General features: G+C 41.5%; 7 protein-coding genes across 12 annotated transcripts; 4 read left to right on the top strand and 3 right to left on the bottom strand.

The window, feature by feature from the left end:
• Positions 1-15,393: 15,393 nt before the first annotated feature.
• rps29 (ribosomal protein S29) lies at positions 15,394-16,374 on the bottom strand. Its single transcript, XM_080513952.1, has 3 exons — positions 16,226-16,374; positions 15,711-15,810; positions 15,394-15,485 (listed from the first exon to the last, which is right to left on the bottom strand). Exons 1-3 carry the CDS (start codon positions 16,285-16,287, stop codon positions 15,477-15,479), a joined length of 171 nt encoding a protein of 56 aa, XP_080370078.1. The 5' UTR covers positions 16,288-16,374; the 3' UTR covers positions 15,394-15,476.
• Positions 16,375-17,374: 1,000 nt separating this feature from the next.
• Positions 17,375-21,581, top strand: mgat2 (alpha-1,6-mannosyl-glycoprotein 2-beta-N-acetylglucosaminyltransferase). The gene is made up of 2 exons (XM_080513951.1): positions 17,375-17,588; positions 19,799-21,581. The coding sequence occupies exon 2, from the start codon at positions 20,032-20,034 to the stop codon at positions 21,436-21,438; it is 1,407 nt and encodes a 468-aa protein (XP_080370077.1). The 5' UTR covers positions 17,375-17,588; positions 19,799-20,031; the 3' UTR covers positions 21,439-21,581.
• Positions 21,582-27,111: 5,530 nt separating this feature from the next.
• Positions 27,112-33,847, bottom strand: wdr20b (WD repeat domain 20b). Of its 2 annotated transcripts, XR_013937025.1 has the most exons (5): positions 33,596-33,844; positions 30,838-31,020; positions 29,226-30,716; positions 27,502-28,958; positions 27,112-27,190 (listed from the first exon to the last, which is right to left on the bottom strand). XR_013937025.1 is itself a non-coding variant. In XM_080514305.1 (4 exons), the coding sequence occupies exons 1-4, from the start codon at positions 33,842-33,844 to the stop codon at positions 28,902-28,904; spliced, it is 1,980 nt and encodes a 659-aa protein (XP_080370431.1). In that variant the 5' UTR covers positions 33,845-33,847; the 3' UTR covers positions 27,112-28,901. The 2 variants fall into 2 exon arrangements, 1 of the variants encoding a protein (XP_080370431.1); XM_080514305.1 differs by having other exon boundaries at positions 27,112-28,958; positions 33,596-33,847.
• Positions 33,848-36,874: 3,027 nt separating this feature from the next.
• Positions 36,875-41,247, top strand: hsp90aa1.1 (heat shock protein 90, alpha (cytosolic), class A member 1, tandem duplicate 1). Its single transcript, XM_080513786.1, has 11 exons — positions 36,875-37,016; positions 37,859-38,008; positions 38,101-38,467; positions 38,578-38,711; positions 38,829-39,134; positions 39,249-39,414; positions 39,508-39,698; positions 39,806-39,953; positions 40,039-40,307; positions 40,419-40,752; positions 40,839-41,247. The coding sequence occupies exons 2-11, from the start codon at positions 37,859-37,861 to the stop codon at positions 40,946-40,948; spliced, it is 2,175 nt and encodes a 724-aa protein (XP_080369912.1). The 5' UTR covers positions 36,875-37,016; the 3' UTR covers positions 40,949-41,247.
• A 372-nt stretch (positions 41,248-41,619) lies between these two features.
• On the top strand, positions 41,620-46,735 carry LOC308143478 (heat shock protein HSP 90-alpha). The gene is made up of 11 exons (XM_080514301.1): positions 41,620-41,720; positions 43,073-43,216; positions 43,308-43,674; positions 43,760-43,893; positions 44,043-44,363; positions 44,463-44,628; positions 44,769-44,959; positions 45,233-45,380; positions 45,474-45,742; positions 45,852-46,185; positions 46,288-46,735. The coding sequence occupies exons 2-11, from the start codon at positions 43,073-43,075 to the stop codon at positions 46,398-46,400; spliced, it is 2,187 nt and encodes a 728-aa protein (XP_080370427.1). The 5' UTR covers positions 41,620-41,720; the 3' UTR covers positions 46,401-46,735.
• Positions 46,736-48,418: 1,683 nt separating this feature from the next.
• ppp2r5cb (protein phosphatase 2, regulatory subunit B', gamma b) lies at positions 48,419-69,900 on the top strand. Of its 5 annotated transcripts, none has more exons than XM_080513831.1 (16): positions 48,419-48,508; positions 48,960-49,019; positions 51,501-51,666; positions 62,801-63,000; positions 66,056-66,166; positions 66,277-66,369; positions 66,460-66,590; positions 66,681-66,740; positions 66,873-66,981; positions 67,076-67,129; positions 67,531-67,701; positions 67,797-67,924; positions 68,029-68,130; positions 68,392-68,464; positions 68,703-68,819; positions 69,717-69,900. In XM_080513831.1, the coding sequence occupies exons 1-16, from the start codon at positions 48,482-48,484 to the stop codon at positions 69,846-69,848; spliced, it is 1,734 nt and encodes a 577-aa protein (XP_080369957.1). In that variant the 5' UTR covers positions 48,419-48,481; the 3' UTR covers positions 69,849-69,900. The 5 variants fall into 5 exon arrangements, with proteins under 5 accessions (XP_080369957.1, XP_080369958.1, XP_080369959.1 ...); XM_080513832.1 differs by having other exon boundaries at positions 51,504-51,666; XM_080513833.1 differs by lacking the exon at positions 68,703-68,819.
• Positions 69,901-87,496: 17,596 nt separating this feature from the next.
• LOC308142936 (thyroxine 5-deiodinase-like) lies at positions 87,497-88,981 on the bottom strand. The gene has a single exon (XM_080513555.1). It carries the CDS (start codon positions 88,911-88,913, stop codon positions 88,107-88,109), a length of 807 nt encoding a protein of 268 aa, XP_080369681.1. The 5' UTR covers positions 88,914-88,981; the 3' UTR covers positions 87,497-88,106.
• Between the last annotated feature and the right edge of the window lie 55,198 nt (positions 88,982-144,179).

A 144,179-nucleotide genomic window follows, 5' to 3' on the forward strand; every position in this document is an offset into this window, starting at 1 on the left:
TTACTTTCAGTCTCAATTCACTGTAGTTGAATTTTAAATGAGAAATATAAATTCAGATGGAGAAATCTCATTCCCCCTTATCAATTTCAGCCATTCCAGAGTGGACTGAATATAAAGGTATAAACAGGCTTTAAGAACGTGAAAACAAATTGACTGGCTGTTGTTGTTGTTTCTGACATTACTTTTAATGCACATGTTGTGAAGGACGATGGCTGTCTTTGCTCTTGCAGGAGATAAAAAAAGAAAAAAGAAAAAAAGAAGCAGTTTCAGAGACACAATCTTCCTCCCTGCTTCCTCACTCAAGAGAACTGGAGTAAATCAGGGTCTTTTGTGTGTTGGTATCCTGTTCAGACTTGATTCATTCCACGATCACTCCAAGAGGAGAGTTGGACGTGCAACACAGTGAATGGGAGGAGGCAATGTAACAAATAAACTTTGTGGAAAGGGGTTTTTTTGTATGGAGAGGGAAGAGGTAATGGAGAGGGTCGGGTTTGCAGCTGCAGCGGTGGGCGGGAAGGTTTTTTTCTTTCCGTTTGTGCTCCCGGTTAGCTCTCAGCTGGCTGATACGAAGGAGCCTTGGCGAAGCAGTCAGCCAGCAGCCAGCACACCTGAGGAGTAAACATGACAGATGCTGATAGACCCTGACAGAGACTGATAAGCACTCTGCCACAATCCCCCAGTGCGGTCCACGGTGGTGCAGAAACCTTATCGTGCCATGCACCGCGCTGCACTTGCACTTGCACTTGCATCGCCACCGTGGTGGCCATCGAACTGGCCACCCTGATAGACGGGCTCCTCCGGGTTCTCGTTCCCGGAGCGCGGCGTACGGACTGAGCGAGTTCGGCCGGCTGGGGCTGGAAATCATACTTGACTCCTGCGATTATTCATCTCATCTTGGTTGCCGGTATATTTTATTAACATCCTGAGGCTTGATTGAGTACCACTCCAAATCCAAGTGTAATGATGTAGAGCAGGCCATCATGGAAAGAGAAAATGAATGATGAGACGCCAACATTAAACCAGTTCAATGTAAATCGGCTAATAAAGATTTCTCTTGAGGAGGGTGAAATAATCCAATTAAGCATGCTCGCTAGTTAGTATCCTATACAGAGAGAAATGTGATGAGCTCAACTTCATGAGAAATGTCTGCTTTATGTTTGTACCAGGAATTTAAGCTGTTTGGTTGCTGCAATCTTGTCAACATGTTCATGGGGTGGGTATTTATTCACATTTTTTGAAGAAGTTAGTAATTCTACTATTGCAAGTTTTGGCAAAAAAAACAAAAACAAAACATTGTCAAATTTTTGGGGGGAGTTTTTTTTTTTTTTTTTTTTTTAAAGGAAAACAACTCTGCCTAATAAGACAGTTCAGTTGAAATTTAAAAATGATGCCCGTTTCCACTGAAAACTATGTGGTTATCTTGTTGAGCCAAGAGTTGGCACTTTTGTTTGTTATTGTAGTGAAACCACACAGAGGACAATATGCTGCGAACATTAACGCAGACATTCATATGCGCAGCCAGCCAAGTTGGATTGCTAATCCGGGTGACTCTCGAATATAAAACTACCAAGTTGTTATTGTCCATCTGCTTACATATGTGCAGAAAAACTATTTACTTTGGCCGTGGTGCACGTGCACAGTAGAAGCGTTTCAGAAAGGTTGCATTTTCTTCCAACTTTTCTGAAGAAAAAAAGAAGAAAACAAGTGATAGCTTAGGTGGACTTTATGAAAAATTATCTGAATATCTCTTGAAAATGCTTAATTGTTTTAGGCTCCATCCCCTCTCGCAACTCTGATTTAGACAAAGCAGTGTCTTCTACACCATAAGTAGATGGATGGGTTCATTTTTTTTTAATGTTTTAACAATTATTAATGTAACTTAATCACATATTTGTTAACCTCTGCAGCTTCACTATAAACAAGTATTGGTGTCAGCCAGTTTTGGCAATGTACAGAATAGCAAGTACAGATATTTTTGTTTAATTGTAGGCAATAAAAATCTCTGGGGTCCCCCAGGGCTCTGTCCTAGACCCAGTCCTCCTCATCATTTACCTCCAACATTTTTCGGCAATATAATATTAAATTTCACTGTTGTGCAGATGACACCCAGCTCTGCCGTTGCCACAAGTGCCTGAGTGTATTTTTTTTAATGCTACTAATATGTTGTCTACATGATTTTAACTGCATTTTTGACATGCATATTATACATTGACCTTGCGCCTCTTGAAAGGCGCTGGTAAATAAATGCATTATTCTTGTTTGTGTATAGACTGACCAACATGTTGCTAATTGCCCGTGACGCTATCACTAAATAAACATGCTAATAGAAATGTCGACTTCATTGCACTTCAACTGCAGTAATTCTAGAACTTTCAAAGAAGACTATACTATAATGACTATTATAATGAACAGATTTCTATTACCCTTTGTCAAATTAAAGACTACTGTAAGGCAGCATTTGTAGGAGTTGGACAGCAAAACATATTGAAGCACGTTTGTTAACTTGAGAGACAGAACTTATTCAAGGTCTGCGTGATGCATTACTGTTTCCTTTGAAACACTGCAGAAAAGACTTGTTTACTACACACAAATACTGTAAGCGAGGTAGAATGTTTATATTTCAGAGGGGGGAAAAAAATTGTAAAGATACTGTACTGTATATACTGAAAAATGATCTACCATTCAGTCCATACATTTGGGGAAAAAAAGAATATACTGCTCAGGAGGAATTAAATACAAAAAGTAGTCATCCTGGTGTCCTAACATTGTTTTATTCAACTTGATCACCTTCTCGTAACAAACCTCACTGCAATGGAACAAGTATTATACTGATGATGTAATTACAAAACTCTAAATTCCTTGCTCTGTTTACAAATGCTGCAAATCGTCCTGTATTTTGTTACTCATCATAATAAATCATCTACATCTGAAACAACAGCGGTACAAATGCTATTGTACCAAGGTTCTAAATCACTCGACATACAAAGTTGCTTAAGTGAGGCCAACCAAGAGTAACAGTCAGCCTTGAGTGTTTTACAAGAATGTAAAGGACTTCTTTGGATTGATTTTGCTCAGAGTTGCTCAGCGTTGATACAGAAGTGCACTGAGTGACAGAAAGAGAAGGTATTTTCTCGAAAAAGCGGGGAGAAAAGGACCATTCACATGCAATCACAAGATGGGCATCAAAGAGAGGTCTCTTAGATTGGAAGATGCAGTATTTTTCCTTTTGTCCTTTTTTACTGCATGGGTTTTTTACTTTTATTTATTTATATATTTATATATTTTTTTGGGGGGGGTGGTCATTTGGTATCAAAATTGAATCAAATATCTACATTTGTCAGTCTGTAAACCTTTCTGTTCGGAGGCCACATATTCTTCCTCCAGTTCCCTCCCACAGTTTCACAACAACTGTTACACATAGCTATTGCACATAGTTGTGAATGTGAGTGTGACGTTCTCTCTATTTGCTCTGGATTGATGATCTGGTGACTTGTCCAGTCTGTATTCACCCAGAGTAAGCTGGGAAAATCCCATCGATGATGAATGAATGAATAAGTGGCTATGAGGCTGCACACTTTGGAGAAAAATGTTTGGGATCGTGCACATCAGCAGGCTTACTGTTCTACAAGTAGCTTCAGTATTTTTCATCTTCAGTATTCTGTCAAGAACTAATGTGTTGCCTAATTGGTTTATTCTTTGCATTAAAAAAAAAAAAAAAGAATTGCTGAACTGTAATGTTTACTTTTTTTTCCTGTTACCGGAGGAGAGGTAGTAGAAAAAGAGGAGGTAGCTGTGGAGCTATTCATAAAAGCTCAAGTATGGCCTTGGCAGGGATCCTCCCCACTTCTGGTGTCGCTCGCTGGTTCTCATTCAAATGCTTATAATTTCTATTGACCCGACTCCATTGATCCCCCTATCTGTTTATACACACACCCCTAATCAATTACAACCTGGCTCTAACTGATCCCTATCACTCTCAATTACCGGAATCAGAGTTTGGACCGCTGATAGCCGTTGGCTTCTGAATATGTGGACTCGGCATCGTGCTGACTGGTATCGGATACTCTGGTGGGTGGACAAGCTGGAATCAATACTTCCAGAGAGGATCCCAGTACAGTAGCGGCAGCATGGAAGCGGGGTGGGCAGGTCATTGTGCTGCAAGGGAGCTGACGACATGTCTTCAGGAAGAGACATACACAAGCACAAAGCGGCAATGCTCTAAGCGCTTGTGTGACTTGTTAATCCTGTACTTGTCAGTGCTGTACGTGACAAAAGGGCCTCGCTTTGACTGGGGATTTGTGGAAAGCGTGTGCTGTATTTTCACTGTATGCGGAATAATGCGCGACCAAAGTTCACCTCACCTGCGATCTTATTATGGGCTTTTTCACAGGAAGATGTCAACATTATTAGATTGGAAAGGTAGTCAGTAAATGTTGGAATGGGAATAGGTAGAGAGAGAATTTCGCTTCAAAATACATGATCAGCCATGAGTGAAGAAAGGATAAAAAAAAAAAAAGGCTGATTATGCAGAGACAGTATATTTGGTGGTCACCATCGCACAATGGACTTGCTTGTTGATGAAAATGTAGGTTAGAGCGGTGACTAACTGTGCCATTCCAAAAGAACAACAACAAAAAAAGAGTTTAACCACAGGATAAAGGTGATCGCCCTCATAAAAGCACAATTCTTCCCCTGTGCCTGCATCTTCGAAAGCAGTAGTTTATTTTGGGTTTGTTTTTTTGTTTTTTGTTTCTTTCCCAAAAGCAGGTGGGTGACTGTGAAAGTTACATAGCTCAAGAGCTGCATCAGGCCTGTTTGTCAAAAAATATCCGCTCTGCACCGTCCTCCATTTCACTCAAGAGGAAAATGGGCCTCTCTGCAAAGATGTCATAAGGACTGTGTGTCATATTTAATGCCAGTCATTTTCTGACATGTTGGTCGGCCTGCAGAGAGCTTGTGTGTAATAGCCAGAGGCATAATGGTTATGGTAGGATTGGGGTTAATAAAAAAAAAAAAAAAAAAGCAAGATGGCTGGAGCGGGGAGCGAGCAGGAAAAGTCAGCTCTCTCTGCCTCGTTCCTGAGCTGATGCTTTTTTGTGTGTGTGTCCTCAACACACTTTTTTTTTTTAACTCTGATCCTCACGGGCTGCATCATTTTTCCATTCATCTTGAAAAATGGAGTCGCATCTGTCACATTGTCACTCAGTGAATCGCCCTGCGTCTGAATTACCTCCTTCAAACATTTAAAATGTGGAGAGAGGGGAAAAGGAAGAGGCGGTGGAGGTGGAGGTGGTGATGTGTTAGGATGAAAAAAAACTCCTGCTTGCCCATTACTCTGACCCCCCCCCCCCCCCCCCCCCCACCCCTTTGCTGGTGGAGGTGTTGTCACGGAAACCAGTAGCCACTTTTAACAATCAAACATGCGTGACAGTTCATTTTCTCTCCTGGATTAGAAGGGCTGGCGTTGACGTGTGAGCAGAGAGACAGCGAGGCCGAGGTGCGAGCAGAGTGCGACAACTGGATGGCAAAACATGCAGACGTTTCACAACTGGAGGCAAACTGGGAAGAATTAGCAACTACTAATAGGATCAGTGGGTGGCAGCTGCTCTCTCATCATCTTCAACATCTGCTCGTCATATCACGCAATTCACAAATTCCCCCCGCATTTGAACAAAGCAAATCTGTAGCCACGCTAATACATGTTTACATGTGGCAAACCGCGAAAGTTGTAAGCAAATACCTCCCTCTTGTTTTCCTGTTGCTCCCTCTTCTGTTTTGACACCAGGGCCCATGCTGAAGATGCCCAAGTCTTTAATATGCACTTCACAATAATGTTCATGCAAATCATGTTAAATATTCAGCTCCATGCAATTTGTCTCAGAGATTCATGAATGTGGATAATGAAAAATATTAGCATGGGTCATATTCAGGCCAGGTATTGTGAATCCAAAGGTTAACATCCAAATGAGTGCACAGAAGAGATTGACAGAGGTGGCTATGTGTGGGTGTTTCCGCGTGGCGTCAGGAGTGATGGTTACGTCTTCTCTCATCGAATCGTGGAACGTGGATACACCTTTTATTCGTATCACTGGCTTGGTGAATATATGTGCACGACCATAATGGGGATTATAGCAGGAGACCATCCAGTAAAATAAAGTATATGGTATGATTGCCCAGCCATGACCTGTGTGGGAAATAAATTACAATACTGACAGAACATCACATCCTCTTAGCCCGAGGAGAGCTGAGAGACGAGGTCCTCTGTGACACCGTTTCGCTGCAGACTGTTAAATGCCACTATTTGATCTTTTCCATTTATGAGTAATATTTTTTTTTTTCCTGCTGCCCCAAAGCAGTGCGCTCAGCTAGTCAAGTTGGTCAAACGCTGTAACCGCTGCTGACCTCCACCATTGCGACATGTTCCCTGCGAGCCTCCAGAGTGCAGTTTGAAGTTGTTTAACCTGTGTTTTCTTAACACTGCAACCAAACAGCTTCACCGGGGAGTGGAGCTCCCACTCATTCGTCTGCCTCCACCTTTCATTTAGTCTCCAAGCTATGCTCAATGACACATTTACAGTTTCTCCTTATTCCCACACGCTTGTACGCCACCACGAACAGCACATGCATGAACACATTGTGAGAAGTTAAAGATCAGCGCTACCAGGGCTTTGTTAAAACATCTCGCTTTTTTTTCCTTTTCTTTTTTTTTTGGTTTGTTAGGCGGAAGCTGATCCCCTGCTGCGCCTGCTGCGCCTGCTCCACTCTGCCATCTCTTTTCTGCTCCTGCTGCACTCTCCACTTCAAATGGCATGATGTATTTAATTAGATTAGATACACTGCGTGCTGACAGTCTGATCAAGGTTGCTTCTAAACATTCTGCATCTCCTTGTTTTTTTTGTTTTTTTTTAACCCCAACCATGACTGGAGAGCTCCTCCCCAGAGAGCAACACAGCACCTTCTGTCACCTCACCTCCCACTGCTCCATTTCTCCCTGCTCTCCCAGTTTCAGCTGTGGTGCAACACTGCCCCCACAGGTTCATAAGCATTTCACAGGTAACTTTTTACCCCCCCCCCCCTAAATGCAGGGGAGCAGACAGTGATTTATTGACTGCATAATTCGACTTGTGTGGGTTGGTGTCTTACATGATACGTGCACAGTGTTGAATCGCATCAGTTTTGGGCATTATTCAATACATGGGGAAGGAAACAATAGTTGGACTGGCAGGACTATTTTCCCGAAGGTCAAATGCTACATGGAGCCTTTTCATTTAATAATGAACTCATTTGTGTTTGTACAAGTGGAAGCTCCAAAAAACAGGACCTACCAGGACCTTCGCAGTGGATCGGCCTTGCACAGATTTCTTTTGATGGATCCTGCTGCATGCTCTGTGCAATTCATTAGATTTAGGAGGGTGCCAAACAATATACTGCATGCAGAATATCAACAAGCATTTTGTCGACATTCTGGGTTTTTTTTTTGAGAGCAACTCATTTTTCATTTGTGGCTCTGCTGTAAATTCACACTGTGACTTTGAAGTGGAATTGTAGATCACCCACCGAAATTTTCAGAGAGGTGAGATATTTCATATTCTGCAGTCATCCTCAAGGCCGTGCCTATTAATATTCAGGGTGTCAATTTTATGTTTATACAATACAGCCTTGTGAGCTTCATGGGTCGATACACTGCTCTCTGGTCTGTTAACTCTAAAGACGGGCTCGGAGGGAACTAATTGGGATGCACAGCCCCTCTTGTTTCACGTTTTCTATAACTTGTATTACAACTGCATAATTAAGGTGTATCTAGTTATTTTTCCATAATTGTCTCTGTTTTTGTTTTTTGTTTTTCATCTTTTCTTTGAAAACCCAGACGGTTTTTCAGTACAGACACTTTGGATAATGCCAACTGAAAGGAATTAGGTTGGATATTGTCAGGCTATATGAATAGAGGTAGAGATGCACACTGGCATAGTGGTTAAAAGTCTCACCTAATTGCAAGAATCAATGGACTAAGGCTTTCATTTCTATATGACGTTTGTGTGTTCTCACTGTGAATAACACAGTCTAAAAACTCAGGTCAATTAATGAATCCAACTTGTCTTGATAATAGAGATCGGCTCCGCCACGACACGAGGATGAGTTGAATAAAGCACTATCGAAGATGGATGAGCCCAGCTACAATTAAAGCATAAAGATTAAGGTGATATCTAATAGCTGGGTGACTCATTTCAGGAACATTGTTGAGAATCAAAGAATATCCATGTTGAATCCATGATTTTATCTCACACTATTCACAAATCACATTTGAATCTTATACCTTCATTATAAATGTGCTTGGCATAGATTACTATAATAAGCCGGAGGTATTACTTTTCTCGCATTCTACTTTATCCTTTTTTTTCCATCTGGAGCCAATCTCATCTGAATGTGTGTGAAGATTTGGACATGTCATCGCTTCATCACAGGGCAAACCGAGATGAGACAGCTGCACGGACAATATACAGACATCAGCCAACCTCAAATGTATGTTTTTGGACTGCAGGATTAAACTGAAGTGCACACTTGAAGGTACAGGAATAACATGCAAACTCCACACAAGGTCTGAGAACACAACCCAGACTTGAGTCAGGGTCCAGCTGCAACAAATGTTGTTCAGGTGATTGTGACGATCAATACGTAACCACCGGTAGAATGTATCTCCTCTTTCACATACAATAGGTTATTTAAGACTGACAAAACCTATTTTGTTGTGCTGATGCCTTTCAAGGCAGGCATTGTATACATTTTACTGCCAGACATGCTGTCACATTTTTTACCACAATGAAAATGTCAAAAGATCCTACCCTGGGAATTTTCCCGGTTCAATTCACAGCTGGAAATAACTCAGAGTTATTCTGAGTGAGAATAATTCAAAAATTGTCAAGAATGTGAATACATTCATAAATGTTCCTGTTTCAAGAATTATGAAGGAAAACATTTTGTAATATTTTCAATTCTGTTTTTTTTCCCTTGCATGATATCATCTTGTGAAAAATTCACAGGCAGGAGCCAGTGAGCATTTTTAAGCATTGCATGTATAAGCTGTCGCAGCAGAAGCGCAAGTGTTCGTAAAAACAATATTAATTGCTCCGTTCTGTGGCAGCATGGCATGACAGTGTGAAAGCAGGGGCGTAGTGAGGAGTATGGACAGACTCGTAATCAGCAAATCATTTCATCTCGGTATGAAAAGCAAAGCGGAGGGGTGAAAAAACATAATTCCAGAGGGTCAGTTCATTCTTTTATTCATTTGGTGTCATGTTTGAGGAGGAAGTGAATTGAAGGTGAGCAGAAAACACACCATCAGTGATGTTTACCGCTGCACTTTAAGCTAATATATTCACATAAATGTACAAGTAAATCATTTGCATTACAAGTCTTCAAAGTGTGGGAGGATAAACACCTCGCATGGATTGTGTCTGAATCTGCTGTGCCTGATACATTTACGGGTTATTATTTAAATCCTTTCTTGAAATAGTTTGTGATGAGCAATCTAACTGGATCACCCCTGTGGGTCCATAAGCAACGTCCTTTACCCTCACCTTGCTGGGTGACGCTGTTTGAAGAAGGGTGTCCACCATAAAACTTGTGCCAAATCAAACGAGTTGATCACATGATCCGTGAGATCCCGTAGAGGAGCCGCTTCCAGACAAAAGAAAACAATGAAACTCCATTTATCCCTTTTATTATCATGATGTCTTCTCAGAAGGTCCCGGAGGTTAGAGCAGCAGGCTGGAAAATTAGGGTTCAAATCGCTCTAATGTGGGGCATCCAGGATAAAACATTGTCCTGTCAAGCTGCTGTTATGAGCACAAAATGAAGAAAGGCCATACCGTTCCTTGTTTTCTAAGCTTAAAAGAAAAAAAATATGTTGGAGAAAGCCATCCCCCTGACCCACAAAGTTATTCAGTAGCTACACCTACCTGGAGTTTTCGTGTTACACCCAGTCATGGTGCACCCCTCACTTTGAATACTACTAATCGACCATTCCCAAACTCCCAAACCAAATCTTCCATGGTCACCAACTCTAAAATCTCTGAAACTTTAAAGATCAAGCCACAAACATTCGACATGAACACGGGCTATTGGAGGAAAATGTGTATTAATCATGCATCGAGATGAAGAAAAAAATAACTAGACTTGTATACATTCCAACAAAATCATTGCACAATTCATCACAGCTTGTCTATTGATGTGATTTTCTCAAAGAGTAACAACAAAAGGCAGAAAACACAAATATCCACCAAATGTGCAAGAACCTATATATGGAAACGCTACGAGAAAAGATCTCATCATGGGCCTGCAATTTCAGCGTATTCAGTCCAGACATCAAGGGAAAAAAACATAGGCACAATATATAAATGCTTAATTTTTCTCTCTGCTACAATCCCCTTCAATGTATGTGATCAGAGATTCTCATTTAGATTTAAAAATGACACTCCAGGTTTGGGTTGAAGTCTGTTTCACTCACACTCGATAGCAAGGTGTAGTTTGAGCCAAGAATCTGCCACACCTTATCATAGAAAACCACCTTTAAGACCAAACTGGGTGAATAAAGGTCAGATAAAATGATGAATGACATACAATTTATTCATCCTGTATTTTCTGTTTTGATGGACAATATTGTCGCCTCACTCCAAAACTTTGGAGCACATGTCAGAGAGGACAATTTGAGGCAATCCAGAGACAAGGCAGCCACAGATATAGAAGTAAGATATCACATATCATAGATAATGATGTCATAATGTCATAGATTGAGCAAACCGTAAACCAATCACATCCATCCTTTAATATAGTTTCTGCAAACAAATATTACCGATTAAGAACAAACATCTTATTATTTCATCTTCCATCAAAACTTACGTACGTTTCCTGTTAATTCACTTTAACCCCGACATGTATCTTTGAATACTGAAGACTTTACGTGTACTTATTGTAAATGACCTCCGTGAGACCGCGGCCCAAACACTATAATGATCGCCTTCTCACTCGAATGTAACAGGGGGAGAGTTAGATAGTTTCAGTTCAATGTCAGTTACGATCGCAAATGCTTTTAACGTTGTTGGAGAGTCGGTTCCAACTCGCTGATGTTATCGTTTCATATAACATTAGGCTGAAGATTAGATTGCCTCTGTTGTGTAACACTGACCACACAGTCAACTCAAAGTAAATAAGGCCTGCGCCGTGCGCAGAGTTGCAGCAATTCTCCGTTTCCATAATCTCCTTTGAAATCTGTAGAGAAATTAGTGTTTGCTAAAGTCATCTAAGCCTACATTGAAGCTCTGCTATGAGAGATTGCTTATTCCATGGTGGCAGGAAAATCAGCCCCTGTTTGACTACAGCAATTGAGTCAGCCAGGTGCTCCATACTGGACTGTAATAAAGCTCAGTGTTGTGCACAGCTCACTTCCTGGGGGAATGCACTGAACTCAGGAAAATATCCTGGAAAAAAACAGTAGTAGGATGTGTTGCATCTATATATATATATATATATATATATATATATATATATGACGGTTTATTTTAAGTGAAAAGGGTAAATGGACTGCTGAGGATTTCTCCACTTCTCTAAGAACTATTGTACAAAGAAATGTAGGCTATCGTGAAAAAAACACCCAGTAATTATCAATACTTGAAATTGCTTATGCCATAGCTTCTCAGTCACTGCATAATTTACCTTCTGCCTTCACTCTTGCTGCTGTTTCAATCAATCTTAGTTTTTGTTCTTTCTGTCTCTGCCTGCTACACATTTTTGGAGGCCACCCCCCCCACCCCTTCTTCCTTGTCATCCCTCAGTCAACACTGATCCCTCTCAAATTGACAGAGAACATGAATGAGCCGCATGTTTGCCCACAGCCCTTTTAAAGGAGCCATGAGTGCCTCCCGCTCTAACAATCGAAAGCAGGTGAAGCCCTGAGGAATGTTTCCATGCCAACAGTGCGCTGTAACATTTTCAATTCACTTATTTTTACCATAATCTGGAAGATGGATGGCAGACCTCCGCCATGTACCTGGCAGTCAGTCAGAGCAGCGCTGAGAGTTTCAGGTCCCCGGCACAACTACTCCCTGGTGATATGCAAGGACTATTCAGGCTTTCTTTCAATGTTCAGATGCAGCCGCAAACACAAAGGTGTACCGGCGATGATGTATTTATATGCATGTGCAAGATTGACATGCGCAATTGAGTGTCAAAAACAATGGATTTCCCTCGCATGTACACAGCTGCAAACACATTTGTCACACGGGGATTATGCACACATTTAACCACGACTATACAGTGGGATCACCGTGTCAGGAACGTTAATCTATCTTCGAGCCACCTGTATTGTAACTTCATGTTAAGCCAGAAGATGATGGAGTGAGTTGCTGCTATGCAGAGTCTCTCAAGAGGAGAAAAGAATCAACATGTGCTGATGTTTGTTGACAGAATTGAAAATGTGACCATGACTGTTGCAGCAAACCTCCAAAACTCTGAACGCACAACATGTGTAACAGTGGCATTTCATCTTGTGTTTTTGTTCCATAAGACTAGAATGACCAAGATTCCATCAATCATTTCTTCTATGTATATTTTTCCAGATTGGAGTCATGGGGCCTTGAGTCGATCCCCGCTGACGATAAGTGAGGGTAAGGTTACAGGAAACAATGCTGACTCCATTCTATAATTTTTTTTGCTTTTAGCCACCATTGCTCACCAATATATTTCAGGACTGTGTATCATTGACCAGGCTCTTACCGAGTAGTATTAACAATTTCCAAGAGAAAGTCCCATGCCCTGTTTACATGACAAACCGTTCGAGTTAAAATGCATTGTATTTACATTTCAGAAAAGTTTTTTTGTTTACAAGGCAACATTTTGGATACGATGTCCATTCACATGGAAATGGAAGAAAGGCTGTCTGCCAAACAACGTTGTGAGTTATCATGCTGGGTGTTGTTTTTGTAATGAAACCACATATGTGCACAGAGAACAAAACATTATAAACATTAACAATGGGAGTACACAGACATTCACCAAGACAGACGTAGAAGTTAGATTGCTATTATGGTGACACAACTATTATGGACCAGGATTCTTGCCACTCTGGAGGCCCAAATGAAGCCTTTTTATGAGTTTCTGTGCTACTCTAAATTCTCAAGACATTTTAAAAGAGGCAGTTGATAACGTCATTACAAGACACTGGTAAATAATTTATTGGCCCATTAAGACATGTTTTCATTTGAGTATGATTCCGTTTTAGTGGCTGTGTTGGTAGCAAAGACTGTATAGTGGATGGACGACTGTCTCTGTTTCAACACTCAATGTGAAGGTGCAGCCAACTGAAGCTTAAGTGTGTGTCTTATACAGATTTAGTAAGCATTGGACACATTTGGTCTTCTGTTTTGGTTTGAAAATACCAAAATACAGACAATAATCAGCTACAAAGCACAAAGTAATGCAACAGATCAACAGCACACACAAAACACGACACACCAACATTGAAAATCACTTGGATTCACAATGGATGATTCTCAACATATCCTATCAGGCAGCTCTCGTGGGTTCGGTGCACTGAAGAGGCAGCACAACAAGAGAATTAATGCACAGCTCACAGAAAGAAAGGTAACTGGGCTCAACATCAAAGATAACACCTTCCACCCGCCTTCATCACAAAGTGATGCAACATGCAGAAGGGATGTGCTCAGCTCCCTCCGTCCACAGAAAGGCCTCTGTCAGTCTCACATTAAAACAATGTTTGTAACACACACACACTCTCCTTTATGCAAGAGTTAGTATGGATTACATTTCATATAAAAATGCATCACAGCCCACTGTTTTTATATATATATTTATATTTTGTTCTTTTTTCTTTTTTTTTGCCAAATCCCAAACCCCCATCAGATCATTAAACTTTCATCTTAATCCTGCGGAACACAAAGAGATGTTATTTATGATGAACGGGACTTTTCCCAAACACAATTTGTCTATTGCCTTGGATTTAAAAGATTAAAATCTCAAACCCCTGGCTGATTAATCATCAAAGTACAAGGCATGAATCAACACCAATGTTTAACATTAGGCTCTGAAATAAAATTCCAATTTGTACGTCCAACTAAGTAAGGCATCAGATTTTTTTCATTAACATGTTTGAATCCTCATTTGCCCGTACACGCCTGTCATCTACAGGGGGTTAAATCAGACGCTTTTGCTTGATGAGGAAGTAAACGTCTGGTTTGATGAATGGAAGATTACTAAACTGCACAAATCCCACTTTTTATATAAGGTTATGCAACGCTCATCATTGGCCTTGAATTATGAGCATGCAGTGTTGCTGCCATCTAGTGTCTCACACTACACGCCCCCCACCAAAAAAAAAGAAAATACTTTAATAAACACCAAGACATGGTCTATATATGGCAGTGAATCCCACCTGCCTGGCTGCAACTTCTGCTGAGCTTATTCAATATTTAAGCGTGTGGTAGCCAAAGTCACAAAGCAATTAATGCACACCACAGGGGACCGATCACATTTCATTAACTCTGAGCAAAACCAATACCTCAGCATGTTTGTGGCGCTCGCGTGAGAGGGCGGTGGCATGTCGTTTCATGTGAAGGCACACTGGATTAAAAATTAATAAGTTGCTTTGTTTTGCTGTGACGTTCCAGTTCATGGAATAATTGCACTGTTCAGCATGTGCCTTTTAAAACATTGCTGAGAAACAATGAGTGTCAACTCTCAATGTATAGCTTGGCATATAAGCCCTCAGCACACATCAGTAATGGTTTCATGTTGGACACTAAATGTATGAATCTCATTATGCTTTTTGATATCAAAAGGTCAACTCATCCTCAGTAAGATCATAAATGATAAACAATTCACATCACTCGAGCCATTTGGGTGCGAAACAAAACATGCAAGAGGATGATGCAATATACAGTGCATCAATAAATGATGTCATTCATACTCCATAGTTTTTAGATATTGATTTTTTTTAAAGCGATTGTGCCTCCAAGTGTTCTAATGAACTCATTAAATTGTGAAAATGTTAGAAGCATTTTGAATGAGAAAATATCTTGTACGTGGAAAATTCCTGACAGCAAAAAGTCACATTACAATCACAGCTGAAATTTGGCAAATCTTTGAAAGGTTACACACACTGTAAACCCAAGTATTGCAACGAAACCAAGACAGTAAACATGTATCTACATCTTTGAGAAAAGCATAAATCAATTTTTTCCCTGAATCATTTGCTCTCATTTAGTAGTGTATATCCCCAACATCTCGACTCTGAACTGGATAACCCCTTGGAAGATGGATGAGCAAATAAAACTCTTTTCTGGTTCAAAAAAATGAATTGAATGACCACACATTTCAATTAGATAGGAACAAAAAACATTTATTTGCAGTGCTCAATTATCCCATCTTGGCCGGTCTTCTTGACCCATTGGAGGACTGGGAGCCATTTAATCCAGCTGTATAGAAACAAAGAGATACGAGTTAGGATACAATGAAAACAATACAGTTGATGAATGACAAGACTAACTCGTATGTGTAAACATCAAGTTATATTTATATGCAATAGTGCAAGACCTTCGTAGATTCATAACAATGAATGAAATGAGACTTGGTCTACATTCTAACATTCTGTTCATCAGCCCAGTTCACGAAAACATATAACCGCAGATTAAATTATTTACCTTCACGAAGCCGATGTCTTTAGCATACTGCCTGAAGCACTGGCGGCACATGTTGAGCCCGTATTTACGGATCAAACCGTGACGGTTCGAGCACACTCGGCTGGAATAAAGAAGGAAAAAAACACATTTAAAGTAAAAGTCACAATTCCTCAACAGTGCCGGAAACTCAACTCTCTACGTGTTAGCCTCGGCGCTAACGACAAGTCGACAACCTTTGCAGTATACATTAAAAATTCGAATCGTTGCATCATGGTGCCATCTTTAAAAGTCTTAATTTGTGTTGTGTGCATTCAAGGTCTTTATTAATGGCATTAATTATGATGTTTCGTGAGCGGAATATGCCGCTAATGCTACTGCAGTTAGCCTCCTCCTTCGCCGCCATGTTGGCTCGAGCTCATCGTCCATGCGGTACACATTTTGTTCCATATTCCACATGATTAAAGACCACAAACTCCACAAATCCAATCCACTTCAGCACAGTAAACTACAATCGGTTAAATAAAGGCGACACTGACCAGGATCTGGATCCCTGTCCGAATTTCCTGGGGTGACTCCAATAGAGCTGCTGATGGCCCATCTTGTCTCTTTTCGCTCGAGCGTCGGAAAGGAAGAAAGAGGCGCGCGCCTGCGCACATGAGGTTCCCCTACGCTGCTTCCGGTGCGGCTGTTTCTGTGCAGCGCCTCCCAGCGGCTGTAAAAAGAGCAACATACACAGAACGCACAACTCGATACAAAAGGTAAAGTGAAGTAAATTTGAACTGACAATGTTAAGCCAGCTCGACACTGGCTAATTTTTTTGTCCAGCCGAGAAAGTGACGAGTCTCTGAATGACACAATAATGTTGTTGTTTTTTTTAATTGGTTGTCTGATTTAAATGACGATGACTTGGGACATGGACTGTAGGAAATTACAGACACGGATGATGCAAAATCTTTATCCAAAACTGTTTTTTGAGAATCTGCACAAATAACAGTTTTTATTATTCTAGTATGTTTCTGTCAATTATACCCGAACATTAAGCAATTACAGCATAAAGCGAAGGCTTTGAATCAACTCTTTTCCCTCCCATGATGATTCACAGAAGTGATCGAATAAGGGTAAAATTCAGTTCTAAGGTTAATTTTTTTATACATATTTGTGATAGACATATGAGCGCTTGTTTAGTACTTAAAGACAAACGCATACAGGGTTTTAAGGTGTAAAGTGAACATGTGTGCAGGACTATGAGCTGCAGCAGGAAGATGTGTTTTCGCAATGAGTGCAATTAACAGTAAAATTCAAGGTTAACTTTCCATGAATATTTGTAATACAGTTCAAATAGAGTTTGAGTTTGAAACCAAACTTCCCCCTTTTCCGCCCCGTTTGTGTTTCCCCCTGGGAAGGAATAAAGCTCTCTACTCTTCCCATGCATAAGCCTAAACCAGCTTAGTGTATCATCAACAAGTTTAGTGTTGTCCCAGCTCTGGCATGAGGAAGTGAGCCGAAAAGAGTGCGGAAACATGAACTGCAGCAGAATGATACTTAAAGACAGTGTTATGCATCAGGTTGGAGAGGAAGTGTGCATAAAGCATGGGCCCCTGCCACAGAATATTACCAAAAGTCAGCGTTTTGTGGCTCTGATGCAACGAGAAAGTGAGCAGAGGCGTGAGCCGCAGCAGCAGGGTTGACGGCCGATGGGATCTGTTCTGTACTGCCCCCCGCTGGACCGGTGCATTGTGGGACAGCGGCAGACAGTGGTTCCGTATTTAGGGTTTTTTTTTTTTTTTTCCCTTCCCATCTCTTCCTCCAGCTAGCCTTTACTGTTCCGCTTCCATGCAGCTCGCCGGGAGGTGTGGACGGGAATGGGACCCCAGCGTACCGACGCTTCTCCGGGTTTAGGTAACTCGCCGTTAACGCTTGTTTGTGTCGCTGGTTGTTTGAGGTTTTTCTCTCTGGACTGCAACTTGCTAGCCGATGCTAACTTAGCATTGTCATGGACGCTCGCTGTCATAAAAAGAGCGAAGCTCGACGTGGATTGTTGCTGCTGCTGTTGGGTTTTCCTGCTTTAAAAAAAAAAAAAATCTTAGAGGATTCAGAGCATTTAGTGTCAGTTTGGTTGGAATTATTGCGGTGATGTGTGATTAATTGAAACACGACGCGAGACGTGTTTGGCTCGTAGTGACAGCGGCCAAGTAGGGAAAATAAAATGAAAAAACAACTAATGAGCTTTCAGGAGTAATCTGACATATTAACACCAACATGTTGGATCAAAACAATAATCTATAATCCTCACACTTATATGGAAGCATGTCAGTCTGTAAACGTCTACAGATTACGTAGGTACGGAGTGTATAGGTGGCACAGTTCTATTTTAATTCTTTTTAACGCTTTACTCTGTATAAGATTAATTTCCACTTCGTTATTTACATTGCAGCTGCATTAAAAGCAATCATTTCTGATTTAAATAAACTTGCTGGATGCCTTTTCCTGGTCGGTATTTGTGACAATGAGAATATGCATTTAAATTGCCTGCAGGCACAGAGGTAGAAAACATGCAGATTACAAGGAGAAAGCCCAAGAGACCAATCCTGTAACAAACAGATCAAGTTGATTCGATCTGAGCTTAATCAACATTGATGGTGTAAAGTTAAAGAAGACAATATAAAGGCGTTGAGAGGAAGTTTGCATTCAGGATGAAATCACATGTGTCAACTCGTCCACTGAAATTAAATAATTTGTTCAGGCAAATAGACATTATTTGATGCTACTGTGTTGTGCTTACATATTTATTCTTTTATCACATTATTTTTTGTAATTGTAATTATAATTGTAATTATATGTAATATATAATTATAATGGTTACAAAACATCTTGAGACTGAAGCCAGTTTGTGAGTAAAAAAAAAACCATAAGGATTGTGTTTACACACTTTCAGGAGTTCTCACAAAACCTTTTGGCACTGATAATGTCCTCTTATCTGTGTATAAATAGGAGGTTGACCTAAAAAACTCCCAAATCATTAAGAAGCACTCATAGTTAGTGAGATTGTGTTAGTATTGAGTGGCTGCTTCATGCTGCAGGCTGTGCTGAAAGCCCAGGCAAATGCCTGACTGATCGCACTATGATTGATAGGGGACTCACTCCTGATTGTTCGTAAAAATTAATCCATTAGCAGACACTCCCTGAAATATGTACAAATTGCAAAGTTGAACTCTGATCATTTGTTGATGGATGATGCTTCACTTTAAGGCCCCAAGGTCAGTGTGAAGTTGCGCCTTTACCTCACTATACAATCCAATAATTTGCAAAGTGGTTCAAACTGTCCTAAGTCATGATCGAAGTCTCTTTATTTCCATGTTAAAACATTGTAAACTATGTAGTACTACAGTTCCCAAAAATATGTTATTTACAAAACTGTTATGGTAAACATGACTTGCTTGGTGTAGTTTTCAGTGTGTTTTGCCTATGTTTCTCAAATATTGTATTATTTAAAAGATAAATATGAGATTCTTTACTAAAGTAAAAGGGTTTAAATTCTGTTCTCATGAATTGTAAAGACAAGACCAACTTAAATAAATACCTCACCACCATTTTTCCTTTCTTATATTTTCTAGTATTTACTTCACGTTAGTGAATATACAGGATGATCATTTGCTTGACAAATGGTTAGACATGGTGGCGTTGTAATGTGAACTGTAAGAAAAAAGTATTCCCATAATGAAATTTGAGAACAGCAAACAGCTCTGAAGTGTGTTTTTGAAAAGGAAATGTTCCTCTGTGGCAGAGTAAGCAGCTGTTAGTATACAGAACTGGTGAGGTAGATTGTATGTAAACATAGCACCTGGTGCATTTTTCTTAAATAGCAAATACTTATTCCAAAAACGATAGTCATTGCGTTAGTTGCTATTTCTGAAACTGCTGCTTTCTTCCTCTTTGGGCTTGTGTAGACAACAGCTTGATTACTTTCTAGTTGTCTTTTGTTTTAATTACTATCATATATATACAATGTGTGTTTCCTCCGACATTGTTTACATGCATATATTTATGATGCTCGGTTTTAACTACAACAGTGAATCTAACCTTTGTGTCCTGGTTTATTTTCCATTCAGATGCTTCATGTGCACTGCTGCCCCGCTGCCTCCCACAACCACCATGCCTTATGGAATATTCATTTGCCATCAATGACATTCCAGCAGAATCCATGTTTACAACGAGAGATAAGTTTGCCAACAATTAGCCTCCAAACAGTTTCTTTTTAATCAGGCCTGCTCCCTCTGCAGAGCATAAGCACATCGTTCCCACAGCTTTTTGTCCCCGCACAATCAACTTCTGACCTTCTATCATGAGACTCCGGATTTACAAGAGGAAGGTGGTGATACTGACTCTGGTGGTTGTCATCTGTGGCCTCGCGTTCTGGAGCAGTGGAAGGCAGAAGAAAAATGACAGTGCTTCACCCCCCAAGGAAGCGGAGGCGGTGAGGAGGAGCAGTAGTGCGAGCAGCAGCAGCAGTAGCATCAACAATCATATCCAGGTGCCAGCAACACCTGCGGCCAGCCGGGCGCCCGTTCCCCCACCCGTGGCGAAAGTGAACGACACGCACCAGGAAAAAGCGAAGGATAAAGCCAAGATATCCAAGCCAGAGGTCGATAACACAACTTTAGTTTACCGCGGCATCGTCTTCCAGCTGAACTTTGACCAGACGATAAGAAACGAAGAGAAGTTCAAGACGGTCCGGCAGAAGGACGACCTGGTTGTGGTCGTTCAGGTTCATAACCGACCCGACTACCTTAAGCTCTTAGTGGATAGTTTACGGAAGACTCGAGGTGTGGACGGCATACTGCTGATATTCAGCCACGATTATTGGTCCCCCGAGATTAACAAAGTGGTGGCCTCTGTTGACTTCTGTCAAGTACTCCAGATTTTTTTCCCCTTCAGCATCCAGCTGTATCCCCAGGAGTTCCCCGGACATGACCCCAGGGATTGCCCCCGAGACATTCCCAAAAAGGACGCCTTAAAGCTGGGATGCATCAACGCCGAGTACCCCGACTCATTCGGTCACTACCGCGAGGCCAAATTCTCCCAGACCAAACACCACTGGTGGTGGAAACTCCACTTTGTGTGGGACAGAGTCAAAGTGCTGAAAGACCACAAGGGTCTGGTTCTACTGATCGAGGAGGACCACTACATGTCTCCAGACTTTATCCACCTCTTAAGGCTGATGACGGCTCTGAAACGAGAGCAGTGCTCCGACTGTGACATCCTCTCTCTGGGGAGCTACAGCCACATCGGCTACTCGAGCAAGGCGAACAAGGTGGAGGTGAAAGCCTGGAAGTCCACCGAGCACAACATGGGGATGGCCCTGGGCAGGGAGACATATCAGAAACTCATCCAGTGCACCGACACATTCTGCACTTACGACGACTACAACTGGGACTGGTCCTTGCAGCACCTGACCGTGTCCTGCCTGCCCTCGTACTGGAAAGTCATGGTGAGCGAGGCGCCGCGGATTTTCCACGCCGGGGACTGCGGCATGCACCACAAGAAGGCTTCTTGCATGCCCGTCAGCCAGAAAACCAAGATCGAGAACATCCTCCAGAGCAGCGGGAACCAGCTGTTCCCGAAAAACCTCCTGATCACAAAGAGACTGCCCGCCAACGGGGCCGGGGGCGTGGCCCCGCACGTGAAGAACGGAGGCTGGGGAGATATCAGGGACCATGAACTCTGCAAGAGTTATGTCCGATTACAGTGACCTTACTTGATACTATTATATATTATTGTCTCTTTTGCATCCTATATAAAGAAAAAAAACTAAATCTTTATGGACTATTCTTCATATTGCCTGTTTTATTGGACTGTTTTCTTGGATTGTTCCAAATAAAGACGAATGTTGGATTTTTGGCTTCTTTAACACAAATGTCTTTACATTGAATAAGTGATTCCTTACAAGCCTGCATTGTTTTGTACCAATAATATACTAAACTACATATTGTATTTTCTATAACAAGGTTTTCCGATGGTAAAATGCCGAGAGTGACGGAAAAAAATGTGGGACATCTTGAAAGAGGTGGTGAATCTGGAATTTGGTGAATCTGTGGGTTTAGAAATCCCATTGTGCACGCATAATTAATTTGAAGATATTTATATCTCCCCAATTTGCCGAGATCAAAGGAGATCCGCCGAGACACCTTGTTCCATTTATATAATCTCCCACTTGGCTTCAACAGGTTTCCAGAGCACACCGGGAGATTGTCATTTCCAGTGCGCAGCATGAATATAACCGCAGTGATTCAGACACGATTAGGGGGGAGGGGGGGGATGCCTGGACTATGGCGTTTTGCATCTGGTCATGTTTGGAGTTTTTTGTTGTTGTTTTTTTTTATTTAATGAAATCCATCACTGTCCAGCTGATGACTTGGATGGGGATATGAAAGTTTAGGCTACTGTATCAGTGCAGAGGCATTCACATAAATAAACATGACGCACCTGGAGAGATCCCAAGGCACTGAAGCTCCTTTCTTGTTTCTGTTGTTGTATTGAAGTTACATTTACATTTTAAGTGCTTAGACCACAGCTCAGTATCGATGGTTTCCGCTGAGGCCTGAGCTCAGTGCTTCTCTGCATTGATCGGATCCCTCTCTCCTCACCCCTCCAGCAATGTGTAACAATCAGTTCTGCACTTTGTTAAAAATCTGGAATAACTTAGAGCTGACTAGTCCCTCCATAGATCCTCGTATTAAATCCGTCTTGCGCTCGAGTTCACTGGCGGCCTTTCTCCACATGCAAATCCTATTTACAACATGGCATGAATTAAATATGGGATGCCTAATGCACGGCCCATAGCCTCAGCATTGACAAATGTTGAAGACTGAAGAAAGCGACGTGAGGCCTAACAATGGCTCCTCTGTGACTCGCTGCAGAGAGGCCACTCATTCTCTGCCAGGTGAGAAGCCCCAGTTAATTTTCCCATGTGTGAACATTTATAATTCCTAATGCGCTGCGAAGACGCGCAGATTCTGCTGCTGCTGCACCAAGGTCATGTGACTGGCACATTGTGCAGCTGCTCCCCCGGTGGAGGCTCAGTAATTGGGCCTGCACCTCAAGGGAAACCTGGCTGAGAATAGATTTGAGAATAAAGGAAGGTGGCACTTTGCTCTTGATTTTCTTCAGTGACAAAATTGTTTAACTGATGCTGGAGCTTTAGAAGCTGCATTGCTGTGTTCCCCATTGTCAGTAGCCACGGCGCTAATCGTCCTCTGCACAATTCATCCCAGAGAAACCAGAAAGTGTGCTGATTTGACGTATAACTATTCACAGAAATACAGTCTTGGCAGGATGTATGTCGTGAATTGTGAATATTTTATTCATAGTTTGATTAAAAGTAAATACTCATATGGTACAACATCTTTTTAACCTTATAAACAGCTCAATCAAGATTTGAATAAAACTCAGTCGAGCAGAAATGGAGCATTTAGCGGTAAAACGGCATTTTCACATCTACAGTTGGTGGGAGCCAGCAACAGCCGTGAAGTATATTGGCCTTAAATATTTAAAGGGACCAGAAACATGAGTGCAAATTATTGTTAATGTTCCTCTTGGCAAGTGTGGGAACATTAATATATTTGTGTTTCACACAGTTGCCAAAAAAATCTGATTTGCAGGTTTGCGGTTTGTTAGCGCATCACAAAGGTGAGTTCTTCATTCTGTCACTTGAAATCTAATCATTTCTGCAGCTCAATGCACTGGTTTGACCCCGTTTCTGAAAGACACAAGGTTGGTTTCGAGCGTTATTATACAAACATTGAGGCCAATGTCACCACAGCCATTTAAATGATTAAAACAAAACGCTTTTACTTCCAAAGAGCCATCAATCATCTAAACTAGAGGTGTCTAACATACATTTTATACATTTCCGGGAAAACATTGATTTATTTTTATTTTACAGATTTGTTGTGAGTATTGTACACAACATAACATTGAAACCTGAGCTGAAATATTAGTGTTGTTGCCATCAAATATAGCAAATTAACATTAGAATCAAAACCCATGCTGTCAGGGTTAGTTTAGTATTATTAGTAAAAACATGCATAATTCAACTATCGGAGAAGTTTTTTTTGGTGACATTTCACTGTATTAAGGTTTCATTAACATTGGTTTCATGTTGAGATTGTAGTTCTGCAAAAATAGATCGATTTTCATAACACATACTCCAGCCTCAAAGAAAAAAAATAAGAATTTAAAGGTTATTATGGCAATAACTTGCCAGTCAAGATGAAACTGAGCTGTTTGAGAGAGTTACACACTGATATTCAAGCCTACGGGCAACCTTGACTCATCTATTAACTTGAAACATGTTTTTGGACTGAAGGAAGGAAACTGAACACTCAGAGAACATAAGCTACCACAAAAAAAAAAAAAAAAATTTTAACAAAAAAAAGCCTGGATTCCTTTCGGGATTGCTCGAGCTGTGAGGAGAGAGTGCAAACCACTACACAACTGTGAAATCCATTCCAAGCATATTAAATATTCTAACTCCACAATGTCTCCAGCTCACTCGAATGACAATGTTATGAGAACAAAGGCAATTTCCCCAATATCATACACACAACTAGCCGTGCGCATCTTTTTTTGCCATCACAGTCACATGCATTAATTCCCACAGCCCTTCAGCTTTAACTGTCAAGTTTTAGGCAACAAAAAAGATGCATCTCATTCGTCACGCTCACTGCAATAGGAGTCTATATTAATCATTCATAGCCACTGCACACGTTGCTAGGTAAACATAACTCTTGGTCAATATACGAAGGCATGCAAGACAAGGGAATTCTATCACTGTGAGGAGAAGATCAAAGCCGGGCCTTTACAGGAGGGCTCCTTCTCAATATTGAATATCTATCAAGTGGGACCCATTTCCCCGAGGATGCAAGATGAATGCAGCTGTTTTTCCAATCTGCTACTCGGCGCCACACAGTTTTGATTGCTATTCAAACAACCAGTGAGATTAGAGGCAGACGAGGTTCGCGCGGAATGAATAAACACGGTCAAGAGCTAGAAACTGTGCGCAGGTGCATATTTAAAAAGCCGACGTGATGCTTTTCGAGACATCTAACCAGGCACCTAATCTGACTGATACCTGCTCAGCAGCTCGAGAGAGATCAGCGAGTCAATCAGAACTGACACTTTGACAGGATGATCGAACCAATCCATCCTATCGATGGCACCCCCAACGCCCCCTTCATCTTCTTCTTCCTCCCCCTCCTCTTCACCCCTCTACACACTGATGCCACTGAGGCCGCTTGGTCTGATTGCCCATGAGTGCTTGTGTTTCTTCTAAAAGTGGCACATTAATTATGGAGGACCGGTTTTTATTCCACTCTCGAAATATAAAATATATATGAATTCGTAGGGTGAAGTGATTAGGAGACATTTGTAAAAACGTGGAGACCAAGAGGGAGATACAGACACCGGGGTGTACCTGTACAGACAGAGGTTTCCAGTCTGATCAAGTAATGGCTGTTATCAAACACCTAATGGTTGCTAAAGATCCCAAAGCCCCAATTTGTTTGAGTAATACTGCTACCTGCTGGTCAGATGTCACAATAACATGTCACCTGAGGAGAATACTCCACATTTCCTGCACGTGGTGCAGTGGTTATACTGATACCTCAGTTTGTATGTATTGCAAGTTAATATTTAAGAGCAAAAGGTACAATTTGCATTTTTTTAATGATGCATGCTGACGCAATTTACAGTGAAATATTGTAACATTGTAAAGCGATTTCCTCATTTTTGGCATTTTGTCACCTTCATGCATGCCTTTGCATGGTGACCATCACAGTGCGACTTTGATCTCTCAGCAACAGTGAATACATGTACGAGAAAAGTTGCAGTAAATAGTTTATTTGTCATTTATACTTTACACCGAAATCCCGTGGGCTAGATTGGACTCCTTTTCTCTGCCTTTGAGTGGTATGTTTGATACCCCTATTCCAAGCAATGACCTCCGACTAGTTCAGTAAACCAGTAATGAGTCAATGTAGTGTCAAACCTATTTTAGTTCAGAGGCCACATACGGCCTAATTTCATTTTTGAGTGGGCCAGATTGGTTAACTCGTGCCATAATAACCTATAAATTAAGTTTACTTTGTTGTGGCACAGAGTATACATGATTAAAATGTCAATTTTTTTGTTTGTTATTTATGTTAAAAGGTCCAATTTCATCACTGTGCATGACTCTATATATGCTGTCCTGCTAGTAAATAATACTAAAAAAAGAAAATTCCCCACTTTATTGGAAAGGTACTGCTTACCCTTCAATCTGTCTCAACACGTACACAACAAGCTCGTCTCTATTTCTCTTCTTTTATTTAAATGACACTTCAACATGCCATCGCAAGAACAAACTCATTAATAACAGGAACGAAGGCTTCGTGGCTGCACTGCTCACACTGACTCACCAGAATAAAGTGCACAGGCACTCCAACAAGACCTTGAATTTTAAAACGCATACCTTCTTACTATTTACGGTAATAATAAAAAAAAAAAAAAAAAAAAAGGCAGGAGGGGGATGAATCATGGCCTTCATGGACTCCAGCCATTTAAGGTACTACTTGACTTTTCCTGCATCAAAAAAAAAAGAAGAAAAGAAAAACCTTGTTTTGTACCTGGCACAAATTCAGATATGATTGTTTCATAGCACAAGCAGTCAGCTGCTGAGTGAAAACACCTGTAAAGGACCAAGAGAATGCTTTCAGCAAACCGTCCAAGTGGTGACTCAGATTCAACATATTTTCTACCTTATACAACTGGATTTGCTGCAGTGGTCCAAGATTGAATCGTACTCCCCCTGACTGAATCAGTGAGGCTTGAGTCAGGAAGGTCATCCGGCATAAAACAAGTTACGGTGCTTAAAATGTCTGCTTTACAAATGCAAACGGTTGTATTTCAGATGCGCCGACATACAATTTCACTGAATTGTACACTTGAAAAAAAAAAAATCACTCTCTGAATGATTAAAAATGTTTCAGTACGAAAACTATTTGAAATGTGGGAGGTTCTTTTTTGTTAATGTTGTGTTGTTGACATTTTGTTCTTTGTATTCTAGTCTGGAATGTACATTTTGTTGCTCTGAGTTTGGGGGTGGGCGCTCATGAGCTTCTTGCTTCAGCCCACTCCTTTTGAGCAGACTGTGTACTGCTCAAATAAATAAATAAAATAAACTTAAAATAAAATAAACATTTGGATTAGAAAACACTGCTGTTTCCTATGTTTTTTTTCACTTCTTAATCACCACACTGTAGCAAAGTGGTTAGTAGGTTCCCACAGCTTTAATCCAGGAGTTTGCACGTTCTCTAAAAGTTTGTGAACGTTCTCAAAAATCGATACCTTCAAGGTTATGTACAGTGAAGACAAATAGACCACGCAGTCTGTCAAAGCTGTTTTTAATAGGCGTCACATGGAGGAAAAGGCTCCCACCGGTAAAATCCTCAGTCCTATGTTGGGTGCTGGGAGGAAAAAACAAACAACACCCTCAACTCGAGCACCTACACCGCCATCAAGTACTGACATTTGTCAGTTGGTTTTCAACACAGTGTCAAAAGTTTTGTTCACAAGTTCAGCATCTGTTTAGCAGTTATTAATCACAAGAAGTGGAGTCACAGATTTTCAGCCCTGTCAGCGGAACATGGTTGTCAGTCTTTGTTAAAGTGAATTCACAAGCATGTTGGTTGGAGAGGATGGGACTAGTGAGTATGGGCGCGGGGTAGGGTGGGGTGGGTGGGGTAACAATGCCAGCGTTAGTCTTCCTGTGGTTTACCTGAGCTCGGAATGATGGCTGAATTAGAGCACTGCGTCTGCGCCGACCTGCCAACGTCGTAAAAGAAATCTGCGGCGACAGGCTAGCTAGCGTTCAGCACTACCTGTTAGACAAAGAGGATTTCATAGACTTTTCCTATACCAAACGTTTCATTAATAAAAATACACCTGAATTCTCTTTATGTACAACAACAAAAAAAAGGAAACAGTTTTACCTGCATATTTAAGATTCATTTTTTTTAATATTAGGTATAGATTTCTGTATTAGAAATATCAGTATTTTCTGAAATGAGGATCTTTGAACTAATGTTATAATGATAATTTCACCCATAAATCATTGAAGTACAATATTTACATATATTACAGAGCCCATTTAATCAGAAACAATATTAAAATAAATGTTCAATAGATACAAAGGTTTTGTTTAATTCTATGTATAGATATTTATATATATATATATATCAACCTTGTCAAGGAGTCCTTACACGCTCCAAAAAATGTAAAGCCATTCTCCTCTAACAAACTATTAAGTGCAAACTATTTTATTTTCCATATAAAAAAAACTGATTGCAGCATCCAGCGTTGAGACAAAGAGCAAAAACAAGCCGGTCCCCCAAGTGCTTCCAAAGCTGTCAACGAAATGTTTTAGTACATGTTCCTGTGATGGACTGAAAAATGTTTGGAGGTGGGAGGGTGTAACCAAAGCAAATTTGTGCAAAATAAACTGTCCAAGTGTGAAACCTCAAAACGTTTTTGTAAATCGGGTGGGAGGGGTGGGGGTCTTTCTTGGTGGTGGGAAAACTTCAGCTGCACCCAGGAGTGAGAGGAAAGGGGGGAAGAAAAAAAAAAACACTTTTGGGGATATGCCGCTCATCTTTTTCCCTTTATCTGTGAATGCATTATGAAAAACAAAAAGAACTGGTGTTGAATTAATCCCCAGACACAAAAGGTTAGGCTGAGGCATCATCACAAAGCTTATACCGTGTCTAGTCTTTGAAGATCTACAGGCACAATAGATTGGGTATTAGTCATTTTCAGACTAGACACGACTTGATATGACCAGAGACGCAACAGTGAGCCAGTCGAACTCTCTCATTAACCTCCTGGATGAGTTAAAGCTCCTATGAACAGTAGCACCCATTTAAACACCCCCCCCCCGCTGACAGAAGAAAATATAAAGAAAGCAAGTGGGAGGACAAGTCTCACCCTGGCTTGGCCATCACCACTTATCTCGACATAAAAGCAACAACAACATCAGGGAGCTCGAAGTCATGACAATGAACTGGGACATTGGAGGTCGTGTGGTGTGTGACAGTGTGTGAAGAAGCGCTGCAGGGCCTTGGCCTTGGTCATCCCCGTCTCTGTGGCATGGAGCTGTCATTAGCAGCACCAGCACTAGGGCTATACTACTGTTCCACTGGGGGAGTTGGCTGGGTTGTTTTGAGATGATAGCAATCCCTGTGGAGAAACAGATAACACACATTGATAACAAACAATAGTGTTACTTGAATGTAAAGCAAGAGGCAGAATAGTGAGGCCGTGAGGTTTACTGTCAGATAAATCCTAATGACCATCGAAATGATGTGTGGGGGGGGGGGGGGGGGTCGAGTATAAATCTGGAAATAACCAAAACCTCTGGCTGTATTCGTCACCACTAACAGCTTGTGAACAACAGTGAGTTTACAGGTGTCACATGACAGTATCCTCAAGAGGCCTGTCACTCACCACTTTCCCAGGCCTAGCCCATGTGCAAACGAAACCCTCCTGACAGGCTGTTACCAGACAGTCCTCAAGGAAGATTAACACAGTGAGTCTTTCGTGAGCGATCTTCTTGCACACCAGGGGTTCGAGGAGCGGCACCTCCTCCATGCGCGGGCACAGTATGGTGCCTAAAGTCTTCGCGGCGTCGGCCTTTGCTGTCCGCGAGGAGCTGAGCTGGTTGAGCTTGTCGCTGCTCTTGCTGCTGATGTGGCCCATGCTGTGGTTTCTCTTGTGGTCCTTCTCGTGGCGCTCTTTGCGCGAGTCGTGCAGCGACAGCGTGGCGAACTTGCTGACGCTGGTGGCAATGAACGCGCTGTCCATGATGCTGTTGCCCTTGGTGCTGGAGGTGGTTGTAGAGGTGGTGGTGGTGGCGGAGGTGCTGCTGTTGCTGCCTGTGTGACTATTAGGGGTGCTGCCCCCTGCTGGGTTGGAAGCGTGAGGCAAGCTATTTGAGCGAGGCAGGGTGTTGGGGAGGGAGTTTGCCGTATTCCCACTGGTGCTACTATTGCTCATATTGTCTTTGCCGTTGGTGCCGCTCGAGTTGGTGGCAGCGGTGGTGTTGGTGGATACAGTAGTAGTAGTAGTAGTAGTAGTAGTAGTAGTAGTAGTAGAAGTAGTAGTAGTAGTATTAGTAGTTTGTCCAGTGGCTGGAGGACTTGTGGCATTCATAACATTAGTGTGAGTCCTAGTGCGTGACAAAGGAAGGTGTGGGAAAAGAATGTCCTCTGTAAGGTCCCACAGACACAGCTGGGTATCCTGTCCCACCGAGCCAAATCTGTAGGTCACACTAACAGGCCTGCTGTCCGTAGAGTTTCTCTTAGAGAGCCGTGAATGAGAGCTGTTTGCTCTGTCCACGCCTGCACCAAAGTGAATCTGCTCATGGAAGTCCTCGTCGCTGCCGCTGAACTCGGCAGGGGGCTCACCGTCCTCCACACTGGTGGTGCAGTGGTCGAACGCCACAACGCTCACCCACGACTTGTGACCGTGTCCCCGTGCAATGACTCTGCAGTCCAAAAATGACCACACCGTCACCAGGTCGTCCTCCCCTCCTGCCACAATGTATCGTCCGTCGGGGCTCCAGCACACGCACAGTAAACCACCAAAGTAGCTCTTCATCGTCCCGTGGAGCTCCGCGGCGTCGAAGCCAAACACCCGCAAAAAGCCGTCCTGGCTCGCACAAGCCAGAAACTTGCCATCCGGAGAGAAAGCAAACTCATTCAGGGCCCCCTCGCCCACTGTCCAGCGCAGTAATGGGTTCCGGGCTGACTTGCTCTTGCACGTATGCACCGCATAGTTTTCTCCCTGTTTGAGGAGCTGATAGTGAGGCGCCGTCGTTCCACAGGTGTTCTCCACATTGTACAAATACATGCTGCCGCTGGAGTGAGCCACCAGGAACAGGCTCTCCGAACCAGGAACCCATCGCACACACGTGACTCTCGATTTGTCTATAAGTCTCTGGGGTTATGGGGGCGGGGGACCAAAGAAGAAAAATGGTCAGTGACTTTGTTGCAAGAGATGAATTAAAACAAATACAAGTATTGTCATTTTAACTGCTGTCAGGCAAACAGTAACTTACCTCCTCATTGAAGAGTTTGCTGGTTTCCTTCTTTATGGGATCTATAAGTTGCACCTGGCCTGCTGAGAAGCCCACCAGCAAGGAGACGCTCTCCGCCGTGGCCGTGAGAGGGTTGAAGTCATGACAAGTAGGCTGCGTTCCTTTGTATATCCTCTTGTCTATGGGCTTACTAAGATCTGCAGCCTGGAACAATCAACATATAGAAATGACATCATCTTAAAAAGGCACAATCTTTTCTGTTAATTGCAACTGTGTGACAGACACCATTTTGCAGACATGGTGTGGAAAGTGTTCATCCAAAAATAGAGAGGGACAACAATAAAGCCTGGCCAGTGCGAGTCTGACATTTATGACAGCTTTATATTTTATACTGCAAGTCTCTTGTGGTCTATTTTGGTTGCACTGAAGGAGCCAGAGAAAAGGCTTAGAGGCTGCGACTACAAAGCTATCAGTATTTTCAGAGAAGCAGCTCAAAATAAGGATGAGGACGCTGACATATCAAGTCCCACAGTGATGCCTGGCCTGTTCAGTATAAAACCCATCCGGGTATCATAACCACAAGCAAAAGCCGCTCAATCTACAGTGATTTGTAAACAATAGACTTCTGCTATCAAGATGTTGACATTCCCTGTCCATAGAAACCATCTGCTCAGTTCAAAGACCACAAATATAGAACAGTGTTTGCCTGATATGCTGGCTGTGTCAAAATGTTTATTGTGATAGAACAATTAGTTCCTGAAAATGGGTACAATTGAATAGAGGAGTCTTCAACCTCAGTCAAGCCCTGTATTTGTCATGAGCATAATTATACACGGTGTAACATGCAGTGAAGTGTTTAGACACCAATTATTTAGATAACTGAGAGGGGGACTACTTGGATAAATAAACAACTTCTCTTTTATAAGCACTGTGACCAATAGCAGCCTCTCTGTTGACCCTGATCACAGTTGATTGAACACTTCCAGACAATTCAACATCAGTGAGCCAGCTTGGAACACAGTAGATACAGATGTTTGTAACGATAAGTCATAGCCACATCGAACCTGGCTTTACGCTGTAATTTCTAGTAATAGTATGGGATGGATGTGCCTATGATACTCACTAAACTGATCATGAAGAAGAAAGATGTTTTGGTCTTATGATTGACAGGTTAGATATCAAGTAGGGGGATTCAAAACAGAGAACAAGCCTAATGCCTGGGGCACCACTGACCCAACATGCTGAACGATAACTTAATTAACGTGTTTTTTGAAAAAACATATTCAGCCTGCAGTGTGCGTGTGCGAATGGACGAAGAAAATACCCATTTACGTGTTAGTTTCTGTGTCATTGTTTCAAACACCTTCAGTCATCTGAATATGCGTTTACGTGCAGCTCAGTCATGTCACAATGTTGTCTCTGGTGTCAGGGGGTTAAGGTCTCGCAAACATTGGCAAATACCATGCATACCAATCCTCTTCCTTAACTTGCTGAACTGTGCTACACAGTAATTAACAAGCTTCAAAGCACTATTGCTTACATATCAATGGTGGGAATAAGAGATAGATTCATAGGAATTTTCACAATTTTCTCCTGGTTTTACCTATTTTATGACAGTTTGCAGAGGAGAAAAACAACATTTTTGGATTAGGCTGGTGAGCCACACTGTGATTGTATTTTCATTCATAGACTTAAAGACTGAGATGTCGTTGAAAGTGGAACACAAATCTAACTAAAATGGGTAAAACTATGAGTGAGACACCAGCTGTACAAACACAAACGGTTCTTTCAAAGGTTGGTACTGAGCCACCAGGATGTGACAGCAGCACCAAGCCAGTATGTGGAGAGGAAAAACTCAAGTGTGACATTCCTCTTTTAGTAAGTTCGGATGGATTTAGAAATGTGATTCTTGTGTCCAGCACAGTGGACCAATGGTTGGTGCTCTCGACTCAAAGTGAGAATGCCATAAGTTGAAATACAAGCCGGGCCTTTCTGTGTGTAGTTTGCATGTTCTCTCTATGTGCGAGTTTCCTTGGGATACTCGAGTTTCTTCTCACGGTACAAAAACATGCATGTGAGGTAGTTGATTACCCTAAATCTCCCTTAGGTAAAAATGTTAGTGTGTGTGGTTGTCTGTTATTCTGTATATCTCCTGTGACGGACTGGCGACTTGTCTCTGTGTACTCTGCCCCCGCCTGTTGTCAGCTGGGATTGGCTCCAGCGCCCCTGCGCAGGATAAGGCGGTAGGGATGGATGGACTTAAAAGAACCACATCATCATTCTTAGCCCTGATCAACAAGACCCAACGTGGCTTTCTGCAGTGACATCGTCGGTGTATGCAACTAAACAGTGGCTCACACTGCATCACATCCAAACCCTGACAGCACATCATCACTTCCAGTCCAACAGCTACCACTGCAACAACACAACTACTGCTGGCTCTGCTGCCCACTCTCATTGTAAAGGTTTGGCTGGGACATAAACAAACACAATGTGACATGGCGTGACGTGACAACACCTTTCTCAGCTCATCTCCAGATCTCATGTCACAGCTTGTCACCGACTGAAGTCGCACAGATTCAACAACAACAAATGTGGCGACGTTAGCTCGGAATGCTAATTAGTCCCCTAACTTAGCTTGGTCTGCTACATGGCCTTGTCTTCACAGTCTACGCACTTTAACAGCAGAAGCTGGGAGAGCTGACAACCGAGACACGACACGTTTAAAGCCGCCAAACCACCGGGGCCGCTCGGGGGCGACGGTGTCCTCGGTGTTTACCTTTCTCACGCCTTTGTAGATGTAAAAGTAGAGCTCCCGGCCCACATTGAAACAGATCCTGTCGCCGTTGCCGGACTGGTCGTTCACGTTCACGAAGGAGACCTTGACGGGATTGGAGCCCTGCGAGTTGAAAGGCACCCTATTCGGGCGGCTGTATTCGGAGTGGGTGAGGAGTTTGTAGACGCCTTCTCGGGTAGTGAATTGAGTTTTAATTTCGTTCATCTCCTTCCCTCCTCCCTCCGCCGCCATCTTGAAAATTGGCGTTCATCCTTGTCCCAGCCCCGGATGTTACAGTGTGCGCATGCGTGCGGACGATTCCTGCAGACCGGAGTTCAAAGGTAAACAAAGTGTTTAAAAAAAGACACATTTATTATTTTGTGAGTGTTTCTAAAATAACACTGTCGGCACGAACAAATCACATGCAGTATCTCACATCCACTTCACTAGTTACATATAAAATAGCGTCCAACATATGGCCCAAGGGCCACAAGTGGGCCACCAGAGAGTCCAATCTCGCTTCAAGATTAAATTTATCAGCTATGAAAGATTATGACATCAACTGTAATGTATTTATTTGACCACCAGGGGTGCGCTTTATTATATTTGACGTGAGTCTGGTCAGGTAATCAGGATTGCTTCACAAATGCAGAAAAGTCTCTACATTTATGATGATTTCTAGATCTCAACAATTAGTCATGACCATAATATGACATGCTAATACTATATTTTTGAGTTCCAGCGACAGCTGACTCAATGTTTTAAGTTGTCGAAGATGTAAATACCTAAAAATTCAAGAACAAAAATGTAAAGCACATGTGTGAACTGACTGAATGCTGGCATAATGTTGTTGAAATTGCAGTTCTTGTATTAATGTTCAGGTTCGTCACATTTTGTAAAAGGGTAGTTTGATAAACATTGACTTAATACTTTGTTGCACGAAATCATATATTTTGAGATCCAGTTATTTCATACTTAATAATGCCATAATTTACTGGTCAGGCCCAATTGAGATAAATATGCACAGTATGTGTATTTGAAGTATGGCAAAGCAAATTTATTTATGTAGCACAATTCAGATATGGGGCAATACACAGTGTTTTTGAGAGAAATAAAATAAATACTTTAAAGCGAGGCAATTAAGAATCTTAATCTGTTTATGAAAAATGTTAAAACAAGGGGATCATCAACAGCATAAAAGGACAATACCTGATGTCAAAACTTAATTAACATAATCTATTATTTTTTGGAACGCCTGAGCTAAAAGCACTTTTTCATAGCCTGATTTGAAGTAGTGAGTGTAACAGCGTTCCGGACGTTGGTTCCAGGTCTGCGTCCATAATTACACACAGATGGCTTGATTTCATGTGATTTAAGGTGAACAGGATATGCAGTCATGAAATATGTGTACAGTAATGATAATTTCTAGATTTTGACAATTTAATCTCACCATCATATGAACTAGTCTTCTATATTTTTGAGTTCCAGCAACATGTGCCCAAATGGTTCATGCCTTTGAAGATGTAAATAGTGCAATAAAAGTCCTCTCTGGTCTCCAATTTGTGAAAGGATAACAGGAATAATATAGTAGAAATTGCAGTTCTTCAATTTGACTTTCTATCTATCTATCTATCTATCTATCTATCTATCTATCTATCTATCTATCTATCTATCTATCTATCTATCTATCTATCTATCTATCTATCTATATCTGTGGTTTACATGTATGAATTTTCCTTCTCTCGTCAGAAAATATCATCTTACAATGATTGCGACAGCGCCTCGTGCTTGATGGTACATGGATGGTGAGCTTCTAGTGTCTACGAGACTAAAAACATTTCGATTACGTAACACCTCTGTGGCGCGTTCAATGCACTGCCATCCTCTGGTCACATCAGGTTATTACCACTCTATGTCTTACAATGATAAATGTTTTTCTTGTGTTGTATTTAAGATTATTTATGAAGATGATTAAATTAAATTTGTCTGGTCTTTTTTTCCTTTTGTTCAATTTAGGATATGTTTATTATTAAAATGTGTCAGTATGAGGGAATTGTTAGCTTTGTCACTGCTTCAATTGTTATTATTGGCTTGTTTTGCAATATGACATAGACAGATGTATTATATGCAAATAATAATGAAAATAATAATAATAATCATCATCATCATCTATAGAGCACTTTTAAAAATTCCAAAATAGATAAACATTTTAAGAATTAAAAACAGTGTAAAAAGAAAGAAAATATGTCCACCTGAATTATCTCTCAAAAAAGACTTGAAGAAGATCACTGACATTTATTTTGTCTTTTTTTTTTGTTTGTTTTTTACTGAAGAAGTCCTTGATAGAATTCCATGGCACTGAAAAGTGAACTATATATGCATGCTTTTAACAGCAAGCATGTTTAAATGATCTTTTTACGTATCCACCTTTTGATCTAGTTTCATTATTGTTTCACAACAGTCTCAGGAAGTACAGAATCTGTGTTGAAAAATATTTAAATACGTAGTGTTTGTCTTGTCTAATTTCAGACAAAAAGTGAGTGTATGACAATGGAGTATAATTTTATGAACCACCCTGCTATTGTACGGTGCCCCAGAGGGGACAGGACACAAAAAGGAGGAGGGCAAAGGGTGTAGTTACTGTAATACTCCAGACCATTGTATCATTCCTAATTGTGCTTGAAAACTCCATACACTGTGTAAAAAAAAAAGGTTGCAACTGAGTTACTCCAAACATATGACTTAAACTCCAATATACACAGTGAACCAAAGGCATAAAGCGCTTTCACATGTTCCTCTTTTTTTTACCCTGCACTATACATGAACTGAAATGACATGTTCAACCTATTCGAATTGCGAAATCTTGAGATTCACCCAATCTTGCAGACTCAAAAAAGCCTGCAATGGACTTTCAGTCCGTAGGAAGCCTGGAGGAATGTGTGTAGGTTCAACGGGACACTGTCACAGCAGCTGATAGTAATGGCAACCCACAGCTGTGATGCCAACCAACTGGGGGGAGGTTGGGGCCTAACAGACAGCCGAGCTATCAGGAAAGTTCTCCTTGTGAGTGACAAGCACACGTTGTTACTCCACAGCCCTATAAGGGCACATAAACTTTAGGGCTGTGGTGTCTCATTCGCCACCCCCTTCCCAGTCTTTCCTTTACAACCCCCCCCCCCTTTCTAAAATCTTCTGGAAGCTTCTGAATGGGAGCTTCGAGAAAACACCCTTGAGTATAAAAAGAAACCGGTGTGTCACAGGATCTGCATAGAGTCAAACAACACTCACTTGAACACACCCGAGAGAGACTTACTGCCCACAGGAGCATCAGTGAGGCCTACTTTTGGAGCTCAGTGAAGACCAGCTCAGTGATTGATTCGACTTCTATCCAAATAAGTGACAGAAGACTGATTTTTCATTCAAGGTAAGAGTAAACCAGATTTCATTGTTGCATTGCAATTCCGACAACGAACTAAAGGAACATTTACACTGCATTTGGTATTTTAACAGAATGCTCCAAAAATCCAACATTTCAGCCAAAGAATTAACTCAAGATGAAAAAAACGAGTCAATTTATATGTTAAGTCTCAGATTCAGTATCATTTTTTGATGAATGCCATCAGTATCTTGATATGATAATGTGCAGGAGCACATGGCACGCAGGGTGACCCTGAGTGTAGGCGGTGGAATGGGAAGACACGCTTCCTCACAGAGAGGATGCAATACATTGATATTAATTATAATAGAGATTAAAACCAAGTTGTAAAGCCAATGCTTTAGGGTGAATAAATGTTTATGTACTGTTTTTTTAAATTCCTAAATCCTATGAATTGATTCATACTGGTATCAGAATGCTGTTTTGTATTAAATACTGGACACTCGTGAAAATCGATAAAATATTCTCTGAAAAGCAAACTAGAGGAAGCTTTTACTTTATCCCCAATTTGAAAAAAAGTTATTATCTCTACTAATAAAAAGGTTTTAAAAGACACGTGTTGAAGTCATTGGGGGTTGGGAAAACTTTAGAACTCCTCCCAGTTTTCAACAGCCAAGTCTTTGATTGACAGAAAGAACATGTGTTCGTCCACCATTAGTGAGCCCGGCTCTTCTCTGCAGTTGTCGAAAGCAACTGAGAAAGCATTTTTTACATGTAACAATGAAGCTAAATCGGAATAATTTACTCAAATAAAGTCAATCTAATTTCCAGATTAAATGTCATAAAAAAAGCAGCTTTTTTTAAACAACATGAAATGTGATTTCTTTTAGATGCCTGAGAAAGCTGGACATGTCATGGAGGAGGAAGTGGAGACATTCGCCTTCCAAGCTGAGATTGCTCAGCTTATGTCACTTATTATCAACACTTTCTACTCAAATAAAGAAATCTTCCTTCGGGAGCTCATCTCTAACTCATCGGATGTAAGTAAACACAACACCTGTGTTAACATTTTAAAAACACTGATCAATATTCTGCAAACAGTATTTTTAATGGATTTGTGCTCATTGGGCAGGCTTTGGATAAAATCAGATACGAGAGCTTGACAGATCCAAGCAGACTTGAGTCCTGCAAAGACCTGAAGATCGAAGTCCTGCCAGACCTGCATGCTCGCACCTTGACCTTAATCGACACAGGAATCGGCATGACCAAAGCTGACCTGATCAACAACCTGGGTACAATTGCCAAGTCTGGCACCAAAGCTTTCATGGAGGCCCTGCAGGCTGGAGCGGATATCTCCATGATTGGTCAGTTTGGTGTGGGTTTCTACTCTGCCTACCTGGTGGCAGAGAAGGTGACAGTCATCACCAAGCACAACGATGACGAGCAGTACCTATGGGAATCTGCAGCTGGTGGATCATTCACAGTCAAACCTGACACAGGTGTGTTTTATTCTTCTCATTGATGCATCACTCTTATCAAAAACCTGTGAAATAAATACAATTTCATTTCTTACATAACATCTCATCACTGATTGTATTGCTTCTCTTAGGAGAGTCCATTGGCAGAGGCACTAAAGTTATCCTTCACCTCAAAGAAGATCAGACAGAATACTGTGAAGAAAAGCGTGTTAAGGAAGTTGTGAAGAAGCACTCACAGTTTATTGGCTACCCTATTACACTTTTTGTGAGTAATCTTTTCCTTTATCATTTCGTAATAGCCAATAACTACATATCGACCGTCACAAACAGCTACAGCAATGCTGTTAGTCAAAATTTATGAGTGTTTTTTAATGTTTTCAAGGTGGAGAAAACAAGAGAAAAAGAAGTGGACCTTGATGAGGGAGAAAAAGAAGAAGAAGTTGAGAAAGATGCTGCTGAGAACAAGGACAAACCTAAAATTGAGGATGTGGGCTCAGATGAGGATGAAGACTCAAAGGATGGCCAGAACAAGAGGAAGAAGAAGGTGAAGGAAAAATACATTGATGCTCAGGAGCTGAACAAGACAAAACCTATTTGGACCCGCAACCCAGATGACATCACCAATGAAGAGTATGGGGAGTTTTACAAGAGTCTTACCAACGACTGGGAGGACCATCTGGCAGTCAAGGTAAACAACGGTCACTCATGATACTCATGCCACATTTGGTTCCCAAGATGCTATTGATTCTCTGTCATTACTGTCCAATAACTTAATGAATGCATGCCTGTTTTGTGTCTGCAGCATTTCTCAGTGGAGGGTCAGTTGGAGTTCCGTGCCTTGCTCTTTGTGCCAAGAAGAGCAGCATTTGACCTTTTTGAAAACAAGAAGAAACGAAACAATATCAAGCTTTATGTCCGCAGAGTCTTCATCATGGACAACTGTGAGGAGCTGATTCCAGAGTATCTCAGTAAGTAACTCCTGACTCCGACTAAGCTTCCAAACACAAAATACATCTTGTCTGGCTTTGGAGGGCTGAGCAGTCTTTTCCTTCTTTAATCAGACTTCATCAAGGGTGTGGTGGACTCCGAGGATCTGCCCCTCAACATTTCCAGAGAGATGCTGCAGCAGAGCAAGATTCTGAAGGTCATTCGCAAGAATCTGGTCAAGAAGTGCATGGAGCTCTTCACAGAGCTCTCAGAGGACAAGGACAACTACAAGAAGTACTACGAGCAGTTCTCCAAGAACATCAAGGTAGGCTTATCCATCTCAGTTTACACTAAAAGTTCAGATGGAAAATTTGGCCCTCTAATTTTGTTTAATTCCGGTAGCACACAGTAACACTTTGTTCCATGTCTTAGCTTGGAATCCACGAGGACTCCCAGAACAGGAAGAAGTTATCTGATCTGCTGCGCTATTACACCTCAGCGTCTGGAGATGAGGTGATTTCTCTGAAAGACTATGTCGCTCGTATGAAGGACAACCAGAAGCACATCTACTACATCACTGGTAAGATATCCAACTGCATTTTATATTCTGCCTTCAACTAATTCAAAACACAAATGATTAAATTGATTAAAATGAACTTTCACAGGTGAAACCAAGGACCAGGTTGCAAACTCTGCCTTTGTGGAGCGCCTTCGCAAAGCTGGACTTGAGGTCATTTACATGATTGAGCCGATTGATGAGTACTGCGTCCAGCAGTTGAAGGAGTATGATGGCAAAAACTTAGTGTCCGTGACGAAGGAAGGCCTGGAACTGCCGGAGGATGAGGATGAGAAGAAGAAGCAAGACGAGCTTAAGAATAAGTTTGAGAATCTTTGCAAGATCATGAAGGACATCCTCGACAAGAAAGTTGAAAAAGTACGCTTTTTCCTTTTGGAAATGACTCAACTGATATATTACTTAGTGTACAAGACAATGAAATCAACAATGTTCAAGCATTAAATTAATAGCGAATTTCCTTCTTGGCAGGTTGTCGTGTCCAACCGCTTGGTTTCGTCCCCCTGCTGCATTGTCACCAGCACTTACGGCTGGACCGCCAACATGGAGAGAATCATGAAGTCTCAAGCCCTGAGAGACAACACCACCATGGGCTACATGACAGCTAAGAAGCACCTGGAGATCAACCCAATGCATCCAATCGTTGAGACCTTGAGAGAGAAGGCAGAGGCTGATAAGAATGACAAGGCTGTGAAAGACCTGGTCATCCTCCTGTTTGAGACCGCCCTGCTGTCTTCAGGGTTCACTCTGGAGGACCCACAGACACATGCCAACCGCATTTACAGAATGATCAAGCTTGGCCTGGGTATATTTTATTCTCTATACTTTTGACTGCACACGCTAAATTGTTTGTTTGAATGAATTAATTAATTCATGCCGTTTCCTTCTCAGGAATTGATGATGACGATTCTGTAGTTGAGGACCTCATTCAGCCGGCTGATGAAGACATGCCCGTTTTGGAAGGAGACGATGACACATCAAGGATGGAGGAAGTCGACTAAGATACTTGAGCGTTCTTACTTTATTTTATTTTTTATTTTTGTAAGTTATATTGCTTCCTCAAAGATATCATCTCAACACAATTCATTTTGATTAAACACAACTACTTAGTAAAAGTTACTTGGAATAGACCGGCTCACAGTTTGGCTCATTTACCAATGTATCTTAACGCTGCTTGCATTAAGACTACTGACAATCATAAGTAATATAAATTCATTTCGGATTTGACTTATGTCTCTGTTTTTAGCTACAGCATTTTTTATGACGGGCATGCACATTTGTAATAAAAACACACTGAGAAATTAAACCTGCAGTCTTTGTCGTGTTAATTACATGCTGAAATGGATGACTACTACACCCAAAAATGTAATAAAATTATAGATTGATTCAAAAATATGTAAGCACTGGCACTTTAGTGCTTTTTTCAAAACTTTTGATCACTGTCCTGGAATTTTCAGTCATTACAGCATGGTTCATTCGAGTTTCTCTTCCCTCTTGTTGCCGGTGGTTAATCCCGCCTCTTTTGCCAAGAAAGGGAAGAAAGGCGTGGTCTGGTATTATGACTGACAGCACACTCAGCCTATCAGGGGGCGGCACTGAGCCGTCGAGGGGGAAGGTTTTCCAGAAGATTCTGGAAGCCCAGGTCGGGATTTCTCGAATGCTCTGGAAAGGGTACAAAACTGCACGGCGAGCCTTCATCCCGAGGAAACGACACTGGTGGAAGCGACCTTAACACATCTCACCCCGGAGTTTTTAGCACGCCGAGGAGCCAAGGTAAACGGATTATATGGTTGCGACACTATAATGAAGATGACAAATGCTTTTTTATTTTGTATTATACATTCGCTTATCATGTTAGCTCAGTTGTCACACAGCTCAGCCATTTTTCATTCAAGCTAAAGGAACGATGGCTTTTTTTTTTTTATTCTCTGAAAATGCATATGTGACTGACAACTAATATTGTACAGGGTGTACAGAATTCAGAACTGGTGAGACATTTATTCCCTCAAAACTTTTAACGTTACTTATCTGAACATTAGAAAACCTCACCCAGCTGCATGGCATGATGCTTATTACATGCAGCACTTGTCAGGATTACATTATGGTTAAGCAGGTACACAACTTAATGAAGCCTAATCAGATTTCCTGAGCAGTGAAGATATTTATTCGGGTTTTTAAGCCACCACTCTCTCATGTCACTCAAGGATGCAGCACATAAGTAGTTTCTTGACTGATAATTCCCGGGAAATGTCTGGAGGCTGCAAGAAACTGCCAGATAGTTCAGTTTTGCCTCCTGGTACCTTCTAGAAACTTGTATTTCATCCGGCAAACCGGCAGGTGGAGTCCTTCCTGCTCATGTCAATGTGCAATTCAATCCACGTGCTCCTTTCGGGATGAATCAATATCCAGATGAGTCAAGTCTGTATAATTTACAGCTGTAGTTGAATGTGGTGTAGCATCTCAGGATGCCCGAATTTAACCGTGTCTGACTGTTTCTTTTTTAAGAGTTAAACTGTGAAGAAAGGACATGGGGGTTTAATCTTATCTGCCAAAGTTGGATTATTGAGCTGAACAGTCTGTCACCCCACCTGCTTCCAACAAGCATGGTGTGCCTGCATATAAAACAGACCCCAACTATTTGACTATTTAGTCATTTTAAATATGAATATACTGACAAATAGTTTTAAGGATGGGGTTTAATATAAACCACATGATAATTACAAAGTCATAGGTACTCATTTGATTTTGTAGTTGTCAACAACTGCAATCTTGTCGAGAGGACTGGTTTGTGATGAGGGAAATTACACTGATGTGAAGGTGCAACTTGACATAATACCAGAGGGAGATTAATGTTGCTCCTGTAGCCGGTTATTATCCCTCAGCTGATCCACTGACTCATATACATGACGACGAAAGCAAATCAGTAACAAGTCTGATCTACAATTATGAAGAAAATAAATAAACCAATCATGTTATGAAATTATGGCGTTTTAGTCTCATTGCAGCCTTTGTAACGGTTGTTGATTAAATACGTTGTGAGGTACATATGATGGTGCTTAATACGTGTGAATTCCATAAAGCGTTCTTGTTTCAAAGTGTGGTCTTCATGCATTTCCTTTTCAAAGATGTCACACGACCAACCAATGGAGGAGGAGACCGAGACCTTCGCCTTCCAGGCTGAGATTGCTCAGCTGATGTCCCTCATCATCAATACTTTCTATTCCAACAAAGAGATCTTCCTCAGGGAGCTCATCTCCAACTCCTCAGATGTAAGTTTGTTTTATAATGTGTCTATTGAAACACTTGATGAAAATGTAAATGATTACAAATGCAGTTAATCTCAATTTTTATTTCTGTAAGGCACTGGACAAAATTCGCTACGAAAGCCTCACCAATCCAGACAAGATGGAGTCTGGCAAGGACCTTAAAATTGAAATTACTCCCCACAAGGAGGAGCGCACCCTCACCTTAATTGACACGGGTATCGGCATGACCAAAGCAGATCTGATTAACAACCTGGGAACCATCGCCAAGTCTGGCACCAAAGCTTTCATGGAGGCCCTGCAGGCTGGAGCTGACATTTCCATGATTGGCCAGTTTGGCGTGGGTTTCTACTCTGCCTACCTGGTGGCGGAAAAGGTTACAGTCATCACCAAGCATAACGATGATGAGCAGTACGCCTGGGAATCCTCCGCTGGAGGCTCATTCACTGTCAGAGTGGACAACTGTAAGTAATGTAAAAGTATGAAAGTGTCATATGTAGTTTGGTTGTCGTATTTGGTGTTTAGATGTTGTTGTCTTTTCCACTACAGCTGAACCAATGGGGCGCGGAACTAAGGTGATCTTGCACCTGAAAGAAGACCAGGCAGAGTACCTTGAAGAGCGAAGAATTAAAGAAATTGTGAAGAAGCACTCTCAGTTCATTGGCTACCCCATCACACTCTTCGTAAGTACATGTTTCAATTAATTATTAAATTGCTGGGTTTGTTTTGGCTTTAAAGCTCCTCCAGTGAAAGACATGTTGAAATATCACAAATAGTATGTCAGCCAATTATCACATTTGAATTTGTACTTTACTTTTTTTTCCTGCATCAGTTGGAGAAAGAGAGGGACAAGGAGGTGAGTGATGACGAGGCTGAAGAAGAGGAGAAGGCGAAGGACAAGGATGAAGAGGAGGAAAAGGACGAGGACAAACCTGAGATCGAGGACGTTGGCTCCGATGAGGAACATGACCATGACAAATGCTCCGACAAAAAGAAGAAGAAGAAGAAGATCAAGGAGAAGTACATTGATCAGGAAGAGCTGAACAAGACCAAACCCCTGTGGACCCGCAACCCTGATGACATCACCAACGAAGAGTATGGCGAATTCTACAAGAGCCTTACTAACGACTGGGAGGACCATCTGGCAGTCAAGGTGAGTCTCTTATTATAGTTTCAATGTTGAGCACAAGTTTTTTTTTGTGTGTGTGTGTGAAGTTGAATCTAATCACTTATTTGGCCTGTTTCCTCACAGCATTTTTCAGTAGAGGGTCAACTGGAATTCCGCGCTCTGCTGTTTGTGCCTCGTCGGGCTCCTTTTGACCTCTTCGAGAACAAGAAAAAGAAGAACAACATTAAGCTCTACGTACGCAGGGTCTTCATCATGGACAACTGTGATGAACTCATTCCTGAGTATCTCAGTGAGTAATACATGAAGTTTTACTGTGATGCATTAGATTAATAAGAAAAAAGCATAATTGGTTCATTGTAAGCAAGACTCTCATGTAATTTCAGTAAAATAGACATGTTTGTGACTAAATTCACACTTTTCACTTGTCAGATTTCATCAAGGGTGTGGTGGACTCCGAGGATCTGCCCCTCAACATTTCCCGAGAGATGTTGCAGCAGAGCAAGATTCTGAAGGTCATTCGTAAGAATCTGGTCAAGAAGTGCCTGGAGCTCTTCACAGAGCTGGCAGAGGACAAGGACAACTACAAGAAGTACTACGAGCAGTTCTCCAAGAACATCAAGGTCAGCGCTCACAGCCTTGCACTTTGCCAGCTGCAAGCCTTCCTGATTTTATCTCACTGAAACTTGTTAGACGCGTGAAAGCTTAAATGTGAGCAGAACAGCCCAAAATAAGTGCAAACCTTGTGAATAGCAAGCTTCGTGTTGCTCAGCCACCGTCTTCCTGACCTTCGAAACATGCCGTCTCAATGAAAAGCAGCTGTAACCTTGTAACTTCTCTGGCTGCTCAGCCGTGTTTTTACTTATTGGTTGTACTAAATTACACTTAATTTGCAGCTCGGCATCCATGAGGACTCCCAAAACAGGAAAAGGTTGTCTGAGCTGCTGCGTTATTACACCTCAGCCTCTGGAGATGAGATGGTGTCCCTGAAGGACTATGTTACGCGCATGAAGGACTCGCAGAAACATATCTACTACATCACTGGTGAGGATCTCTTCCGACCTGAAAAACTCAAAAGTCCATTGAAAAGCAATACAGGCCAAATAATCCATGTGTTGGGTGATGTCTCAATTTCAGGCGAAACTAAAGATCAGGTCGCCAACTCTGCCTTTGTGGAGCGCCTCCGCAAAGCCGGGCTGGAGGTCATTTACATGATCGAGCCGATTGACGAGTACTGCGTCCAGCAGCTGAAGGAGTTTGAGGGCAAGAACCTCGTCTCGGTGACCAAAGAAGGCCTCGAGCTGCCGGAAGATGAGGATGAAAAGAAGAAGCAGGAAGAAAAAAAGACTCAGTTCGAAAACCTGTGCAAGATCATGAAGGACATCTTGGAGAAGAAGGTGGAGAAGGTGAGCTGACTGTAGCATTGCAGTAGGTGACGGGGGTGTCATTGTTGTGTGCAGCCGACCTGTCTGACACGAATTTGTTTTTGTTTATTGTTTTTTTTCTGCTCCGCAGGTCACCGTTTCCAACCGTCTAGTCTCTTCACCTTGTTGCATCGTCACCAGCACTTACGGCTGGACAGCCAACATGGAGAGGATCATGAAGGCACAGGCTCTGAGAGACAACTCCACTATGGGATATATGGCTGCTAAAAAACACCTGGAGATCAATCCGGACCACCCCATCGTCGAAACCCTGAGGCAGAAGGCAGAGGCCGACAAGAACGACAAATCGGTGAAGGATCTGGTCATCCTACTGTTTGAGACCGCCCTGCTGTCTTCAGGATTCACCCTGGACGACCCGCAGACCCACTCCAATCGCATCTACAGGATGATCAAACTGGGTCTTGGTAAGGATCTGCATTTACTGACAATACAAAGCTACTTTTGCTGGGGGTGGTGGAGCATCTGTCTCACAAAATCACTCATGTTACCAAATGACTTTCTTGTAGGTATCGACGAGGACGACATGACATCAGATGACACCACCCCCGCTCCCACAGAGGACATGCCCCCTCTTGAAGGAGGCGACGATGACACATCCAGGATGGAAGAAGTGGACTAAATCGACTTCTATTCTCCTGCGAGTGTTCAGAAAGTAGTGTTGTGCACAGATTCAAGTTAAATGTTGGTAAATGAGCCAGGAATGTCCTTCCATCCTAAACACGTTTAAAAGTTATTTCCGTTTTACTTTGACATTGCCAGTTCGGATCCATTCCCATTGGAAGTCTTATTTTTCAAGATGTCACTTTTTGTACTTTGAGTTGTATTAATGCGTTTGTTTTTGTATTTATTGACATTCCGAAGTTTTGTGTGTACCTACTTTAACTGTAACTATAAAAAACATGTTGATACTGTTATTTGGAACTGTGGGCCCGAAAATAAAAGGTTATGCCAGGTTAAAAAAAGGCATGCTTTCATTGGCGAAAGAATTGAGAATTAAATTGTATAGAAGTGTTGCAGACACACACACACACAGGGCAATGAGATTGATGGAAGCAGAAGAACATTAAACTGTAAATATGGTGAGAAGAGGTGGTCATTTCTCTATAAATGTAATATAAAAGTTGAAACATGTTTCACTGTAAAAATTAGGGAGAAACTTAAGTTTTTTTTATGAGTGGTCTGCTCCAGAGGTCCTTGCGTGATTGTACACGCTGAAATAATGTGGGTTTTATTGTTAAGGGGAACTACAACCTATATGAATGAAAGAAAGCTCCAGCAGATGGCAGTGGTATGAAAAGCACAGCTTACATCAACACATCAACTTAATCCATCTTAACAGCTTCTGTTTGTTCAGGCTGACTGGATGGAGTCGATCCCAGCTTACTGTGGGTGAAGGAAGGGCATATGCTGGAATAACAGTTCATCACAAACAACATAAGCCTCTACCATATAACATATAATTATCTTTTTCTTACACTAGTAACTTTAACAACCAAACCTAGTCGCATTCCGAGTATCACTGCAGTATATTACCAACGAACCTATATAGGGCACAGGCTAAAATATATTTTACTCTAACTTTATAACCCTGAGATGGTTTTGAATGGCATTTCTTTAAAGTCGGTGTGAAGACACGTTATTACATGCCATTTTTACAAGTAAGTGTAGTAAAAATAACTGAAATCACATATTTCACCATGTCTGGATTCAAGTAATTTCTAAATTAGCTTTTGTCTACATATACAATGGCCTGTAAATACTGTCCCGAAATGCAAAATGTATTATTTAAAAACACAGAAATAGATCTCATCCCTTACAGTAGTTTTTTGTTGGTTTCTCACTATCTAATAGGTTTTAAGATAAATGCTTCAATTGACACTAACTGAAATATGGGATGCTTTGCTTAAGCCACACACTATGGTGTTTACACAATTAATAAAAGCTACAAATATTTCACAAATCCCATTTCGGTATTTATCTGCTCATTTTATTGCTACATGTTTGCAACATATGTAAATGGGTCACCTATTGCTGAGGCCTAGGGTCTCATGTTTAATTTAATGTGCACTATTTGTAGATTATAAAGTGCAATGACCCTTTGAGGCATAACATGGGCCAGAAAATAGATGAATGCAATGAATACAGACTATTTTACAGATTAGACCCAATTGAGATCAAATTAGGCTGTATGTGGCCTCTTGATTAAAATGAGTTTGACACTGCTGTAGCATGCTGAGCATACTCGCAAATCAAACCAATCAAACACTCAAAACCTGATGGTTGAACGTGGTGAGACAGGTTAATTTTACCCTACTGATGAGGTGTTGTTGCAGTAGTAATCCTTTCGTGCAATTCCCAAATTACTTTGCAATATACGTCAACATTTCATCACTCTTGCTTATATAATTGTTTTTTAAAAATATGTTCATGCAAAGATTAAATATGTTGTTATTGATCCACAATAACAGTATTATTTCCTCTGAGATTGTATTTTATTGCAGTTGTAAATTCCCCACTATGAGCAGCAGGGGGCGCTCGCTATATAAATACGAGCCGCTTTGGGTCAGCTGACTGACGGCAGCCAATCACAGGGCGCGCAGGCAGCGGTGGCCCGCCCTGCAGTGTGGTGCCCTGAGAGTTGTCAAGGTTTTGGTTGTGGAGTATCCGAAAGGGGAGAAAGGGCGGTTACGCGTGTGTACAATGCCGAATAAAACAAAAAAAGACAAGGTGAGTCTCAGAATGATCAAACGCGTTCGATTCGTAATGTTGAAAGTTCACATGTGGGATGTTTATTATCAGTTATACCTACCAGTGCAGTGCCCAGTAATCATTCTCCCAGCTAGCCGCTATCCAGACGGCATGTTAGCGCTCGGACCGCGTTCCTCTCCCTTGTTTGACTGCAACACAGCCACAATACATTAATGCTTATATTTACTTACTCGGTACACGTTGTGTGCGTGATCCACGTGTGCGTTACTAAGGTCTCCTCGCGACTGAAATCCATTGGCTGTGAAATAACGGGAGCTAGCTAACAGCAGAGGAGTGTGAGAACTGGGCGGGCAGGTAGACTATATTTAGCACGGATCTGTGCGTTCACCCATCGAACTGCTTTTCTCGTGTTGTTTTCACGTCAAATGTTTAAAAAAAACAACCCAAAACCACTGTCTTTCTCCCGCAGGAGTCTCCTAAGTCTGGTAAAGTGGGGAAAAGTGGAGGGCAGGATAATTCAGAGCATGAGGTGAGATTAAACACACACTGCCAATCAGGTGATGAAGATGTTGCTTTATGTTTATGTTTGCTTTCTACATTACCAGTGAATTAACCTGCAAAAATAGTTATGTGAGACATGTTTCATCACTAGACTTGTCACTGATCCAGTATGCCCTTTGGTAAAAGTAAATCGATTTTTATTTGGCAACTTTTAGCCAAATGTGGAGGCCAACTCTCTGAAACATACATTACATAATTTTAGAAGGAGCAGTACTTGAAATCATATAGGTACTATATATATATACTATATTCAGTCAACAGGAAGCTTCCAGCAAAGTAAGCAATCAAAACATGAACGATCTTAATGGCCATGTTTCCTTAAATTCCTTATTGACGTCAGTTTTTTATTTTCTTTCTATAACATATTTGCTTTATTCATTTGGGGACAGCTTTCTCTACAGTTTATGTTTCAAATTACCGAATTGTATCCACAAACTAATGCTAAATGTGAGTAGCTGGAGTCTGTACTGACTGCCGCTTGAGTTGACATGTCTGTGGTGCACATCTGCCATCAAGGAAATGATAAAGTGAGTCTGAAAGGGAGAGACAGACAGTTATACACTTTCGATCTCATGTTATCGTGACTGTAAAGGCCTGTCATAAAATGGATTTCACCAGGATCAGAGCTGCCTTTCGCGTGACCTTACAGCAGCCGTTAGTGGATATCAGGTGATTTTTATTGCAGTTGAACTCATTTGCTACTTATCAGTTATGTTTGTGACTTCATCAAGGTGTTTCTACATAGCAGGTTTTCATTTGCAACACTACATTTGTGCAAGGACCGGGTTAGATTCACTTAACACTGCTTCCATGTTTTGAATACTGTGTTGCATGCACGCAAGAAGTTGATAAAGGGTTAGGGTCTTAAAAAATACAAATGAGATGGTGCTAATCATAAATTGATTTCTTTAAATAAATGGCTCTGATTTTCTGATTTGTCTGTCTGTATGTGTATATATATCTGTAGACACATGGCCCTGTCAATGAAGTTCCTGTATTTGCCAGGATCTGGTGTGACTCATTACATCACAGTATTGAACCGAATGGCCATACACTGTGCTTTTGATATTATATAAGGTCATTAATTGTGATCGGGCGCCTTGTATTGTGGAACCCATTCCTATATCGCATGAAAAATAAAGTAGGCGAATTCTAAATGTAGCAAAATCAAAACATCACTGAGCTTTAAGGAAAGGTAAAACTATGGCTGGTTTGATCCTTGATGCACAATTATGACATTGCATGACAGCGGACTGTCAGCCCTTTTCTTTATTATATATTCTCATAGTTCAGATGAAGATTAAAACTACATTTTGCTTAAATGCCACAATGCCTTCCTAGACATTGTGCCTAATTTAATTTGATAGCTCTTATGTCAATTAATTCTAACATAGATGATTCCCTCCTGTTGAAATCATTTTTCTAAGCTGCTGGTTTCAGCCTCTTTTTTTTTTTTTTTAATAATCCTGCATGTTGTTGTGTGTCGGCAGCCATGCAGCTGCTTTATCGCAGTAACCTCGTGTCAAATTGAAATTGCCTGGCTGCAAGTTGTTGTTGTCATAACCTCTCCTGTGCTTTTGTATAATACCAACCAGAAGTTATTAAGACGAAATTATATGTATTAGTAGGTTTTATTTCTTGTGTTTGTAATAAACACACTCTCGGTACGACATCAGAGAATCATAGGCTACCACCTTTTCAGCTTTTGAAGCAGTTCAAGGAATTCTTTACGAAAGCTGACTTTTCTTTTCCACTCTGCTCGGTAGCTTTCTGGTGCCACCTCATAAGCTTGTGTTCTGTACTGCAGCACAGACTTTAGCCGGGTCTTAAATGAATTTGATAAATCCCCCGTGACTCAGACTGACACGGCTCCATGGCCGCGTCTGGTGAAGCGAGCTCTGTGCCATCAGGTGTGTGGTGATGAATGGATCCTAGCAGGCAGGTGAAATCAGCTGTGAGCGACTCGCTACATTTGGGAAATCCCACGCCAGGATTAGATTAAACCCTACAAGTCTTTCTGTTCGTCGGATGCACAGCTGGTCCGCTTGATGAGTGGCGTGCAAGGCAGCGATGGTTTGTTGTTGCTTTTTTTTCTCTCCTGTGTGTGAACTTGTGTGTGTGTGTGTGTGTGTGTGTGTGTGTGTTCTGATGCATGTACTTTTGTAAACAGTATGTTGTACATTGGGTAAACTGTAGTTCTTTACGGTAGTTACATAATACAGCAGTCCATCTTGTTTAGCGTCTAGTAACATACTGTATATAATTAAAAGTAGCCGTCTAGCACATGGAAGTCAAACTGCTTGGCTAGTGGCTACATGCACAAGACATTTATGAGATTCCTCAAGTGATGCTCGCACTCTAATTCACACTCTGCGCCTCAGTTTAACATGCGCTTGCTTTACTTCGGCACAGCTAATGTGGTATTTTTGTTTTTTCTCTCTTGTTTCAGCAGAGCTCAAACAGGAAAGCAAGCAATAGCGTCCCTCCGACGACTCAGCTGCTCAAGGGGAAGCAGCCAGGTTCCCAAACTCCTGTCAAAAAGGACAAGAGACAGAGTTCCTCCCGCTTCAGTCTGAGCAACAACAGGGAGCTGCAGAAACTGCCTGCTTTTAAAGGTATTTACCTGTACGACGACCCTAAATCTGTTCACCTAATCACATAATGCACTCACTACCCAGAGCTCTAGATTTGAGTGGCTCACTTGTAAATAAGAGTCCATACAATCCTGAGTTGATTTGTTTCTGTGATCCATTTTTGTTGAGCAAAATATTGAATTATAGCATTTGAAAGCCTGGATATTTTGCTTGATATATATAAAAAAGAAATAGTGTAATTTTGTGCAGGCCTCATACACATGCATACTTCCCTGCACATAGTTGATTATTTACCAGCTCGTGTCCTGCTGAAATGTCTTCAGATATCTTCTTGCTGCATCACCCTCATTTTATATTGAGCTGACCATGACATTATGCAATGCCAGGAAACAAACAGGACGTACACGGCATGGATTTTGCGCTGGATTTAACCCAAGTGTCTATATTTAGTGGTAATCCAGAGATAAAGCTTTAATTCCATGGTCCTTGTGTTGCCAGTGACCAGATAAGAAATGTCTCGCTCCTATACTAGTATTCATTTTCCAGTTTTTGTTTTTGTTTTTTTTTTAAACTTCAAACATTTTAATCCTATTTACCTTTAATGCCAGATGGAAGTGGAAGACATTGCTGTTGGTCCTCCTGGGTATTTTGTCTGAACATGTTTCTGTGTCTGCATGCACGAATACACAAAACATTTCTCCCTCTTCATTTATTTTCTTGTTTCACTTTAACAATACTTTAACTTGTGACTGCAAGGGGAAAAAAACAAACCTATTTTGACAAGGTATGTTGAAATGTGCAAAGAATTATAATTTTTTTTAGCTCCCGGTAGCAGCAACACATTAATTTTTTTGAAAAAGGCAGTAGTGATAACCAATTTGAAATAAAAAAGTAAAAACAGAAATGGGGAAATCAAAAGATGGGAATAAAAACAGACTATGACAGAATTCTTGTTTGTGTGAGTTTTGTGGTAGCACCTGAAGTGTCCCCCAGTTAGCGATTCAAGGTAATCATTGGAGATGTGCCTTGCAGCTTAGGAGCAAATAGGGAGCGATATACATCTCTTCCCAAGGACAGATTTTTTTTTTTATTATATATTGTTAAATTATTTACAGTTAATGCTACAGCAGTGACAACTTTATGCGCCTTGTTGTGGAGACTCCAATTTCATTGATTCACGAGTGGAATACCTGCACTTCTAACATCTTCACATGATAAAAAGCATCTTTATGTGCTTAGATTTTCTAATTCATCTGGAATCTTTATTATGCATGAGCTCAAATCCAGTTTTCTACTGTGTGAAAAGTGAAAAACCCACTGAAGTTAGTTCGTACATTCTGTGACTTTAACAAAAATATACCTCCCCTGGGAACATTTCCCTCTCCATTCAGTGTTTTCACAAGATAACGATAAATGCAAAAACATAAAACAATACCTGTGTCTTTATCTTTGTTGGGCTTTACCCTTGTACTGTGCGGAGAAGCCCATAAGCATAACCTAATTTCAGATAAAGCCGGCTCACTTCCCACACCCCGAAGAGAGCTTTGATAACATTCTGCCAAACATTATCCCACAGTGACCTGGGAGATGTTATCACTCCGTCCTGTCCAAACGGGCTCCTCGCTTGGCTTGTTTTCATTCCAGGCATGTTCACCACCTCCTGATGGAAACACATGTCCGTGAGTCCGTCCTGCAGGGCCTCAACGTCAAGGCGAGCCTCAAACGCTCCTCGTAGACCTTCGCCATGAACTCATGTGCAGAGCACATTTTAACGGCCCCTGTTTTTACATTTTGTGACACCGTAGTGGGATTGCTTACCTGTAATGTGCTTTTTTTTTTTTTTATTTCAAATACACACAGACCAGGACATTTTAGTTTGCTGTAAATATTTGGAAAAGCTTTGACTTTGCATTTTCTAGTTTTTTTATGTATGAAATGTTGAATAACATGCCAGAAGGACAGTTGCTTATTCTGCATTGGATGTTTCTGTTTTTTCACATGCTTTGTCGCCACCTGCTGGTGAGTCAGTAAGATGATGTAGGAAACGTTGATTTGCTAAAAAAAACAAACAAAAAAAACTTTTTTTGAAGAGAATAATTTACTTTGTAGCCAAAACAAGTTTTTCAAGCTTGAATTTTATCACGGTATCTATTTTAATTTCATAGCCACAGAACTGCAAGACATTTCACTTGGCAAACTCTAATATTTAACTAAACCTGTTTTAAATAACTTTTAACACATCAGATTAAGAGGCTTCTGCCCAGTTTGATGATGTCCTGTGTATTTAACTATGGAGGTTGGTACAGGACCAAACAGACGGTCAATGCATTGAGAACTGGGGTTTTCCTGTGATCATGCTCTGGAAACCGACTTGTATCTGGACGGACCTGAGGCACAACTGTAAATAAATCTTTAGTGTTCATCTGAAGTCGCCAGCTCATTTCAACAGAGTGTTTGTCATATTCTGTTGGGAAAATGTAACCATTTTAGATAAGATATTGCTTCAAAATCCACAATATAAGTTCATAAAAACACTTTTGTAAATGGATAGAATATTGAAAGAGATCTCTAAGAGCTCTAAGAAAGATGGGAAATACCAGACAGCAAATGAACTAATATTGTCATGTTGTTATCAACTTGCAAAGAATCAAATTATAATCTACCGCTAAGCAGTAAAACTTGTAGGATTCTTCCATTCAGCAGCACTGAGCACCAACCAGTGGTGACCAAAGGAGAAAAAAAAAACGCCAGTGTAGCACTGTCGGAAGGTTTATTGTGCAGTGGCTCCAACTGTCAGCTCACAGATGATCTCCTGCTAACGTCTCTGTGCAACATACCACAAGGCACCCTCATAGTTCGCGTAGAGTCCAGCATCAAGTTCTTTTGGTAGCCCATGATGAACTGACATATTGGCAGATGGTGCGGTTGTAATGTTTAAAACGGTTTGCATTCATGTGAAAGATGGGAGATTTAGCTTCAGCTGCAGTTTTCAGGAAATTATTTCCATTCATACAGGGTACCAAGTTGTAACTGAGCATGTGTATATTACAGTATATTACAAGGATTTATAGCAGGGAGGGGAATGTCATTACAATCAAAGTGTTGTCCTCACTGCCAATAGGTTTGATGGAGCACATGACTTTCCATCCCGCATGACTTGTGAAACCAAGAACCTATGTGGTGAAAATGAACTATAGTATTGATGAGATGTCCTTCTTTGTATCATCAGGTGTTCGAGAAGGACCCCCCCCCATCATAAGCTTTTAAAACACACAAAACTGTTAAAGCTGAAGCTACCTTGTAATGATTTAGTATAAAGTTTTCAATCTAAACTGTTTCAATAAAAGGCACGTGGAATAAGAGGCCTGTGAAGAGGCCTCATTTTTGTCATGGCATTGAATCAAATCATGTTCTCGAACTTTCGCCAACAAGCTACTTTGTACAACCATGCTACAATGAATTATTTAGCAGTGGTTTTTTGTTTTGTTTTGCAGTGTTCTTTGTAAGCGGTAATGTTCAATGTGTTGTACAATCGCTCTTCTTACAGTCCATAATAGGATAAGTGCTCGTTACCCACAATCGGTAATTCCAAACTAAAGCAAACTATTTCTGTTCAAACTTTATTATAGACTCAATATAAAACTACTAAAAGTTAATGTTTTTAGTGCTAACTTGCTTATAGTCAAGCCGCCACAAAGCAACTCTTCTTCATATCCTCACTCTCAGTATGGACATAATGTCCTATTAAACATGACACTTCTAATTTGAACGAATGGCTCGAATGTGTAAAGAACTGTGTTTTTCATATCACTGGAACCTGCTTGAGGGGAAAATATTGTTTAGCCACTGTTGATACCCACCCCCCACCCACCCCCCCCGTCCTCAGCTGGGTTGATTGGTCTTTTTCTCCAAATAGATGTGAGCCTGAAGCGCTCACACAGGACCGCGGCATCGCAGATCAGCAGACCTGTAAATGAACCACTCAGCTGTGTGTTCCAGGCGCTCCTGCTGCGATCGCTGATGATGAGTTTGGTGAACGTTCTGCTCGTTGTCCTCTCCCCCCCCCCCCCCCCCGTCGCGCGTTCCCTTCTCGCACTTCTGCGGCCATGATGAATGCACGTGCGAAACGTGTGGGTGTGTTTAGTGGCGTCTTGTTGTGGTCAGAACAACAGATCGTCAGATGGAGGTTTGCCCCATGACTCAGGAGCAGAATGACAAGAAAGGAGCCTTTATGTAGCCCAGACTTGGCTCTGCTGCCGCTATACTCCACTACTGTATGTATTAAGATCCACCAGACTCGATTTAACAGTGCTTCTTTGTGGCTTTAGTCTTTGTGCTGTGGGTAAATTCGTCCTGGTTTCATGCAGTGTCTCTTATTTAAAGGTTTCCGAGGCCTCTAAAGAATTGTCTGTAGTTCTTTATTAAAAAGACACTTAAAAAAAAACAAAAAACAAAAAACGAACACTTCAAAATATGATGCCTACTGAGACGTCCCGGCCCGACAAAGCCCAACAGATACTCAAACCTGCAAAGCAAGAGTGCAGATGAGCTGTCCCACTGTCTGTGCTTTTATAAAGGAAATCCCACAGATCATGCGCTTCTGCTCAGTACACCAACTTACTGAAGACACAGTGAGGCTTTGACTGAAGAGTACACACTGCTTCACTGTGGAACTCTGGTGAACTTCTTTTCTATCATCTTTAATGATAAAAAATAAATAAATAAAGATTTTTAAGTTGTTCACAGATGCTTATACTGATATTTTCCTCATATAAACAACAGTGACTGATGCGGTGTTGAATGCAAATTGCATCGTTTGAACAATTGCTATTGCCTTTGAGTTGTGGCAGATGCATATCCTTTTAGATTAGATTACAAGCTATTCAAAAATGCAGACAATTTGTGTTTGGTTGTGTTTTGATTTTTGTTTTTGATTGGTGCATCGATGTGATTACAAATGGATTTCACGGCGTCTTTATGCTTTAACAGTCTGTGTGCACATGTACACGTGTAGCACGACACAGATGTACATTTACGTTTTGACCTACTGTGACAGCCGTGGAAGATTTTCAAATGTTGGTGCCTTTTCTTAATAAGTGCTTGTATGTGTTTTGTTTGTTTGGGGGTTTTTTTCCGACGAACTTTCTTCATTGCTATGGCTTTGCCCTTTTTCTTCAAAGCAAGAGTTTTGTCCTCAGTGGTGAGCGCTGAGACAGCTTGTGGCTAACTGCACATACACATCCTGTGTTGCTCGTGTTGAGACTTCCTGCCTTCCTGTTTCTCTGCTGCAGTACACCTGGGCGCTCAGGCTGTGCTCCTGGAGAGCCATCTGTCACACGATAACAGACGCGCACGCGAACAAAGATGGCACATTCTCAGAAATGGTCACTGGTTATGGCAGGCCGCTGTTTCATGAAAAGCAGACCTCTGCTTGTTTACACTTGTTTTCTATGCGGCTACATGTGTTGTACTTTTGGGTTTTTTGTTTGTTTTTTTTTTACAAGTAATTTGTTAGTGTGTACTTTGTTGTGTTTTAGACTAAATGAGACACTTGGCATGACATTCAACGTGAAGTCTTCCTGTTGCCTGTGAAAACGTGTTGTTCCTGGTTAATCTCACATCGACATGTATTGGTAAGACGCGAAGCTGAATTGAGACCTGGTTTGTGCTTTAAACTCTTGACAGATGTAGCCGCTCTCGTTCTCACAGTGCCCCCCCCCCTTCCCCTCCCCTCCCCTCCCCTCCCCTCCCCTCCCCTCCCCTCCCCTCCTGCCCACGAGCCAATCCCTTCCCTCATGTTTATTTATCCTGACAGTCCGCCCATGTGATTGCAGCCAGCCAATGGCGCGACTGCTGTGGGGGATGACGACACTAACTAGCTGGTTCCCTCCAGCAGCAGGGGAGCTTCATTTTCTGCTCTGAGTGTTCGCGTTAAAATGGAGGCTGGCTCCTCGCCTTAGCCTGGGCTGCCCTCTTTCCCCCCCGTCTCCTGCCGCCGCTCTCTGATGTTGGCATGTGCTAGAGCAGCCAGTGGGATGGTTCTGGATGCACCCAGCTCCAATGGGCCTTTCCAGCCTGTGGCCCTCATGCATTTTAGAGGTGAGAATGGGGGAAATCTGCCTCTCCTGCTGCTCTGTTATATATGTTTCAAGGGAAGGTAGGCTTTAATATTGTTGTCACTTAGCAGCTGCAAATGAGGGACATATTCTTTGTCGGATTCAGGTTACTCTTTTGTTGGCTTGTACATAGAATTGGGGTTGTCGTCTAAATGTTGTTGCTGTGAGTGTTTTGAGAAGAGGAAGCGTGTGATTGTGTACGTTTGTCAACGAGGAAGGGTTTTGCCAAGACGTTGCATAGCTTAGCTTCAGTCGGGGAGGGAGGGAGGGAGAGAGCGAGAGAGAGAGTGAGTGAGTGAGGAAGAGTGCTAGTTTTGAGTCTCCCCTCCCCCACCAAGACTCCTGATGTCATAGGAAGTGAGGTCAAAGCTTGTTGGTTTGTTGTGTGTCTGTATTGTGTGTCGTGTATGGATGTCACAGTAGAAATACTCTTGTGCATGTGTTGCGTTGGGCATGTACATCAAGAGGACAGCTGTAAATGTTTCTTAATGTCTTAGATTCAAGGGTGTTCGTGTTCCAGCCGTTTTGGCATTCACCAGGAAGTGATGGCGAACATGAAAAATATAACAGTTGGCTTTGGCCAGGAGCTTGTTTCTTGTTGTTCTTCACGAGGTTGTTAAACTGGAACCCCCCCCCCCATGACATTTTTTTTTTTAATGCACTGTGATAATTGTAGAGGAGTGGAAGCACAAAGTCACCTGCTTTAAATGAGATGGGTGTTTGCCTTGCCCCGGGGTATGTGTACACTGTTTGCCAGCGGTGCCACTTCTAATGATCAGTTTGCGGCACAATGTTGGAGTTGCCATTTATTCTCGGAGGCAATTTGTGGGGCTTCCTGTGTGCAAGCTGGGGCCTTCAGATGGGGAAAGGTTATTCGCCCATCCATGCAGAGATGCCCATGTGAGAAGTCTGCAGCTGCACAGCACGTCGCTTAATATTTTAGGCTTGTTCAGAAACCCTAGTGCTGTTGTGTAATAAGAGCTGGTAGACCTCTTGGCACTCAGGGTCTGATGGGATGAGCTGGACCTGTGTTTCAACTCGTTGGCAATCAGAGCAAGCCTGGTAGACTTGCGTAGGTGTTCTTCACCTGAATTACCTCGGCACAGCTCACTTTTCCCTTTTGTGGCGCTTACGCAACTTCAACTTAAAGCCTCTTATTCAGGATTTTTTTCTCTCTCTTTCGATTGCAACAGGTAAAGAATCACACACTCACTCTTTGTTAAAGCCGTCGGTCCATTAAAACATTTTTTGCCAGTCATTTAATTAATTGTACTTTTCTTTAATATAAAATATTCTGTAATTTTCCATCCGTTTTCTATACCGCTTTATCCAGTTCAAGGTCACAGGGAGTCGATCACCACCTAACAAGGCTAAGAGACAATTATGCACACTTTTTCAATCATCAGTTTCCCACACGCAATTGAGAAAACCCACATTGAAAACATTGGAACTGGTCCAGATTTGAACACTCGAAGTAAAATTACTGATTTTACAAAGCATTCCTCAGATGGATGTATCTTAAACTGATGTCAGTGACTTTGTGGCTCAGAGGGACAAACAGTAGTTTTCTTCTGTGGATATGGTCGAATAAAATGCGACACATTTATATCTTAATGAACAAACCATGTCAATAACTAGAATCCCAAATTCTCATGTGCACTACCTGTACTTCGACGCTCTTTTGACGCCTCGTCATTGATAAGTTAGCTCTGACAGTTAAAACGGAACTAAATCTGTTCTGAAAGTACTGTGCGTGCAAAGAGAGCAGCCTGAACAGTTTCATTTCCCCCCCCCCCCTTTAAACCATTAAATGCCACAACGTCACATTAGAAAAGTGCAGCTTGTTGGAAAGGGCGAGCGAGAATAGAAATATACGTCTCTTTGCTCGGCATAAACATAGCACAGGAACATAAAGCCCATCATTGTTCCTGTTCCTCGTGGATGTGATCAGCAGAGGTGAAACAAATTGCTTGTTGTTTGACCTTTTTAAATGAAGCCCTTCAACTCCTGTTGGTGGATAAAAGTTTGGATGCAGTGTTGCGTTATGGAAAATCCACTACAGTGTCTCTAAATATATACTTGGAGATGTTCTGTATCGGAGTGCGCAAACAAGTTAAAAAAGACATCAACTTAAGAGAAATCCTTCTGTGTCGTCTTGTTCAGCACTTTAAGTTATCTGAATTATAAAGACGGATTCACTTTCTGAAATTATAAAGCAAAAATGTGTTTGGTGCAACAAATCAATACATAAGAACATATTGAATATAACAGTAAGTGGAGTGTGTGTGCTGCTGTGACTAATGTGGGTGTGAAGTAGAAGCCGGTTCAATGTCAGCAAGTCGTGCTCAATCCCTTAAATATGACTTGCAGTACTTAATAAGTGATGAGTAGTAACATTGTGAGTGAGATTCGTCTGATAGCAAGTGCCAGGGTTTCCTACGTGTGTTCCTGCACAACTATTCAAAACGGTGTAACGGTGAAGTACAAGTCGTTTTAGACATGCAAACAGATTTCCCTACAAGGAATTAAACATATTTGTTTGCCAAGTTTGTAATATTATGAAGACTTGCGTAGTTCTTACCCTCAATTACCATTACCTACTTTTTTGTTGGCAATAAGTGACGACACAAACCAAACCCACGTTTGCCTCAGTCAGCTGGAAGTGTGCCATTTAACCTCAAAGTAGTGTCTGTCAGACTGAAATTTTACTTTGTCATTCACATACACCCACACATCCAAAAATTAGAACCTTATTAAAAACACATTTCCTTCTGATTACATCCACCCTCATTACATAAACTAAACCGTTTCAAGCAGTTTTCTTTTCAAAGTAAATGCATTATTTACCACCTATGGTTAAAAAGAAGGGGGGAGATGTATAAATAAAAGATGCAATTTATTATTTGGAAACTTGCACGTTAGTGTTGTGATTTCTTGGGAAACATTGCACTAAGTGTGAGAAATTGTTGCCACAAATTTCTATTGGTACTTGGCTAAATTCAGATGCTCTTTCGAAATGATCACAAACATTTGCTGTTGCATGAAGAGCTCGACATTCATACCCCTTTGAAGAAAGTGTTGCCTGATCATCATTATTATTATTCTTTTTTGTGTGTCTTTGGCCTCAGTTGGTATCATTCATGCTTTACAAGGTCAGTTTGACAGACACGTCTCCGGGCTGCAGCCGATGATGGGATCAGTGTGAAAGCACCGGCAGCAGCCTGCACGCATCACTGATTAACATGGTCACCCCCTGGTCCAAAGTCCCGGCTCTGCCCGCTGTCACCATGGCGACGCACAGTGCACGTTGTCGCCTGTTAACGGGGGAAAACAAGAGTGACATACAAATCACGGGCTGTGACAAACAGATCAATATTGCCTCATCGGATTGCATTTTGTCGTTAAAGCTTACAGTTGGACCAAAGTCGGTTTGTCTGAAACTCGTCTTCTTTTGAGGGACAAAGACTGTGATATTGCTGGTTATTCAGTCCAGTTAGTTTAGCAATGAGTCCTATTGGGTCTTCCTCTAAAAAGAAAAAAACCCTGTAAGTTAATCACTTTGCACACAGAGTTTTTTTTTTTTACACACATTATAACAGTTTTAAAGATCACTGCACAGGTTATTGTAGCTTTGTTATACTCCTAAATCTCCGTTCCTTGTTCCTATAACCTGACATTGGCTCAACACCTTGTGTGCTTTGCGGAGGTTTTGATGTGTGCTTTGGGAAAGCCCTGTTGGACATCTGGAAGCAGACTTGAAACGCTTCCAAAAGAGCGAACAAATCACCGCGGTGCTCTTCTGTTTGTATTATCTCATAGTGTATCTGAAAAGCAGTTCATTCTTTCAGCATTACTCGGAACCTGCATTTTGAAGTGCAATATAAATAGAATCATTCACCTTTTTTTTGTACAATAAAAGCAGCTGAGTTGAATTCATTTTGTGCGTGCTAAGAAAAAAATCTTTATTTGATGTGGCTGGTGTGTATTGTGACGAGAATGTTCTAGAAGAGATCGGTCGTTGGCAAAGTGCAGAAGCAACACATGTATTTAGATCACAAGTCACAAGATCATAAGGGTGATATAAGGACAGGTGTGGTTGCTTCTTTGTCATGTTGATCTTGAGCCTCTACATGTACACTATGTATGTGTGTATGGGGTGGGTGTTGCTCTGTGGGTAATAAAAAAAAATAAATCCCATTGTTTCCTCTTTTAGCCCTGACCCTGTACAGTTTGACGTGCGATTGTGAGACTGTTCGTGGGTGAATGTGACTGGTGTCGTTATAATTTATTTATATCGGTGCTGGATCTCTTTCCTACTGCTTAGCTATTGTGTTAGTGTTTACATAACACGGCTGCCGATGGCTCGCGTCTCAGAAAGCAGTAAGTATGAGAAAAATGTTGGAAGTCCAACAGATAAAACAGCAGCAGGCAATGGGTTAACCCATCAGCTTGTTTCACCATCCAAATCATTGGTTTTTTTTTGAGAAACAGTCTTGGCGTGAGCCAGCGTTTCTCCCACTTAAAAGAATGATTTCTTATTCGAGTGAAATCTTGTGCTTGACGGAAACAAAAGCTTGAAGAAAATGGTAAGCTTGTGACGGCTTCATGAGGGTGATTTGCGTTCTTGTCTATTTCTTTGAATTGTGAGCTGCCCCTTCCTTCCGCTTATCCACTTGTAAACAAACATGGCGGACCCGTAGTAGTATGACTCACGGTCCATATTCTTTATCGTCCATGTCAGTAGTTTTATAGTTGAGACTCACCCAGGATAGCATCCAATTCCTCATCTTTCCATACGGATGTCTGGTTCTCTCCATTTTCTTCACGTTTATTGCGTATCGTTCTCTGCACACGTCGGCGTTGTTTCATTACAAAATCAAGCAACAGCGCCCTCCCATGGCCTGACATACTAACTGTATCGTTGGCGTGTCCGCTGCTGCAGTGTAAACGCACAAAGAACAGCCACAAAGTAAGAAGTCGATAACCGCCCCCCCCCCCCCCCCCCACTATCACCACCTCTCCTCTGCCTCTTGTTTCAGACGTGCCCCCCGCGGAGCAGGAGAAGCTGTTCATCCAGAAGCTGCGTCAGTGCTGCGTCCTTTTCGATTTCGTCTCCGACCCGCTGAGCGACCTAAAATGGAAGGAGGTGAAACGAGCCGCGCTGAGCGAGATGGTGGAGTACATCACCCACAACAGGAACGTCATCACCGAACCCATCTACCCGGAGGTGGTTCACATGGTCAGTGTCCATGAAGGATAAATAGTCGCACCATAAAGTTTGCAGTCTTTCGGGTGTCCAACACATTTTTAGTTCAGGGGACACACGCAGCCCATTTTCAACTCGAGTGAGCCGAACCGGGGAAATAGTGCCATAGTAAAACCTTTAAATTGAAACTTTGAAGTTTTTATTTATTGTGATGCAGAGTGTACCTGATGAAAATGAATTTTAATGAAACCTTCTGGTGCAACATGCAGTTAAATGTCCCAAAAATCTCCAATATCTATTGCATTATACACGTTTTTCCAAACTCACCCTGACAGCATGGCTTTGAGACGAGTTCGCTTGCTTTCATGGCAGCATCACCGATCATGTCAACTCAGGTCTTAGTTTCTGCTACTCTTAAGAAGTTAAAATATTAAAGAAAAGATATAAAGAAAAAAAAAATCTGTGTTTTCTTTAAAGTTTCCACTATTTGCTCGGTGGTTTGGCGGTCCAGATTGGAGCCAGTTTTGACACATGGGGCTTGTGTTTTGACACCCCTGCCTTAGGGAACGCAAAGAAGAGGTCGTTTCTTTTCTGTTCTTGGTTTTCCACACCCCGTCGATCGGCTCTGACATCAGACACAACTTAAACAATGTAAAAAGGAGCGTTCTGCTTTTGCGTCCTTTGTATCTTTCTGTCCAGCGATCTGACAAATATGAGAGAGTAGCGTTTCGGCTACTGTCTTCCAGGGTCACCACGGCGGATCATGTGATCTGCACACGCACAGTGACTCTTCAGGTGCACCCTGGGGAGCCGTTGTTAAAGCCCTCGCTCATAGATATGCCAAACTGTTTTCAATTGCAGAAAGTGGAATGTCGCTTAACAGGTGTGAACTTGAAACACTCGCCTGCTATCCTACATTTATATTGTTTGGGTATTTTTAGTCACCAAGTGATAAAATTTTTCTTTGAGTTCTGTTTTTGTTGAGAGGCGTCATGGCATTTTGTAAAATTATAGGTCAGTACAAACAACATGACTCAAATTGATAAATGTTTAAGACGTTTACAGTCAAGTTGCCCTTTAATATTATTCAATCGTTTTGAAGTAACTCATTTCAAAAAGCTTGTTTGAGCTCCACCTAATGTTCATATTCATGATATTTTTTTCGTAAGGCAAGTAGTTGAAATCGAGAAAATGTTTTAATTTATCTCACCTGCTTATTAGTAAAAAATGTAATATTAAAATATGGACGTGTTGCTTAATTTAAAGAAGCATAATGCTACGATCATGATATGACAATTGTCATAAAACATGTTATTACATTATCATTCTACTAGTAACGTTAATAATGCGTCTAATCTTCCTGCTGTCTCTCCAGCGCTTGTAGATTAAGCAGCGTGATTCATTCTTTCGCTGTGAAATTATTACTTGGTAGTTGTTGAGTTGTCACGACTCTTTTCTTCAGCACTTTATTGTATTGACTCTGAGATGCTGAAAGCTTTACCCTGCTTGTTCACTGCAACCTTGAAGACCTGAAAGAGTCATCTGACTCAGACTGAACCGAAGGGTTATTTATTATTATTAATTTTCCAACGTGATGCTCTGTTTGATGAGAAGCTATTTTATTTGTTCCCTAATGCTTGTTTGTTCTCTGCGCCATGGGAAGAGAACTTCTCGTGGTTTCTATTGCCAGAAATATTTACTGCTGGCGGATCCCTTTCAGTTTGCTTAGTGTCTCCTGCAATCAGAAGAGAGTCACATGGCCTCAGTTTGACCCCCGAACCTAACCTCTTTAAAACCTCCACTTAAAAAAAAAAAAATAATAATAATTTATTATGGTTTTTTTTTTTTAAGAGTGATCTATTCCCATCAGTCTCTCCTCATCAGCAAGAAGTTAATCTAAAGATCGTGAGCATGAGTTATCTTGGACCTTGAGCATGTTCATTTGTCCGTACTGTTGTTGATCTCCTACTGTACATCTGCTGGAAATCAGTTCACGTTGCCAGATCTGCTTCCTCAAGCCAAATTACAAAGCCTTTGAAAATAATCAAAGTCCCGCCGGCCTCGATGTCGCATGCTAAACTGCAGATGATCAAGGTGCAAATTTCTCCCTCTCCTTCTCGCCGAGGCCCGTATTTGATCAGTGCAGCAGAAAATGCAACGGAGCTCCTAAATCAGCATTAAAATATCCCTTTCCTCCTGGCGCCCCGAAAGGCCTTTGAAGTCCACTGATGGTTTTCATCATCAAAGTATGGCAACTGACGTGACAAACTCCTTCATGGCAATGAAGAGTGTATTCTTATGTTAACACTGTTCACAGTATTTTCTCAGCGTGCAGAGCCGAAGCAGACCTTTGGCTCACACCACAACCGTTCTTCCATTAGTCCCGCTCTCTCTGCGGGGAAAGTATGATTTCTCCACGAAAACCCAAACACAAGAGGGAGTGAGTGTGTTTTGACCTCTGCTTGACGGCGCCCTCCAGGGACTCTCCAAATGTACCGTCTCGAAAATGGGAATAGACTCTGAGGGATAATAGATGCATACTGCCTTCTTCACTTTAGGGAGTTTTGTTGCCCTTAAAAATCCCGTGGTTTTTTTTTTCCCGTGCATTCCTTGAAGAAAATATTCAATCGCCTATCTCTTTTTATTCATCCTCTCGCAGAGAAAGCTTTGAATGTTTTAAAGGTAAAACTGTATTTGTGAGGACTCACGGACTAACTAACTAAAGATAATTCATTCATCACGAGCATCTATAGAAAGAGTAAAAACCAAATACACTTCAAACGTCTATTGTTGCTTAGTTTGCAGTGCTGGTTTAAAAATAGCACATCCACCCATTCATCTATCTTTTATATCCCCCCCTTTTTTTTTTTCCCTGAGCAAAGTTCACGGGGCCACCAGAGACTGCACACACACACACCCATGCAAAACCCAAAATTCCAAACAAGCTCAGCCACCTGTTGCTCCAGTGTGCTCATTCAGTTTCTGTATTTTGTTGGATCAGACATTACGTGTGAAGCAATGCCAGCAGACGCCCAGCCAAGGTTTGAGTTGTTGATCTGACGGTGCGTTTCTTCCATCTCCTCCTCAGTTCGCCGTGAATATGTTCCGGGCGTTGCCGCCGTCCTCCAATCCTACTGGTGCGGAGTTTGACCCAGAGGAGGACGAGCCCACGCTAGAGGCTGCATGGCCTCATCTACAGGTGCACAGATGCTCTGAAAAAGCTTCTTTTATTCTAGATTTTTTTTCTTTTCCCAAAGCAGAGCTTCATTCAAAAACTGCGCTCTTTTTTTTTTTTTTCCTCCCCCACAGCTCGTCTATGAATTCTTCTTACGGTTCTTAGAGTCACCCGACTTCCAACCAAACATAGCCAAAAAGTATATCGACCAGAAGTTTGTAATGCAGGTGAGCTCACAGGACAAAGCTCGTCTGCTTGGCATCCAATGCCCCGTGTCGTGTCTCTCTGCCCCAGTAACTCCCGTCTTTTGTCCTCAGCTCCTAGAACTGTTTGATAGCGAAGACCCCAGGGAAAGAGACTTTTTAAAGACCACTCTGCATCGCATTTATGGCAAGTTTTTGGGCCTGCGAGCGTACATTAGGAAACAAATTAATAACATATTTTATAGGTAAGTGCACATGTCCAACCCTTATACTCGTGTCACTGGCTTAAACAGCCGGGTGTTCTGTATAAACTTGTGTTTTGGGTTCTTTTTCAGGTTCATATATGAAACTGAGCATCATAATGGAATAGCTGAGTTACTGGAAATACTAGGCAGGTAAGATCCAACCTGCTGGTGTCTGTGGTTCTTGACTCGTTTTTGCAGCTGCTTCTCAACTATCAGCCTTAATTCTACTGTCGATTGGAGTCAAACCTGAGCAGTTGTTCCCCCGCTTCTTCTTTCTTCCAGCATAATCAATGGTTTTGCGCTGCCGTTGAAAGAGGAGCACAAGATATTCCTGCTGAAAGTCCTGCTGCCTTTACACAAAGTCAAGTCTCTTAGTGTATATCACCCACAGGTAGTGACTCTTTCTGTTGGTCGTGACGGTAATCGGTGGTTTTGAGATTGGAGTCTGGTGACGAGTGAAAACGTGTCGTGTCGTTGTTTCTCAGCTGGCCTACTGTGTGGTACAGTTCTTAGAGAAGGACAGCACCCTGACGGAGCCGGTGAGTCGCTTTATTATCAACCGTCGTTCGTTTTGTGTTGGATTTAATCATCCTTTGTGCACAAAATAATACAGGTGAGATGATTCCTAAAGTCAAGGTGCGGTATTTAAATGTAGCAATTTGCAGGGTTCTTTTCAGCAATATTCTATTTTGATTTGTCGTCATAGTCTCTGACCAAATGAAATTACATGACGGGTTGTGAAGACGGCAGACAAAAAGTGAAATATGTGTCACATTTGCTGGACGGCGGAACATTTTAACGGGTTTCAAACAGTGAAAGTGTAACAGGAAACTGTCAATCAAGTTTCCCCTGAGACGTTGAATCTAAGTTCGATGTGGATCGCGTGACAGATTGTCTTTCTGATGCAGCCTGTTGTGACACTGCGTGTCTGTCTGCGCAGACGGTGATGGCGTTATTAAAGTACTGGCCGAAGACCCACAGTCCCAAAGAGGTCATGTTCCTCAACGAACTGGAAGAGATACTCGATGTCATCGAGCCGTCGGAGTTCGTCAAAGTCATGGAGCCACTCTTCAGACAGCTGGCCAAGTGTGTGTCCAGCCCACACTTTCAGGTCTGCGCCTACGTGCAATACTCACAATATTGTGTTTCTCTGTTTTGCTCTGTTGTTCTTTGCGCATATGTAACGGTGTCCTCAACTGTTGCCAGGTGGCGGAGCGAGCGCTGTACTACTGGAACAACGAGTACATCATGAGCCTGATCAGTGACAACGCTGCCAAGATCCTGCCCATCATGTTTCCAGCTCTTTACCGCAACTCCAAGACCCATTGGAACAAGTGAGTCCGCCGCTGAGCCTCCTGCCGTGGGAGGGGAGGGGGGGTTACATAACTCTTGTGACTCCTGGTAATATGTGTGTGTGTGTGTGTGTGTGTGTGTGTAGGACAATCCACGGGTTGATCTACAACGCTCTGAAACTTTTCATGGAGATGAACCAGAAGCTGTTTGATGACTGCACTCAGCAGTTCAGGGCCGAGAAAAGCAAGTAAGGCATCAAAATGTGACACAAGGGCTGTTTTTTCCCCTCACCACTACTGCACTTGATTTGAACAAGCTCATATAAATGTCAAACGAAACGTCACTTGTATGTAATTATGAAAGGAAAGAGCCACTAAGCAGATAAGTAAATTAGGTCACTCCACCAACTCAGGTTTCGGATTTTGTACGTTTGAGTAAATGTTTCCATCCCCCCCCCCCAAAAAGCCTCTCATGCCTTTTTTTTTTTTTCTGATATTTTTTGTGTCAGAGAGAAAGCCAAATGGAAAGAGAGAGAAGAAGCTTGGCTGAAGATTGAGAATCTCGCAAAGTCCAACCCACAGGTGAGCCAATAAACATGTGAACTTCCCACTGCTCTCCATTCTTATGATCGTCTGCGATCAACAAGTGCTTTGGTCCACATTCTGGTAAAGCGAGGGAAGTGGAATCTGGAGAAACTGGTGGAATCTACATTTCTGTGCACAGATTCGCGAGAAGGGAGGGATTTGATTGGGACAGAGTCCGACTGAAAGCCAAGCGAGTCTTTCAATTTGTTCGATGTCTCTGCTTGTTCCTCTGTAGTTTCTGACGTATGTTGACGAGATAGAATCAGACAGTCCAATGGACATGGAGACAGACGGGCCAATGCTAGACGATGTCAACATGCTAAAGAAAGCAGTAGAAGAAGAAGCCACACAGGTCAGTTTTCAGTTGAAGGGCGACGATGTGGTTAAGACCTCACTAATAGACCTGCAGAGAAAACAGAAGGGTTGTACCGCTACTCATTTAATATGAGACGAGGGGCCGTCACCTCGGCGAGGATTTATAAAGCCTCACTGAAATTGTACAACCTGTTAAAACTACTTGCAGTTTTAGCATTTATCGCACCTGATGCATTTCAAGTTATGTCCGGTGAAATTACACGTTGGCAAGAAAACCAGTCGCCTCGACTCTGTTCTTCAATCAAATAGACCTCAGGCACACGACTCCCAGCTGCTTTAGTGCTATAGAGCTACAACACCAGATTATTATGGAAGCACACTGTTTGGTATTGAGCGTTCGTTATAACATTATTACTTTTTATGTTGCAAAATGAGTCTCCTCTCTGTACCTTTACTGTTGAGGAATGTTGCCGATTGATCACGTTCCCAAAGTAGCTGTGCTCTCTTCACTGGCTGAAAATTTAGATGTTGACATTCCCCAAAAGTACAGAAATGAACATTTCATCCAGTACGATGACAGATGAGGCACTGTAGAGAAAATGATCCAAACCTGATTTTTTAAAAATATATATATTCATAAATTGAAAAATGTAAATGTTATAAACATGATAATTTTATTACGGGATTAATGAAGCTCTCGCTCTCTCGCTCTCTCTCTCTCTGTAAGTTCTAACAGTTTCAGTTCCATGTTTGGATCAGATTGAACTGTTGACAATAAAGAGGAATTTACGAATAACATTGAAATGCTAAAGAAAATCTTTTGATTTCAGTTTTGTTTTTTGATTGTTTTATTTATATATATATATATACAAGTGTGTTTTGTTCAGAGAACCTGAGTCAGCATGTTGTTGTCACTGGTCTTTGTGTCGTCCAGATCCAGAGAGATCAGCGCCGTGAACGTCCACTGATGCGGAGGAAGTCCGAGCTCCCCAAAGACATCTCCACTGTCACAGCCTTGGAGCTGCACCGAAGAGCCGAGGAAATGATTACGCACGACGGCCACTAAGAGACTTTCCCAGATCCACCGTAAACCAGCAGCGTCCACAGAGGAGCAACGGCCCCGCCCACCCACCCCCCCCCCCCCACCCCCCCCCCCCCCCCACCCCCCACCCCCTCCCCCCCCCCTCCGCACAACAACACAAGTCTGGTATCCAGCTCAGCACAACTCGCACCTGAACAGCCACTTCTCCACCCGACACGGAACAAATGTGTGAAGTCAAACGTCCAATCCCAGGTTGGCTTTCCAGGACAAGTGGTGCTCGGTCCTTTTTGACCCCCCCCACCCCACCCACCCCCTTCTCTCCTCTCCTCCTACCCCCAGTTGTTGTGCAGCATAGACGTCTGCGGTGCTGGACAGACCTGCATGGCCAAGAAATGCACCATTTCCTGAACTTCAGCCAAGATTCTCCCGTGTTGATATTCCCTTGTTCCTCTCCACTCGTGTTTGTGGGGGAGTTTTGCTGCCCCCTTCTGGTCATTTTTCTCAGGTGTTCTGTTTTGGTGTGTAAGCTGTCTTTTTTTTTTTTTTTTTTTTCTCCCTTCTTCTTCTTCTTGCCTCTTTTTTATAGATGTCAGGTGCTTGTTCAACTGATACGAGCCCACAACTGTAAACCTCCACAGAGCACGTTTTCGTTGAATTAAAAAAACAAACAAACAAACAAAAAAAAACAGAAAAGAAAAGAAGCACCGGTTGGTGAGAGAATGTCAGTTTCAATGTATTTAAAATGAGCTATTTTTCTCATAACATTGAAACTAGACAGCCGTTTCTATTTTCCCTACATAGTATATTAGGAGCTCACTTCAAAGTGAGGGAAGAAAAAAAAGAAAAGAAAAAAGAAGCACTTCCTGTCTGTATAACTGATCTATTGCTTGCTATTATTTCACTTCCCCTTAACTGTGAAGATTTATTGTGTTTATCAGGACAGGGTCGCCCATTTATCTGGATTAAAAGCATAACATTACAGCTCTGTCACACAGGGCCGGTCTGACTGAGGTCCAGGCTGCAGCGTTTAGTTCGAACATGTCTTTGTTCCCATGTAGAAGCTTAGTTTGGTGCCAACGCTTATTTATTTAGTCCCTTAAAAAAAAAAAAAGAAGAAGAAGATAGCACAGGTCGTGTTGGTTATCAGGATAGTTTCCTACACGTCCAGCTTTAGTTTATTGGGCTCTCCGGGATAAGACCAAGCCTGGTTTTCCTGCAGCCGGTTACATGATAAGGGGATTGTGGGATTTATTTTTAGTTGCCACTTCACGTCCAGCCGTTGTCGGCGTGTGTTTAACATGGCCATTAACATTCAGTACAAGTCGGTCATTCATGTGAGGCTTATGAGAGGCCCGAGAGACGCAGCCGCCCGTCTGGGATTCCCACGAGACGTCAAACGGAGAAACTGTGCTGATCGATTTTTTTCTTTCTTTCTTCCTACTCTTCTTAAGCTAGTCCCTTTTTTTAATTTAAGAAACATTCTGTAAATTGCTCGGTAGAGGAGGGATGTTTGGTTAGAGCAGGTCAAACATAAGCCTTTCTTTTCACAGTGCCTTTTGTAGTCTGAGGAGGGTTTGTTTCTCAACTGAGAATCGAGTAGCACCAACGGAAATGGGTGATTATTAAAAGAAGAAATACATCGTAGTTTCCCGAAGGAATGGAGCAAGACGCGTTTTTTGAGTCTGCTCGGACTCCCCGGCGCATGTCTTGTTGAAGCTACAAGCGAGAGAGCGGAGGCAGCGTGGACGCCCCAAACCACTTCAGCAAAAGAAGCACTTCCTGATAAAACTTGAAAGAAAACAGAAACGCAACGTGAAAAACAAAAAAAAAAGTAAAGAATTGAAATCCGTGATGCTGTCTTGTCTTGGGTGTGTGGGGTCGCCTCTCCACGGTGCCTGTCGTTAAGAGCTCGCCTCAGCTTCCCCCCCAAAAAAACCTGTACCAGTGTTCCACCCCTGACCTGCACACCCCCGTTTCATTAAAGAAAAACAAAAAGCTGCCCATCCCTCCCCCTCCCCCTCCACAACTCCTCCTCGTAGGCTTCGGTTCCTTTCATCTGCTCCTGGATGCTTGCAAGCTGTTTTGTTTTTTTTGTTCTGTTGTGGTTTTATTCCTCCTTCGCCTGCAGAACTTCTTGTCAGTGTTTCAACTGAATGTGCAAATTGTAAATAATACTGCAGTTGCATCGTTTCCCTCTCTCCGTGTTCGTCTTGAAGAACAACAGTCACCAAAAAGGCTGTCGTGGTGAAATCCCCCCCCCCCCCCCTGTCAGTGACCTTTAACCTCTCACTGCTCGGCGCCAACCCCACCTGTGGCTGCCGTTCTTCTGGAAAAGGCTTTAATAATGGCTTCTTTGGAGCTTTCTTCATTTCACATAAGCTTTCTTTTTCTTTTCTTTTTTTTCTTTTTTTTTTTTTGGAAAGTTATTACAAGTGTCCTTTAGTATAAGTCTCATACTAAATGGCTTCACCTAATATTGTACATATAATGTACTTTTGTGTTATAACTATTATTAAATGGTAGATTTCATATTTTGTACAAAATATCCCGTGTACAGAATACAGAGGTTATTAGCAGCTGCAGACCGTTGGTATCTGGCACAGAGTTCAACACATGGATCTATTTACATTTAGAAAACCGTATAGAGTTTGGATAGTTTTTTATCTTTGTAATCTGACATTTTGTCTTTATTTTGTTTGTTTGTTTTTTTTTTGTTTGTTTTTTTTTTTCACCTCCAGACATGTGTTGATCCCACATACATGAGCTTTTCGTGTGTGCTTTTATCCAGATCTCCAGTGGTGTACATCTATCTATATAAAGCAAATAAAGAGAACATGTGAGTTTTATATTTTCATCCTAAGAAAAATGGATCTGAGTCTTTATTGGTCACGCTCTTTATTTTTAAATGGGCCCATTTTAGTGTTCATAAGTCAATGGCAATATTCTAACACCGTTTTCCTTTTTATTTGTTCAAACCAAAGTGTGTTCATGTCAAATGTAAGAATATAGGAGCAACCTCGTTTGTTTATAAGATAAATATTTCTGTCCTTTGCTGCCACCTGCTGGACAAAGATGAATTCGTAAATACTTGACCTACATCGATGATTGATCATAAAATTGTAATTATACGCAATCATTTCTCTCCCTATGAAGTATTTTCAGTTTGCTTGTAAACTGTTTTATACTTAAAAGTATTATTCAGGATGTATTTTTTTTTAGTCTTTGGACCCTTGCGCTTAAGTATCTGTACTTGATATTGATTTTTATTCTTTACATTTCAACGCAAGTTCCAATACTTTCCTCTCTTTTCCTTAAATTTAGAACAGAGTTAAAAATGTAGGATCTGTGTCATTGCTAATGATTAACGTGATGTGTCCAATATATTATAGCGGTTTATGCATACATGAATGTGCACATGACACCACTGCTAAACAATGTTCGCAGTGGCTCAAAAAGGCATTTAACACTTTACATGCCGTCATTGTTTCACTGTAGTATCCGCATTTCATTAGTAACAATGGTACATTTGACACTGACATATTTCTTATATGAAACTTGTGCCAATAATCTGAAGTAATTCGCCGTGGCACAAACTGATGAGACGTTTTGACTGGAAACACAAGCAGCCTTGTTGTCTTACAGTGTCCTCTGGAGGACGCTGCTCGCTTTTCCCCAGGAGGTGTTGCTAGGTGCTGCCCTCGGCCATTCACAATTGGCCGAACGCTTTAAACGGGCTTCTCCGAGGTCACTTAAGTTCCCCCATTCATCGAAGGAAACGGTACGTTTGGCAGCCACCTGCCCTCTTGTGTCTCGCACCCCTGCTGGGATCTGCACTGAACCCAAATGAACCGGCAGGCATTTGGAAAACAAATCAACTCGCATATTTCTCGCCCCCTCCCACCACCACGATTTTAAATCACAAATGTTGGACTGTGGCGGGGACAGCGATGATGACACAGCAAGAGGCAAGCTGGCGTTATCGATTTGGACTTTGATCACACAAATGCTACATTATTTTGCTCATCCTATTTTAAAGCCTGCATGCTTTCCTCTTCTGATCAGATCGGTACAATGTGTACTCGAGGCCTGGTCTTTAAATGCCGGATGCAAATTCTGTCCTACAAAAATCCCATGTTGCCTCATTATCAACGCGTTGCACCCCGATCATCTAATAGGAGCTGCTCCTCAGAGCCAGATGCGTCACTGAAAATCTCACTACGTCAGTGTGTTTAGGTGGGTGGTTAAAAGACTAAATGTTCCTCTCTCTCTCTCCTCTCCGATGAGGTCACACCAGTTTGTTTTCTTCCCTGCAGTGAGAGCGATGTACCCATATGTCCTGACTTGAAATATGGCATATCTCTCTCCCCCTCTCTCGCTCTCTCTCTCTCTCTCTCTCTCTCTCCTCTCTCTCTCTCCTCTTTCTGACGGCACTTTCTTGCCTCTCGATGTTGAAGGAATCTCGCAGTGCGACCCCTTTCTCCCTCCCCGGGCCTTGCAACCACAAAGCATCTCGTCACGACGAGGGATGAGGGCACCAATCGCCATGGAAACAGTGCTCAAAAGTTGGGCGCATCGACCCCCATTGTGACTGTATCCAATCAGATTTTGAGAAGAGCTCTTAGGGTTGCATTACTTCAGTGTGATGCTGGTACATCAGTGGAGACATGATAGTGTGTGTGTGTGTGTGTGTATGTGTGCGTGCGTGCGTGCGTGCGTGCGTGCGTGTGTGTGTGTGTGTGTGTGGAACAGGAGCCAGCAAGTGACTCATTGCAGTACACGAGGGGGAGGGAGGGAGTGAGGCAGAGGTGGTGGTGGTGGGGGGGACGGGGGTGGGGTCTGAGATCCTACACACCCCCTGTGGTCCTGTATCCCACCTCTTCATCTCTCCTCTGTTACACCGACACTCCTGGAAAGTGAGGTGTCGCCACTGGAACGCTCGCCCTTTGAGGATGGAGGGTTTGGGAGCAGACCAGTCCTGCTTCCTTTGATGCTTGACGCTGGGAGTTAAAGTCCCCATCATCAAAGCTGGAGAGCCTGGGATCAGGTCCAGCAGCACGGGGACAAAACCATCCTGCTTTGTACACAAACACACACACACACACACACAGATTCATCTGGCTTCAACAAAACCTCACAAAACAAAAACCCTCATTTCTTCTTTTGATAAAGACATTATGGCACCGCAGCCGATAATGATCACACTCAACATTTAAAGCCACAACCCAACCACAATTCAATAATATACACATTTTAAGCTTGACTGAGAGCACATTTCAAACATTTTTCACATATTTTATTTCTTTATTATTACCAATGGAAACAATCGGATGACTCACTGACGGTACAAAGATTTCCTCACCTCATCCTGCTCCAGTCAGAGGATTCTGATGAGGCCAAGTGTTCCATAGTGTTTTAACATCTTGGCTATGAATTGCCTTTGCATGCGTACATTGGTAAGGGACATGCATTTATGGGATGTGCAGGAGTTGAATACTTTAGTAGTTTTCCAGATCTTCGTTGCCATTGCCAAACATTTTCTTTGTTGTTCACTCTCATTGTTTGATCGACTGCCACTGTGTCTTTTTTTGTTCTCCAGTTAATTAATTTAACAATTGATGTGGACACATTGAAGAAGAAACACTTTTTACCTTATTTTGAGTTCTTATAGCTTTGTGAAATACTGAGACAGGCATGGCTTAGAAAGAATTTCTAGAAATTGTGACAATGATGACATTTAATTTTGCTAAATCCCCTTTTATTTCCACTTAGTGCACCAGTCTGAGACAACATTACATCACTAACTCAAGTATTCACAGTACCGGTAGTTATAATCAGTCATGTAGCGTATAAGATGTGCCCATCTGATTGGATACCATTCAGAGATCTATCTATTTGAAAGATAGAAGTCATAAATATAAAACCTCAGCATAAATACTTAAATATGAATTAACACTGATTCGTTGCAAGACGAGTGATGAAGATATGCAAATCACCGCATACGTTTTTCCCCCAACATTATAGAATGTCACTGATTGCCCTATAAAGGGTTAAAGTATGCTGATGGGCTATTTTATAGGGTTTCGCTACTGATAATACACTCATATCAGGGCTTGCAGTTCTATCAGCGTGCGCCTACGTTAATCACGCAGAAGAAGCAGTAATGTAAGATTTCATTCACATGGCTGTTATATGTTGGCCATAGAAACAATTTATATCTGATTTAAAAAAAAAAAAAAAGGAACAAGATTATCAGATGTCTGACCTTACTTATGCCTGGCTGCAGACATTTAAGATCAAAAGCTGCAGATTGTTCACGCTCCATGTGCATGAGCGTGCACGTGCATGTGCATTCAGGCAATAAAGCTGTTGGTAACCTCTTCAGCTGTAATCTGGCTGTCTGTCAGTGTGGGCAACAGCAGGATGGTCTCTATTGCGGGTGTTTGGAGCGTACACACACACACACACACACACACACACACACACACACACACACACACACACACACACACACACCCGGAACCTTTATTATCTTGCGTCATCTGGGGCATCTGGGGGCAACCCTATTGTCTGCTGCAGCTGTCTGCGGACACACACACACACACACACACACACACACACACACACACACACACACACACACACACACACACACACACACACACACACACACACACACACACACACACACACACACACACACACGAGGGCTTTGTCTGTATGAGAGGATCCAGGCAGACTTCTCACTATATGTGGAGCAGATGAGGTGGAACGGCGTGGAGACGGCAGAGCCTCACCTGACTGTCTGAAACCTCGTTCAAGCACATTTGAGAGATAGTGGAGGGAAAAAAAAAATCACAGCAAACACAGGGATTCAGGAGAAAGACACACACACACACACACACACGGAGTAATGGAGGCCACTTCTTGAAGAAAGATGAGTTTTCTCTCAGCATGGATGCCTTTGTGCGTTGTGGGTGTTTTGTCCTTCACTCTTGAGGTAACAAGGGGCATCGAGTTCTTTGTTACAGTGCACATTGTTTCATAAATCACAGCAAGTGCACTCGCGAAGATTTGCACAGAATAAGTAGTCCACCTAGTCTGACCTCGGGACAGGTCCACTCAGGCTATGTAAACATGCACATATAGCCCACAGTGAAAGCCAATTTCAAGCTCACAGATTCCTCCTCATACATATCAAACAACTGATGTTATTGTATTAAATACATTCTGTACTCCCAGTGTGTTTCTTTCTATGAAATGCAAACAGCTATATGTGCCCTGTGAGAGAGCGTATATATTGAATCCGTTCTGCTGGAATTGAAAGCCCTTTATGGGCCCGTCGCCCGGCGAGGTCAAGGTGATTTAGGGGAGCTCAGTCACTAAAGTGTCTCACACAAGCACAGAAAAATCTGTCTATTGATTTGGTCATATGTGGCCGAGGGAAGGATAATCTGCTGGATGTCGACCCTCAGGAAGAAGGATGTGCGTTGATGTCTTGGTGCGCCATGTTCCAGATCTCTCACATCTCACATTATTCATAAGCCATGGCCGTTTGTTACAGCCGTGTCTGCACATGCTGTATCGACTTGGAAAACAGTGATAAAAACGTGCTCCCTCAAGGCACGACTCTTGTAAGAGGGGGCCGCACTTGTAAGGGGGGACCGTGGCGCAATTGTTCCTTCTGGTGCTCGCGGTCGAGATTCCAGGGTGTATTTGCATCCGGTTCTATGGAAAGAACAACAAATACATACATTTTTCGGACTCTGTCCTTTGCACCGCGTTGGACAAACATGGGAACGTTGCAGGATACTGATACTTGTGTTCGCCACCGTGTACGCAAAAACAAGCAGTTGCACTGCAAGTGGCACTGTTTACATAGTGGCATCCTGTCTGTGTTTGTACCTGGAGGATTACAAAGTAATGTCCATAAAGCAGCAGATTAAGCACGTTCATCCCTTTTTAGCAGCGCAACAAAACTCCTTGACAGCTTTGGACTTGGCACAGGCCTCAAAAGAGCTTAAAATAAGTGGCAATTAGGGAATTTATAAAAGCAAATGTTAAACCTAGATTACATTTAAGGAAACATGAACAGTGGACTGATGTGTCATATATACTCTGGAGTTGCTGCAACTTCAAAAAGCAAATCACAGGAAAGAGAGAGTCTCACACCAGTGGGAGACATTTAATGTGGCCTTCAATGTCCTGGAGAGCAGCAGCAGCTGATAATGTTCCCATCCTTCTTCCTTACTTGCTTTGCACAGGCTGAGGTCATGGTGAGCCGGAGCATTCACAGTTGTTCAGAGGGTGAAGTCGTCTTATTAAACGAATGCGAGTCCCTCGCGGAAGGTACCTGGCCCCGGATTTCACTCGTGACCTTCCCGATGAAGGTCACCACTAAAGCAACCCTCCCATCCATCCATCTTCCACACCTGCATTATACTACTGAGTTTCTCACAGGGGGCTGGAACAGATCCCAACAGACATCGGGCAAAAGGCAGGTACTGGTCCATTACAGGGTCAAGACAGACTGACGCGACATGCAGATGCTCACTTACATGGAACCTTATAATGTTTCTAATCCAAGCATCAATAATAAAACAGCTTTGAAACTGCTAAAATAAATATTTGTGGCCTTCTTATTATTTTAAATTTGGTCTATGGGGATAAAAGGTTGGTGAACGTTTTCAATTCTTCTAGTGAAGATGTTCCGACACTGTTCATTAAGTCATCTGGAACTTCTTTGACCTGATTTCCAGGCGACTGTACACATTCATACTGCCTTTCCTCAAAGGAATCATTTTCTCTGTTGTCTTCCTTGTTCTTCTCACTGTACACTCCTTCGCTATACCGCACAACACTGCCACCACAGGTCATTGATGGTATTACTCACTATGCCACATAGACAGGTTTCCTGGCGACATATCTAATTATGCACACAACAAATGCATACCGCAGACATCTGCCTCTGTGTATTTAGCGTTAAGCCTTTTAGGGCCTTTAGAATAGCCACACCTGCAAACTACATCCAGAAAACCTCAAAGCTCAGAATCAAACCAGAGTTATTACTTGTAAGTCAAGAATGCAAAACACTCCACGTCCCCGACAATCATGTCAGCCGATGTCCTTCTGAAGCAGACAGGAACACACACTAAGTAAACAATGGATACAATTTAAAGGGCTTATTACCATACAAGTGGAGTTTCGGCCTCGGGTTTTGTTTGTCGGGATTCTTCTGCCTCCATCATCCATTTACGACACACTCTTTCTCGATAGGACACATTTCCCGTGAGCGGTGGAAATGATGGAAGAGCTGGTATGGGGTCTGTTTGTACGTGTGCCTGCTTCAGATCTCCCCTGAAACTATAATCTGTGTCAACTGACAAGAGAGTGAGCTGAATAACAACAACGCTGTTAAACTGGCGAGATAATCAGATTTCATAGGTAGCGCCCAAATATCAAATACAGTGATGCAAAAAAACCCACAAAAAAAAAAAACCAGCGGCATTGCTGTGGTGATTAAATCTGCTTACGTGGTCTGGTCCAAATTTAGATATCAGGGGATTCGGTTTAGTACAGATATGAAGTTGAGGAGCTGGACATTCACTTGAAGACAAACAATGACCGGTATTTTGTAAACAGACAGTGGGCATGTTCACACGCGCAGTAACAGTACACCCATTGATCGGATGAAACCGCTCCCTCTGACACTGTCAGTTCCACTTTAATCTTTCCACATGCCGGTTCTGCCGAATCAATTTGCCACACACATAAGGACATGATGAAGTTGGGTGTCATCACCACAAATGGCCCAAACTTTTAGCATTGCTTGCATTAATTCAACCAAAACGTGGTGGCAAGGAGATGTTTCGATGTGGTCGTGAGTCAACTATTTCATGCAAATTCACGACATTTTAAAACAATCCTACATGTTTTTTCTCAAAAATACACACACACAAACACACTCACAGGTACAGTTCAGCGTCCATTCCACTGGGTTTGTTCATATGTCCCTCGCAACCTCATTTAGATAACATTTTGTAAATAAAAACACGTTTAGCGGCGATGTTTTGTTTTTCTTAACTGTCAATGGATTTTCTGATTTATACAGTGATAAAAATATAACCAAAAACCCCCTTTGTAAAATCATTTGACTCTCCAAAGGCAGCATAACCTTCCTCTTAGATGTAACTCATCATAGTTTGATATTAGAGTAGGATTTAGAACATTTCTCACGCTGCTTAATAGGCACATTGTTCACGACCGTTCAACTTTCCGCCGATCACATGAATACAGCCAGTGGAGACGCGGTCACAGTGACCTACTGGAGTTCAATCTGAGCATAAGAAAAACCTCAAAAGGTCATTTAAATTCACGTCATGTAAGAGTGTGGTTATGCTACCATGGGTAGTGAATTACTTTAACATCCGCCCACACTGAGGCTGTGGTCAAGAATTGGTTTTTTTTTATGGTTGTATAGTTACCCAGAACATGTTGTGATGTGAAAATGACATATCATTGCTTATCATTGTTGTGTTCAAAATACACAATGTCTTCAATGACTCCATGGCTGCTGAGCTGGAGACAATCTGCAGTGAGCCTCTCTTGTAGCGGAGCAGGTCGTTTTCCAGGTTAACTGGTGTCTCCGTCTTTCCGTTCGTCAGTGTCCTTTTGGCGAAAAACACCGAACCCTGTGTTGCTTCCATTAGTGACACGGAAGTTGCACGTCACATGGTAGCTGGTGACTGATTTTGTAAAAATGCTTTGCAGCTGTTGATCCTTTTAAACTCATCAAACCATAGAGCAGCAACAGCAGCGGAAGACTTCACATGCCGAAACCCCTCGAAGCAAAGAAAAGCACACAGAGGCTGAATTCACAGGGCCTCTGCAAAAATAGAGAGTAGAAAATTGGGGAGGAAAAAACAACAAAAAAAAACATTCCATGAGTCTCAGTTTCTGCAGCAATGTTGGGATGGTAGAGGCAGAATGTGGAGTACACAACATGACAGGGTGGATCAGGCCTACCATTGAGCATCTTTTATACATCCAAGATGATGCATAACACAAAGCGCCAGTCGTTTCAGATTCTTGTTCCAACTGAGCACCGTTGGGATGAGCTAACAAGTTAGATTCACATCAACAGCAACTATGTGAAGCTCTCATGTTTGGTTCAGCCTTTGTCTCCTCCTTCCTGTCTCTGACACACCCAGGAACCCGCTAACCTCTCCTCATCATTCACACACATCTCTAATCCACCGCCAGGCTCCACTCCGTCACTGCTGATCAGTGTAATGAAGCTTCTATTCACAGATAACAGGTGCGGTGGTGGTGGGGGGGGGGGGGGGGGCTCGTGGACCTGGCGTTCTCAAAACTTCAGTTATTGTTCTTGAGAGAACATCATACTGACTCACAGTCACTCCCCTTCACCACCTGTGATAAATACAGAAGGCAGATGAGTCCATTTTTATTCGCCTCTGAGGAGCGTTGACTACTAGAAAGGAAGTCGGTGGTATCCCCAACGCTGAGCGGATCCACGCGTCAGAGGCGCAGACACGTGCGTCACACCGGGGCCGCACTGTACCAGGCAGCTGCCAGGCTCCCAGGTGGAACCGGCGGGGGGGGGATGAAATCGCGAGGTCAGATAAAGGGTGAGCCTGGCATCTCGTGGCATTCATGATGATGATGATGCTACTATCGTAAACCGTCTTGGCTCGTCTCTCAGTCGGGGCGCAAATAGGAAACGACCCTATGCCCCCCGCCCCCCCATCGAGACGGTCTGCACTGTGACCGAGGCTTTGTTATTGAGAGCAGCACCCGGTGACATCTGCAACCACCAGATCTCCAGATAGATTGATCTCGTAGCAACCGCAGTCCCATGGCAACCAGGATACAGATGCCACACTGAGGTGATGTGGAGAGTGACCGGCTGCCCCCCCCCCCCCCCCCCCCCCCAAAAAAAAAAAACCCTTAACTGAATGATTCATCGAGTTTCCATCCCTGAATTATTGTCTGCTTCACCGGCCTCCTACAATTTCCTGTGTGTTCTCGTCTCTCAAATTACTTTCTGCCATTTCTCCAGAACTGACTCCCGTCGACGTGCCGTTTGCTTTAAAGATGATTTGCTCAGCATTACCTCAGGATTCATTTGCTTCTTTAGTACCTCCGTCTTTAGATGCCAATCATATAAAACGACTTTGAATATCAAAGATCGCTTCAGTTTAAAGGGCAAAGTAAAGCTTGTCTTCGTAAAGTGCACTTCAGGGATCTTGTGACCAGTCAAAATACACCAGAACGTCAGTGTAAATGAATTGAAGTGTGGCTCGGCTCTTACATAAGTATTGGGCCATTAAATCAATCAATCAATCAGGGATGTTTAAAGATCTCTGAGGTTTTGTAGGTCATCAGTATTAACTTGACATCGTCCTGGCAACATCAGTGCAAATTAAGGCTCTCAATGAAACATTTTCGTTTGGTTTGTTTTTCAGATAAACATTGTGAAAAATATTTTGGTTTGCGAAATAGTAGGACGGTTATTATTTTGATCCGTCACTTTATTTTGGCGCCGACTCAAACGTGTGACTTATGGGTTTGGCCTCGCCTTGTAATTGTGCATTTGCACCGACAGCTCGCTTGGTCAGGTCGCTTTCGCAGAACAGATCATCACTTAATTATGACTGTTGGCATGTCGCAAAACCTGTTTTGGTGTTTCCGTTTATGCCCTCACTGTTTTGTATGTGCGTGTTACAATGCCTCAGCCAGGTCATTAGAAGACTGTTTCATCACTGATCTACTGAGCTAAATAATGTTTTGATAATAATAATAGTGATAAGAACAACAATCAGAGTTACAGGTGATCAAGCAGCTTTATTTTATTTTATTTTAACATATACAGCAATACTTTCATCAGTTTTCCATCCTTGTTATCCCACCGATCCCAGCTGATTGTGAACAAAGGCAGGGTACCACCACACACACTCACTCAAACAATTATTTAAAAATTATGCTTTTTAAAAAAATTCTTATTTAAACTTTCAAATTATTAGCACTATTTCTGAAAAGGAGTCATCCTGAGATCTCTTCACAGACGTTTCTTAATGCCTCTGTCATTCATTGCCTCCATAAAGACTAAGTATTATGCACATTGGAATATAGTTTCAACACCTCGAAAACAGTGAATTGATCTTTAAAAAAAACAAAAAGCAAAAAAAAAAAAAACGTGGAACATGTCAGTGAACGTTGTCCATTATCTTTCATATCACTTATTCCATCTTAGGGTCCAGAGTAGCAGGAGCAGATCCCACCTGACTCAGGGTGAAGGTCTTTTTAGGACTGATATGCACAAGGAAAACATGTTAACTATTTAATGTGCCATCTCTGAGGCGCTTTCCAGTACACTACCATGCAGCCCTGTAAAGTGTTCACGTAACTGTTAATTACTCTGACCTACTGAACATGAATGTAAAATGAATTGCCTGAATGTGGCCACATCCCTGCTGACTCCTGCCTGCTCGTTTGCTTCCTGCAGTCTTATTGATATTGCTTATCCTGTGTGCATGTCTTATTAAACAGAGATGTATTCCATTGGCCTTATGTCTAGTCTATGCTGCATTTTTTTTTTTTATTAACACAGATGTTTTCAGAAGTAATATTGTCTATGTGATTCTTTGTCGTATATATAAGACGGCACACTATTTGCTCTCTCATGTCTCTGATTCACAAGGTTCAGATGTGATTCTAATAAAATTCAGGTGTGCTGCCCTTCCCGATTTTATACACTATATGACATTTACTTAGACTATTGGTTGGACAACTAAATTCCTGCTGGAAGAAAAGATGTTAGACCACATGAAGTGACCAAAGTGCCCACAGGGTCACCAAGGTCAAACCTGAAATTGTGCAATGAGTCTGTCTCATGCTTACAAACCCTGTTTTATTCATCATATGACTTCAAGAGCTCGCAGCTAAACGGAAGGTCATGTGATTAGGGGAAAATGAAAAGATTTTATTTCAACAGGGCATTTCATGTCCTGCCAAACTAGCACATTTGCATCAAAAAAGAGGTCTAACGATCACTTCAGTATATAACATGTACAAGCAGGTGGAGCACCTTATTTATTCATGTATTTGACAAGTTCCTGGTGATTATAAAAGTAGAGCTGTTTTCTTTTTCTTTCCGTTTCTTTTTTGCCAAACACTTTGTGGTCCCTGACCAATACAACATGCAGTGGGCGGAGTCAGATTTCTAAAAAGCACAAACTTCATCCACAGTGTCACCTGTAGAAATCAATACCTGAGGGTAATGGTAAGTCTACACACCTGCTGTAGAATCAACAAAGAGACGACAACATATTTACAAAAGAAAATCTTAATTTTAATGATTCAAAGTCGTTTGACTTTGTATTACTGGCCACTTGGTGGCAGCACTACAAGTTGTAAGCAACCAGCCTGTGAGAACGGAGCCGCAGGAGCCTGAAGGTGTTTCTGTGGCTTGACTCCGTACTGCCTTTAACATGGCACACGTAATGTGATTTGATTTATTATTTACTGACGTGAAAGGAGAGATAGCGCGGCTTTAAGTTGACATAACGTGACACAATGTTGTGAAACAATTCAGAGTTGCCTTTAGTTGTAGTTGGAGAGCTTATCAAAGGATGGCCTGAGCGCCTGCAGGAACATATCTCTGGGGTTTCCTAGAAATTCCTCTTATGGAGTGTCAGGACACACACTTCTTGGAATTTCTTCCTGCGCTTCCAAAAAGATTTGGGAACTGAGAATGTGTTATGTGTTGTTATTCAATAGCTGTTAACTTTATTTAACAGGGAAAAACCTCAGAGAGATTAAACAGTCTTTTGTTTGCTGGCCAAGGCTGAAACCATTAATGCCCTCCTCTTAATCCAATCAGATTTCAGAACACCGCATGTGTAAACAAGGGTATTTTTGCAACTTGGTCTCCAGTTTTTTGGGGGAGAAAAACATGTTAAGTCTAAAACCCACGACAGCAAACTGAAAATGTCACCAGCTTCATGTGTGCAATATTCATTACTGACACTGTTTCTGTCATCTCAATAATGTATGTTATGTTATGTTATGTTATGTTATGTTATGTTATGTTATATCATTTAACCACAACTGGACAACTGCAGAGATAGTTGCATTAATCCCACACAAACATTGCGAACAAGGAACAAGAGAAGCCTGACGAATACCAAGGGCTTGAAAGAGGAGCGAGAAAAAGTCATGTAAAGGGAATCAACAGTGGTCTCTGTGGTGTTGTGAACACCCGGGGCTCAGGCCCCCAAGCTGGGCGAGAGAGAGAGAGAGAGAGAGAGAGAGCGGCTCCAGCAGATTCCAGGAACAACGTCTGAGATCTCCAAAGATACAGGGAAGGACCTTCAAGTTCTGGGGCCTTTGGGAGAAGACTGAGCCCGGAGCAGGAGGAGGCTGCTCACAAGGAGGAGGGGGGTTCATGTTCATGTATGTATAATGTATAAATGATTAATCGAGAGGGACGCTCGACCAATCTGTCAGCATTTACATGTGAAGTGGAGTGGTGTGTAAAAAAAATAAAATCTAATCGGTTAAAGAAAAGCAATACAGAAGCAAAAGAAGCGTTGCATTCACACATTATACAACTGTCCTTCCTAAGAGAAGTTAATTCATTGAAACCCGTCAGTCACTTTTGACTGGAAGCGATGATGAGAACGTGAGGAACTGAGCAGAGGCAAAGACAAACTAAACAAGTGGAGGAAGTTGTAAACACACGAGGTGACAAGTTCATGTTGCTGTTGGCAAGTTGAACATTCTCATACACAGGGTGGCACAAACCACAAACTGGAAGGAGCGGAATTCCCGTCAGTCACATTTTATGACTCGTGAGCTCCGACCTGGCACGAGTCGGCAACACTTCTTTCAGCTCAACAAACAACCCAGAGGCGTCTCTGGCCCGCCGTGTTATTCAAACGCAGGTGAACCACATCGACGCTTCATCACAACGGCAAGTGGTTGAACAAAGTGCTTGCGATTGTTGCAGAGAAGCAGGAGCCTGGAACACGCTGTCGTGCAGGCGGGAGCTAAAAAGCTCTGCGCTCAACGTGCACTTAAAAATACACAAAGGACGTTAATGGCTCAGTGTTTTTCGCATGCTCGCTATAGATAGGCATGTTTTGAGAGCACTTAAACCGGGGTGCCCTTGTCTGATTGTCACAGCATCACTTGGAAATAAAATCTCCTGGAAGATTGTGTTGTCTGACGCAAAACCGTGCCGTCGTCTGATTATAAAAATTTTTAAAAAAAACTCCACGGTGTTGGAACCTTTGGCCTGACGCAGCCCACATAAACTGTTGGACGAAACTAAATCTATTCTCAAGATACACTTATCATCCTGCAATACACTGGGTTTTTGGGTTTTTTTTTATACACTAACGAGACAGAAATGGACGGGTGGACATTCATAAGGCGACATTTCGACAATAAATAACTCTCGTGGGATTTCACGAGAAGAGAGAATAATAAGTTCTCCAGGCTCAGTCCTGTATGGAGGGATCTGTCAACAACAGAGAAGCTTGTTAGTGATAGCCTTTTTGTTCTCCTCCATATCTTTACAGTTATCGGTCAATCCCAGGCCACCATGGTGGCAGTGCATATACAGTGCACCGTAATATAATATACAGGAGTGGTGGGAGGGGGAAAAAAAGCTCTCTGGTCGGAGATTGCTGATTGACTGACCTTCTTTTCTCACTTTATTGCCGTTTTCACTGTGAGGGCTTTAGTCTACATAACGGGAGGGGGTGAGTCTAAAGAGGCAAAGACCTGGTTTCCTTTCAGCACAGAAACCATGACAGCCAGGTCGCATGTCAGTTCACACCTCGCAGCACGCCACGCTCATGCCTACGGACACACATAGCTGTACACCACACGTACATGTTGTGGTGTATATAATGAGAATCAAGTGAAGCACGAAAGAGAACCGGAATACATTAGAAACCCCACAGCAGGGCCACATGGGATCCGCAGCACTCACGCTGCTCTGTAATCCTAATTATATGTGGCATGTGTGTAAGGCCTACATACATGAGAGCAGGAATTAGATCCCTGGATATGAAATGTTGGCCCTAGTAAACATTAAGGAAGCGTTTGATCACTTGCTTTTTTTCTTGGTTGTTGTTTCACACAAGAATGTTTACACAGCTGGTATGATGCAAATGTATAGCTACTGTGCACTCACACGAGTGAGATGTGTGAGTCCAGCCTTGACTTAAACCTCCACATCCATCACAAAGGAAAATTCACAAATGACAATGATTTATAGTCTCACAGAGCAGAATTTGTGAGACAGTTTCTGTTAAGCAGTGAGTCCGACGCTCAGTTCGCTCGTCACACTAGTTTCATCTCATTAGCATTTCAGGTACACGATGTGAAAAACCTCTTTTCACCACTATACATATAATTAACTGTTGTTTACTCTTTCAGTCCCACTTTTTTTAAGGAGCAAGTGCTGAAAACAAAGAACAGATTTTTTTTTTTAAAGAAACAATAACATAAAGCTGTTTCAAAAAAAAAACATGACACATCCCGTTAAATGACATGATAATAATCACATCACAATGACTAAAATAATAAAAGGAAGAACTTTTCAGATGTGTGGGAGGTTTTTTTTTTCAGTCAACATTACATCATCAGTGTTGTGATCTGATGTTTATTAAAAACATTTGTTCAGTTACATCTTTTCAACATTACATCATTTGGCAATCGGTCGAGGAGGAGGAAGGCGTCCTGCTCATATGGACCCGCTGCCGGTGTCGGAAACATCAGTGTCGGTTCTCTGGATGCGCCTTTTAAAAACCGAACTTCAAGGAGACACCGGAGTGAGATATCAGCCTGATCGCGCGCGCGCGCACACACACACACACGCGTACGCACAAATACGCACACACACGGACACACGCTCGCACTGTAGAAAAATAGCCGTGGGTGATCACCAGTTGAACCCATTTCGCGAATGAGTCGAGACTTCCCCACACTAAAAGGTACAGAAAATCGCAAAGAGCAATCAATTAAAGGTGAAGACAAGCACGGCGTGACAGCCTACAGGCTTCAACATGACTTCAGGTTACATGTCAAAAAATAAAAGTCCTCTTTACGCAAGAAAAAAACTAAACAAAAACAAAAACAAAACATCATGTGCAGTGTGTGAACATTTTTTTTTATAGCAGCATCGGAATATTTTGCACTGTGGGTTAGACGTTTTAAGCAGAATGGGCAGAGCAGCAGGCAGTTCAGCATCTACTACACATGGAGCACCGCTGTTTGGGAATTCACCAGATCGCTCCTGTATTGCTCCAGCCAGTTCCTGAGCTCGGAAATCCGGTATCCTTCTGGACCCCTACCCCCTTGGTACACCACTCTCTCATCCCTGACGATGTAAAGTCTCTCAAAGTAGGCTCCGTACGCGGCGTTGGACGAATTGTCCATAGTATCCACCACCACGTTGCTGCCGGGCATCTCCGCGAGCATCAGCCGAGCCGCTCTCAGTCTGTCATCCAAGCAGCGGTGCTTGGGGATCTGGTACGGCGCGTCCGAGCTCACCCAGCCGTCCGATGGATGCGCCTCCTCGATATATACAACTAAGAAGTCCGCAATGTCCGCGTACTGACTCACGACGCGCTGAAACGCCGCCAGACGCGTCATGAATGGCGGTCAGGAGCAGCTGCCAAAGTTAAGAATGAGCGGTCTCTTCCCTTTCATACAGTCCAGGATCCGGGCCGGCCTCCGCTCCTGGACCAGCACCACCTCGGTGTTGGGCGCTGCGTGCCCAAGGTGCGCAGATTTGAGAAAGTCTAATTTCTGACCATACCACACGGCCCGCAGGGACTCCAAGGTGAACATCTTGTTGGAGTCGGAGACGCACACCGGCGGGTCTTCCGGACCGTCCTGCCCCTCTCCCATTTTCAGCAACACTTTTTTCCTGATACACAAGAAATCCAGGAGCCACAGCATGACGGCGGCCAACAGGAATCGGGGCAGCAGCATCAGGCACAGGGCTGCATGCTTCAGCGCCCTCGCCATTTGGACACCGCCGGAGTCGTCCATCATCTCTTCCCCTGCCGATAGGACGAGACTCAGCCGGCAAAAGGAGACAACTAATGTTTAGTCACCTTTACCCATTGGAGAAAACTATCTGACGCACGCAGGCGCTCTTTTTATAGGTACACCAGCATTTGAATAATGTGAAGGGAAAAAAAAAACAAAAAAAACACGCACCGCCCACTCACATGGTGGGGATTACCTCCCGTCAACTCTGGGCTTCAAAGATCCAGTGAGAGACAGAAAAGAACAGAAAGAACCCAGAGGTGGGGAGGGAGGCAGAGAGGTAGGGGGGGTTGGGGGGTTGGGGGGTTGGGGGTGCCCGAGACGACCCCGATCCCGGCGTCTTCCGCGCGCACGTGCCGATTAAACCATGACAGTCCGCGATCTTTGCGTCCTCCGTCATCCGGGGAGACACTCGCGGTAGTTTCGGTTGCTGCTTCGCTCGGCTGCTGAAGAAGAAGCCGGCAAAAACATTTGACTTCCACTTCTGCCTGTGTGTGTGTGTGTGTGCGTGTGTGTGTTTGACTTGAAGCGCGCAGCGGCGCGAGCGGCCACTAGACGGAGCTGGTTTCCTACGCACGCGGCGGCCCAGCCCGGATGACTCATTCAGCGATCAGCCGGGGCCTCAGAACACCTTGTGAGGAGCAGGAGGCAGTGCAAACCTGCCACCGCCAGTCTGACACACACACACACACACACACACACACACACACACACACACACACACACACACACACACACACACACACACACACACACACACGGTATGAAAAAAAAACAACCCCTTATAATAACGCAATTATTATGAGGAAATTATCCAAACCATGATTAGATTTATTCCTATTCCCTCCGTTCTTCTACAACAAAACAAAGCAGGATTTGATGATTGCGTCTAAAGGAAACTACATGGTTATTCAACACGCAAGAATCTCCTGTGAACCTTGACCGCCACAAATCAGGCTGCTTCACCTTGAAACTTTCCACCCCGTCACAGCCGCTGACAGGATGGCATCCATGTGACCGCTGGGATCTGGTTGTGTGACGCCATAACAACATGCATGTGTCCAACCATCTCTTCAGCCCCGTCTGTGTAAATCATCATGCTCCCCGACCCCTTTCCTCTCTCTCTCTTTCCACGTGGACATTGTCCATCTTGTTTGCCATCCACCTCTTATTAAAGAACACACTTTTTCCCCCCAAACATATATCTCAATTGTTAAAGGTATCACAGATTTGGAGTTTGCATGCTTCATAAAGTGAAGGAAGACGGGAGCGGGTTCGAAGGCTGCTACAGTCATCCTGTGAGTGAAAATGTCCAGGCCCCTTCGAGAAGTGTGATTAAAAACCCAGAAACTGTGCCAACAAAGTAAAAGTAATGCCTTGCTTCGGAAAAGCCATGGGAGCTTTAATAAAAATGGTCAAATCACCAAGAAGACATTTCAGTTTAGTCCTGTTTTTCAGTTAGAAAGTGAAAGGCCGTGTTGCATTTTCACATTCTCCTTTGTTCTATGGAATCTCACTGTGAGGAAAATCAAAACATTTATTACCGACAATAATTAGATAAGTGCTTCAAGCTGAATCTCAATTAATGAGCCCTGCTCACCAAATGTCCGGCTCATTGTTTACTTATCTTGAATATGTCAAAACACATTCAAATTCCCTGGAAAATCCTTTTGTGGATGAAAGGAAATATGACACCTCTTTTTTAAAATTCTATTTTCTGTAATACCTTCGCAATGCCTCGCGATAGGAGTTAGATGAGACGGACTGCTATAACGTGTCGTCAAGCTTGGGGAGAGACTGGAGAAACCGCTGAAGAGAGAGATAATGGACGAGGGGATGTGTTGCATTTGCTGCTCATTACTCATCTCTTAAAGGCCGATCAGTGACTGCCAGTTGCGAGCGCAGCTGCAGGTGCTTTACCTGCCCGTGACGCCTGTGAGAGGATATATACCCCCCCCCCCCCCCCCCCCACACACACACACATTGTCTCCTGCCGCCGCTGTTTAATCTGTGGCATTCTCAATGTGTCCAGCTGCAGCACTGTTTGGACCGTCAGACGTTTGACAGGTATATGCAGTGCAGGAGCGGCTCCAACCACATCAATCTTCGATGCTATATGGACTTGTGCCTCAGCAGCTACAAATGAATGAGTGTGCGCCCACTCCCAGTGTAGCCACAGCCAGCGGCGCTCTTCTACATAATACATGATACTGTATCTTAATCAAGTCAGTGTGAATGCAAATGTTACTCCAATTTACCTCAGAAGCAGTCAAGAAAAAGACAAAAAAACAAAAACAAAAAACTGGAAGTGTCGTGCCGAAGGAACACATTGAGTAGAGAGAACTGTGCGAATCCTTCTGCTTCTGGCTTTTTATTTTCAGTTGGGATTGCCACAGCAGTCCATCTGTCTTCCTATACTTCCTGTCTCCTGTTTCCTCTTTGGTCCCACCAATCACCTGCATGTCCTCCCTCGCTGCATCACTACATCCATTAACCCCCATCACTGACCTTGTCCTCTTGCCCGCCAGCTTCCTTTTCCCTACATCGCAATCATCTCGCCGACATGCATGGAAAATCCATCGAAACCTCTCACTTTCCTCCCAAACATGTACTTATTCTTAACTCTTAAATTCTTCAGTGACAAAATCTTAATATTCCTCAGTTCATCCTCCTATCTTTTGGTCTATTGTCCTGTAGATCTTCAACCTTTCTAACATCGTCACCACATTCCATGTATCCTGACTCCATCTGCCAATGCAACTTCGGTGAATGATTAGGCAAAAAAAAGAAATACACCCACATGTTAATCACTAAACTTTAAACGCGGGTGGATCCAGGCTGGCTGGTTCGGTTTGAAAAGAAAATATTTTTTTAAAAATCAGTCAAGCCTGAAACTCAGTTTCAGGCTTGACTTCAGTTTTCAACAACATCGGATGTGAACAATTAACTGTAGAGCTTCTAATGTTTTATTCTCACTTCTCCTCAGGGGCAAAATCTTGACAAAATTGCCCCATTTTCCAGAATAGTGTTTTTTTTTAAACAGGTTTCTTTTTGTCGCCGCCGGTTGATTTTTCCCTATTGGCACAGTCAGTTCCCCTGGAACACCTGCCCAGTTTGCCTCTGCCACTTATTTAATTATTTGGGGTTGCATTTTCTGCTCGTGTGCAGTCTATTAGTCGCACCAGGCTCGGGCTTTACACTTTTGACTCAGCCACTTCAAACTGAGGTCTGCATTTAGTTTGGACCACAGCGCAACAGGGAGCAGTGTGGGTTTCTGTCGGTACAAACAGCTTCGTCTCTGGCTCGCACATCTTAGCGACACATTTGAAGGCTTTCCTGATTCAAACTTCACTTGGAAAAAAAAAAAAAAAATGGGTTGAATTTTGACAGTATGGTAGATTTTTGTTTGGAAAGGAAAATGTCTCTTTCCTCTGTCATAATATACATTCAAGAGAGAGCTATATTTGTTTTTGCTTTGTATTGATTAAAAACAGCTTTTTCGTATAAAGCATTGGTAAAAGCCTGAATTCACCATCTTTATAGCCGTTTAAAAAAAACAAAACATAATAAAGTTCCAATGATTCGTAGAAATGACTCAATTTACTTACTGTGTGTGTGTCAGTCTAGGTCTGAACTGCTGATGAGCTGTGTCTGATGGGCTGGCAGGTCTTTTGTTTTATTAAATGTCGACTGAGTGGCCCTACACACAGGTAAATCAGTCCACACTTCATCATAGAGTCTGTTACTGGTCCACTATGCTGCCTGACATTTGTTTCCTCCTTGTGGCTTGATTGGCCCATTATTCATGATTGACGCCGGACTGGCCCAATAACTGTCCAGCCATAGGCCATCGTCCTCTCTTATGAATGCAATTAAAAATGGAGGAAAAAGCACAACTGAGTTGCACATAAATAGCTAGAGGCTCTAATTCTCCTCCATCAATGAGCTCCGCGTTCAGAGAACCGAGTTCATTACATGCAGTGACACATACACACTGTCATCAAAATGTTGGGAGAAACACTCAGCTGAAAGTTGCAGACAAACATGTGCAAAGTAAACACATTTCAGAAATGAAGCAGCTTTTTGAACATGGAGTAAAAAGCACCGCATGCCTGTTTTGATGCTTGTGCAAACTTCACTCCTTTACGAAGTGCTTTTACAAACACTGTGAAAGCAGAGAGTTCAGATTACTCAGTAATGATCACAGTTCCAAACTGAGCGGCCTATTTACTCAGAAAGGGAGCACAGAGGTAATGTAAAACAGATATATAGCTGAATATAAGGAATAACTGCAGTTTTTCAATCTGATACATAGGAAAGGTAAACATGGGCCTTAAAAAAAAAAAAATGTTCACACACTATTATAAAGATGTTCAATAGATATCCCATTAATAATTTGTAGATAAATTGGACTACTATGCCATGAGACTGTTTGCTGTGTTCCAGATTAATTCACATTGATTTTTGTAGGTATATAAATGGCAGTAAACTAGCAAATGTTTTAATAGAACCATATTGCTTCTTTTATGGTGATATAATGGATCGACTAGCCCTTGATAACCTGGGAGAAACGTTGATTGAAAATATTTAAAAAAAATATCAAATATGTCTGGAGTATCTCCTAAAATGCAATGTTTCTCTTGTTAACATTAGCATGAATTAGCAATCCGGAAAACATTGAAAATGTCATTTTTAAGCATTGTATTGAGAGAACTAATAAGAGTTATTGAAATATATCGAAAGCTGTATTTTTTTTTGGTTTGTTTTTTGTTTTTCCGTGAGTACGTCATCATAATATGTCCCTCGTTCAGCCGTTATAGATAAAAATGTTATAGCTGTGCTGTTTGTAGCTAACTGTTTACCGCCCACAAACCAATCTCTCCTCTTTCATAATCCCGAGTCCTTGTGCTCCATCTGACACAGTGAACCAGCAGATCATCCTCTCCACTCCTGCAGCCTCTCTGGCAGATCTCTCTTACATGGAGAGAATCACTGTCTGACTCACGCAGCTCGATAATAACGGGAGTTACGCAAGGATTCATGCTGGGCCTTTTTCTTTTTCCTCCACACAAAGACACATGCTGCAGTCATGCACTTGCTCGGCTTCTCCACCTGCTCTCCCGATGATGCCGGTCCTTTCATGTCTCTTGAAGATTTCGCTCTCTCTTTACCAGGATGCTGCCCAGGTGTTCATTCAGGTGCTTGTCATCTCCTGTCTGGACCACCGCGACACCACGCTTCTCCGTCCTGCATCACGCAATCATTCCACTCTGCTGCCAAAAGCACAATAAAAACTAAACCACTGCTCTCTTTCGCCTTATATTTGGACCCTTCATCTCTCAGCGGACCTCGAGGTCACTTATTTTAGTGAAACCTGTTTTTCATTCTCGCCCCACTTGAGGTTTAAGGAGCTCCCCTCTGAAAACAGTCAGAGTATAACCTATTTACTACTAATATTCATCTCTTTGCAGGAGACCTGAAGAACCAGATCTCGAGCAAAACGTCGGGGGTCTCAAACATAAGGCGCGTTGGCCAAAACTGGTCGGCAAGAGGCTCCAATCCAGCCAAACCATCACGCAATTGATAAATATTTCAAAGAAAAAAAAAAAAGACATTTCTTAAGAGAGTCATCACATGGTATTCCCACATATCCAGTCGCATGTAAACTGTATGGATGTTAGGCATGTGCTGATTGGCTACAGGAACTGTCAACCATGGTGATAGCATAGCATTCCTTTGTTAACACACACAAAAAAAAATATGATTGTGGAGTCGTCTACAACTGCAGAGCAACACATCCCGGAGATTTGAAATGAAATACAGAAGTCATTTGTAAACTACATAGGGGTTCAAAGTTTATACTTGTCCCATTAGAGGTCAGCGGCGAGCGGCTTAAATTTAACGATGACGACACAGGAGCATGGTCAAATTTGATTCTGGTTTGATCAAAGAGCCCCCCCCCCCTTCAACTTATTTTGAAGTTAATTTCAAAATAAAAAATTAACTTTCAAACTCCAGATTTTCAGGAAAGTTTCAACTGTGGTCCAACATCAACAAGGAAAAATGTGATTTCTGGGCGATGACGTTTAAGCGTGGTGGAGACACTGAGAAATGAGTGGAGATATTATAATGCTGCCATGAAAGACAGCCACCTCACCGCAAGCCTCAAAGACATGCCGTCAGGGTGAGTTTATAAAAACGTGCATAATGCAACAGGTGTAGGAGAAGGTTGTTGTTTTGTTTTTTTTGTACATTTCACTCTGCACCCGAAGGGTTACATGTTGATAAACACGTTTTAGTTCAGGTACCACATGCATTGACAGCCCTCGTCCAACCCATTTACTACTGATATTCATGTCTTTGCACGAGGCTTGAAGTACCTGAAGAAGAAATATGTGTCATGCTTTCACGCGCCTTGAACTCGTGCACTCCCTTTCGAGGTATGAACTTCAGAATGCCGGAACGCCGTAGGACAATGACAGTGACTGCAGGTGAGATATTTGCATACAGACGTCCAGCCCGACGGGAGACACCTGGAACGGTTTAACAGCTGTTTCACTGGAGGCCTCCTGTGGTGTTTGGTGTTTAGCCGACACCCTGGTGCGAACTGGCCATAACAAACCAGATGTGCATCAACCAGATGTGTGACGTTTCAGCTTCTTCTTCTTCTTCTTTTTCATAAACATCTGCGACTTAGCAAATTTGGTAAACAAAGTAGTATAAAAGGATTATGGGTGAAGCTGAGCTGTCACGCAAAGAGAAAATTTATCTATCTATCTATCTATCTATCTAATCATTGCTGCATCATGTCAGTGTTTTAGGTTTAAAAAAAAAAAATCCCTGTCTGAGGTATATTTCACAGTTTTTCACACCATATAAAGTCAAGGCAATGACACCAACTCAGATGCTGCCGCACAAATGTTTCCGTCATCGCACACTGTTTTGTCACATTTATTATTGACTGAATTTCCATTCATCTCCTATTCATCGTCTCTCTCTTAACACGACCCTGGACTTTCACAGTGCAGTAGGCGTCCCAAAAGCTGTGATTAGTCATGACACTTGTTACAGAATACGCAGTGATTTAGCTGCTCTTAAGCTGAGTGTTGGTTATTTGACAAGGACCATCCGTCTTCTATACCGAGGGGTCTGAGGGGGCTGGGAGGTTAGACGACCGAGCTCGTGGTAGCAGAATCAAATCTCACTGACGACAGGTTCACGCCACGAGTCCCAGAGCGAGGCTGTGGACCCTCGCCAGGTCCCCAGGCACCACACTGCCCACTGCTCTAAGCTTGTTTAATTAAGAATATGAAGGGCGAAAATACAAGAAAATCATTTAAGGGCAGGTTTCCAGTCCATCAGAATCACAAAATTCCATAATGCCAGAGTGAAATATGTCAAAATGCTCAAATTAAAGCAAGTTGTGATTGTTTATTTCAATTACAAAAAAGATACGCTTTCAACAGAGACAGAAAGAAACTACATCCAGTAGTACACAGACATGTAAAAAAAGCCCATGCAGACTCGAACTGGAGATATTGCCACGAGGAGACAGTGCTAGTCAGTACACACCACTATGCAGGCCACAAAATGGGATTTATTGCAAAAATTTGTTTTCTTTCTATTTAAACCTTCAGTAGGAAGTTGCATCCGTTGCAACGGCAATTTCATCTGAAGTGTTATGTCACACTGTGGCTGGAGGCCCTTCAAAGAAGTTTGTTTTTCTCCAAATGTCGCCAAACAGGTCCAAGGAATGTCTGAATCAGCTCTGTAATCAGGAGTTTCTGTGAATTTGGTTTTGCGGCGCACACAGTTAAACTGCCGCTGTGATCTGGATCAGTCCGTTGGCGTATTTCGGTTGTTTACACCCAGGGCGAAGGGAGAAAGGAGCATGTGCACTGGCTCCCTGATGACCGCTGGCCAGCATGGCTTTGTTGGGCTGTAACTGATTTTCCTCGAACAATCAGGGCTTCTGCAATCAGCCGGGGTTTAGCCTCACGCGGCCCGGCAGTCGAAGAGGTCATTACAGACATACCAAGTCTCCGGGATCTCATTAACTCAAGCAGAGATTGTCGGACTCGAGTCTCATCTCGGGCCGCGTCCTGTCTCTCGCGCACAAACACCCCCGAGTACCGGATTGATAAAAAGAATACCGTGAATCTGACATGGACGTCTCTTTACTTTCACCTGCCGGAGCTTGCTTATGATTTTCCTTTCACCATCTTGCGAAGGGTTTTTTTTTGGTTTGTAGGCTTTCTCACTGTCCGTCAAGATCATACATTTCCTCAGTTGGCTGCCCAAGCCTTTACATTTGTCTCCCACACACAGCTTTAACTTTCTGACAGATCATGCATTATGTCATGTTTTTCTTTTATATGGTATTCTTAGTTCATCACCTGCTCAATGCACAGAGACCCAACGTACTATCTTGCAATCAAGCATGCAATTTAGCACAATTTGATATAAATAGTCTGCATATAATTTCACCAAAACAATGCTGAACTGGAGCCGATTAAATACTATTTTTATATCTCACCAGCAATTTTTAAACACAGCAACCACAGATTCTATGATTTTGGTATTTTAAGTGTTTTTTCATTTGGAGTCATAAAAGGTGCCTTTTCATGGTTAAAAAAAAAAAAAAAGTTTGCCCAGTCTGCAACTGCTACTTTTCACATTCTCAACCGCCGGCTTGACAAGCTTGGCTTAATGAAACACTGGCGGCTTCGGCCTCGATTCCCCCGTTCTTTTTCTTTTTTTGTTGTTTTTTTGGGGTTGAAGTTTTTTTTTTTTTTTTTTCTGAAATAAACTGCTGGAACCCTACTTTCATTAAACACAGCTTGGAACTTGGCAAGGCAGCATGGGTCAAACAAGGACATCCCAGAATAGGAAAAGCAGCCCGGACAGAGCCTGCAGCATAAGCACTGAGAGTGGCAGGGATCCAAGCAAAACCACTATTAGTACACTGACCACTGGAGAGTCACTGAGTGCATAACGTCTCAGGTAGGACTCTCAAACGTGTGTCCATTGTCGCAACGCTAAGTTTTTACCGCACTCACACAGATCATGCGAGGTATTGTGCTGTATATAATTCTAGGTGAAGTGAGGTCGCAATAAAAAAAACAAAAAAAAACATGTTTGACTATTCATGGTCAAAACACCAACTCCGTCCCTTATGTTCGTCAAGCATTTGAGTTGGTTTGTAGTTACTAAGCAACCATCATGTAGTCCCTCTCAGGCTAATCCGTCTAGGCCACCGTGGCTGCATGGAGCCTTCGACGCACACTGACACATCACCTTGGATCACCAGCGTCCTTTGTCCAAAGTCTCCCGCACGTCTTTGGAAAAGGGTATCTTTTTCCTTTTTTCTTTTTTTAATCGTGCAGCACATTCAGGTCATTGAGCGCTGAAAAATAACTGATCTGTTGTGTTGGGGCGGGGGGGGGGGGGGGGGGAGAAAAAAAAAAAGTCAACTGTGAGGTGGTCTGTTTTTACACAACACGTGTCCCTGCGGTTTTTCTGCGCTGCCTCCCTTGACTTTTTTTGAGCCAGAAATGGCACCCCCCAAAAAAATTACCAGATAAAGACGGAACAAAGCATTTTCGGGTCAGGTCGGACATGGTGCCATTGTGAAAATGAAAGGCAGCTTTCAAATGTCAAAGCAGAGATTTATTAACCAGACGAGATGTCCAGGAGGGCTTCCAATGTGATTTTGATTTAGACAGGAATTTCACTCACATTTTGCTCATTTCCACTGCATCCCCCAAGACAGTCTTTAGTGTACTTCAAAGGTTGCTTGTCATTAGTGCATGATAACAAAAGGATTTCTTGGAGTAAGTCTTACTGGAACCGAGCACTTATTTAACCTTCTTGGAAGAACGGAGCTGTCGGACACATGTTTCGCTGGACAGACGTCTCGTTTCGACGGAGGCGAACCCAGCCTATGCAGGAGTGTGATACAGGAAGTCAACCTGTCGCATGACTACGCTGCTGAAGAGTACTGTATGACACCGTTTCCAGATAGTTGTGGATAAATTGGATATTGGCTATACGAATGACTTATAAGTGTTGAGTGTATTGTGAGAGAGCTCAGAGTCAGCAGGTCTTCGGTGTGCACGAGCAAGGGAGCTGCAATGGAGCCACAGCTGGACCATGTGCAGTTTTGGACAGGATCATATCAAGGCTTCACGTTGCTGTCAGTCAAGACATTTCAGAAGCATTTTTTTTATATTGTATTCAGAGTTGGTGAGCGAGTTTTGACTTGACAACATGCCTTTGAAGCTCATTTATATATTCACTTGTCCCTCATTAGTCCCCAATGGAGAAATGTCTTTACCGGACTGACCCACCGGTAAGCAGCCACACAGCAGGATTGCTCACAGACCTCACAGAGCATCACTGAAAATTCAGCTCAGGTGTTATTGTGGTGCTGTGTCTGCTACTCAAAGCAAAAAGAACGGTCTATATTGCACGCACGCACACATAACATGACTATCCTCCAATATAAAGAAAAATGTACAAACAAAAATACGGAATTGCACACATTCTACTATTTGTAGTAAAAAAAATTATTATCTGTGTGACAATAATCTTTTACAAAGAAATTACAAATTAACTGATGTGGTCAACTGTCTTGTTTTTTTCTTATTATTAATCATTGAACTATGTATGAGGTTGGCACTATGTAAAGGGCAATATTTATTAAATAATGCACCAAATTTTTTACATTTCCTTTAAAAAAAACAAAACAAAGTGGAACACCCACATTTTGTAATAATATGTAACAAGTTATTACAAAATGTGTTCAATAATTTTATTACAAAATGCAGCAGATTATTGCAAAATGCTGCATTATTACATAATGAGTTAAAAAAAAATCTAGTACATTATTACATATTGCACCATGTGGCACTACAAGGTGTTTGTATCAACGGTGCACACGGTTGATTGCTGAGCTGTCATGTCGCCACAGCCGAGGCAGAATTTGACATGTAACGATGGCAATCCACCAGAACAGTTTAACTGATTTTAAACACTAGTTTCACCCCGTGTTTTGTCATTCTAATTTACTTCGTCATGTAATTATCTTGTGAAAATTAATCTAATTCTTCCCTTTCAATTTTTATAATAGGTTACCTTTTTCTCATTGTTTTTTTTGGATGTGTATTTTCCACTTCCTTGTCCTTCCTTGTTCCGTCTTGTTATAAATTTATCAGCACTCTTATGAATCCCTGAATTGTGCCAACCTCATGAAAAGCGCTATAAAAATAAAGTTTGATGGATTGAGCAACTGCATTTGGTGATCTCAGCGATCGAAGCACGCAGTGTCCAAGTTGTCCAAAGCAAAGAAAAGCCGCCTATTAACACTCCCAAAGCTCGCTAATTCACTCATTCATTTTATGTCATGTGTATCAAGTAGATCGACCTCTGCCAGGCTATTTCACGAAGTCTCCTCATCCTGTGAAATTGTTGTTTTTATAAGGATTTACGCTGCAGATAATCCAGATTTTATTTTGCCTGGAGGGCACTGGTGACACCTCTGAGCTGAGCTGGGCTTGTTGTTTCATCCTGTTTCCAGTTTTTGAGGTAATCAGAGGCTACATATAGGTGTGAAAGTAGTGTTACCTAACATTTGGCGAGAAAATGAATGCAACGGTTTCCCAATAAGTTAAACTCTTGTTATAACTATGTGACAACAATATGAAAATCGCTACTGGACACAATTAAAATAGGAAAAACACATACTTTCTTTTGTTTTCTGTTTTTAATCTAACTTACAGGCCAGTCTGTATATTACTTAAATAATGCCTCTTTTCAGCGAGTCTCTGGAGTGTTTAACTCATGCATAAAATTCTGACACAGCCATATATCCCAGAGATTTACAGCTTTAGGGGCCTCAGTTACCTAAACGTGAAATATTTAGAGCAGGAAACTATAATTCTGTGAAAGGGAAAGAATGGCAAGCCTGTGCATGCTGTGCAATGGGCATGTTAGAAATAATGTGCGCAAGGACATTTGTTGCACTAAAATCTATCAACGTTTTAAATTGTGTTTAGCCTTAGAGGTTTTATTTGTCTCCAGTCCTTTAACAAATGGATGGATTATAGTCTTTCCCCAAAAGTACCATTAATTAAAAATAAATGTATTCCACTTTTTATTGCTTCAAAACACAGTTTATAGTTCATACTGTTTTCATTTAAATCTTTGAGCCAACCTGGGCTCGTATGTTTTGTGCCCCGTGCTGTCTTATCTGTCTGATGAGTTACAAAGAATCTAACTATTCAAGTGAAAACTCACACCCACTCGTCAGGAAGCACCCGGAAAAGCTGGTGTTTTTTCCGAAGAAGTCGAGCCGAGTAAAAGTTTTGCATAATTTCAAAGATTTTTTTCCTGCACTGTTATTAGCTCTGTTTGCCTCTCATGACCTGGAAATCTGTTTACACGGCTGATGGATATAAACGCTCTCAGACCTGAACTAAGCTGCTAAATTGTCTTTATTACTGGAAGGAGGGTCTCTGTTAAGAAAAAATATCTTTTATTCACAGTTGACTCGTGTTCATCCAGGAAACAGTGTCACGGTACATACATATTCGCTGATGTTCCAAATGTAAACGCTATCATGGAAACATATTGTTCCACCAAAGGGAATTTAAAGAGCGACACGCGCTCATCCACACCTCAAACACACCAATACACAGGAAGAACATACAAACTGCACGCATAAACAATCCAGATATGATCTCACCGGACAAAATCAATGAAAGCACAATGAGAAAGAGATTGTTTGTAGGAGATTGTGCACGGTATCCTGCAAACAGAACACGGCGTGCTCGGAGAGCGAGGGCGAGAGTCATCAAGCACAAGAGATGAGCAACGTTCAAGTGTTTGTCCAGAAAAAGAGCCGTAAGTGTTGAGTCACAGTGACCAAAGCACGCCAGTTTCCCTGCAGTCCCTCCTACATGCAAACAATTCAGGACCGCTTCGTTTGTCTCACACATTTCGGCAACGAGGCAACTTAAAGAGCTGCACGCAAAACACACACAGTGCACCATTTTAAATTCTAAAACAAATAGAAAGCGATCCAAGAGTCCAATTGTTTCTTGAAATTTAACGAGGGATGCTTTTTACATTGATTAATACCAATCACATGAATCAACAAACAATATTATTAAAAAAAATGAAATAGTTATTTGTAATGTCCATGAAACAAGAGAGCTCTGGTGTGAGGGCCCTCGGGCTATTTAAAAGTACTTAAAAATTAATCATAGCACTGTTGGATTTTGGTATTACTCGGAAGTGTTTGTTTGCAAACAGCAAAATAAGTAAGAATTACTGAAATCCTCGAAAGCAGACATGGGAAACGAGTGGCCGTTGGGCAACACGAGGCCTCCATCTGTCTTGCCTGTGAGCTATTCCCCCCAAATAAATGGGAATTATCACATGTGTTCAATAAACTGAATTTATAGTTAAGCACTTCACTTTATCTTCACATGCATGTGGAGAAGAACACGCAATAATTATTGAAAAAAAAATAGCAAGTACATGAATATTCGTAAAGGTTCAAGTTTACTGGGGACTCTCAAAAAATACCAAGTCCAAGGAAAATATGGACTGGGAGTCATGACAGTGTGGAAGAGTGCATTTCAGTGTTTTTGAAAACTTCCACCTTCGAAACAGTTTTCAAAAAGTTCCTTTTTCAGTCACTCCAAACACTTAAAACACGACGAAAGTTTTGTGTTTTAACTTGTAAAAAGTTGTCGTGTAAACCAAACCTCAAATTTTCTCGCTGTGAGGCGAGAGCTGTAGTCAACTGCAACGTGCAGCCCAGGAAACTGAATAAGACATTATATGTGGAGTAATGCAAAAAAAAAAAAAGAAGAAATCTGCCTGAGAAGGGGGCTAAAACTTCTGTACGTCCATGCATGTATAAATGTAGGAATGACATTCAGCACACTGGGAACATAAAGGGAAAAGGAACACTCACATGTTTAATATAATTTTTTTTTTTTTTTTTTTTTAAAGAGGTTTGCTGTGAAGGGAAAGAAAAACCATAAATCACAAAAGGACCTTTTGGAAGCCACTTTGACTGTTTTATGATAAAATCACAGACTCTGAATCTGGATTTATTGAAACTGTCGTTCTGGGATTGCACACGTCTGGAAAAATTGTAGGTGTTCTAAATGTGTCAGAGGCAGGTATGGTTTGGAGAGTGATGGAAAACTGAACAATGTTTGCTTAAATCTACACACAGAAAACTTGATTTTAATCATATATATACATATACATACATATATATGTATATACACGCACACATACACTTTTTTTCATGGTACAACAGAAATAAAATATTCTTGTTTTTGAGACTGGGTTCCAAAGTGGCGAAATATGAAATTTGAAAGCCTCGGCTTTGACGTGTGGATGGGCAAGATAATATCTTGCTGAAAAAGACATCATCTCATCACTTCTCATTGCTCGGTGTCTTCTTCTAAGTTTTTGGTGTATTTCTGTGGCAGAATTACAGCGCCACCTATATGTACTACATCCTTTTGACGCTGTACTGTGTGGACAGGTGCATTTTCTTTTTCATTTCCAACAACTTGCAGTGGAATAACATGATTGTGCAAAAAAAAAAGGAAGGCAAAAAAAAAAATCTGGATCTCTTTTTTCGTCTCTGCTGTCTCGTGTTTGGTTGTTATAGCTCAGGGTGCTGTACACATCTGGTTCTCACCTGCTGTTGTTTTCACAGCTTATTGACTTCATTGACACCACCATGTGTTTAACGTCAGTGATTTGTCTCAGTATCACCGAAAACAGTCGACTTGGCTATTTTCGGGGGATTTTGGATTGTTTTTCTGTCGATTGTTTTAGGTGCACACATAAAAAGCCCTGATATGTATATCGTGTGATTTTTTTTTCACTGAAAATCTGTAAAACTCCAAAGATCACATGCTTTTGTGTTTAATGGAACAGCCAGTGATGTTTTGTTTCGTGGGAGAGGTTACTGACCCAAACAATTTTAAGCAAATGCGTTTTGACTAAAACAGCAGATTACCTGTTTTACCTGTATTTCTCTTTCGTTACAAGAATAAACATTAATTATTGCTCGCACAGACACACAGTTATACTGTATAATACTTTTTCAGACCTGTAAAATCCTCCCTGTTCTTTTTAGTCATCTGATGTGAGAGCACTCTGATCACTTACCAGTGTATTTATCATCCAGCCAGACATCCATCCGGCTGAAAATAGATGCAGCAGGATTCCCGCTTTTACGAAGAGCAGCTTCAGGGAGAAGAGATGGCATACATAACACGCAGCATGTACGAAAAGAGACAGTCACAACTAATTGGCAGATGTGCCAATTAATTTCATGCTGATACCTCGCTGGACACATAAATTATGAGCAAACTACATTGCCACTGAACTGATGTAACATCTCAGGTTATGTATGAGGTTTTACTTTTCCAAGCTCGTATAGCAATCATTGAAAATGATTTCTCCCGATTCACTGAGATCGTGAACAAATTGTGCTAAATTGCATGCTTGATTGCAAGATAGTACGTTGGGTCTCTGTGCATTGATCAGGTGATGAACTAAGAATAACATATAAAAGAAAAACATGACATAATGCATGATCTGTCAGAAAGTCAAAGCTGTGTGTGGGAGACAAATGTAAAGGCTTGGGCAGCCAACTGAGGAAATCACTCTCTTCATAACAACAGCGGCATTTCGAAACAAGTCAATAAACAAAACATTTTCATTCATTCTAAATCACATTGTGAATCACGCAGACAGCAGACCAAATATTTAATCCTCACAAGGTCAAACCTGCTAAATCGATAGTGTTATTTTGTGCATTTGTCATGTGGTATCATTAGTAGATCATCTTCCACACGAGTGTGCAAGCAATGTCACCTATTTTTTTATACATAAAACTGTTATTAGATCAGGCTCAGGAAGCCTGAGGAAAAGCCTTGCATACAGGCAGACCGTACAAGCTTCACTCAGGAAGACCTTCAATGGTGTGCAATTAGTGTCTGTTTTTGTTACTGTAAAAAAATTGTTCAACAGAGTTTCTTGTTCTGCCATTTCAGTTTGAGGATTTATTTGACATTGGAAGTTCAACAAAAAGCAGGCACATAGTTGAATGGTCATGCTGCAAAGGCTTGTAAAATCAGCTATTTGAATGAAATGCCGGACGCTGATTCAGCTGCTTCGAATAACAATCCAATGAAACGCACTCGTTTCAAACAATAATTACGATGAATTGATGCCTTTGAAGACATCTGTGTCGAGGTCACGGTTCACTTAAGAGCTCAGATTTTCTGTCATTTGTTTCAGAGTGATCTCTGTTTCATCACTCCTGCCTCGCTCCTTCAGCTGAATTCACTCACTGGACTGAGACGAGTTAGACTTCACTGCGCTTCATTGTTTCTGAGGGCATTTTCTTGAACGCTTCCCAGGATTTTCTATCCCTATGAAATTAGAATTGATTACTGCATTGCAAAAAAAAAAAAAAAAAGAAACAGAAAAAGCCCAGCATCTTTCTTTCAGCAGTTTGCAGTGCTTTGTGAGATGTGCTTCAAGGAACACACTGTGCCAACATCACTACACAGCGCGCTCACGTCAGCGAGGGAATTAGCATGCGCCAAACGACGTCGATCGTCGTCATGTTCCCTGTTTTGATTTCAGCTTCTTTCATCAGAAAATCTTAAGGCTGAACTTTAGCCTGCAGTTCCTATGATGAGCATGTGTTGTTGATCCTCACGGGGCATCCCTGACAGCCCGCTGCATCTTTAGATGTTCAGAGCCGTTATGAAGTGAGAGGAGGATGGCTGCATGCTAAGCAGCTCTGGTTACCAGTTACCACAACGCCCAGCCAGGGGGTGTTTATACCGATGTTGCTATGGAGATAGGCCTCTCCGCTCTCCGTTATGTAATAAAGTTTAAAATTCATCTTTCTGAGGATGAAAGAGAAAAGAGAGAGCGAGAGAGAGAACAAAAGTGTTTCTGTAGCCTTCAGAGTTATGTATATTCACAATAACTAATTAGATTTTATGTGAATAATCATCACACATTGGTGTGTAATCCAGTTTGTAGTATGAGCTGCAGACAATGTGCTATTCTGGTAAAGATGAAAAATTATACAGTGAGGTAGTTTATGTTTATTAGGAGAGTTATATGAAATTGAGAACCATTATACTTTGGGAATGTCCTTTTTTCTCTGTGTACATCTTACACTCAGACAAACAATGCCTGCATCTCCACCCATGTGAACCATTGCTTGTTCATTTGCACTGTGTGTATCTTAGGCTACCTTCCCACTGCAGGTCTTGATGCTCAGGTTCCGATTTCTTGCTGAGATCCGATTTATTCGCGTGACCGTTCTCGTAAAATTTTAAATATGTTCTGCATCAGACTGCAGCGTGAACGATATCCGACCGCAGAGTGAACCGCACGTGAAGAAGAAGGCGTGACGTCGCGGCAAGTATGCAGCTAATGGAAGCAGATATGAATCCCACACAGGTCAGTGCGTGTATATCCATTTTCAAATGAGAAACTAAGCACCAAACAGGTTGAGTCCTCCTCTTCCTATTGCAATGACTTCCTGGTTGAGAGTTTTTAGATATGATTGGGGCAACGTCACTCAATAGTCAGCTGAATGATTTGTGATTATTTTCTGTGACTATAATTGCAAAGATAGTAGGAATTAACCCATATACGTGATAGAAAATCAAGAAACTGATCCAATTATCTCGAATTGTGTGGTTATTTACTGTTGGGGGAAGTGCACGACGGCATGTGGCAATTTATAACAGACATCACATCGGAACATTTTTCAAAACCTGCTTGTCTTGACTTCACTGCCAATTTGTTATCGTGCTGTTTTCTTAACACCATGTCAGATAATGGTCCAAGCTCTTCCATTATCACTGCATCAGTCTAACAGGTTTGGTAACTGTCGGCCAGTGTGTTTTTGCTCGTAATATAACAAACATGATCAGGTTTTGCTTAAAAAGCTGTCGCGCATCAGTTCGGTGAATTCAGTGATCGTAATACACGCTTTCATTCGTGTAGTGTGAAATAAATGATTGATTTGTGTTTTATTCAGCTGCGCAATTGTGTGGAGAAGAGCTCAAATCAGGGCAAAGCAAAAGAAAAGAAAAGAAAAGCTCTCTTTATTCTCTATCCTTGTTTACTTTCCACCAGTCTCTGGGTTGAAACCTCGCCGCACAGCAGTGGGAAATGAGTTAAACAGAGGTGGAATCATCAGGAGAGATGCTTTTTATCGAACAGCAGGCTCTCGCTCTGATATGCAGGTGAACCGGTGGGAGGGAAGGAGCCTGGAGGTAAAGCCTGCACAAGGACCGGGGTCATACGAGGCCTCGATCGGCGACAGAGTACAAAGTACCAATCGCAATCAGGGACGGCATGAGTGACAGGCAGCAAAAGAAAAAAGAAAAAAGTAAAAGGAGTCAATGCAGTTTGAATGAGGTTACCGGAGGCAAGACAGCGTGAGTCAGAGAGTACTTTATTAGCTCGCCATGAGCCAGACAGGAGAAGAGTTGTGAATTATAACCATAGATCTTCTCACGGGTAAAGTTCCAATCGTTGTGCCCGTGACGGTGATGTGTTTCATGCACGCACACGCACACACAGGATGCAGCAGTGAAGGAACGACGCTTGATCTGTGGTTATTTGCGATCATTGATAAAACTGGACCCATATGACATTTGCCAGTGTCCAGCCTAATTTATTTGACCCCCCGTGCATGCATGCCATTGCATAACGCTGGTGTTATGTTAGCTCAGAGCAACGAGAAGAGATGGATAGAAACGGCATTGACTAAATGATGCGAGAAAGGTGAGAGCTACATAGATTTGGAAAAATAATAAGAAAAAAAAAACAGCACCTGCAGTGACACCGTGTAAGGAACAATATATGATCGTAATAGAAGAAGAACTAACCACATAGAATTCATGTATTTTCATTATCTTCTTTGCTCTTCAAAGTCTCTGTCACCTACAAAATTCACTAAAAACGCTCCACAAATACTGTTTGACTGACTGAACAAGTCTGAACCTGAAGAGTTGAAGAGGTGTTGTTGGCTGTATAATTACAGGGAAGATCTGCTTTAATATTAGGACGTCAGCTGCGTACAATCTGTCCACACATTTTACAAAGCCATAAAGTCATTACAATGGAAGAGGGTGCAATTCACAGTATGTCTGTCATCCGCATCACGATAACCAGGGTGTGTGTACTGTATGTCATTTGTGCGTGCGTTCAGTGACTTGCAGTGACATTTGTAATCAAACTAAAAGCCCCCAAAAAATTATTCCATCGGTGCAGCTAATTAAATCCAGACTGTAAACCACAGTATACCGTGCATCCTTTTTACTAATGTAACAAAAACAAATATAAAACATACATAAAAACATAATCATAAAAGTGGATAATTTGTATAAAAGGATAGTAAACAAAACCTTTAAAAGGTACCAGAAAGAAACGTGTAAATACCACTGTATTCAAAGAGGTTACATTCCAATGGACAGATAAAAGCACAACAATGTTTCACATGAAAATGCATGAAAGTGTCACGTTTACTTGGCAACATAATAAAGGTGATCCCTGTTTACAGGGAAAAAAGCAGAAATTACTGAAAGCAATATGGTTTTCATGTAGAGCCACTAAGTGGGCATTGTTGCATTGCACTGAGCATTTCCCAAAAGTTCCACCTTGGGGGGAAAAAAACAACAATGTATATATATATATATATATATATATTCCTCCTTGGGGATTTGATGATGGCTCCTCCACAGGTATTCGTTCAGTTGTGCAGATTCGGAGTCTTTGAAGGTTATTGCATAACGTTTGCATCACCTTGCTACATATCAGTCGACCCATTGTCATCCTGCAAGACACCACCCCCATCGGGATAAGAAAACTGAACCCCCCCCTTCCCCCCTCCGTCACCAGCAGTGCAGACAGACTATTCCAGGTCAGCCGTTATCAGCTTGACCTTTAATTTGCCACTTATCTGGAGGCATTGTTTGCGAGATGGTGATCCGACTGACCAGTTCAATAAGTTGTTTGTCAGGTCACTTTTTTTTCCCCTCTCTGATTGAGTTTACATGGACAATTAAAACAAAGTGATCAGACGGATGCGTGGGTTGAGAATGTCAGTCGGAGGATCACTTTCTGCGCTGCAACATTCGTGACGTGTTGCACAAGAGGCCACATCCAGCTTTACCTGGAAGCCTTTATGGACTGAAGCTGGATTTGTTCACTCCTGGTGCTGTTATCAACCCATTGATTTGGCTTTTTAACATGTTTTTAGAGCGGCGTTGTCACCAGCATCGACAAAAATGTCTGCATTTGCATGGACTCTAATCGGATCAATAGCAAGGATACGCAATCTAATTTCAATGATTCAGACCAATAGAACCAGATAGGAGTGTTTACATGATGCTGTTTCACTCAGATCAATGTCTAATCAGATTAGTTGTGCTCCATCTAATCTATAACTGATGTAACGGCATTATTAATTTCCAAAATGCTCAAACAATTACCCGCATACTTTTATTTATTTTCATAAGCAGCAGTGGCCTCGCAGTTGGGATAATTGCTGGTTTGGCTCTTCCTGCAAGAAGCCAAAGTAACATTCCTTTATCTATTTTCAAGTCATAAGAAGGGCTGCTCACTCTTCAGTTGTTCTTATCGTCTTATACAATGCTGGGAAATGTTCTCTGATTTTCATTTTCATTTTTACGAGGACACTTAGCAAACACAGAACAGCCCTTCTTGGTTCGCAGAGTTAATGTGTAACCGTAACCCAGAAAGGACCACACATCCAGGACGCGCTGGGACCGTCCGTCAAGAAGACAAAAAGCAGGAAAGGGGCGCATGCAAAGCTGTGCAGCTGTAAAAATTAAAGCCAAAGCTGCAAATATCTATTGGTTATCCACTCATCAGCTTGATAACTAGTGTGTCACTGAATAGAATGTGAAAGTAGGCCAGTATAAATAGAGATCCAGAGTGGGGTGACTGCGGGTTTCAAGTCTCAGATGCAAAATGTTCCGTGCTGTAAAGTAAAAATTTACGTGGCACAGTTGGGAAATGTGAACCATATTCTCTTCGGGATCAGCACATTGAATTCTTCTTGTGCGAGAGCCTCCTGCCAGTAACTTTAAACTTTAAGGTTGGATTAAGGCAAAAGTTTACAAGTGTACAACTTGTAAACCTGCATACAACTCTAAGCCCCGTCAGAAATAGCCGTAACAGTTTTGTCACCTTGCCTGTTCCCACTATAAATATGTGTGTGCCACCAGGATGAGCAGCTGACCATCTTAGTCACATGAAAACAGATGAAAAGGCGATGTTTGCGGTCACGGATCCCTGAATAAGGCTTAAACCTCCACCTAGTTGCAGATGTCATGTGTGTTTTGAATGATCGGCTCACAAAACAGACAGATAAGAGGTATTCATACAGGGAAAAGAGAGCCAGGCGGCTCTTTACTTGCATTTGTTAGTCATGTTATTAACACAAATATTGTTATATCACATCTAAAACTATGACTATTAAACAAATAATCCCTCTCTCTAGCAGCATACAGTTGATATTTACAAACACACTTGGTCATCTTTTAACTTGAAGCCATATTGACACTTGTTCAATAAGGCATAATAAACAATTAAAATATCAAACGTATGTAAAAAGATCTGTTTATAGACACAGTCTCACATCAGGCTACTTGCTGCTGTTGCTTTAAAGGAGAACTCTGGTTCATTTCAACCTGCTGCTTCTATTTAAAGTGTATATTTTGGGACTGTGGGTCATGCTAATTTTAAACCCCGCAGCTCCTTTGCAGTGATTTCCAGATAGGTGCTCTGCATAGCCGCGTCCGGGGTGTATATCAATGTCCTATTACATAACAGACTTTTATATGAATGGTTTGAAATGTTTGTTTTGTGCGTGACGCCAGGTAAACACAGGCAACAGCAACAATGTCCATGTTGGCCCGGAGGCTTTATTTAGGACAACTCCTGATTTTAATGCGATTGAAAGAGCAGAGCTTCTCGTGGTTTGCATTCATGGGATTTTCACACCATTTTTAGGTGCACAACGTCACACTCATGGACTTTTTTTCTTGCCTTTTCATAGTGTTTTCTTGACATACATTAATGCAGGGGGGAAAATGACATGCTGGTAGGAGCTGACTAATGAATATATTGTGATTTCGCAGGCACCTGGTGGCCTACAACTTGCTCCTGTTGAAAGAAAATGAAAAACAGCACTCAGTTCAACCGAAAATATCTGCTCATCGTGTGTGGTATCAGGTTGTAGAGTGAGAACACAGACAGCATCAGAAACTACACGATTGCCTCCCGACACTGCACATTGTGAACCACTGCTACCAGCTAAAGCTATTAACAATAAATAGAAATATAGCTGAAAATGATGCTGCAATCAAAACAACAATTGTGCTGTACCAAAACATGAGTCAGCATTTTATCACAAGAGGTTTGCGGTCTCCATCAACTGAACCGCTGAGCTTTTTTGCACATAGAAGCTACTATACTTTCTTTCACTGCGTCGTTAACATTGTTTATTTGTAGGCACTGGCAGCGTTTGTGGGTGATTGTTGCAAATGGACAAAGGTTGTTGATTCCACCTTGCACAATGTAGCGGCTAATACACAAAAACAATCACACAATTGTTTACACAGTAATACTACATCACTTTGTACGTTTAAAGAGGCTGTCAGATTTTGTTTTTTAAATCTTTAAAAATCGGCCTGCAGAGGGTCCATGGATAAAGATTGGATTTTATTTTATGGTTTAAATTGGAATCCTCTGTGAATCAACATGTATGTAAAAAACTTAGAAAAAAACAAACAAACACAGGCACCGACGTACCGGTAGCCAATTGTACATTTTTAGTGCACTGGAAGTGTTGCATTCAATAATAATAATAATAAAAATGGTTAGCTTAACCGACTTAAAACCAAACTTCCCTTTCAGAGAAAAACTCATTTTCTAGCAGTTGAAATCTTGTCTGGAATTGATCAAGGCAGACTTTTAGGCCTTTTTCTTTTTTCTTTTTTGAACAAAACCCATTTCGCTGTTTCCATTTAAGACAGCTCCTCTTAGAACAGATATTTATGTTTCTGCAGGCTATTTCCAGAGCAACCAACTGAGGAAACAAGATTTGCTTCAAGATTGATTCTTTAAGTCTCACATTGTTAGGGATAGGAGGTCGTATGTGGACGGACCCAAGTTCCAATTAAAAAACCCAGAGTTTATTGTTGGAAATGCTCGGGGAACACGAGAAAGCACAGGGGAAACAGGAACGACCAGTGACAAGAGGAGCGACATGTTGACGAGACGACCCGACAAAGACAACAGAGGTAGTGGGGTTTAAATACACAACGGGTGGACACAGGTGGAACACAATGATGGGTTGACACAGAGGGAGAAGGCCATTGGTTGATTGGAAACATGAGGTGAGAAGCACAGGGGCAGATGCAGAGACCTGACACACATATAGAAAACTGGAAAACTCATCTGCTGCCAACAGCTAAGAGGAAAGCATCTTCAGAGTCTTAAAGTCGATAAAACAAATTCTTAGATAGGGAAGAAAATGGGTAAATTAAGGTGAACATGTGCTTTATAATTTGAAGTTTATTATAAATATATTAGTGAATGTCAAGTTTGTGTGTGTATGTATATATAGAATGTGTTTTTATATTCCAAGAGTCCAAAATTATTTTAGCGACTGTCACTGTTTTGTATTTTCCTCAAAATTTGAAAAAGGCATGAAAAAAATCTTATTATTGATCTGAAAGTGAGGGGGCGCAACACAGTCAGAGCAGAATGCAATGGACTATTTCTTCTTGTTGTGTTATAAAATGCAACTTGGAACGACCAAAGTATATTAAGAAAACTCTCACACAGTGATGTCAAACAAAAGGGCTGGCGGCCAAAAACATACCCGTGAGAGTCTCCGATCCGGCCAAACCACAAAGCAAATTGTCAAAATTTCAAAGAAAAGACCAATTAAAAAAACAAAACAAAAACTAATTTCTTAAGAGTAAGTGGCAGTTTATAAAAAAAAGACAAGATTTTTGGGGACATTTCACTGCATTCTGCAATAGAAGGTTTCATTTAAATTAGCTTTACGTTGCTATTTTTGGTCGGAATTGTTTGGTTTCATGAAAATTTCCATCTACAAAGACATTTTCATATTCTGCGCCACAACAAAGAAAACTATAAAGCTTAAATTTAAAGGCTATTAAAGCACTATTTTACACACTCAATATGAAATTGAATTGTAAGTGCCCCCTGAATACGTGTGTGTGTGTGTGTGTGTGTGTGTGTGTGTGTGTGTGTGTGTGTGTGTGTGTGTGTGTGTGTGTGTGTGTGTGTGTGTGTGTGTGTGTGTGTGTGTGTGTGTGTGTGTGTGTGTGTGTGTGTATGTATATATATATATATATTTTTTTTTTATACAAGTGATAGGACCTTGTTTCAGGACCTTGTTTTGTTGCAGCGTCATTTGAAAGTTTCATACAAATAAACAAAAGTTCCTTGTATTTTGTGTTGATTAATTTTACATCTGTGTTGTGACATAGCTTCTTCTTCTTTTTTGTTTTTTAATCATCAAGGATTTGTGTGTACGAAATTAAAAAGTAGATCATTTCAGGAATAATTACTTTTTTAAGCTAATAATGAAAAAAGGCAGAGGTACATGATTTATTTAAAAAAATGAGTTTAAGTACAAAAACACTTTGTTTCTGTTTTTTTTTTTTTTCTTTTCCCCTTTCGTTCTGGGGGATTATGTGGAAAGAGTAGACCCGTTTATGACACATACATTTTCCAGGAATGGTTCTCAAAATCCCCCCCCCAAAAAAAGAAAAAAGAAAAACACACGACTCACCATCTGTTCCCTCATTTTTTGCAGTGGTGTTGATAGACAAGAAGAAAACAATTTAATGTGATCTCCCCGTTTAGTATTTTCACATTTACATTGTCTCTTTGTCTCATCGTGGCGTCAACGTGCGTCAGATGGAGTGCAGCAGGCGGATGTGAGGCAAGTGCCGGAATGAGGCAACAGCCAGTTCATCCGAGGTGAGCTGTTCCACGAAGGACGTGATGGAACCCATGTGTCCCGCAGTGCCCCGGATTTCCCTTTTTGAACTGCCGCCAGATTGCCAGACATTAGTGTGTCAGGATACGCTGCCGCAACTGGAATGCAAGGAAGCCGAGTGTGATAACAGAAACGACCGCCACCAAGAGTATTGATTTTGATTTCGCTTTCCAAGTGCAGTGCGTGCGTGTTTGCCCATCCCGAACATCAGCCTCGTGTTCCAGCGAACTCAGCCAGGACATTTTGTATTTGTTGACATGTTGTTATGCAACGTCTGTCGACCAGTAATTCGGAGTCATCTGGAGTAGCACCGTCCGCTATCTGCATACCGTATTATAGTCTTTGATTGCCTCAGTCCATTCTGCCGTGGCGACACGTAGCTCACTGCGCCAAGGGTCGACTTGGATGAGCTGTCAGACATCGCGAGTCACGAGGTGTAATGTTACCGTTAATGGCGGTGGAAATCGGGCGTCTGGTGTCAGGCAAGTTTCCGGGTGAAACGTGTTGCTTTCCTGCCAAGATGTCGCCACTTTGAAACACCTTAAGGCGTTTTAGTGCAGGTTTATTTTCCCCCGAAAAAAAGGGAAGGCTGTTAATCAGCTTTGTAACTATTTGAGTATGCCCTCGGTAAAATCAAGTATTTAACTAAAACGTTGGCTGGAACACGTCCTCAGTAGCCTTGGGGGAGGGGGGGGGGGTTGTCGGTAAATACAGAAAAACTTTATTTTGTGCGTAATTTGCAAATGAGTAACACCGATTGTGAAGACTGGGATGTTTTACTTCTTCAGACAAAAACATGCGAGATATATATATATATATATATATATATATATATATATATATATATATATATATATATATATATATATTTATATTCAACAGTTTGTTTGTGTGGTGCGAGGCATTAAGATGCTTTATTTCCATTGACTCCAGCTGTTAATTCCGTTACCTTGCAGATCCTCATAACACGAGAGCTCACTCCGCTTCACCTCTCTTCACCTCATTCCACCTCCTCTTCATGTTTCCCAACACATTTCTTATCAGCATGCAGCTCATAGCGCAGTGTTAACGAGCAGAGCAGGCGAAAGACGTGTCCACATTCTGCCGGCTTTCAAATGATGAAGACAACGAGGGGGGGGGGGGGGGTGGAATTAACAAGGGTACACTTATAAGTGCACTAACAGAGTCACAGGTCAAAAGCAGAGCCAGATGAAAGAGAAGAGTAAAACATCATGTGCTTTGTTAGATTAAAGGGTGAGTGTGTTGCCAATAAGGAGCCATCCTCATCGCCTCTTTCTTTGTTCACAAACAGCCAAACAACACATGTTCCAACAAGGTCCGGCTCCACCAGCAGTCACTTCTCAATGACCCGCGAGCTTGGCGCCCGTCACCACCGAAGACATCTGAAGTAATCTGTGGTGCTCAAAGCAATTGTTCAAACAGTTTGGGGAAATGCATTTCGTGGCTTGTCCGTTCTGAGAGTTGGATAAGACGATTGATGTAGCTGGTCCCTTTTTTGACGCAGCCTGTTGGAAGGCGGTAATGTTGCAATGTTCTTTAAACCCTGTAAGTAAGTAAGTAAGTAAGTAAGTAAGAGTGTGGAATGAGGATGTTCTGCTTTCAAGCAGTAAACATAGTAACAGGGCTGAATCACAGTCTGCGTTAAACTGTGCAGAAATAGACGAAAGACACCGCTGCAGTACATGTCACGGCCCGGTTTCTAGAGAGCACGTTGTATAAAGTCAGCCAGGGAAATGGCATCGCTCCAGCTTTGTCTATTTTTTTTCTACTTCAAGAAGAAATTAATAAGTGGTTTAGTATTACAGGATCTCAATGGTAAAGGAAGGTATAGCGATTTCAATCACTCTGTTGAGTATAAGAATGGATTTCAATGTAATGCCTTGAACAATGAACCTTTCCCTCATTACATCATTCATACAGGTTGGACTTGGTTTCTATCACCATTTACAACAATACTGGGGTGGATTCCCTCTCCTCTGGCCTGCGCAGTATTACGCAAGCTACTGAGAATGAGTGCCTGATAACAGTTACTGGATACTTCTGTAAAACGGTGTGGAGTTACAACCTGTTACTCCTAGTTACCCTGGATGTCGTAATAATGGGCTTTATCGGACATTTATTATACATGAGCTGAGCTGACAGTGAGTACAATAGAGGGGTGGACCAGAGACAGCCGCTGTGTAGCATGTTTCTAATGTTCATTAATTCCCCCCCCCCCCCCCCCTCCACCCCTTCTCGCCACCAAAATAATTGATTCAGTCTTTTTTTTTCTTATTTTCTGCTGCAGACATTTGGAAGTCACATTTTTTGGCACACACATTTCTTTGAGCTGTTTTGTTTAATCAGTCATTATTAAAGTTTGGTACTCTCACTGCACGCCCTCCCACAAGGGGGATTAGCAAACATGCATATTTCAGCACAACACCTGTTCTTGAAAGAAACAGACTGATGAATTAATGACGCCCAGAACAAGCGGCTTCAAAAATCACAAGAAAACATAGTAAATGCAGACATTGCTGACAAAGTATATTCAGGTTTATTATTCCCTGAAAATACAGCAGCTATTTTAAAATAATGTAATATGTTATCCATCATTCATGTTGCTGTCATCATGGATGACTTAGTTCATGAGAAAGGAACAGTTTATTTAATAAAGATGGGATTTGAAATGGGAAGACAATAACTTCAGCCAAGACTAATGGTAACAGTGTGCAGGACAGAGACGGCTACTCTGTGCATGAAAATGTCAGTCATTCAAACAAGCTTATTTAGGATGGTAGCCAGTTTCTGGGCCATTATTGCCAAAAGTCAAGGTGCCACAGTAATGCATTACTTTATAAGATGATATCTAGAAGCTCTATGTGCGCTTAAGTTTATCACAGAAATTTAAAACGTAGAAAAAGTGCTTTTTGTTACGAGCAATCTACAAGTGAAACGATGGTAAAATGTGTTTTGAATTGACATCTATGATTTCAGTCCACTCACAATATGTTTAAATGTCGCCAATCATAAATTCATCTAAATATACTACTGACAGAAAATACATTAACCTAATCATTTGGAGTTGAATTTCTGTGATTATACGCACCCAAACACAGAAGGTTTTTTTTTCTATAGAGCATATCATCCTTGTGCTATACAGTGTGTGTGCAAAACCCAACAAATATGCATAATGTGAAAAATTTGAAAATCTCTGGAATACTGGGAGAGTAAAAATACACCGTTCTCAGGGAGGGCTTAAAGTAACACCATTATATACCAATTTGTGCACATAATACGGCAATAGAAATACTAAATGACTTTTACTTTTACTGATTTGTTTACAACTAGAATTTCACCTGGTATTCCTACATGCACTTCAGTGTGAATATCTGGTTGAACGAGAAAAGATTAAGATTGCTCGAGACGGCACCGTTTCTACATGTGATTCAAGTGACGCTGTTTCACATCTGGCCTGAGACACTCTGGTATTTCCAAAAAGACCAGGGTTTCCTGGGTTTTATGTGCCTCAGCGTCTGGCTAAATGTGTCAGATAAACATCTTGCGAGCAGTGGCCGTCGAAGAGAGCTGAATGAGGGAACCGTGACACTTCCTCCTCCATCCTACACACAACTGGATTCCATGTGTGCGCTGTTGATGTCACACAGTGAGTTCATACAAAGTGGAAAACACAACACACAGTGTCTGAGGTCCTGTGTCTAATCCCATAGCCGTGACCCGTTTATGAGGATAAATTCTAATCGACCACAATCTTTGAATCATCGCTGGTATGAATTGAGGTTCAAAATGCTCCACGAAGAGCAGGGCTTGTAATAATAGCCTCTAAAAATGATGCACGCGGTAAATTGTAAAACAGTCAGATGTCATAAATTTCCAGTCGTGGTGAGAAAAAAAAAAAAAAGAAAAAGGTGTTTGGATAATCAGGCTGGAGATGAGTCACAGCGTGCATCATTACGACTGCCTGTGCCCCTGTATTGTTGTCATGTTTACGAGAACACGCTGTCCTGGATTTGAGGTCACAATATGTGTGCTTATTCTGAATGACCATCCGACCTCAGCTCACTCCATCTGCTCAGAGGAAATCGGTCAACTGGCTTAAACTCCATTCACCCCCTATCGAGGGCCCGGCATTCAACACCCATCACGCCAACCGGCGCCATCGGTCTCCAGAGAGTTGTATTTCAAATATGTGATTTGCAGGTCTGGGGTAAACAGTGACGGGCGGATTCATTGAAACAAGCTGGAGTCTCTGTTCATTATTGCTCAACCACTGCAACAAGTCGTTGGTAGCATAGTTAAGGTGCACTCTGGGTTTTTTTTTTTATTATTATGCAACGATCCTTTTTGGAGGAGGAGGAGGAGGATGCCAGGTGGTCTGTGAATGCAGCAGAAAATTACTCAGCTGCAACAGCCGTGAATCCACTGAGCAAACATGCCTTTGCTTTTCCTGTCTTCTTTTTCTTGTTCTCTGTCCTCCCCTCACCTCTCGTCTCCTCCTTTCTCCGTTTTGTGTCCGGTCACATCCTCTCGTACGTTTTTTTTGGCTTTTTTTTTTTTTTTTTTGGCTTGTCCTCTCCTACCCTTTCCACCCGCACTTTGTCCTCGCCTAACCTTCTCCGCTTCCCGCTTCCTCTTGGCTTCTGCCTCGCAGACGGCTGAACCGCCCGCTGTGTTACCGAGACCCCCTCAAACAAAAGCCAAAATGCGACACATGAATTACGGTTCCCACAGAAATCTCATATGCCGCGCAATGTATCATACATCTGTACAGCATACACGAATTCCCGTGGAGGCATTTTCATGGATGTTGAAACATTTGAGGTAAACTGTGTGGGTGATTTAACTCACCCACTATTCCTCCTGGATGTCCCACCGTCTCCTTCCTTTCCTGAACCTCTCTCTGCTGGAATTCGCGTCTCGTCAGGTTCTCACAGGCCAGATTTTTTTTTTTTTTCCTTTTTTGTTTTGGACCCAACGGGAACACTTTGAGCCAGCCGAGGGGGACATGACCCCATTGTTGATTCCTTTGTCAGTTGTTGTGTCCTTTATTGATGCGTTTTTTTTTTCGAACAGCGTCACCACAGCGGTCCCACGGTTCACCTGAACTGACCCTGGAAAACACACAAACAACAGCGAAGGGAAAACACTCTGACGTAACTCTCCTTTAAGGCAAATTCGTTACTGAAGAACAAGAACGGGGACAACGCATTAATAAATGATTTTATATTACACATGGCAGCACTCTTTCAACAGAGACGGGACATTTAAATGAAAACACATGAGTCAAACATTTTAATAAAGGCCCAAGAGCATCACTGGAAATATTTTCTGCCTGTGGAATAAACTGTAATTTCATTGATATTAATGTTGCAAAAAAAAAGTAGAAACATTGAAATATAGTTTTTTTTGTGTGGTTTAGGATTAAACATGATTAATAAAAATGATTAATAAGACCAGAAACCCAAAATAAATATGGAATAGTGTACATAAGAATAAGATAATATAGAAAAGCATTCTACAACATTATGTATGTACAGAAATGTGTAGTGGGTGGAACACCGAAAGGCTGACATCCACCTAAATTAACATTTAACCAAAAGAAATGCTGAAACTGTAAGAATTGCTGCAGTCCCGACTGAGAAAGCGAGGGAAAATCCAAATACATGGACTCGGGACGGCAGAATATTAATCAAACTTAGAGTAACCCGAGAAGAGGGGAGGGTGTGCAATGAACTGGACGAACACAAATAAAGAAAGTTAATGAACAAAAACAAGAAACTAATATTCATCCATCTCCATCTGAAAATGGTACAGAACAAACACAGGATGTAGAAAATGACATTGGTTCAGAAAACAACCCAGTTTGTAGCATCAGCAAGACGTGCTGTTATTACACAGAAAATCAGCTCAGTAAAATACATGAAACAAATCATAAAATGTCAATCATTGACTTTAGTGGCATAGCACGATATGCTGACTTCAGATACCTGAGACAAAATGAAACATCTAATAATGATAGTCTAATAATGTCCTGTCATAAAATTACATTGCAGTAGAGACCCAGAACAGGCAGATCTACAATTTTGGCACTTTTGAAACAAACAGTATTGAAAAAAAGAAAACAACTTAATTTACCTGTTCACATGTTGTTAAAACATGAGACAAGAGGCTTGAGCTGACTGAAATCTTTTATCAGGAAACAGCTGACAATCTGTCCAAACAGGTCCAGATAAATAGGACGATATAGATGCTACTTGTGGCGTGCCACGGGGATCAAGTTTAGGACCCCTAAAATATTTATAGTATAAAATTCATTTAAATCATCTCGTTTGCAAACAATACTCATATCTTGATACTTTGTGGGAAATCTGCAGGAGACGTTTGGACCTAATCGCTTGAGAAATAAATGCTCAAAGAATTAGGTTTGACAAAAACAAATTCGCTAAATGTGGAGACAACAAACATTGTGTTGTTTGGAAAACACAAAACAGGATGATCAACAGTACACACAAAGAGGGAGTTCATGGAAATAAATTCCTTGGCGTGATAGTAGACCGTAAAATATGCTGGAAACCACATGTCAGCCATATTAGAGCAAAATTGGCAAATTCGACACATACTGGATTTACAACCATTTCTCTCTCTCACCAACTCTTGTCTTACTGAGCGGAGGTCTGGGGGAATAACCACAAAAGCACCCTGCAGCCAATGTGTGTGTGTGTGTCAGAAAAGCACAATGAGGGCATTTAAAAATGTAGTACGGAGAAGACAAATGAGCAGTTTCTGAAGTCAAACACCGTGAAATATGTAGATTTGATTACATTTGTGGATTTGATTACATATGTTAGAGTTATGACGTTTTCTTTGACCTCCGAACTGTGACGCTTCCCGCATGGACTTATTCAAACTGTTAAAATGGCGGCGGACTGTTTTGTTATTGAGCTGTAGATGATGGACAAATACCGAAATGCATCATGGGTACCGTAGTTTGTTCAGTCTGTGTGAAGGTCCGCCAATAGGAGAGCACGTTGCTTACGCCTCCTTCCAGCGGTGGCCAATGGGAAGAGGGGATTTAGCAGCGCGCGTGTTTGATCGGGCGGGAGCTCTGTGTGGATCTCTCTTCTTCCTTCTGCTCTTCGACTGACATGAGGCGCGTTTATCCTCAGCTGCTTTAACGGCTAAGTATAAGGCGATTCTCTACATGGCCAGTGTTTCTGTCTTTTGTAATAAATTACTGTGTTAATCCAATCTCAAGGTATGTTGAACTATATTTAAAGTTCACCGCTGCTTCCCTTAACCAAGAGATCTGTCCTCTCTTTCTGTGCGGGTGAAAGACAAAAGGACAAAATGGCGCCACGAACACGATTTTTAACGTAAGGGAAGTTTGGACGAATTGGTCCGGTGAGTGAAAAACGATTTTTTTCTGAACGTAATACCGAGCCGCCCGGGTTAAAATTGAAAGGTGAGCAGTTTCCTGTTTCACCGAATGCTGCACATTGGACACGATAAATTGGCTCTGTGGTACGTGAAGTTGAACGCCGTTTGATATTGCTAAATTTTATAGAATTAACGGTAAATATGTTAAAGTTCAAAAACTTGAGAGTGGATTATACAGTTTTTTATATCCCAGGTGCCTGGGGCACGCTGAAGGAGAAAGTACTTAAAAGTGTTTTTTCGAAGCCTGGGGCTTGAGGTCAGGGACCTTAGGATCTATAAGTCCGAAACAAAAAACCGTACTGGGTACGTTAAATAGAGATTTTAAAGTCTCATACAATAATTGACAAGTTCGGGGAACTTTAAACAAGATTCTGAAGAATTCTATAGTCTTAAGTTCAAGAAGAAACTATAAAAAACAGGTCTGGGACCTGCCAAGTTTGGAGTTGTATTACTGGCAAACTTGGTCCGCGTCCGGGACGCGTTAGACTAGAAAAGCGCTATTTAAGGGAAACTGCAGTCATTTTTTAAATATTTTATAAGCATGAAGAGATTGTGTGAGTGGTTTGTATGTATTGTGCGTTTGCATCAGGCTCATGTTCTGGTAAAATACACAATTGTGTGGGTGATGCTGTGAGTTGATATAGTTGTGTTGTTGTTTCATCATAAGTGGAAAAAGTAGTTTTCAATCCGAGAATAACACTGTTAATGACTGTGTGAATGAAAAGTGTCCGAATTGAAACACTAGATGACTGATAAACCTTATGGTGCGGTTATTCTAGTGGAGTAAAGACAGCCTTTTATTGGAGATCTTTAGGCAGTTTGAAGTGAGACATTTCTCAGCTTTGAAACTGAAAAAGTGGCATTTTAAAGTATAAAATAAGAAAAAAAAAAAAAAAAATGGACGCTGTGTGTTTTGTTATCTCCATGTGCTTGACTAGGGGGAGGAGAAAAAGTAGGGGAGAAGTAAAGCAGAAACCCCCTCTTCATGTAGAAAGTGGTTTAAGTAAAAGGACGAGAAATAGAAAGTGGTTTAAGTATAAGGACGAGAAATAGAAATGTAATTTATTTTGAAGGAAAAGTATGTTATTTTGTTGGCTATTATGGAAAGAAAGGAACAAGGCAGGTAGAAAAAGTTAGCCCAGCAAATAAGAGTAAAGAGTGTTGGTATTGTGGAGAGATGGGATAGTTAGTATGAGAATGAAGGGAAAAAAAAAGTGAAGAATTTGAAATGAATTTGAGGGACATTTTAGCGGCATGTGATGAATTTGAATGCCTCTAACTGTCTCTCTGTCTCCAAGAACCAGGGCTTGTCCACAGACAACCCCCACAGCAACATTGGTACAGTTGTTATTGTAATGAGCTCTTTGTTCTCTGCAGACCGGCAGACTTGAGCTGCAAGAGCAGGAAGTCGATTCCTAAACAAGTAATAGCAAGACACCCTGCTATTAACCTCAGATGGACTTAAAACATCGCTGTCCACTTAACAAGTACACTTGTATTAAATTTTGTGCACAATTTTGTCAGACACATAGGTACGTTGAAACACTAGTAAGGATTCTGTATGACTTACACATAGTCATATAAATATACATTCACATACAGTGCTCATTGAGGTGACCCCCCCTTCAACTTATTTTAATTACCAACCCTGTGTCTCACCAACATTAACTGGGACACAAGTAGTTATTTAACATCATGTCAGTGTTATTGTGGTTTTTCTGAATTGTGTTTCATAACCTGAAGGATTGTTTTGTAGTACTATTGTATAGCAGAGATAGATTGTACCGACAAGGCCTAATTGTTTACCAGGTGTCCAGATGATACCACATGAATGAATTAATATATGAACTTTCTTATCTGTAGACTGAACATGTGTGCCCTCAGAATCATATGTCGACACTGCTTCTGAGGCCACAGGGGGAATGTTGGGATTACACAGGATCACAGAAGGATTGTTAATTTTAGTAGAAAAATCTCCATTTGTCATGAGACGCAGCCATGACATGAAAAAAGACTCAGGAATGTAATTGTCTATCGCACCTAGTAGGGGGTTGGAGGAGCTCTGCAGGATCTCCTTCCCCCTTTCTCTGTTTACAACGTGTAATTAAGACTGCTTCAGCTAGCAGACTTTTCACACCTCTGGATGCACTCGTGTCACAGGGGGTCCTGGGAGCCTCGCTCAGAGGAGGTGAGTTACAGCAGTTCAACTCACCCAGCGTTAACAACTAATACTTTTAACCAACTAACAACTTTTAAACAAGCGACCTCCACTCCTCAACTTTGCTGACCCTACCATGAGGGTCAGACCTTCCACATCCAGAGACCAGCGATCCAGAGTCTGCTTTCCAGGGAACCGACCGGTTCTTCCAAGACGGGACCAAGAAAAGACATCTCACATAACTTCTTTGTGTTTTCCTCAAACAAGCAGGAAAACCGTCGCAGCTTTGAGCCACCAGGTCTTCAGTCTGGAGGGGACCAACTCGGAGCTGTAAAGGACAGCTCCTGAAACACCAACTTCATTTTCTTCTCCTCAGCCTGCAGAACCAGCAGCCACAGTTAGCAGGAGCTGCTAACTAAAGGAGAAGACACCAGTTTCCCTCCAGCAAGACGACAACTGAACTGCTTTAAGGCAGTGGTAACAATTGGGGTTTAATTGAGATTAGTTAAACTTGATGATTATGCATAGAACTGTTTAACTTTCATGAAAATGTGTTAATTCTGTTACAGTGATCGCATTCTTTTGATAATGATATTAGGAGCAGATAATAATGTGTAAACCAACGTTGACTCTGCCACAGACACAGGGTCTCCATGCTTATCTGTTATACTAACTGGTTAATTCACAATCCTACACATATATCAAAGACAACATCACACTGCGACTGAACACCAGCTGATGACTTATGACGTTTTACAAGATAAATCGCATTCACATAAACTTATTCTAGAAATGGTTCTTTAGCAAAGACACATAGGAAGCAGATGCTACGGCTAAGCTTCTATTGTTCCATTGTCATCAACACATGGTGGAGACCAAGGACAGTTCTCCTGCTCTCTGAGAACCGCCATTTGAAATGTAGTATTTTGTGATCCACCATCTTGTTTTGTACTTCCGTGACACAACTCACACAAATGCTGCTTTCAATTCTCTTGTCTCCACACACACACACACACACACACACACACACACATGGTGTATGCAATCCCTTTGAAATAGAGATAACTCCTCAAGAGACGCCCCGCTAACCACATCAATAAGGGGTAATAAAAGCTGGGTGAGATTGTAAACAACACCAGCTATTTACAAGACAAAAGAGAGAGCAAGTGAATGGTGACACTTCCTGCTCACAGCAGGTGAGGAAGGACACTTGAGTCTTCCCCCATCTCTGGAGAATTTTTTGTAATGTTTACAGGAATCCAAGGTGATGGAGTCCATTCTGAGTGACGGAGAAGACATCACACGCCGTGAAGGTCGGAGGACATCGAGCGTGGTGCCATCTTCATTACTGCACCAAGGCAGATTCATCCGACAGAGAGATCATCGTTCCTGACAACGACTAGGAATTCAACGACCAGGAGGGGCCAAATGACAACGAGGGAGCATCCTGCACAGAATCGACACCAGGAGGAGATCATCGCGACGACACCGACGACGAAAGATCCCCAGGGGTGCACTGCAGCAACCCCTGAGAATTAGAGAGAAAACATTGTTAGGTTCAAGCCGGTCAGAAGATCGCAAAACATTGTACAACACGAAAGATCCGAGGAGCAGCACTGATATAGAAAGACAGAAAGAATTAATCAAGAATTCTTCTTCACAGAAGAACAGAGGATGAAGTGGCTGAAAAAAACTGTTTGAAGGTTCTGGTCAAAGCCAGAGGTCCTGTATATGTGAATCATGGAAATGTTTATGTAGATTGATACTTACATTACTAATTGTCTTATCATCCTGGTTTTTGTACATGTCACTGCCATCCCGCAGGTGAAGGTATTAGTTCTCTAACGAATGTAAATCAAGTAAACACACTTACATCAGCCACACGCTAAAATCACCAACTTCAAATAGTGAATCAATAGAAATTAAGGTAGATCTAACTAACAACCATACTACTTTTCCCCCTGTTTTCCCTAAAGGTAATTTTGGAGTGTGTTGGAATTTCCTTCTATGGGAATTGAGAGATAAGGGAGATATACCTTTCCCAATAAAATTGTGTGATTACCTCTGCCAAAATAAAATAGGAGCTAAAGCTTGGATGTTTCCAGCAACAAAACGTGTAGGAATTAGGACCATTAATCAAGTTAAAGAAGTAAATGATTATTTCAAAATAACAACAGGAATTTTAGGTGATGTAAATATTTAGTTGCTAATAGCAGAGCAAGCTTCTAAAATCTCCCAGGACATAATTAAAGGTTCATGTTTGTGTATGCATTCTTGACCTCTACTTAAGGTAGTGCCGACTCCAGTAAACTCAAATTGTATAGTCAACTTAATGAATCAAACTATACCTAGTAACACCTGTAAGAAACTTTTCTCATAACTACAATATCTAAACTTAAAAACCCTATTTCATAGCACAGTCGCTAAACAAAACTTCACCTGTATTAAAGTAAATGCTGATAAAGTTGAACACAAATTAGGAACTCTTGATTCAACTTTGTGCGGAAAAAACACTTCAAGTTCCCATTGATTTCACGCTATTAACTAGGTCAGATATATGGTGGTGGTGTGGATCAAATAAAATTTATGATGGACTCCCAAGACAGGCTAGAGGTTTATATTCATTTGTAATTTTAATAATTCCAGTAAAAGTCCTGCTTTTAAACATAGATCAAATTTCTACTCTAATACAACGCACTGAGGTGCACCAAAAAGTCATTTTAAACGTCGCAAAAGAGATTGGAGAAGACAATTAGATCCAACTTATATAGATGCGATAGGAGTGCCTGATGAGTACAAATTAGTTGATCAAATAGCAGCAAGTTTTGAAAACCTACCAAATATCTCAGCGTTTTCCCAGCCACACCTAATAAAAATGTAGATAGGATTAATTATATTCATTAAAATGTTCAACGTTTAGGCAATTGGATAGAAATGGGTTTTGTAGCCGTCCACGAACAGCTTCAAGAAACCTCAACTATGGCTTATCCGACCCGCATAGCCGTTGATATGCTCCTGGCTGAAGGAGGAGTATGTGCTATGTTTGGTGATAAGTGTTGCATTTTCATCCCTAATAACACAACAGCAAATGGCACCTTAACTAGGACTCTAGAAGGTTTGTGTACACTCAATATAAAAAAATTATTATTCATCATTTAGGAGTTGATACATTCATGTGGGACGGTTAGGCTGACATGTTTGGTAATTACAAGGTTTTGGTAATGTCTGTGTTGATTTCTATTTGTTGTTGCATTCCATGTAATAGAGAGCTTCTTACTCGTTTGATTAACACTGCCATCTCCCCTGACAAACGGGATGTAGTAAATATGGCATTGTTAACTTCCACAGGTGAACCAGGTCATTTTGATCCAGAAGATGAAACTAATCTGTTCTCTTTTAATGTTTATTTGTGATGTGATAGAATCACATCAAGAGAGCTATTGTTAGAGTTATGACGTTTTCTTTGACCTCCGAACTGTGACGCTTCCCGCATGGACTTATTCAAACTGTTAAAATGGCGGCGGACTGTTTTGTTATTGAGCTGTAGATGATGGACAAATACCGAAATGCATCATGGGTACCGTAGTTTGTTCAGTCTGTGTGAAGGTCCGCCAATAGGAGAGCACGTTGCTTACGCCTCCTTCCAGCGGTGGCCAATGGGAAGAGGGGATTTAGCAGCGCGCGTGTTTGATCGGGCGGGAGCTCTGTGTGGATCTCTCTTCTTCCTTCTGCTCTTCGACTGACATGAGGCGCGTTTATCCTCAGCTGCTTTAACGGCTAAGTATAAGGCGATTCTCTACATGGCCAGTGTTTCTGTCTTTTGTAATAAATTACTGTGTTAATCCAATCTCAAGGTATGTTGAACTATATTTAAAGTTCACCGCTGCTTCCCTTAACCAAGAGATCTGTCCTCTCTTTCTGTGCGGGTGAAAGACAAAAGGACACATACACACAGAGCTAGGAAAAAAAAAACAAGTTGCAAAAGATAGACAAAAAATGATCATGGAAGTAGCAGGTTGCTCTAATTTGAAGAATATGTGTGCAGATTCTACAAATTGCATTTTACTTTTGGAAGTTGATTTACTCCCAGAATGTCACTGCTACACCACCTCTAAGGTTTGCTTTATTAATGGCAGGAGGTAGAATGCATCATCATTTACATGAGCAAACATGTAAGACAGTTGTTTTTAAGAAAAAAAATTCTTAAAGGGCACATGACAGGACAATTAATTATATACAGTAAATATAGTGCACAAACAGAATAGTACATAAAAAGTGGGAAAATCAATTTTAAAAATATTAATTTTTCACATTCTTTCAAAGGTTGAACAGCTGTCAACAGTGCTTTTTTTTTTTTTTTTAATATTGCATTATTATTGCCCAACAGAATATATTACAGAATATGATAGATTCCCCTTCAACCAAGGTCTGAATACTGAATGAAAGCGCTATTACCCGCGTTGCTTGCACAATAGTAAGTGACACTGTGCACACCCTTCATTCTATTTACAGATTGATGAAATGGGAGAAGGACACACTTTGGCAGAAGCGTCCCGCCTCTGGCTGCCGCACTCCAAACCAGAAAATCTTGCTGAACTTTGCCTCTTTCATTTTATTTACTTGCAACATGGCGTTTGGAAGGTATGCTGATACATGTGTTGATGTGGTGATATATGTGCAAGCAGGACTGTAAAAACTGATATCTCCTGTGGCATAAAGTTGTCTCGCTGTTGAAATGAGTCTGACAGCCTTGTGAGGTTTTTATTATTCAAACTTTATTCTCGGGGTACAAAAACACATTTTACTGTATATCCTGTTTGCAGGGTCCCTATTTCTCAATTGCCCTTGCTGTTTTAAACAGGTTATGCAGAACCCCCATGCACTCCAGGCAGTTTACTGCCTTTCAAGTAACCACAACACATCTGGTTATCTTATCTGCCCCAGTAACATATGAAGGCACTTGTTCTTTCATGGTTTTGCATGTGAACCAGGTTTTTCTTCCTGATTCTTGAATGTGCGGGGTTCCATAACTCAGACGATAATATGGGGAAAACATGATCTCTCCCAGAAGTAGTCGGCATTCTTGTGCCTTACATTCTCTATAATTCACACTGGACAGAAAAATTGTGAACACACATGTTTTTGTCTTCACACCACATAAATTTGACCCCAAGGAAAATTGCCATAATATCAAGATGTGCAGTACCTCTCTCTGCATGAGGTAGCCCTTCATGGGTATCCATCCTGTGTTATAACTGTCATAAAGAGTTTATATGTGGTGAGGACAAAAATTCTTGCACATATATGCTTCCATAAAATCGTACCATTTTTTATGAGGAGAGAAACGCATAAATTCTGAGACTTTATAGGAATGTAAAGAGCGTTTTTGCTTGTGCAGATGAGGCCTACGTTTAAACTGTCGTTTTAGCAGTCCCCGCGGCCAACGTTTAACCAAACAATCGCGTATTTTCAGTCCTATGGTTCTCCAGATCACTCTCATGGAGTGTGGGTGAATTCCAAGTGCAACCTTTGGTTGCTTTAACAAAGGAAAAATAAACATTTGCAGCAGACTTTCTATGCTGAACTAGTTCCCCCTCATTCATTGAATGATCTTGACTGCCTGCAGAGCTGCTTCAAATCTAAACGTTTCAAATGATGGAATTGACTGAAAACATCGCCAGTGCACACAAGAGGCAATCAGAGACGAGTCTGGAAGACAATGACCCTTAAAGTCGTCACATATAAAGCGATATCTTTTGGGAGCGCTCCACTCGAGACTGGAATTTGCGAACTTTGTTTGTGCTGTCGCATATTTTCTGTGGAGAGCAGATGTTTGGCTTTGTGTTGAAGATCATGCTGTTCTGTACATTCAGTTCGTCCAGATATGACAAAACAAGAGCATAAGTAGTGAGTCAGCTCAGGTCGAAACTAATATGATGCCGGGAAATGCAAAGTTGCACGAACATGAAAGATTGAGTCACCACAGTACAGGAAGTCATCCCAGCTTCTTGGATTAATCATTCTTACGTGAAACGTGACTGCAGAGAGCACGGATTCTCCTCTCTTCATTTAAGGCCTGTTGATTCAACACAATGGGCTGCGGGGTCAAACGAGTTTTATGACACCTCAGCAAAAAAGCCTTTTTTTTTTTTTTTTTTTTTTTAAACAAAAATACTTTTTTTACTGTTGCAGAAGAAGAAAATTCCACATTACTGTTTATGGGGGGTAAAACTAATTAATTTCCTCATGACTATAAAAAAAAGTGGTGGGAAACACTCGAGCTATTCTCAATTCTACATATATAGCAAATAAAGTAATGTTACATATTATATGATAATAATTGTTATTATTGTCTTGAAATTGGGTTGGATAAAGGTACAAGAATGAAGTCCATTCATGTGCAATATTTTTTTTTTTGTGATTCAAAGTTTCCATAAAGAGCCAGTCAGGACAAGTTAAAGCGGTTTACATGTGTATAAAGGCTGCCAGAAACTTGATCCATACAGTTTTAAAACTTTACATGCACACGGCTTTGCGTATCTCATTAATACAAATGCTTTGCATATTTTCCCATGATAATACCGATTGGAAGGAACAGTTATCAGTTTGTCCTTTAATTTCTTGTTGTAATTTCTGCCTATGGCTAAGCTTATGGATTCAAAAGCGGTGACCTAATTTCAGTATTTACCTTTTGTATGAAAAACAAGTAAACTTTGTAATGTACCCGTTTGGCATTAATTCCCCTGACAAGTGATTTGAATACCCCCCTTATATTAAACAAGTGTTTGCTTTACTCGGTTTTAGCCTAGATTTGAAAAGGCACGCTGGGATTTACGATATACAGTAGTTCTACTGCATAGGTACTTATTTGATAGCTAATGCTTTTAATTCACTTGTGTAAATGTGCTTTGGCAGCACGTTTTCTGGAAAGTCACGAAAGCCCTTTAAAACGTATAGAAAACAACAAAGTTTGTGGAATTTATGTCTTTAAGCGGTTTTCAGTGTTTGTGTGTACATTTATACATGAGATGTAAAGACAAACATGAAACGAAAAACGAGGATCAACATGAGCTGCCACAGCAATTTTGGAAGACCTGATTTTCTAGCTTTTGTGTCAATTTCCTTTTATTTGTTGATGCAATTAATGGCGTCCATGTTCTTGGCTGCGACCCAACCATGCTGCTGGTGTCCTCAATGATCCCACCCCCCCCTAACTGATGATACACTTCCTGCTGATCTTTGTTGAAATGTGATTTTGTCCTTACGTACTGCATGCTTCAGTTGATATCCCCGGAAGTTAAAGAAGGGCACTAAAGAGCTTTGACCTACTGTATCTTATGTTATGTATCTTGGTCAGAGGCTCTGGGTCAGCTGTTCAGAGTGATTTGGATCACTTGCAGTAGCCGTCTAGTTCTGTTACGGAGATAATTTTTATGTACTTAAAAAAAAACAACAAAAAAAAAACAAATCTTGTTACACTGGCTCAGTGGACAATTGGAAACAGATCTGTGAAGTGAAGCAATGCAAACTGCAAAAAAAACAAAACAAAAAAAAAACAGAACACACACCAATCCCAAATGGTGTCATCGTTTTGCTTCAACAGTTTACTTACTGGAAGTGTATAGATCCAAGTGAGCTCTAATGTAAACCAGGGCTTTCCAAAGCGGAAGATGATGAGGCCACCCCCAGAGAACATGAAACACTTTGTTACTCTTCTGAGTAAAGATCTGAGGTTTAGAAGTATTTTATTTGGTTGAAAAACTAGCAGCTGGGATCTTCTTTTTTTTTTTTTTCACAGCGTGCAGGATCGCCATCCATCACATTTCACTCTAAACTCTTGAAATCTTTCCAACCTCCAATTGTTGCCACATCTCAAAAGAATAGAGTAGCTTTATTGTCATATGTATTATATGAAAGAGGTGCGGCTCCCTTTGCGTGTCGACATAAAGTTGAAAAATTGTACATATGTAATTCTTCCCGCTTTACTTTGGTGGTGAAACATAAGACGGTAGAACCGAAGTCAATGGCACTTTGATTGAAGTGCAGAGCTAAATGTACGTTATCCTTTCCTCTTCTTGTTGTGAGGCTCTTTCATCCACAGTTGCGCACAGAAATTTGAGGATGTTCCCCAGATATTGCAGAGTATATCCTGCTTTAGAACAGCACTTCAAAAGCCTCTCATTCTTTTTTTCTACCTCTGATGTTTGTGTTCATGCGGCTGTTTTTGTTTTTTGTTTTTTGTCAGATTTCATGTTTTTGTGTTTACCTTTTTCTTTGATGTAAAACATTCAGTTTGACATTTCTAAATCAGAAGTTCCTCTCAGCGCCTCAGCAACAGCTATTTTTCAAAGATGCGCTCGTACTTGAAACAAAACACCTTTTACAATGTTAATGGGAAATGAAGAATGAATCTGGGTGCCCCTTTTTGGTAGCTTGTCGCTTTTAAGCGCCTTCATATCGAATCAGAGCTGCGAAATGTGTTGAAATGTGTGTGGTTATAATATTACATACAACTGTGACAAGTTTAAAAATATCACGATTTGTTGTTTTTTTTTTTTTTAAACCTTCTGTTGCCTTCTGTGTGGTATATGAAACATTACACATTTCCTTATCCTGCATGTAACCTTAGCTGTAAAATGTAAAAAAAATATTGGTTAAATATTTAGAACAGTTTGGGAAATAGTGCTCATGTTTTTAAATGGTAACTTTGAAAAATGTTGAAGCTCATTGTGGCTGTTTAAAGAAACCCAGCACAATGTACTTTTCCCACGTCTTTCTTTGTTTTGTTTTTGTTTTTTTGTTTTTTTTTAAGTACTTTGAGTTGGAAGGCCATTCATTTGTGTATGATTTTAAATAAAATAGTACATGTATCTTTTTAAGTAAATGTTCACAAATATCAGCTGACTGACATTATGAAATGTCACAAATATTTTAATATTATTATTATTATTATTATTATAAACCTTCACATGTCCTTCATTCTTCATGATTCCTTCAAGCGTGACAAGATTCCCAGTTCCAGAAATACTGAAGCATCCCTGGTGGAAAGCACTGGGTGTCATAATAGAACTTAAAAATGAACTATTTATCATGGCTATGGATGCGTGGTAGTATTTCAAAAAGTCACACAGAGACGGAGTCCGAGCATTTTCAAAAGACTTCACCTTGGGAGACGTTTTCATCAAGCTGTGTTTTCAGTGACTCTGAGCACGATTGTTGTGTAAACTGATTCCCCAAGATGCAACCATAGTTTTCCATTTTCATTTCACGAAAGGTTGTCGTGTAAACAGACCTTTGTTCCATGAACCTCTTGAAAACCCAGGTTTCGCTCACTGCTGCGCCCATAGACAGAACCACAATGAAAGATTTCCATTTTCTCTCCAGGCAAACACACACACACACACACACACACACACACACACACACACACACACACACACACACACACACACACACACACACACACATGCACACACACAGATGTAGATGTGTTTTGCTGATTTAACTTGGTATTTAAGACCGAAGGAACAGAAAAATGCATTTCCATAATTGATATTTTTCTTCCAGAATGTAATTGTTTGTGCATTTCATGGAGCTCTAAATGACATGCATGTTTCACTTTAAGTGTAATTTCTTCCCGATGGGTTGTTTTTCAATTTCATCCATTATTCCGGCTTTGCAGCATGGTCGCTGTGAATCGCTCGCCCTGACTCACCACTTTAACACACCATTAGAATATGAATGCTTTGCAAAATGCAATAATGGTAATATGCTCCCGCACAGTGGACGTGGGTCAATTTTTTTTAACAGAATACTCTGCACATTTAGTGCTTCTGAGATATTGGAGAATATGAACTGACAGGACAACCTATATTTTATGACTTTCACAGTGCTTACAGTGATCTGCAATGGTAAAACATACACTATACACATATCTATCAATCTTCTATACAACTGATTCTCAAATTGTAGAATGTGCACTACTGGCAGCCCAAAAACCTACTCTTGTGGCACATGGGGCAAAGCCTTATTTATTTCCAAATGAGATATTGGAAATATCTACTATAATTAAAACTGTATTTCCAGCTCTGTTGCCTCTCCCCAGCCACGGCACCAGTCCCTTCCCCTTCCAGAAACGTGTCTGCACACAGACAATGTGAGTTTCTGTGAGCAACATTACTCCAGCAAACAGAGGTGACTGACAACGACAGCAAGATACTGTAATAAAGTGATTTATCATCGCAATGTTACGTGGAGAGCTCAGCATTTTCTCAGGTGGCACATCCTGGAAATGGGTTGAGCGCTACTGTTTTGCACCACTTTATCCAAATCAGGGTTCCCAGCTGACTACAGACAAAGAGAGAATACGGTGTGGACAGGTTGCCAGTCCATTACACATACATATGTGCCAACTTATGTACATGTGTACACACTGTAGCAGCAGAAACTATGAAACAAATATTTTTTTAAGTAATGCTCCTCCACTGCATCCTGCCGAAAATGTTCTCTTCAAGGGTGTAATTGAGTGAAATTGAATTCTTGATGGGAGTTCATAAAGACTTCTTCCCTAATGAGGATTGGTGTGGTCTCTTTCTGGAAAAAAAAAAAAGAAGTCCCATTGTTGTCAGAGTGATAATTAGAAAATAAAGCATTGCACGTTCAAATACAGGAGACAAATTGAGCAACACAGCAGAGGTTGAATCAGGTCAGCGAGAAAAAGGGGGACTAACCCCCACACCAAATTAATTTAGTCCAAATCAATCAGTGTTGCTGTTTGTCTTTGCCAAAAAAACAATGATGATTACAATTAGAACTAATAAGGCCTCCTGTTAGTTTTCATGTCCACGTGATGGGGGGGGGGGGGGGGGGGGGGAGTACCTGCTGGATTGGCCGGTGATGACACCCGGCTCGCACATGTTTGAGTTTAAAAAGATCAAGCCGAGCAGATACAGTTTTTTTGTTTTTTTTAGTATTTATTGCCTGGTTGTTTACATGCAGATAGCAACAGTGGTGCTTTTATGATTCAAGCCTGCTGCGTCAAGCATGATGTACGAGCGATGCGTCTGCTTGTGCGGTCTGTTTACTTTTCATGTTGTCTCGCTGGAGCCCACTGACTTGATTTCCAAACTGGAACAGAGAGAATGCGAGCATTCGGGATCGGTAAGAATCAGATGAAAATAAGCGGGAAAAACCTGCTTTACGTACAATTGTACTTGGAAATATGAAGAATCTGTGCCTTTGTCCCAGCTTTGTGCTTTGTAGAAATCCACTGATTGTGTTGTGAAGCTGTGCATGGCCATACAGAGCCAGGTGGGAGAGAGAGGTCTTCTCTTTCATCACACATCTGAACTTCACCTCTGTTATCTTTTTCTGTCAATCAAGTTCTTCTTCCTCATTTCCCCTGCATAGTATATTGGCCTGCTTTCGTTGTCTGTTTACAATTACTGCAAGTGTTTTCAGTGATGCCAGCTTCTTCACACAAACAGCACATTAATGATGACATGGACACCTTCATCATCTCACAGTCTTGTTCTCTGTCGGTTTCTTCTTTGAAATGCCCGAGCGTCTGCTTTCTTTTAAAATTGAGATCAGCTAGTTTGTGGTCGAGTACAGACGAGATCTACTTGTGCTCCTCTGTTTCCTTTTTATTTACCGCCCTGGACAGTTTGTCCTTTTCCTTGACATGCACTTTTAGTTTGCTCACACTCTTCCGAAATGTCTCCTGCCCCTCTCAGCTCAGATCTCCTCCTGCTGTCGCCTCCTTCAAATCACTCGCTTGTTCTTGTTGCCAGGTAGTCAACTTCCCTTCAATCCACATTCATTAACTGTCCAGATGTCATTGTATTTGACAGGATTTATTTAAAAAAACAACAAAACAAACAAACATGCACAGATGATGCCAACTTGAAATACTCTTTTCTCAAGTGCTGTAATCTCAAAATTATGATAAGCTAGGATGAAGGCTTAAATATTGACACAAACAATAACAATATGTAGGAACTATGTGGAAATAAAACAGCCAGAAATGACTGATATTTGCAACTTTAAGGAGGCAGCAGTTCATATTCTTTGATCTATGATCCCATTTTCTTCCATTTGTGTTGGAAGTTGTAATAAACTCACAGTGAAGTTTGCTGAAATTAATTGACAACAATTGACAAGCAATTTACCTGGAACCTGTTGAATAAAAACATATAATGAGCGGATAGGGTCACTAGTGGGTGCTGTTGTTGGTTTTTATAATCAGACCACACATGCATGTGGGCAGAGAACAAAGTGCTATAAACAATGAGTACATGGACATTTGTATGGACAGACAACAAAGTTGGATTTATATTACAATGACTGAATTATAAAACTATAGTCTCAACAGAATATTGACTGGGAGTCATGACACTCTGGAGGCTGTCATTCTCCATCTATTTGTGCATGTAAAGAAGGACTATTTACTATGCATGCGCAGGAACAGCATTTCAAAAAAAGTTGCATTTTTTTCCATTTCCACAAAGATGGAGTCAGAGGCTCCGGCCATGTTTGAAATGTAAACTCAAAATGCAACCAAAGTTTTACCTTTTCACTTGAAAACATTACCGTGAAACCATGCCTATTAGCACAGTAACTTCTTCTGAAACTATTCTGAAAATATTATATCAATGTATTTCATGACATGATGATTTAAAGACATCTGAAGTCATGAGCTTTACAGTTTGTACACTTGTCATATCATTTCCGCGTCCTTGATGCACTTTCTGACAAGTGGATTCAACCTGAAAAGAATTACAGATTAAGATTTAGAGATAAACTATCAGATAATAGGGTTCTTCTTCTTCTTCTTCTTCTTCTTCTGTTTATGATTGTTTAACTGGTATCAGATGGAGAAAATAATGCAAGGCATAATTTAGCATGTGAATACGTGTGAATGTCTCAGATTTGATGTCAGTGCGCTTCTTTAACCTGCTCCCAGTATAGTCTGTCAGCAATGTGCAGACCAAAGAGCAATATGTTAAAATGTACAAATAGTTAAATATAACTGTGATGTTTACTGCTGCATTTCTTGTGAACAGTTTCTCTGCACTACTTCATGTTTACAGATGTATTTTAATCCATATCTAATAACAACGAATGTATTCATGTACACAGCATCATCTAACTGTGACCATGTGGTTGATTGGAAGCTTGAGATGTTCTGGGAAATGTGGGCTCCGAGCGTTTGAACAATAGAACATGCTAAAAGAGTAAGTGCCGTGCAAATTGGCATTGTCTTGGACTTTAGAGGTGGTCACAGGCAGTCCACCAACACGTAAATCAACGAAGCCTTCCATCCCGGGCTAAAAATAAACAAGAGCAGTATGAACTCCCTCTGCTTATGAAGCGGTTAGTGTTAAGCCTCAAGCTATTTGCAATTTATATAGATCTGATCTCCAAATGAGTGAAACACAGGCAATTTCCACATTATTGTGCTCCTGCTGTTTGCCCACACAGACGACTCGGTCCTCTTCTTATCTCATTTTCCACAAAATGATGAAAGAAATAAAATAAAATGCCTGTCGGTCAACATCGTCCCACAAGTTGTGCCGGTGAATTCTGAGACAATGAATAAATCAATTGAGCGACGGACAAACAATGAACCAAGCACATATTTGTGTTTATTAATTGCAAGGTTTTCATTTTGACGTTCAATTCATTCCCTTGTTTTTGGCTTTGTGAGCTGGACCGCAACAAAGACCCAGAACATGGCAAAGGTCTGAATTTTAATCAGGCTGCCAATACCTCAGAATGAAAGCCATCTCTGAAGGAGCGCAATCGTTTTCCTCTGCCAACTTTACGTCCTCAATCAGCTCTGAACGAACCCCGAAAACTCTGACGTGTATGTCCAATGTATTGTAGAATCAGACTTTGTTCCCTTTTCATCTGTTTTATTAACCATTTCACTTGAGCCATTTGGAGATTAATTTTATGTAAATGACTTGCCCTATTCTTTTATTGAAGAGAAAAAGAAACAATTACTTTAATTGTACTTTAATTCTGTAAAGTTTAACAACGTTATTTCAGGATGTAGTTTTAGATTCCCTGCTCATTACATTTCAGCAGACCACAGAGAATTTTTTGTATTGGCTGGTCTTCCAACTTTATCTAATATATATAAAGTTTTTAACCAAACAGTGAGGTCAATTGTACCAGCAGCGGCCCTATAGCTTAGTAAACAGAGAATACTATTGACAGTTGCGTGGTACACTGATAATAAAAAATGCATGGGGATGCCCTGCCACATAATGAACGCACAATAAACTAAATTGATACCGCCCGTGCCAACTGTGTATAATTGAGCATCCCAGCAATCTGGAGGCATTTGCAGGAGATCTGATATATTCAGTAATTAATTGGGTCCAGATTTTTATTTTGATGTTGAGTGGAGGTCTGCTTCAAACCGACGTTCGAAGCTGCACGGAGAGAAACAAAAGGTTGAGGCCTCACGCGGTCTTCCAAAAGGATACAAGGCTTCTTTGTCAAGAAGCCCAATTTCCTCCTGAGCTCTGTTGGAATTACAGGGTTCATGTGAGTGCAGCAAACCGCCCCTATCCCCGAACACCCTCAGGGAGCCCACCACATCGTGTCCTTTTTTTCCATTGATTACACCACTGTGCACTGTGTGGAGTAATTTCTATATTAGCCATGATTATGTACAGTGTACTGCAACGGCCGTGGATGTGAATTGGATTTACTATAATCTACTAAAATGCTTAATTTAATAGCATTATAACGGCACATTATGAACCGCAGACAAAACTATGTGTACTGTACGTTTCTGTATTACTGTTTCACAAGTCTCACATTACTTATCAGTACTTTCGCACGTGGATTGTAAATGAACAGCGAGGCACCGTTCAGAAAGACCAGATGGAGCAAAGTCCAAAGGAGTCAAAACTGGAAGGAAACTCACGCGAGGTATGTGGGGAAAACATTGAAAGTAGCACGGTGAGTACATCCCAGGGCCTTCTCGCAAGAGAGGAAACTGTTGAGCAACATGCCTCCCACTGTATTTAACAATGATGGGGACACAGTGTCTCAGCACATCAAGACAATAATAAACAAGAGAGGGACAAAGAGGAAGATGCGTTGTTGGATTTCAGATGTAACCAAAAATCCGAAGGTGGGTTTCAAAGAATGAAGCGAACCTCTATATAAAAAAATGAGAAGCAAACACGACGCATCATAATGACATAAAGAACTAAGAGCTTTTTGTCACTTTAGTTCAATGAAAATGTTTGTAGTTCTGCATTACACCACATGAGAAAATTATTATTTTAAATATTGTGACCAGTAATGGAGGCGTGCTCACTGTAAATCTTGGCAAAGTTTAAAATCTTTATTTGTAAAGCACTTTTCATACAATAACCATGTTGTTTAAATGTTTTTTAAATGTTAAAAACAGACGCTCCTGTCCTCTGAGAGTCCACCGCACAACCCCCACCTCCTCCCACCGCTCCATCCATATGTAATAAAAATAAATATGAATAAAACCAATAAGGCTGAATAATTAGTTGAACGTTGCTGAAAAGTTTTGAGAAAATATCTTTACTTACTTTTAAACAGTTTTGTTTGAAATGTAAAAAAAAAATACAAATTTATTCTCATATTTCAGGGGTGTCTAACACATTTTATTTCAGTGGCCACATACAGTCCAATTTCTTATTGAGTCAGCCAACCCAGTAAAATAGTGTCATAATAACCTTTGAATTTAAACTTTGAAGTTTTTCTTTGATGTGGCTCAGGGTGTACGTGATGGAAATGTCTATATTTTTGCAAAACCAAAGAAAAATACTACTGGAATTTACTGCAATGACAACATAAAGGGAATTCTAATAAATCCATCTGGAGCAAAATACAGTGAAACACCCATAAAAACCCTTCCCAAATAACCGTTGCATTATGCATGTTTGTACAAACTCTGCCTGAGTGTGAGGTTAGATTGAGGTAGCTCTCTTTCATAGCAGTATCACTGGTATCTCAGCTTGAGTCTCAGTGTTGTGTTGTGCAATGTACGATGTTTTCTTTGACAATGTCTTTACAATTTGCTCTGTGGTCCGGCGGGCCAGATTGCAGCCTCTTGCCAGCTGGTTTTAGCCCATAGGCCTTATGTTTGACACTCCTCCATTTGCATTCTTCTTAAAGTTGTGAGTGTGTGTGATGTCAAACGAGAGGCCTGCAGGGTAAATACCAACCTAACAGTGAGAAACAATACATTTTTTCTTTCATTTTTTTTTTTAAACAAACAATGGAAAATGTCAAAGCTACGTATATATTTTTTTCTCCAAGGCTGTCATTATGCTTTTTTAATTATTTATTATTTTCAAATAAAAACATGTGTATGGTACATGCAGTTTCTTAGATTGTGCATACATTTTCAATACCCTTCCAGAAGGACATAAAAACAAAATGACGACATCAACAAATGTGGGATCCTACCTTCTCCTCCTCCTCCCCTATCCTTTTTCTCCTATTAATATTGTCTTTTGTCATTAAGTAAATAAAAAGTATGTAATTATGCTGCTTTAATGATACATTTTAAATCCATCATAACATTTTCTGACAGTTTAAGTATATCTTTGATTGAAAGTTTTTCATTCATAGGTTGTTTTGTTGATTTTTTCCTCACAGTTTGAGAATAAATGAGGCCATATGTGGCTGCTGAACTGACAACTTGACAGTTGCTCTCGGTGAAATACATACTCTGTCACAGCCACAGACATATACAGTAAGTACTCAAGCCTACAGGCTTGGGTACTTATATGTAATCGGTATACTTCATTTTCTATTCAAATGACTTCAAATTTTCGTGTGTCTTCTCAATGTAGTTGACAAAGTGAGGTCAAGACCTTACTATGAACATTGAGTTCTTGGCATCATTCAGTAGGAAAAAAAGAACAAACAAAAAAAAAATGCTCCTTTAACAGGAAGAAACCTCTGACAGAACCAGTCTCAGGGTGGGCGGCCATCTGCCCCAACCAGTTGGGGTGAGAGGAGAGCGGAGACAGAAAAGATGGGAGTGGGAGGGAGGGGGTGTAATTTCTATTCTGGATTTCACAGGGAGCTCGTGCACAGAAGCTAATATTGGAGAATGGATACCTTCTCTTTTTAGTACTGTCAGTACATTTTGTACGAGCCGCAGACGTTTAATAAAACATGTTTGAAGCATACTCGTTATTCGAAATTACAGGATTTCAGCCAATAAGTAAGGAAGACGTTCTTTTATTAATCATATGGACACAGGACCCTCTTAAATTGTTAACCTGTATGTCTTTAGGTGACTCGAGCCCCCAGAACACAGCGGGACATTGGTAACGACTGTATCACCAAGCTACTTTGACATGAACTTAATGTAGGCCGATAGAAACTCAGCCCAGTCTGAGCAGTCTTGATCTGGCTTTGTCTGATCAAATAGGCATTATGCAGCATTGTTTTTGCCCTGTCGCCCGTAGGCCTTTACTTGCACCGACAATTTACAACTCTCAATCCGTTTGCTAGTCCGCTGGCTTATTAACGGCATACTTGTTGCGATTTTGCCCGCTGAAACTTCTACCTCGGCACGGCAACTGATTATCCCGTGAATGAGGGAATGTGTGCTCAATCCATAAAGTTCAGGGCTGTGGTCCCGCTGTATCATGCTCAACTTTAAGCTTTCTAATGACTGCCTGTGGCACTTGTCCGACCTTTTGTCACGGAGTCGACAGAATGTATAATACATGTTTTCGGAACACTTGACCTAATCAGTGAGGGATTAAAGTGGAGGGACCGGGTCAGACGTGAGGTATTTACCTTCAGGGAACAATACACTTTTTTTTTTATTTTTAATTAAAAAATTTTTTATGATGCATGGTTCAGGACTGGTGGCATACACTAAATAGCTTGTACTTTGTTTGGAGCTACAAGGTCACTTTAAAGAATAAACATAGTTTGTTTGTAGAATCAAAGAAAAATCAAATGTAGAACTTATGCACATCTTTTTAAAGCTGCTTAACCCACTGTTTGGGTGTTGGGAGGATTGCGCTGATCCCAGTTAAAACTAGGGAAAAAAGCACACACACACACACACACACACACACACACACACACACACACACACACACACACACACACACACACACACACACACACATACACACACACACACACACACACACACACACACTCACACACACACACACACACACACGCCTGTTCTGTGCATGACTTTCTTCCGGGTACTCCGGTTTCCTCCTGCAGTCTAAAGAAAACATGCCAGTGAGGTTAACTGGTCACACTATATGGTTGAGTGTATATGGTTGTCTGTATGTCTGTGTTTCTCACACCTGACCAGTCTGCATCTTGCCGTCGCCTATAGTTAGCTCGACTTCAGTGTCCCGTGACCACGAACAGGATAAATTGCATGTAAAGCTGCTTTATAAAGTATTATGGAGTATTTTTCTCCCCAAAGTTACAAGTGTGTTCATATGAAAACAAGAAACAACAAGCCAACCCATTTGAAATGTGAAGATAAAGCACAGACAATATTGTCATCACCCATGCAAGTAAAATTCTTATTATCAATAGGGTTCACTTACTACTGTGTTTTGGTGGCTAACAGAATACATGTTTTCTTTTTCTTTTTTTAATTTTAATTTTGAAAAGCCACTTGCTGCATAAAGTGCATCAATAACACATTTCCCAATGTCCCAGCTGGAGTGGGGTTTTTACCCCCCCCCCCCCCCCCCCCCCCCCAAAATCAAAACTATAGCACTTCGGAATTATTCATGAATAAACCGAATATATCTTGAGATAACATAACTAAAAAGCCAATACAAATCAATCACAAGTGTAAGCAGTGGTTGATTCTGTACAGAGCGTGCATGTACTCCTTCATGTTGCATTATTTAACAACCCGACCTGAAGAAGCCTCTTTACTGGCTTAAACATATTCCGAGACGTATAAGAAGAACCTGTTGACCTGATTTAATATCTTCGACATGTTCACCCAGCGGGTTGAGTCGGGGGGCTCTCCAGTTTCAGTCTGCAGTCCAACAACATGCATTTGAGGTAAACAACTGTGACCGTGAGGACAAAAGGCCACATGAGAGAAAAAAACAAAAACAAAAGTCTGACTATGCATTGTCCATTCTATGTTGCAATGTTCTCTTGGTGGAAGACGTAATAATGTCATCAGCTCACACGGTTGGAGCACATGTCATTGTGTTGTACAGAACAGCCTGACTAATGAGGGGATGTGGAGCATTTCTGTTGCCAATAACGGTCTCAACACGTGGTTTGAATATTCGGGGTTTGTGTCCCTTTGGTCCTCTCGCTTGAAGCATGACCGGAGTCAAGACCCTCCTGTGAGCTGGAGTGTGACTGACCCGGAGTGAACCTCTCGCCACTGCGTCAGGCTGTCAGGCTGAGTAGGCGAGCAGAGATGCCGGCGTCAAGGCTGCTGTGAGGCACTCTTTTCAGCGTGACAGCTCGTTCCACTCTCCTCTCGTTTACTTCTGATTTATATTTAAGTTCTGCTTGTCTTCATGTCCTTTTTTTTTCTATCTTCTTCTTCCCCCTCCCCCCTCCTCTCTCATTTCCACTCTTATCCTCCGCATGCTGCTGCGGTGCTCCGTCCTCTCCGTGGTCCCTTTGCCTTTAATAACTAACTTCTCTTTTCTCTTGCGCAGTTCCCTGTTTCTTCAGGCGGTCTGCACATGTTGCTTGGCTGAGTTCATTTCAGTTTTCCTTGAGCACACTCTGTGCCAATGTTGTTGTGCGGTACATGAACCTGTACTTAATAATGCCTTGTCTGCTGCCTCTGTGGACCATGTTCAAACACCAGAATTACGATTTGTGATTGATGATGGCGGTCACTACATTATGCTGCGGGTGATATAACTCCCGGCTTTAGATAAATAAATAAAGCTAATGTAAGAGGCTTCAAAGCTATATTGTTTGAAAGAGCCACAGAGAAATGAAAGAGGATGCACAATGTAATGTCGTGATCCATATGTGACCATTTCTTTTGCAAATCAGTTTTTATGTCTTTGCATTGATAAAGCGGCTCACCTTTTTCATTCTCCCCCTGATAATTGAAAGCCTTCAAAAAAGAAAATACATGTTTGTCCTGTCTGCATTTCTCCCTCCATCTCTTCCTCTCATCATCTCAAACTGTGGCTACAGCCTAATCAAACGTTCAGGTTGCAGAACTCCGTCCAGCCTGTGCACCATCTGTCATCCTGTGCATCAGTTCAAATGCCATCGGGCAACACAATTTTCAAATGACACTTAAAGAGATATTCACACTCGAAGTCACCTTTCACGTTTCCCTTTTTTTTTTCTTCTATTTACAACGTCACAAGTCCACCTGGTTTTGTGTTGCAGTGACCTTGAGCGAATCACCGAATTTCTTTTTGCCTTGGGCAAAAGGCTCAAATATGAGGGAGTTTAATGATTTCACGGCCCTCCAAAGTTCAAAGGTGCAAAGAATCCCTACTAA

This window comes from Blennius ocellaris, assembly GCF_963422515.1.
Source record: "Blennius ocellaris genome assembly, chromosome: 18".
Classification (NCBI taxonomy): domain Eukaryota; kingdom Metazoa; phylum Chordata; class Actinopteri; order Blenniiformes; family Blenniidae; genus Blennius; species Blennius ocellaris.

Bases quoted from the DNA above. Each gene is read 5' to 3' on its own strand.
- wdr20b (XM_080514305.1), bottom strand. From the start codon at position 33,844: ATGGCGGCGGAGGGAGGAGGGAAGGAGATGAACGAAATTAAAACTCAA. The intron at 30,717-30,837 runs GTAAGTTACTGT...CCATAACCCCAG, and splicing joins GCAAACTCTTCAATGAGGAG to AGACTTATAGACAAATCGAG. The intron at 28,959-29,225 runs GTGAGTGACAGG...GTTTCTCCACAG, and splicing joins GGGCTAGGCCTGGGAAAGTG to GGATTGCTATCATCTCAAAA.
- hsp90aa1.1 (XM_080513786.1), top strand. From the start codon at position 37,859: ATGCCTGAGAAAGCTGGACATGTCATGGAGGAGGAAGTGGAGACATTC. The intron at 38,468-38,577 runs GTGTGTTTTATT...TGCTTCTCTTAG, and splicing joins CACAGTCAAACCTGACACAG to GAGAGTCCATTGGCAGAGGC. The intron at 39,699-39,805 runs GTAGGCTTATCC...TCCATGTCTTAG, and splicing joins AGTTCTCCAAGAACATCAAG to CTTGGAATCCACGAGGACTC.
- LOC308143478 (XM_080514301.1), top strand. From the start codon at position 43,073: ATGTCACACGACCAACCAATGGAGGAGGAGACCGAGACCTTCGCCTTC. The intron at 44,960-45,232 runs GTCAGCGCTCAC...CTTAATTTGCAG, and splicing joins AGTTCTCCAAGAACATCAAG to CTCGGCATCCATGAGGACTC. The intron at 45,743-45,851 runs GTGAGCTGACTG...TCTGCTCCGCAG, and splicing joins TGGAGAAGAAGGTGGAGAAG to GTCACCGTTTCCAACCGTCT.
- ppp2r5cb (XM_080513831.1), top strand. From the start codon at position 48,482: ATGCCGAATAAAACAAAAAAAGACAAG. The intron at 49,020-51,500 runs GTGAGATTAAAC...CTCTTGTTTCAG, and splicing joins AGGATAATTCAGAGCATGAG to CAGAGCTCAAACAGGAAAGC. The intron at 66,370-66,459 runs GTGAGCTCACAG...TTTTGTCCTCAG, and splicing joins ACCAGAAGTTTGTAATGCAG to CTCCTAGAACTGTTTGATAG.
- mgat2 (XM_080513951.1), top strand. From the start codon at position 20,032: ATGAGACTCCGGATTTACAAGAGGAAGGTGGTGATACTGACTCTGGTG.
- rps29 (XM_080513952.1), bottom strand. From the start codon at position 16,287: ATGGGCCATCAGCAGCTCTATTGGAGTCACCCCAGGAAATTCGGACAG. The intron at 15,811-16,225 runs GTCAGTGTCGCC...TCTTTATTCCAG, and splicing joins GGACAGGGATCCAGATCCTG to CCGAGTGTGCTCGAACCGTC.